The 140,522-nt window shown below is 37.9% G+C and overlaps 5 protein-coding genes and 3 long non-coding RNA genes across 11 annotated transcripts; 5 read left to right on the top strand and 3 right to left on the bottom strand.

The window, feature by feature from the left end:
- Window positions 1-24,629: 24,629 nt before the first annotated feature.
- LOC124172407 lies at window positions 24,630-34,171 on the bottom strand. 2 transcript variants are annotated; one of them, XR_006868145.1, is made up of 4 exons: window positions 33,819-34,171; window positions 30,726-31,017; window positions 26,454-26,674; window positions 24,630-25,524 (listed from the first exon to the last, which is right to left on the bottom strand). It is a non-coding gene; the product is annotated as an uncharacterized LOC124172407 (long non-coding RNA). The 2 variants fall into 2 exon arrangements; XR_006868146.1 differs by having other exon boundaries at window positions 26,454-26,664.
- A 7,746-nt stretch (window positions 34,172-41,917) lies between these two features.
- On the top strand, window positions 41,918-44,281 carry LOC124172415. Its single transcript, XR_006868155.1, has 2 exons — window positions 41,918-42,411; window positions 43,681-44,281. It is a non-coding gene; the product is annotated as an uncharacterized LOC124172415 (long non-coding RNA).
- A 4,344-nt stretch (window positions 44,282-48,625) lies between these two features.
- Window positions 48,626-52,477, bottom strand: LOC124172409. Of its 2 annotated transcripts, XR_006868149.1 has the most exons (7): window positions 51,092-52,477; window positions 50,541-51,014; window positions 50,197-50,450; window positions 49,855-50,109; window positions 49,602-49,767; window positions 49,235-49,488; window positions 48,626-49,147 (listed from the first exon to the last, which is right to left on the bottom strand). It is a non-coding gene; the product is annotated as an uncharacterized LOC124172409 (long non-coding RNA). The 2 variants fall into 2 exon arrangements; XR_006868148.1 differs by having other exon boundaries at window positions 49,235-49,767.
- Window positions 52,478-65,218: 12,741 nt separating this feature from the next.
- On the top strand, window positions 65,219-73,903 carry LOC124172547 (piggyBac transposable element-derived protein 4-like). The gene is made up of 3 exons (XM_046551991.1): window positions 65,219-65,252; window positions 65,366-66,538; window positions 73,889-73,903. Exons 2-3 carry the CDS (start codon window positions 65,366-65,368, stop codon window positions 73,901-73,903), a joined length of 1,188 nt encoding a protein of 395 aa, XP_046407947.1. The 5' UTR covers window positions 65,219-65,252.
- On the top strand, window positions 72,222-92,648 carry LOC124172390 (ankyrin repeat and SOCS box protein 14-like). Of its 2 annotated transcripts, XM_046551843.1 has the most exons (4): window positions 72,222-72,461; window positions 86,262-86,524; window positions 87,975-88,171; window positions 91,083-92,648. In XM_046551843.1, the coding sequence occupies exons 2-4, from the start codon at window positions 86,320-86,322 to the stop codon at window positions 91,974-91,976; spliced, it is 1,296 nt and encodes a 431-aa protein (XP_046407799.1). In that variant the 5' UTR covers window positions 72,222-72,461; window positions 86,262-86,319; the 3' UTR covers window positions 91,977-92,648. The 2 variants fall into 2 exon arrangements, with proteins under 2 accessions (XP_046407799.1, XP_046407800.1); XM_046551844.1 differs by lacking the exon at window positions 86,262-86,524 and having other exon boundaries at window positions 72,226-72,461.
- Window positions 92,649-104,173: 11,525 nt separating this feature from the next.
- LOC124172406 (ankyrin-1-like) lies at window positions 104,174-119,191 on the top strand. Its single transcript, XM_046551861.1, has 3 exons — window positions 104,174-104,704; window positions 111,593-111,801; window positions 118,973-119,191. Exons 1-3 carry the CDS (start codon window positions 104,668-104,670, stop codon window positions 119,183-119,185), a joined length of 459 nt encoding a protein of 152 aa, XP_046407817.1. The 5' UTR covers window positions 104,174-104,667; the 3' UTR covers window positions 119,186-119,191.
- On the top strand, window positions 112,729-115,785 carry LOC124172379. The gene is made up of 6 exons (XM_046551828.1): window positions 112,729-113,835; window positions 113,933-114,241; window positions 114,346-114,726; window positions 114,805-114,896; window positions 114,971-115,599; window positions 115,694-115,785. The coding sequence occupies exons 1-6, from the start codon at window positions 113,193-113,195 to the stop codon at window positions 115,737-115,739; spliced, it is 2,100 nt and encodes a 699-aa protein (XP_046407784.1). The 5' UTR covers window positions 112,729-113,192; the 3' UTR covers window positions 115,740-115,785.
- A 608-nt stretch (window positions 119,192-119,799) lies between the features above and the next one.
- Window positions 119,800-137,099, bottom strand: LOC124172376 (transient receptor potential cation channel protein painless-like). Its single transcript, XM_046551823.1, has 3 exons — window positions 136,876-137,099; window positions 129,847-130,061; window positions 119,800-122,571 (listed from the first exon to the last, which is right to left on the bottom strand). Exons 1-3 carry the CDS (start codon window positions 136,910-136,912, stop codon window positions 120,097-120,099), a joined length of 2,727 nt encoding a protein of 908 aa, XP_046407779.1. The 5' UTR covers window positions 136,913-137,099; the 3' UTR covers window positions 119,800-120,096.
- Between the last annotated feature and the right edge of the window lie 3,423 nt (window positions 137,100-140,522).

Here is a 140,522-nt window from a genome sequence, read left to right as displayed (position 1 = left end):
AAGCAGTCTGTATGATCGTGGAGCATTTCTTCCCACCTGTCCTTCAGCATGGCGTGCAGTGGCCTGCCAATGTCAATACTGTCTCGATTTATTAAAGTTGAGATATCATCTTCGTCTAACGATTCACGCAAAAACTTCTCTGCATCCTCCTCATTTCCATAGCACACACTCTTGAGTATTTCTATCAGCTGCATCTCTATGCCACCTAGTTTCAACGACTTTTTTCTCGGGTGTTCCTTGCATTCCTTGCTCAAATGAATCCACATGTAATCGTTAAGCTTACAATCGACATATTCAGGACACAATCGCCTCGGAACCATCAGGATCACTCGTTCGACTACGTTCTCTAAGATTTTTCCTGGACATTTGACACTCACACATGTCAGCTTACCCCTCCGGCAAAACGGAACCACCTGCAAATCATCCCACAGGATGACAAGAGTCGATATTTCTCGTGTGTCCAGGAGAGAGCGGAAGTAACTCACGGCACTTCCTCCAATCCACAAACATTATCTTCTTCTGTGTTGATGAATAATTGAAGTGACTCATTCCCAGGCTTAAGTTGGACACCGCCATCACCCGCAACTTCTTATGAGGACTGATTAAAGGCCCATTGACTTTATTGGGAGTCCAAAGAATGTTGACGTTCTCACGCCAGTGAGCACTTAGTAGATGAGGGTTATTCAACAACTCGCTCCTGACAGCTTTTCCAGCTTTCTTGTTTCTTTCGATATAACTTTTGAAAGCTGGAACCACATAACCCTCATAATACTCCAACAGTTGCGGCACTTCATTTTCCAGGCGGCACAAGCCGTTCTCACCAGTGTGAGTTCCATTCTCAGCTTCACCGGACTGTTTGTACTTAACAATTATTTCGGGCACTCTGACTATCAATTCATACATTATCAGTTTCTTTTCACTGTCAGACAAGTCGTCAATATTTGTAACGGGTGGTAGCTCTTCATTATTTAACGCCCTCTCTATGATGGCGTCATGAGGTACCTCAAACCGCCTGGAGAATATTTCTCTGACCACTTCCTCGTAACACCCCTGGCTTTCGTCGTCCCCAACATTTCTGTAAGGCAACCCTCGATTCCCAAACACAAGTGCAACAGCTTTGTGAGCGAGCTCATGAGTTAGGTTGCTAAGGACATCGGACCGCTCAAACTCCTCACAGCTACTCTCCAGGGCACCCGCATATATCCGGTTGGTCATGAAGTCGGTGAGCCCCCAGGCGTTCCTGTAGTTGGAAGGGTACATACAACCTATCCTGCAGGCCGAGAAGTCTAATACAATTTCTAGAGAGGGGTCGTCCTGAAGACACTGTAGGATATCTGATGCGTACTCATCCTCGTTGACTTCACGATATAATTTCTCTACTGTACGGGTCATGTCACACCCACTCACCTCCCCACGATAAGTGTAAGTCTTTTGTATCATTTTCTCCACCTGGAAGTCCTGAATTGGCACGAACCACTCCGCTACGCAGCGTCGTAGTTCCGGATCGTTCTCATACATCAGCGCTTCTTCTCTTTCCTCCTTAGTGGCATACACAAAGTGCCAACTGTTGAGCAATGCCCATTTCTGATACCTACTGCTATCCCTGATCGCGGTGTAAAGGGCTGATTTTCCCTCGGTGTTGACCCAGCGCCGACGTTTATCCTTCGCCAGCATCGAATCCCGATGAGAGTTATAGAAAGTCTCTATCTCTTTGATGTCATTTTTCTCCCTGAGCAAGCGGTGGAATGCATCTCTCTTCTCGAGGAACGGTTTAATAAGTGGATCAATCATCCACACTTTTTCCCGATCCCCTTTGTGATCGCCCACTGTTATTAGGCTATCCCATTGCAGCAGTAGAAGGGTGATTTCTGGGTGCTCGACCGCATAGTCAAGTGCAATCTTCTGCCTCATATCTAGGTCATCTACGTTTGCTCCGCACCTGAAAAGACGGAAAGTGATCAACTTATTTTTAAAATATATTGAATATACTACATATTGATGCTTACTGTAAATATATTAGAGAAATATTAAATTTTTTACCTTCAATGAAATGTTTCTGGTGTAATTTTTAATATAATGGCTATCGTATAAATCCTTTTTACGTGCCCATACATTTTATTGTTAAAATGTACGCTTAAATAACAGAGATGAAGCGCTTTTAATCCTTACTCATAGTGCATCCGAAGGAGAAAGAGGAGTTAGAATTTCCGCATATCTGAAGTTTTCTCTAGTACCTCAATGAAGCAATGCTCTGACACAATGAGATATTTTAATTTCAACATTTGAAATATAATCATAGCCCAGGTGAGTTTCAAATGATACCTCCAACTCAGCTGGTCATGGAAAATGTATTGAGTCGCGACTTCCATTCAATTGCGATTACTAATCGAAAATAACTACTCGTCCCCATTGTTTGCTGGTAGACACCGTGAGAAATACGAAATCTAAAATTACTAAGACGTCATCATCAGTATTTCCCACGCAACTTTTCTTGCGACCTACGAGTAAATCACTTACGTTCTGAAGTGTACCATGTGATGGTAAAAGTAATGAATCAATGGTACTGGGGAACCTATAGCCACATACTTTCATTAAAAATCGAATACAATAAAAACTATGAAAATGCTGAAGTTTATTCTGCCGCTTAAGTGTTTGTCTTTATCGCCCGTGCGGTACATGAAGAGATTAAATGCTCTAACAAATCGTCCAGTTGGGGTTGTTAATGTGATAGATTACTGTTTAAAGCTTCTCCGACTCTATTTGTAGACAGTTTTTGGTACCAAATTTGAGAAGTAACGCACATGGTCACCAATTTATTGGGAAAGAGTGAAGTGTAATCAAGACCACGTTTATGCAGGAAGAATTTAAAATCTCATCATGGAAATCAACAAAGTCGCAAATGAACTCGAAAGTAAGGCAAAATTTTATCGCATGTAAGATTCATCACACGTTAAGTGAGCTTCAATTAATTAGGAGGTGATCTTTGGTACTTGCCTGCATAGATTCATCTTTTAGATACTACGAGCCGAGGCATTTGTTGACAAAAATTGGTTTTCGGGTCATCTTATGCCCAATCGCTTCTAACTAAGCAGTATTTATGCCCACAGCGTAATTTTGATGTGTTTTTCTCTGGCGTAAACAGCGATGACTTCTCCTAACATTGCTGGACTTAGCCTAATTACTCATTTTTTGCCTATTTACTCTGCTTAATGCCTCACTTCTCTCTATATTATAAATATTTATTTATTTTTTATCCCCCACCCATAGGGCCTTTGGCATTTGTTGAAGTCTGCTGGTGCGTGAAGCACTGAAGAGAATGCTTTTGCAATAGATATCGGTTCTTATACTACGGATTGCATTTATTTATGGCGACTTTTTATTGCTTCGTATAATCTTTTAAGAAAGACTGTTTCCCTCTCCCGATAATTTTCTATCACCAATCAAATAATCTGAACAAATGAAAGGGAATCGTGTGAAAGTATGTATGAATACGTTGCCCCTTCACTTAGTGGGCTGAAATAGAAAAAAATATGCTGAAACAATTAAAAGTTTCTAATTGTGTAATTTGAACATTATTAAAGTTATTTCAATAAATAAGCCCGTATTTTTATGCAAATCGATCCCCAATTTTTTTAAATACGCGACATCATGCTTTAAATTTGAATTGAAAGAAAATGAATTTCCCACGGCCATACGCTTTCATTGGCGATGAATTGAGGGTGTGTGGGTAGTAAGAAGGATGACGGTGGGGAGATACACAAAACTTAAACTGAAATGCAATGGAACAAAGAATAGTGCTAGATCACTTGCTCACTTAGAAGATGTGCTATATGGAATAAATTTTCGCATGCAATACATTCACACACACACACACACACACACTTATGTTTACGAAGTTTCCCTTACGCCAGTGACCCAATCGCACCAAATATATGGACAAAAAAATTAAAACTAGGAAATGGACGCTTTGATTGAAATCTGAGACCCGGATTTCGGACACTCCCCTTGTTGAAGAGAACCTACCTGAGGAGTAAATGAACGCGGTCCCTGTCTCCTCTCTTGGCTGCCAGCATGAGGCGCGTGGCTCCATCTGGAGGGAATCTCTCGCTCAGCAGGTGCCACTTCTCTCTAGGGACCACCAATCCTCCTTCCCCCTCCTCAAACGCCTCTTCCCCCAAACCAAGCTCCACACTCAGCTGACGCAATTCTTCTTTGACTTGATTTCCTGTCATGGAATTGCCAAATAAATAATCCAACGGTATGATTGCTGGGTTTTTCTCTTTAACACGTTGACCGCCATATTGGTTTTAGTAGATATGTCCTCTGACTCAACTAGTGTTTTTCATTCTGTTTACTAATCCCGTATCATAAAACATTTAATGTGATTTTGTACTTTACTTTAAAATGGCTGGTGATTGATCACCCCCTGCCAAACACCCTAGAGGTGGCTCGCAGGGTAATTTGTAGATGTAGATGTAGATGAAAATAAATAATTATATTCTTACGCCACAACGATCGTGGCCCATATGGTAGCAAGAGATTTTGGTCACTTCGGCGTCAAAAATCCACTTAGAAACAGCCGCTCGGAGGCAGGTCAGTATGACCGGCGCGTGGCGTGAAAGGAGCCACTCGACTCCGGTCATTATGACCGGCATGGCGGTCAACGTGTTAATTGGAAAATCCTCCAAAATCGTTGGCACATTAATGGCTGATGCCGGGTTTCGCTACTTAGTGGGCCCTTTTCGCTTCTATAGTGGCAAGGTGTTTTTCCCCGTCCCATCCCTTCCAACCCTATCCCTATCCCAGAGGCGTCGACGGGCTCCTATCGCGGCGGTGCCTCTTTCCTTGTTCCTTCCCACCCAAACTCTTCCCCAGGAGCGCGGGCATATAAGTCTTTGACTTGGTCCCCGGCCTCGGTGAGTTGTATTCTTCAGAGGACCCACCTAGGAGTCCTGACCTCTTTGCCAAATAATCAGGGACTCTGATTGGTGGCGATTATAATCCATTCTTTTTATGTTTGCGGGTGAGCTCCCGTGAATGTCCAAGCACTATCGGAAGGCGTCGCTAATGGGGTAGGGCTAGTACCGAGAGAGAGGAGGAGCGGAATTAATATTACCAAATGAATTAATATTAACCAAATTAATGTAAAGGCGTACTTGGAGACGTACAAGGAGAACGTGTGAGGTTTGGAAACCCTGCTTCACGATCAGATTCATGATATTAATTCGACGGAGGTCTGAGAGCGACTGACTGAGGCCACGCCTACTGTCTTCTGATTGGCCAAGGGAGAGTCGCGTGTCAATAAACTTTCCCTCCCCTCACCCCCACTTCATATACCCTCACTAGCTCAACCGAAAAGATAAAATGGACAGAGAATAACCCTTCAGCAGCGGTTACTGTGTCAAAAGTCTTTCACTCTGTGGGGAAAAGTTTCCAAATATGCCAGAGCCATTTTTTTCTGAAGGCATGGGCAGATAAGGCATAAGGTCTGTATGATCCCTCCGGCACACTATTCCAAAGTGTCCCCGGGGAGTAACTCTCTCATTAGGAGATGGAAAATTGAAATGCCGGATATTATACCTATTGATAGAATTAAATGAGAAAAAGTCTACGAAAGATTAATGCGAGAGTGGCCCAGGAAATAATCCAACAACATTTTTTGTAAGGAATAACTATACTGCGAATGCGGAACTTCACATATGCGTAACCTGAAGAATCAAGGGTAGCGCAAACAAAATTTCAGGCTCTTCCTATAAAAAGCGCAGCTGTGAGACCATTTCAAAATGGCGCCTGTGTGTGATGTACGATTTTTTCAGCGTGCAGTCATTGAATTTCTCACTGCAGAGAGGAGAGACTGCAGGGAATATTAAAAACAGTTTGTGCAAATTATAATGAGTATGTGCTGTGAATAGGAGTATCTAAAACAAATTGTAGGTTTTAGCGTGGCCTTAAAAGTCTCTGACATGGTTCTTCGCCCAAGTACGTTGTAACACTCAGAGGAGCCCTCTTAGTCCCTGATTCTCTGTCAAAATGAGTACAGTCATTCACTGGACTTCGAGCACGAAGACATCAGAAGGCTCGGTTGTGTGTGTTCGGTGGTGCTCCAAGATATTCAGCGGTCAGGGGCCAGGAGAAGGATTGGTACCTACAGGGCACCATTTTTTCGCGCTGTCGGGAAACCATAGAAGAAGACAATGATGACGTGGTAAAATATAGTCTGCAGTATAACCCTCGAACGGGCGCGTTGTCGTATAAAGTACGCCAATCTTTGAAAACCATATATTTCAAAATTGTACGTACATACTGGTCTAAAATAGCCTTGAGTAATCTTATGTACTTTGAGTGTCCATAGTGTAACTTTTCAGATCTCGATACATTGCAGCTAATTTATTTTTAGATCGGCAAGTAGAACTGACACCCGTGGCGTACTATGAACGCCGCGCGAAACTTTTGTTGAAGTACTTTGGGTAACCCTCGTAATACGAAGTTTTTCACCAGTTTTTCTTTAATTTCGCACCAAACATCAAGAAAAATGGTTGTCATATTCACGCACATTGTATTAAAATCTTCTATACATCCATAATCTTGAGATCAGGGAGATTATAGAAAATGACATGCTAGTACCCCGAGGTGAATTGGAATGCGATCGTTAGCACGCGATGAATAGACTAGTTTGGGTTAAAAATTAGTGTTGTAAATAGACCCATTCCTGAAAGAAAGGGATTCAGCCATGTAAATGAGAAGGACCTGAGTGTGCAGGCCAGATGAGATTTTGTTTTAAGTCTTCTCGTAGACACCGATACACTACTACATTCACGTTTCCTATAGCTGAAAAGTCAAAATCGCAGGAGTAAACTATGCTATTTCAAGAAAATCTATGATCATGTGAAAATAGGTTTACGGGAGCTTGCATAGTCAGACTATTCTTGTATTGATGCATAGATAGATTGATAGAAATCAGGAAAAATCGAAAATATACTTCTATGATATTTTGAAGGTACGTCTATGAAGGGTTAGGTCTACTGTTAGCTATGAGAACAAAGTTTCGGATTGGCAGACTGAATGAATGTTAAGACGTTATGGTAAAAGATGTTACTTGGGTAATTTCTTCATTCTCAAATGATCAATGATACTTTCAGTACTTAAAATGATTTAAAAAAAATAAAGACTCAGCATGGTTGATATTATTTCGTTTAATATTTCAATTTTCATGGATAAGCAAATTATGACGCGCACTATCCGCATTAGGGTGGTCCATATTTTTTGATTTTCTGAATTTCTTCCCAAACACCCCCTCATTGTATGCCAATTGCTTAAAAAATATAACTGTTTTTCAGACATGAAAGGTGGTAAGAAGGCGCTGGAATTTTTTAACTGATTTTCTATGGTAACCAACGCCACATTTGACTTTTGGCATGCTGCAACTAAAATATTTTCCAATTTTGACCATTGGTTCCCGAGGTAAGGCCACAAGAGTGAGCTTGTACCACCCCAGGAAGACATTTTGGGAGGCACGCAGGTTGCATAAGCGCAATATTTGTTGATCTTTCTCACTCACCGTAAAACCATGAAATTCTTTAGATAAACTTTAAACTTCGTCAACATAACCTTGAATGCCATATTCATCACTGATTATTGCCAAAACGGGCTCGTCTTTGGGCCTAGTGATTTATTCTCCATAGATTTTGAAATATTTGAAACAGAGGAACATTAATTTCCGAAGACTTCCCGAACTTTAAGTCGAAGGCCCATTTTAAACCAGCTTTTATATATATTGCCTGCATGGTAGAATTTGGAAATGGAATCTTGAAACGCCGAAAAATTATTCTTAATTGGAGTTAATTATGAGAATCAAATTGCTGGCTATGAGTAGCCCTGTCATGGACAGGTGCTAAGGTTTCTTTTCTATGACTTTCTAAAGGTAGTTTTAACTTTGCAGTATTGTTCTAGACTTCCGTTGAAAGAAAAGAGAGTTTTGTTTCGAGAAAACGCGGTAATTTTAGCCCAGGATCGGGAAATTGAAAATTGTTATTAATAGTTATTGCAAAAGTCAGGACGGAGAAATTAGTCGCAATTTAAAGAACAGTTAAAATTCGTGCCAGCCCTCGATCATCTGCTCAACATCGCCCATGTTGATTGTTGTAAGACTAAGAATAAAACAGACTGTTCCTTCTCGGTAAACGAAAAGAAGGCAGACATGGATGCACACCATGATTTTGGTTCTCCGCATCATCCTCAGGCAGTACATTGATTGATCATATTAAATACCTGAACGTATAAAGCAGAAGGAGTAGGGGGAGGAAGCTGTAGAGGTAGGGTGAGGTTAAGAGTTTGGAGGTAAATGCAAATCAAGGGGCAGAGAAGATGTTTAAATTTTTTCCAGCGATTCCAAATGACATGACAAATGTCCAATGTATCATTGGTTATCATAATAAAACTGTTAAAAAATATCAGAGCCTTCTTATCGCCATCCATATCCGAAAAACAGCCTAAATACCAGTACTTCTCAACTTCCAGTGCGATGCGGCACGTCTTCGCGTTATACAGTTGCAAGAGAATTTTACAGTATATGCTTTTACAGCAATTGGCATGAAAGGAGCGGGTGTACCGAAAAAAAGTCAGAAAGTCGAAAGGACCACGCTAATTCGCATGCAATAAAGCGAGCAGAGTGGTGTCTTTGAATGCCATTATAATAGATAGAAAATTAATTACGGCACTGTTTTTTTCTTTTAATTAAAAAAGCACATATGCCCTATATTTCAACATACCTGTGATTGAATCTTTTCTTATGGCTTCCTTGTTTTTATCTTCACTAACTCCATGAGGCATTGTGATTTCCTCACCGGCCATTTCCACACCTTAAATTTAGGTACCTGAAACCATGAGATTAAAAAGGATTATAGTTAACAATTTCATAAAAATATCTAAAAGAAGAGACTTTTACTTCGACATCTAGCGAAGCTTTTGATTGATGATAAATCGATAATTTTAACTACATTTCCACTAGCGTAATGAACAGATACAAAATGTTACATGAATCAGGTGTTTGTGTGTATCGTAATATTTGATGTACAAAAAGCCGATACGGTGATTAGTATTAGTGATTGAAATGATAATTTCTTTCGGGTCAGTATCACGTTAACTCATTTTCGTGGAGGACAGCTTCAAGCACATTCCAGGTCCCATTACGAGTCAAATTAATCTGAATCTGCTTCTATTCCTTTATATTTAAAGCCCGATTCCTTACATGAGGGGCTAGTCAGGCGCGCGATGATTTGCTCGGTTTGAATTCCATTGTTAGAAAACCCTTTGAAAGATGAAGCTATAGTATAGCCGTCCTTAATGAAGTTCTTCTCTCGATTCGCTATTTCTATTGCCTCTCTTGTCAGCTGAGGGAAATATATATTTTCTCTGACGATGAATTTGCCTCTTGGAATAGTATAACGTGCTCAAGTTATGGCCATGCATGCTCCGCAACCGCGGAATGGAGAAAGTGTTTCTTTTACGCTTTAGCAATGCTCCCGACTCACACAATATGCTGTATAGACAGCCAAAACACCCAATTTTAACGGGGAGGACTACAAGTCGCTCACCAACGCCTGGAAAAAGAACTTCCACAAACCGGCCAATCAGGACGCACATGGCCAAACTAAAGCCAATATAAGAAGTGCAAGAACCTGCATTGTTCAAACTGTGGCTCTACCGCACATGTGCCTCGCCGGTGATGACCTACGCGTCACCGATAGGGTCGTTCACGGCACCAACTCACCTACAACGCCGGCAGGTCGCACAGAGTGCCAGCGTCCGCTGCATTCTCAACGGGACCCGATACGAGAGCGTCGCCAGCTTGCACGAAGCCACCAAAATGAAAACGTTAAAGGAATTTCAGTCCGAAAAGGCGAAACGTTTCTCTGGCAATGCAAAGGAGTCACCGTTCACAGAAATCCAGCGACTCGCGGACATGGTATAACGGAAATGAGACTCCAGGGCGGGCTCGCCGGTTACACTCCTGTGGCAGGGATTCTAAGCGCGAGCTTTTTTCCTTTGCCCGCAGAAGGGGAAGGACTGGAAGGAACAAGGAAGGAGGCGCCGCCGCGATAGGAGCCCGACACCGCCTCCTGGGAGGGGATAGGGAAGGAAGGGAAGGGACGAGGAATCCCGAACCTTCACATAGGCGGTCGGGTCCTACTGTTAGCGAAACCAAGCTTACGCAATTAATGTTCTATCAATCTTGGAAGACCATTCTATGAGGAAGAAGGATCCAACGTACGAATAGTTAGATCGCGGACATGGTAGTTCGCCCGCGCGGTAAATACAAGCGGCCGATCGCTAGGAGAGGCGAAGGAGAAGGAGCTAAACGGTGGGCGATGGCACGCCCATGAGAAACACCGCAGGAGCCACGAAGACGTCTTATTGGTAAAACCGGGAAGACGTTAAGAATAGGGAGTCATTTCACCTCTACACTGTAACTGAATTGGTCCCTCCACATATGATATACCCATCCCACGCATTAAATCCTTCTTTCTGTTATCCGTATGGATGGGCTCAGCTGTTTCACTACATTTGAAATGGTTTTCTTACCATTTGTTCTTAAAGTTGGTGTCAAAATGGGTAGAAAATTCCATACTACGCAATTTGTTTTTTTACCATTGCCTCCAAATTACAATGTGAAACCTACAGTCGGACTCCTCATGGGAGAATCGCCAAAACAATTTTAAACCATCAGCCTCTCTTTTCAACAGAGGTAAAATAGTTATGCAAATTCCTCCATACCGTGCTAATCAAGGGTCTTGAATATTGGTCTTTAGGCAACCTGCAAAAACTCTAGTAAAATTAGTTCTTTTGCTGAGCGATAAATTCTGACAATGTTCTAACGATCAATTGAAAGAATTATTTCAAAATATAACTGATAACTTCAGGCTTTACTTTGTGAAACCTCTCCGTATTGAAAATAAAGAAATAGAACTTTGCAAGGTGCACCGGTATTTTAATATGAGCTGTACCCGGAGTTCGTAACGTGGTTAGTTTCGTAGCTAGTAATTACGTTAAGAATCGAATTATAAGTACGCACCAGGCGTTTCCTTCAAATGTTATTATTAATTTAAGTACATACTTTGATGAAATCCCAACGTATTATAATCGCTTATGACTGTTTAATCTAAAAGCGCCGGATAATTATCCTCATTCGTCATCATTACCAAGTGATTTGAATACACTATTTGAGGGACTTAATTCCCACAAAAAAGGTCTCATTTTAAACGTCACTTTTCACTTAATCATTCAGCTTGCGCTGAATAAACACAACTTTCCTAAGTACTTTCGTGCTACCCAAAAAGGAGCAAAATAAAATGTTGTTAATACCCCGATCTTCACTGATAAATCTTAGATTTTCCATTGAATTTTGGCAATTTTCTACGTGTTAACTATTAATAGTTTACTTTAAATTACTATTTATTTACGAAAACAACAAAATATGCGTTTTACCACATCCTAAATTGGTTAATTTACAGAATCATGCTGAATAAAATACTAATTTCTTGCAAAGTAATTCAAATTCATTTTTAGATAGCACTATATACATCTGTAGCTTATTTTTTCTCCGAATTATCGGCCTTTGGCAAATTTTCGGTCAGACTTTCAAAGATTATTCACCCATATACTTGAATAAAAAAACTACATACTTCGTAATCGTTTTGATACACTCATTTCGTATTTTTTAAATAAGGTCTCACTGTACCAGCAAGTAAAATTTTATTTAAACGTCATAAAATATTTCAACAAAAAATGCCAGGATTGCAGAGATCATTGTCATCGATAATTTATAAATCTACTAAATATTACTTACTGTTTTGGAAAAATATCCTTACTCCGATTTCTAGCAGTGAGAGCTTCTTCTGCTTGAATAACGAAATCCATGGATTGAATTAAATACAATTCATTTCAAAATGTCACTAATACCTTAACTCCAATGTAACATCTTTATTCTACTACTCGGCCATTATGGTTGGTGTCACACAACCAACTAGACGAGGCAACTCTGATTGCTTTCCCGTTTCGGCGGACAGCGTTACTGAAACACTCCTGGCATTGAAACGCCTCGATATGCCTTATCATTGCGATTTCTCATCCATTTTTTTCGTCAGGTGACTCACGTCCCCCGCCAGTCATGTGTTTGCGTGGTCGCATGCGGAGGGGCAAGAAGTTTCTCCTCCAATGAGTCTCGCTACCAAAGTGCATAGAGGCGATTGTTTGAATAGATTCATAGTTGATTTAGCATCAGAAATATTTTTGTACATTATTGAACGCTTAAAAGGCTGCTATTTTTTAATTAAATGTAAATCTGGGTTAATGTGTGCCTAATGAAGTTATTTCTTAGAAAATTTCCACTTAAGCACGAACATTTGTGATTACAATTAAGTCGCTTGGCTTGAATGTTTGTCTTCATTCATCGTTCCTCTAGAAAACTTTCATGACTCATACTCTTCTATACTTGGGATGTTGGGAAGTTAGACGCAATTATCCAACCGGACGGAAAAGCCTTGCTACTCGCCTCTAGGCAAATAATTTTCTCATGAGTACCTTAGGTACTCACAGAGCATTATCCTAAAGACAACCCACTTTACATGCGGTAGCTGCGTAAAAAGCCCTTGTTGGCCTAATGGCCGCCAGGTAGGCTGAAAATTGAGGGAAAACGTTTCCTAAATCCTGTAGAACCGCATTTATAAGTAACTTTTAGCAATTTTTCACGATAGATGGGTATTAGTCAAACCAGCGGGCAAATTGTATTTGAGTCTCCCGGGCAACCTCCCGGGTCATAAATCCATCTCCTTCAAAAGATTTTCCATTAACTGCATTATCGTCCTCAAGTTTTTTGTTTCGTGGCTAGATTTTAAGGTATCCTTTATAATTGAAGTCACCTGTCCTCACAAAGATTACCTGCGATCGATCTGCCAATTGGTAATACGAGAAGGACTATAGATTCCCGATGGAAAGAATGAGAAATTGTGTACAAATAGGCAACTCAATATTCGCGAAGCACAGCTTCTTTCATGGCCACAACCTTTCAAATTTAAAGAGACATAAGATTTTTCTTGATCTAACAGATATTAGGAGTCGTGAAAGGGGCTATCGAGATGACCCATTAAATGAAGTTGGATCCTTGAAATATCTGGGAGTTAGGCTCAATAATATTCTATCGTGGAACAAACATATTCGGGAAATAACAGGTAGAGCCAATCATAAAATAAGTTTTGATAAAAGAATATTAGGAAAGTGCGACGATAGAGTTCGAGAAATTAGCTACTTTTCCCTCGTTAGACCCCATTTAGAATACGCTGCCATTGGTTGGTACCCTCATGAAAAAGGCTTAATATCAGAGTTAGAACGCTGCCAACGAGAGGGAAAGAACGATCTGCCATATATGTAAAAGGTCGATATGATAGTCTTGTTAGTATGACGTCTTAGAAAAACTAGGATGGGAATCTTAGTCAGACGTTAGACTGGAAAATAGAGTAAACCTTTTAGATGAATTTAAGAGTAGTGTCTTTTCTAACGAAGTTAGCTATATCTTACGGACGCCGATATACTACAGAAGATCAGATCTTATAAATAAATTTAAAGAGACATACTTTAGAACAGACATATTCAGAATGTCTTTTTTCCACGACCAATAAAAGATTATAACGGCAGTGTTAGGAATAATAAATAGAATAGATGATTTTTAGTGTAGCCTACTAACTTATATATAACTGAATGCATGTTTCTGACCTTTATTATTATTTATAACGGCTTGTGGTAGCATAATTTGTTAGTATGCGTGACGTTTTTTTGACCGTGATGTGTGAATGTGGAAATCCAAATGCATGCTGCATTCTGGTGATTAAATACTCCCTATCCAACTCATAGAGGTGGCTCGCAGAATATTTTGTAGATATAGCGCTTAGACTGCGGGAAATATATTTTAGCATTTTGAGCCCTGACTGCGGGTAATACGTTTTTAAATAATTGAGAATTGCTCGACTACCCAGAGCAGTTTCCCAAAATTTTTATTGTTACTCGGGTAAAGATATAGTGCACTTTCTCTCACTATAGGGATCGCTAATGTGGCTTAATCCTCCCCGGCCATCCCTACGGCAGGGGGTGCCTCCCAGAATTCCCTAACATACTGCCCATTTCATATTGTTTCCTTTCCACTCCACGATGGTGATATGCCTACGACAACTGTCGAAATGTAGATACATCCGTTGTTAAGGAAGAAGGAAGGGTTGGGAAGATCCAATTATTTACCTTCATAAAAGAAAACAGAATATTGAAAATCATAAATTTACAAAATATATTCTTAAAACTGTGCTTTTTCGATTATGAGCAGGGTTAAAATTAGTTCAAAACCCATTACTTAGTACCCCGTTTTTTCAAAACTTTTCCCGGCTACGCAACTGCCATTTTGTAGTGTTTCATTCCCGCTCCACGATACCGATATGCCTATGAAAAGTTCCCAAATATAGCCATATCCTTTGGTAAGAACGAAAGAATCTCGGATTATAATGATTCACTCCTTGCAGCACGCTCAGAGAGGCTAGAGGGAAATTATTTCTTGATTCTCTCCCGCACAGGCAGGTAGCTGAAATCAATTTCTCCGGTAGCCAAAGAGTTATATTGGATAGAAGGAAGACAAACGGAGAAATCGGATTCCGCTTCAGCCAAACGTGGGGACCAATCTTCAACCAGATTGGTCAGTAAAGAAATATTCAGAGGCATGCTCCGCCTCAAGAGTTGTCTTACCTCATGCAAAATCTGTACGTCTATTATCTATCTCATCGTTCTCTTTCTTGTAGCTTCGTTCTACTTCGATTCTTCTCGATCTTCTCAACTGTATTTTTAACTGGGGGTGGCATTCGAAGACCGAGAATTCCTATCACCTCTCTCAGACCTGACATAGATTTTGAGCAATGTTTCGTAAAAAGGAACTTCATTTTTACTTCGAGACCATCAGAACTACTTACTTTATTGCATTGCCTGCGGGATAAATGGTGATGTAATCTATCTGGTCTTACATCTGCAACACGTTGAAATTCATATGCTTTTGGAATTATAAAATGTTGAGTTGCTTAATTCTTTGGAAATACTTGTTAGGCTGCGATGCATAAATATTTTCTACTCCGGATCCTACAGCTTTAAAAATCTTATGCTCAATACTGATTCCTTTACTTTCTTTCCTCGCGCGTAAAATCAAGTCGCCGAACTTTGAGCCCTTAGTAATCCTGCAGTGTTTGTTCCAGTAAATTCAAATTATAACGTAAGAAAGCCAGATTTAGCATTAAAATTTTGCAGAAAACGATTTGTTTAAACGACTAAGTTTGACTTATTTATTTTAATGCGGACATTTCTGATAAATTCGAGACCAATGGGTCAATTGAACATTAATAGATACATTGATGCATTAGGCTGCAGATGTGAAAATATCAATTAATGATTTCCGGCAACCTTTATTTCGGATTAGATTACCTCCGGCCTCTGTTTGTCCCCAAACTTATTCAGTAATTCAACTAAAAGTCTAGATTGAGGGTAAGAGGATACAGCTCTCTCTGGACTAAGCTACGAGTGAGTATATGTCATTAATATATTTTCTAAAACCGATCACTATGATGTCATTACCACCGGACTTCTCTTTTGGCCTTGAGTCAATAGGGTGGTTTCCTATTATTTTTTTATTGCCTAAATCGAAAGATTATTACTCCTGGAGTACGTATTTCACGCTTTTAGATTTTTAAATGACGATATCTATTTTTCGCGGTTAAATGAGAAGTGAAAATTTTCAAGCGCGTAAAAACGCGACGCGTAAGTAGGAATGATGGGAAAAAAGTCCGTGTGACGCATTTCTTGTTCCCCCTCCCGCCTTGTGAGGTGACCTTGGGGAGGCTCTGAGCGCTGATACGACGCAGGATGCTAGCGGGTAGCTGAGTACCATGCTATCTGGTAGCGCTTGGCTTAAAAAAAGGTTTATTAATACCTTATCAAACGAAGAAAACCGACCTTAGCCAGTTTTAAAAGGTTATTATTAAGACATCTTCCCCTGAGCTCTGTGCCTCTTGCGTGCATTGGTAACCTCAGACGATGTATAACTCCCATCCTCTCGTGTAGAAACTAGGTCCCTGTGACGTCACGTGGAGTGGCATCGCATGGGCGCTAATCTGGCCTTTTTCAAATGAGGATAAAATTTGGCCCTTGCCATTCGTCTAAACCGGTATTTCTAAAACCAAATAATTTGTGTATTATGAATACACTAATGGTGGGTAACAAATCGCAATCAATGCCTTTCGTTTTCTTCGATGAAGGAAACTACCCTATTGAAAGGTAGTTCTGTTATTTTTTTATTTCAGTGAATTCTCGGTATTGATGAGAAATTTTCTGCGGAAATCGTAATAGTCTTTTCGCTGAATGCTGTACACCTTCTAGTTTTTTCTGTTAATTCAAAATTTATCTATGACAAAAGCCACCAATGCCTGCCATAAAATGACAGACACTTGAATACAGTACGCGATACATGAATGGCAGTGGAATTTCTCTCTGACTGAGGTCACTATACTAGTGTCTTCACAAACATTGCTATTAAAAATAACAAAAGTAGCTGCAAAATGAGAAGTTAGTCAAGGAAAAATCATAAAGCATCATCATGACATAATATCTCTGTATAGCTACTTGCAATTTTTGCTTCTTCAAAGGTGCACATTCAGTTGCGATGCATATATTGTTTAGATGCTGCAGATACAATATCATATTTGCTTCTATTTAGCAAGTGAAATGGAAACATTATTCAAGGCATTGCATATTTATTTTAAAAAATAGTTCCTGTGATATTAGGAAATATTATGATTGAACCATTTAATTTTGAATATTAATGGTAAGGGTAAAAAAATCTTCTGCAATTTTAAAACATACTTATTTAGTTATTTAATTATTTTCTCATGTTCTACCCTAAATTTTGTTATGGGTATATGTGCATACTAAGGTTTTCTTGCTATGATTAATGAGTAAACTTCAAGATTTCATTTCTATGCCCTGATGTGTTAGTTGTGCTGAATTCAATTCGGAAGTATTTGATATATCTTGAACAAGTTAATTTTGTGATCTCTTTTGTATGTAATATTCATCTCATGCTCTTAATGGACATTTTTCCAAGAAAAATAAATATTATTATTATGATTATTATATTGGAACCGGAGTCTGAAAGCAATTGGATGGCAATTAGCCACATTAAAAGTAAACTGGAAACAATTGAAATCGTCAGGGTGGTTTTCTATTATTATGAATTGCCTAAATCGAAAGATTTGTTACTCATAGTGTACATATTTTACGCTTTTAGATGTTTAAATGATGATATCTATTTTTCCCGATTTAATAAAAAGTGCAAATTTTCAAGCGCGCGAAAACGCGACGGCTACGTATGAATGCTGGGAAAAGCCCGCGTGACGTCTGGCTGCTGCTGTGTGAGGCCACCTGGGTGCGAGACTATGAACGCCACAACGATGCAAGCTGCTTGCTACCGAGCATGGCGGTAGCGTAGAGTACCCTGCAAGCAGGTAGCGCTTGGCATAAATAAGGATTATCAATACCTTATTGAACGAAGGAAACTTTCCGACCAAAGACAATTTTAGTAGGTGGTTATTAAGAGACGTTTCCCTGAGCTCTGTGCCTCATGCATGAGTTTGTAATAGCAGACGATGTAAAACTCCTATCTACTCGTGAATCTAGATCCCTGTCGCGTCAAGCGGAGTGGCATCGCATTGCCGCCAAACTCAAGTGCGGTTGCAATCGACCATTAACATTTGTCTAAACTGGTATACCTCAAACCAAATAATTAGTGTATTACGAATACACTACTGGTGGGTTACGAATCACAATCATTGCCTTTCGTTTTCTTTGATGAAGGAAACAACCCTTTTGGATAGCAAAGTTTCTTTCAGTTTCCTTTTCTTTTGCTTGTGGAATGGAAACAATGCAAACATTTTTATCTGGGTGCCAACTCGAAAGCGTTATCTTTGTATATGCTTGCAATTGTGAAGACCACTTTTAAGAAGACCCTATCTCTCAAGAATGCTTCTCAATTCTACTTATCTCCCTCACGCTTATCTCTTATCTTCCTTGCATCCTCCTCCTCCCAACCTCTTTATCTCCCATTCATCCAATTTCGATATTTCTTGGGGATTCGTAGCTGCCTTTTCTACGTTGAGTTCTTTGAGCGTAGCCTATTTCCAGATGTTATCCCCTTCAGTCGCAGTGTATCATATATGATGCGTGGATTTTTATCATTTTCCATCTATGAGAGTCTCCAAATGCTGATCGCCGCTTGTATCGTGCTGTATATCTGCACATGAGAGATGTATGTGTGCCCCACTCACTGACTCATGGATACAAATTCTCGGCCACTTGTGGAGGAGCTGGAGAGTAGAAATTTGGCACTCGTGTAGGGAACCGAAAATTATTCGGAGGAAATATCCAAAGTCTCGAAAAAATCAATTGATTTTCGAGATATATCGACTTGAATTAAAATGGGAGCCTTAAGGTACAAAAACGTTTTTCCTTTTATTGCGTATTTTTAAATGTTTCAGGATGATAGAATTCCTATGACGGCAACTAGATTTTTTGTTGATTTTTTAATGTGGTTGTCATTACGATGTATTGATATTTCGTATTTTTTTAAATAATTTTTTGAAAATTACCGATGCTTTTCTTATGGGCCTAACTTTGGATTTTTTTTGACCAACTTGCAATACTCGAGATATATCGACTTGAATTAACATGAGAGCCTTAAGGGACTAAAACGTTTTTCCTTATATTGCGTATTTTTAAAATTTTCAGGATGATGGAATTCCTCTGACGACAACAAGATTTTTTGGTTGATTTTTTAATGGGTTTTTCATTACCATGCATTGATATTTAGCATTTTTTTATCATTTTTTCAAAATTTTCGACGCTTTTCTTATTGGCCTAACTTTGGAATTTTTTTGACCAACTTGCAATAATCGTAGGATAAATTCCTTGAAGCGCGATATGTTACATTTTTTGCTTGAGTTTTGGCTATCTTGGGATATTCATAAGTTGAAAGAATTCCAAGGAATAAACAGTTAGTGTCAATAACCTATTTTCTATCTCTCTCTTGAATCTCGGGCGTGATTTATCACTAAATATTCCAGTGTTATTGTTATTCTACAATTCGGAGGAATTAAGAAAAGGGAGTACCCTTTATTGATGCCATTTTACTACAATTTCTTGATATTATTTCAGTTACAGGACCTTATAGGGCATCAATACTCTGAATGTATGCATTGTTTATATTTCCTTAAAATCCATTTCTAGTAACTGTAGCATTATGTTTGCGTATCATGAGTGATAAAAGGGGTAACTATCACTACAATTTCAATTTATTGGGGGATTGATATTTTTTTCAGATCTATACTTGTGGAAAAATAGACAAACGCTAATTATCTGCGGAAAGTACTCCTTCAGGTTATGCGAGGGAGTGACCAGGAACCGCGGCCTCCGAATATATTCGGCAACGAAAATGGAATATCCATCAGCGTGGAATACGCTTTCGATGCAAAATCTCAGAGTCGACGGAAATGACTCCGTCTCTGAACGAGCGGTGACTATGCTTACCTCAGGCATTGTTGCTGCAATCGCGGCTGTAGCTCGGCATCGTCTGCTAACGCTGTAGTTTTTGCTGCAGCAAATGCTGTTCGATAGTTTTTTCACCGATCTCATACTTACCCGTGAGAACGGCGAGTAATGCACCACCATTGTTTTGCAGCCACTATATTTATTTGTAATTGGAAATTTAGTAGAATCTGATTGGTGCTCAAGCCGCTGTTACTACGTGTACGTGTTTTAATTTAGTATAGTATAATTCAAATACAGGGTTAAAACTTATTTGTTATTGGTTGAGCTGAATGTTACGAAGTTATTTGTAGAATCAAAGGCGGGAAATGAAATCACCATTTGAGAATTTGCGCGCATTTAATTATTTTATCCACCAATTGACTCATCCAAATTAAGTGCTGCAAGAGTAAAAAATAGGAGTCATTGATACATCAAAATGTTGCGTCAGCTGCATGACAAAGTATTTTTTTCTGAGACAAAATATTTTTCTGTTTACTTAGCGACATGCATATTTGCGCGAAAGAAAGTGGTATATTTAATTGAAATACTCCTGTAAAACGAGCGTTATAGATTGTTTTTTAACACCATTTTCTACACAAGAAAACGGAGTTGACAGCAAAAACAAGAGAATCTGTCACATTATATGTGTTTCATTGAAAAACCAAAGACCTTTCTACAAAAAACAGCTGTTTATCTAAGCTTATTGGTAATATTATCACATATCTCTACGTATGTTCGAAATAAGTTAATGTAAAATGGAAATTTCACTATCTGGTCCAGCCAATATAAGTTGGCATATGTTGTTTTAGCAGGTTTGTTGGGGAATAATTGACATTAGCTTTTAATGGATATTTTGCCAAATAAAGTTTCATTTAGTAATGAAAGGTGTGTTCAACTTGTATAGGCAGCGGATGTGCAATCAATGATAATTTGATTACCATATGTTTACCATGAAATTGGGCGATAAATCAGGTAAAAATAAGCTAATGCTATTTTATCGGCACATCACCAAGTTTTGCTTGATAGGTATTTTCCCCCACGGATGAAATATTTGATTTAATATTTCACAAATATTCAAAATTACCAAAGCATCACTTCATTGCTTTAATTCGTTGTTATGCGAGAGAAAAATGGCAATAAAAAGTATAGAAATTACCACTTGTGTTCTCTATCATGGACATATCGAACTTCCACAAAATCAAGTTTGAAACGATTTTATACGAAAAAAGGCAACAATTGATATCGTTTTAGCCTGGATAAAGTGTCAGTTTAATAATCCAGAATTGTAGTAACATCCTCACAATAATCTCAAATGGAGAATGTTTCTTTGTTGCTTGCCTCCATTGCCTGTTATGTGAAAGTTTTCGAGACTCGCGGCCTGTGTCTCCTCTTCTCTGGATGCCACAACCTCTCCCTTCACATTTTAATCATTTTTTAGCACCATTTGTGTCATGGGTTCATCACCAAAGGCAGTGTTTGCGTCTCCGCATCCTCCGGTCATGGATTCCGGCTGGAGACTGACCACTGGCTAGTAGTATTCGGCACCATTGCATTTTTAACTACTAATTCAGATCTTCTCAAGGGAGATAAGATCCATGACGTCAAACTGGTAGGAGATTAACCCATTATAACCCAATGTTGCTTCTAAGCAACATAAAAAATGTATAAATATTCTGCTATATTTAGGAAATATGTAACCTGTGCTTTATCTTGTGGTGTAAATTGTGAGGACGAAATATTTGGCTGCCGCATACATTATGATTGAGAGAAAAATTTTCAAGTTTTCAAAATGAAAAATCTTGAAATTAGATTTCTCCCAGAAACAGCTCTGGGTTTGAAAGGGTTAATTTGAAGGAGGAAGATAGAGCTCTCGGAGCAGCCATCATGCGTAGTATTGTATTAATTTCCTCCGCAGTTGACAGGAGTGGATTACCCAGACGGCACAGAATCCTCCGTATCTAATTCGTATGCAGATAGTATCCATTGACTACCGCTCCGTCGCTTATTGTCCATGGATACTATCTGCATATGAGTTAGATACGGAGGATTCTCTGCCGTCTGGGTAGTGTCTCTCGATATCCAAATATTCTCTCCCGCTTCTTATCAACATCACTTTCCCCGTTTGACTGCCGCAGTTACACGTGGTGACCCCAGAATCCCGCCCCATCTACATGTCCCAGCTTATATCCTGGACCTTTCTTGCTAAGGGTGCAGTGTTTCCTGAATGCAGGCGTCACAAAAATCTGAAATCTGTTTTTCAGGACTCCGGCCATGAAATTGAATCCGTAAATGATGAGTGTTCAGAAAGTTGCTGTAATTCTTGTTTTTCTGAAATGTTTACCTATTCGTCCACCTTAACTCTGTGAAACACTATTTAGCTAAGAGTCAACTATTTTAATTTTATTTCACAAGATATGTATTGCATAATAATGGTCAAGAATAATGTATTTACCATGTGTAGAGAGTGTACACAAGCGGAAACTATTCAAAGTTTTCCTTTGTTCTCAATCCAGTACATAATACCACTGATCGTATAATATTTAAGTAGGAGCTCAGTTTTGTAGAAAGTAGCGAATATTGAGTGGGAAAGAACTTACGGTGAAATTATTTGCTTTTATATCCGGTACATTTGAAAAAAATTAGCAGTTGAGCAAATAATATAAGGTATTGGTTGTTTTCATTTAAGGCGAAACTATTATTTTATTTGGCAGGAACTTATGCCAATGAGTTACATTAAGCGTACAAAAATTTAATAATTTACTCAAAAGGTTATATTAAGGATCCTTTTTGTCGCACGCAACATATTGCAGTACATTTATGCGTATTAAATATGTATGAATCGCGGAACTTTTTTCTATTTCTAGTAATCCTTTTCAATAATGGTTATTGTTTACGCAATGCCAATGAATTTTGAAGTTTGTGGTCTACATTTTAAACTGTAATGTTAATTTCTACACAACCCTACATACCTAGTTAAATATTCAGCACGTCCGCTACGATTATTAAATTATAATTAAAATAATTTAATATTTAGCTATTATTTCATTTTTCAAGTACCTTTGAACAACAATTCGGCGTCGCCATGCACACGTTATCAAAGTTTCCAAATGCATAAAAAGTCGTTAGGACAATTTTGTTGGTTTAAATGACCTCTTAGATAAATTTCTGTCAGACCGTAGATTAAAAATTAGACTAAACCTTTTAAATAAGTTCAAGAACAGTGCCTTTTCTGATGAAGTTAACCATATCTTACTAACGCCAACGCATTACCTCATACCAGATTTTATAAATAAAATAAGAGATATAGACTTCAATATAGACGTCTATATCTATAGAAATAGATATAGACTACATTTCTAACAGCATGAAGTAGCATAATTTGTTAGTATGCGTAACTTTATTCGGACAGTGTTGTGTGCGTGTGGTAATCCAAATGCTGCATGCTGGTAATTGATCCCCCCCTGCCAAACACCCTAGAGGTGGTCCGCAGGGTATCATGCATATGTCAATGTTATTACGGGCGTAATATATATTTTCCGGGTTTGGAGACGGTGGAATATTATTTCGACGCTGCTGGACAGCCTTTTTCCGTCCAGAATACTTGGATACTTTGGATACTTTATCTAATGCCTTTCAATGTTGGATACTTTATCAAATGCCTTTTTGATTTCAAAAAGGCATTTGATAAAGTATCCAACATAATACGCTGCCAGTGTTTGGGACCCTCATGAAAAAGGCTTAATAACAGAGTTAGAACGCGTGCAAAGAAGAGCTGCCAGGTATGTGAAAGGTCGTTACGATAGTCTTGTTAGTGTAACTGACCTCTTAGATAAACTCGGATGGGAATCTCTGTCGGACCGTAGATTGAAAAATAGACTAAACCTTTCAGATAAATTCAAGAGCAGTGTCTTTTCTGACGAAGTTAACCATATCTTGCGGACGCCAACGTACTACGGAAGATCAGATAATATAAATAAAATAAGAGAGATAGATTGCAGAACAGACAGATTCCGAATGTCATTTTTTCCACGATCGATAAGAGATTATAACGGCAGCAATAGAACGCGTAAATAGATTGCATGACTTGTAGTGTAGCCTACTAACCTATGTAAAACTTAATGCATGTTTCTGAATTTCTATTCTATATTCTATTTCTAACAGCATATAGTAGTATAGTTTGTTATTATACGGGACGTTTTTTGGGCGGTGTGGTGTGCATGAGGGAGTCCAAATGCATGCTGCATGCTGGTGATTGATCACCCCCTGCCAAACACCCTAGAGGTGGCTCGCAGGGTAATTTGTAGATGTAGATGAATACTGAATTGCGCCTGCGCTAACGAAAAGTTTGAGAAGTATCTTCCAGTGGAGTTGTAGCCATGATCACTCCGTTCAGAATAACGTAATGCAACTGGGTCGGGGTCAATTCAATGTAATGGTACGGTTGCAAAACGGATCTAGCAAATAATGATTGTGTAGCAATCGAAACACGTGTTGTAAGCTGTCAAAATAAAAAAGTGGGCAGAACGATATCTTTTTCTATCATTCTATATGATTTACCAAGATATCACCCCGTAAAAAGTTGATTTTATTAGTAAGCAGCATTAAAATGTTGAATACAATCATAATAATTACCATAAAAATATTTACATAGTTGATTGTGGATGTTGGAAAAGCTTAAGGAAAATTAGCACAATGAATAATCATTTTTAATGAAACTCTAACAATTAAAATCTTCATCATGAGGTGCTTCACCAATTGCTCCTTAGAAGCCATTGATAAATTATTCATTATCTTAACAGGAAATCTAAATATTTTAATTCTGAAATGAGACCCTGCACGAAGCAAAGCTGCCATAATTTCATCCACTTTTACGCCACCGATATCAAGGTTTTACACAGCATAATTCAAAATTTCCATTACCATCTATGGAAAGGACATCTAATTGATTCTTCTTTGCTTTTTCACCATTCACCTTTTCGATGGCTTCGGTAAGGATGTCGCAGCATTCCTGATAATTTCTTCCTTCATATTCAATCTTTTCCAATTTTGCGGTCTTGTGCAAAGCAGTTTCAGCAGTTTCATCCCTGACTGATAAGACAGTGCAATAGTGATCAACAAGTAGACTTAGAACATTAGTGTTACCTTGGTAAGCCGCAAAAATTAAAGGTTGATCCTTATTCCCACACGATGTGGCATTAGGGGAAACGCCTGAATCCAGAAGGGCACTTAAGAAGTCTTCTGTGCCCTCATTTTCACATGCGTACTGTAATAAGGTGTACTTGCCATCATTTGTTTGGCTAATATCCAGTCCATTCCTGACGCCAGTGGGTAATTATGTCTTAAATATATCCAAGTCTCATTCATACTCACAATCGAAGAGGAATACTTCAACATCATAGTCTTCCCGTGAATTGTCACTCCCTGGTGGTGGCAGTTCCTCATATATACCTGGAATATTCTCTTTAATCAGTGATCGAGATGTAGAGTCAGCGTCTAAATCTGCTCCGGATGAAATCAGAAGCTCTGCTGCATTCTGATGACCTGTAGTTACAGCGAGTTGGAGGACAGTTTTTCTTTGTCTGTCTTTGGCATCTATTGAGTGTTTAGCCCTTATCAACATCTCTGAGGATTTTAAATTACCCTTTCCATTCGTCTTTCCCATTGGAGGTCCGTTGGCAGCTAATTGTAAAGGTATTCTCCCATGCGCGTCCTTGGTGTTCCATTTTCCTCCTTCATTTATCAACCGCTTCACCATATTCCAGTGTCCCAGCTCACAACCGCGTGGAGAGGTGTATTTTTGCGTGTGACATTGTATCCAGTAACGTTGGCCTTATGTTCGATCAATACTTTTGCCACATCAATTAAACCCTGCGGAAAACACGTAAATACTGAATTAAAAATTATGCGAATTATTATTACTCGCAACATTTCATTCAATAAGGGTAATACTGACGGAAGGAAATTTCAGAAATTTGAAATTGAGCATTAATGTTTACATGTGAGTCAAAATATGTAGGCTTAACATCATGACCTTTTAGGTTGTCCCCTGACTGCGAAATTTAACTAAAATATTTTTTGCTACCAGGATATCTTGCACTTATGCACTTTTCCTCACAATTAAGGTAGCAATAAACATTTATCGCTAAGAGGCTTAACTCTATCAAACGAGCGCTCGTGGCAGTGGGTGCTTCCTACACAGAAGGTCTCTTCTGGATTTGCTGGCAGTGAAAATCGTGAGCTCTCGCAGCCCAAAGTTTCAGGTAAGTATGATTTTCTGGCCTTCTTTTGTAAACCTATTTATCACGGTGAAAGCAGTAGGGTATTGTTGATAGATTCCCCTGAAGATCTTTGTCGCATGAATGTACAATGTTACTCCCTTGAGCGATAAACATTTAGGTAATTAATCATAGAGGGCGTAACTTGGTGGAAATCCATAATAGCACGAATACAAGAATCAAGAACATTGCTTTTTCCACATAATATTTTATTAGTACTACTGTACAGTATTGTAATTATTTTGCAGTGGTGAATGAAAAAGAGGAGTATGCTTTACTATCCTTAAGAATATGCTTTCAGAGTTTTGTCATGAGCTAAGTTATGAATTATGCTAAAATAAAATATTTCTTTTCACTACGGTTAAAATGACATGTAATGAACGGAGTCATTTTTCACTTAATAGACGACCAACCTTTTATTTTTCAAGAGAAAACTACTCTTTAATATGAATTATCCCTCCTTAACATTAGTTCCAGTTTTTTTGGGTCTTTTATTTATGTAAATTCCTTTTTAAAGCTCACCTTCTTTGCAGCAATGTAGAGGCATGCTCCATAATCTGGGTGGCCACACTGGGTCCGCTTCTGGAAGGAGACGCTTGACGTCGTCGAATGAATTGTTTTTTTATGGATGTAAGTAGTTCATCTTGTGCTGACGGAGGTACTGCTCTTTCGGGTCGCTCCGATGTTACAGATGTGAAAGATTGAAGCTCCGTTTTATTTCCATCTGCAATGGCTATGACAACCTAGAGGAACATATTTATTGGTATTGGTTTACAATACAGCTTTTCAGATATCAATCTTTCAATACAGTGCAATATCTGCAATCCGAATGTATGCAGCCGCGGCTTAGCCCGTTTATCGCAAGCGCTGCATTTTTGGGAACATGCAGAAAAGAAACATAATGCACAGAAATATTTTTAGGTGAAACTTTTCCACTAGATGAATATAGACGCTTGACGCTAAAATATGCCAGTTATTCACGATCTACCAAAAAAATAAAATGATAATCCGTAATATATTTAACTTAAGGCGATATTTTTGGTATCAATTATGTGTCTGAGTGATATGTCTTTCTGATAATTCAGGCAGTACTCCTACTTTAGGTTTCAAAGTGTTTTCCTTTGCGTAAAATATGTCAGTAATTCACGACCCACCAAAATAATTAAATGATAATTCTTAAAAAATATTTAACTCAGGGCGATATTAATTTGTCATCAACCATGCGTCTGAGTAATATGTCTTGCTGGTAATTCATTGTATGATCGAAAAATAATTTTATCAACGAATCGTTTCGCAAACATTCCTATGGACCTTTATGCATTCTAGGATCGAGATCAGTTTATCAGAAACTTCAAAAACATCTACCTAATGAACAAAGATATCTACCGATTGATCAAAGCCTTTTGTGTTTCTTCTTGGTAATCTTATCATTGCATGCTCTTCATTTTAATATCTTAATTTCTCGAAAACAATAAAAAATTTCGTGTTTGGCCATCACCTTTTATCGATAAATTACTTTACCGGCTGATATTGCCTGGCATCTTTTCCATATCATCCATCTCCGAGATATCGTTAATGATTTACTCTTTGCAGTGATCAAATGTCACATGTCTCGCTATACCTACAAGTGATAATAGTTGATGGGGATGATAATATTGGGGACACGTAGCAGAGATTAATTAGCAGCGTAGAGTGGGAAGGATGTAATTCAAAATGGGCGGTACGATGGGGGCACCCCCTGCCATGATGGATGGCCTGGAAAGTTAAGCCAGATTAGCAATCTCTGTAATTAGTTAAAAAGCATAAGAGGTGGTTGAGAAGCAATTAAGTGCCTGAAAACTTTTTGCCGCATTGAGCATAAAAGACGTTTAATAACGTTCCCGCAGTCTAAGGGTTAAATATTTCTCTCCCGTTTTCTCAAATTCTTTTACCTATATTACAAAGTGATTAAAGAGCTCATGGAACAAAATGGATAACCAATCTCTCAGATTGTGTGGAATAAAGCTTCAAGAAAGAGTAGAGTTACATAATTACGAGCCATCAGCACAAGCAGCGATGCTTATGGCCTCAACATTAAATTCAGTTAAAAGTATCAAGCAAAAGCTTCAAAGAGCTGACCCTAAATGGATAATTGGTAAGCTAGATCATGGATCATTCCTCAACGTTTCGGCAAAGATAGCGAGATCAAAAATTATCAACATGCTTGAAGGATTCATAACAAAAATCATGGAAGAATTTGAAGGATTGACATGGTAACACGTGCGAAAAATTCGCACTTTCTCGCTGTCATTGGAATAAGGATGTTAGGAAAACGGAGTAAGTGGATTGTAAATGGAATAGAAGGTGTTTCATAGGGCTCTGTCCTTATGCGTACTACTTTCCTTGCACAAATATACAAAACACGAATTCAATATTGGTATGTGAGTTATGTATCAGTAGGAACAATCAAGACTTCTGTTACTGAGTAAAGGCACGCAATTTACAAAACTTCTTTAACCCTTAACTTGCTCCCATCGTCTATAAGCGATCGCCTTAGCAGACTGCTCTCATTGTCTACTGACGATTTAAACTGTGCTTGTACTTTTTGAGTCCATAGGTGCTCAGAAGTTCATCCTTTGACAAGTAGATGTCATGCGGACATCTTTTACTCCTCTTCCTATTTTTATTGCCCTTAAGTGGCCTCCAGGAACCCTAAGTAGCCTATTTCAGATTATTTGCGCAGTGAAAGGGTTAAAGACAATATTTGAAGCAACATTGTTTTCGTCTGTAACTTTTTGTCCACAAATGTAAATATTACGGAAAGTAGAAACTCTGGAAAATGCAGCATGCTACCGTCCTTACGAAAAAACGGGTCTCAATATATTTCTGGAAAATTCTTACACATGATATCTGTCTTAGAGAACGTTTAACGTTCTTTTTACTTCATAGATTTCATTTTTAGTATTTTTTCCATCTAATATTACGTTATTGTGATCATGCTATAGACTAAATGGATTTTTAAACATTTTTTAAAGTTAAGAATTTAAAAAAGTATGGAGTGAATACAGCTGGAGTGAGTGTCTGACTTGGTGAAATCGTAACTTTGTAATCAAGTCAATAAATAAACAGTGAACAAAGAGATTGAGAATGTATTTTTCGTCAAAAGCCGATGTTTAAATCCTCTAAATCCCCTAAATCAATGTTGATTTTTACGTTTGAAATGATACATCATTTATCACTTCAAGTTCAGTTTAATGTAGAAAATGCGGAATAATATTGAAAGATCTTTATATAATGATGCTAGGGATCGAAACTAATCAATTAATTATATAGTAGTTTTTACTAAAAAATTTTGAAGGGTGGTTGTTGTGACATGAAATGTGTAATACAAGGTTGTATAGCCGCATTGACCAATTATGTCTTACTGAATTTATAGTGATATGCAGGAGTAGAATAAACCAGAAAAACACTATAAATTAATTGAGATAAAATAAAAGGCATATTTTTAAGCTTGCATCCTCCGGCACCTATTTATCCATTGACTTCTGGAATACACATCTTCCATTATAGAATGGACTTTTTCATTTCAGTTTGTAAAATTAATGTTAGAATCTTCTTCCAGAGTATAATTCACTGATGTGGCAAAAGTTATGGTCGAGCATTGGACACAACATTAGCCAATCGACACAAAAATAAACGAAAAAATACAACTCTCCACGCTGCAAGTAAATTGGTACATTCTAATACGGCGAAGCTGTTGACAGATGGAGGAGGAAAATGAAACACCAAGGACGGTTGTGGAAGGATTCATTTACACGTAGTTTCTTTTAAGGCCGTTTTGCACGGGGCACGTACTTGAAGAATCTGACATGTGTACGAAGGCGCGATCAAAATGGCGTCGTGTAAAGCGGTGAATTGCTTGAACACATAAGAAAATGCGTGGACGTGAGATGGCCAAATTGCCCCTGTTCTAATTTCGTTCATGCATTCGCGCAATCCCACGCCAATTTAGAAATTAATTCAATTGTAACCCTTGCAATAGGGTAGTTTCCTTCATCAAATAAAACGAAAGGCATTGATTGCGATTCGTTACCCACCATAAGTGTATACATAATATACAAATTATTTGGTTTTAGACATACCGGTTTAGACGAATGGCAATGGTCCATTTTTATCCTCATTTGAAAAGGGTCAGATTGGCGCCCATGCGATGCCACTCCACGTGACGTCACAGGGACCTAGTTTCTATAGTAGAAGATAGGAGTTATACATCGTCTGAGGTTACCAATGCATGCACGAGGCGCAGAGCACAGGGAAACATCTCATGATAATCACTTATTAAAATTTTGTAAGGTCGCAATGCTTCCTTCGTTTGATAAGGTATTAATAATCCTTATTTAAGCCAAGCGCTACCAGCCAGCAGGGTCCTCAGCTACCCGCTGGCAGCCTGCGACGTATCAGCGCTAAGCCTCGCCTCAAGGTCACCTCACAGGGCGGCACCGGGGACCAGAAATACGTGGTACGGATAAATTTTCCGGCATTCATACTCACGCGTCGCGTTTTCGAGCGCTTGAAAATTTTCACTTTTCGTTTAATCGCGAAAAGTAGATATCGTCATTTAAAAATCTAAAAGGGTGAAATAAACACTCCAGGAGTAATAATCTTTAAATTTGGGCAATAAAAAAATTATAGGAAAGCACCCTATTCCGTGCCCCGTGTAAAACGGCCTTTTGAGTTCCAAGGGGAAAGACGTATGTAAGGGGGGATGGTCATTTGAAATTCATGCAGTATCACCATGAAATACCGAATACATACGTAGAGACACTGCTCTCCACCTAGCTGTAACTGCAGGTCATAAGAATGTAGTGGAGCTTCTCATTTCATCAGGAGCAAATCCAGATGCTGACTCTACATCTCAATCATTGATTAAAGAGAGGTTTCCATATGCTCACAGGAAACTACGACCGCCAATAGGTTACAGTTCACCATATGAAGACGATGCTGTAGACCTCATTTTTCAATTTATGGACGAGAATGTCTGGAACATGGACATATTTAAGGAATTATTACCCACTGCCATTAGGAGAGTACTGGGTTTGGGCCAAATCTGTAAAGTAAAATAAACCTTATTAAATTATGCATGTGAAAATCAGTTCCTAGAAGAATTCGTATTCTCGTAATCACCTTCTCCATGAACTTTCAGTCAATAACATGCAAGCAGGGAAGGAAAATGCTGAATTAATCGGGAGCATGTCACAAGTAGCTCCTTTATCGCAAGTTTAATTTATGAAGCTAGGAAAGCCAGTTGAACTACCAAGTAAACTAGTTAGGTGTTGAGAAAAAAAGAGTCTATATCATTAAAATTATCGGGGAATTCATAAGATAGCAGGCATATTTAGGTGAGAAAATAATAGTCTTCCCTGAGCACAAAATCATTGAAGCTTCAGTAAGAGAAAGAAAAACACAATATAAAGTCCTTCAAGAGTAAGACAGATAGAAATACGCACGGTCTATGGATTTAACAGTTATTCTGGAATCTAGAGGCATTATTGCTACAAAAAAATTTCATATGGAAGATGATGTGGAAATTTCATATGAAGTTGAGAGTGGAAAGAAGTGACTACTAGTTAAGGTCACTCTCTGAAAAGCTATCTTACAAACAGTTCTATAATGATTGGTGTAGTTCAAACATGTCGTAAACTCTTTTATGTTTTCATGATTCACCAGTTTCAAAGACAACTGTTGCCTTTTAAGTTTTGTTCAGGAAGGTAAAAAAGACCTTCGAACAAGATAATGGTACTTAAAACGCTGTGAATAAATTTGTTACATTTCTGCTTCCAAACCAGGACTAATCTACATTATATATAAATTCTTAAATTTAATAAAAGTAGAAACCCATAAAATTTATTTTGGCTTGAATAACTGCATATTAAAGTCATAGATTGAAGCTGATAAGAGCTTAGTATAAAAAGCAATACTGTTACGAAGATAGCGTTCATTTGCTTTGAAGGCCTATTTTATGGAACATTTATTGTTATTTTAGAGGATTTCCATTGAAAAAGATGGTATAAATGTTTATAAATTATACCATACCTGTCATTTGCCGAGTACGTTTATTCCACTATAGATCATTATTGAGTCTAACTCCCATGCATTTTTTTATTTACTCCTAGAAACCCTTAATGATAGAGCAATGTTGTGGGTTGTTATACTTTTTCCAGAAATTCAATACTACCCGGGAAGCAATAAAGTTTTCGAAAAACTGCCATATATAGTCAATCAATGTTCAAAAACTTAAAATTTTTCCCGCAAGTCAGCGTAAAATACGTTTGAAAAAGTTTCCTCAATCCAAGGGGCAATGTAAATTTTTCCTTGCAAATGAGTTCTGGAGTTGGTTTGTAACTACAATTTTCTAAAGGGAAGAGGAGCAAGAAGTTAGAAACCCGATTTATAATTATGATTTAATGAAGAGTTGTTTTAAAAACTCGTCTTATTTTTAATTCTAGAACATGCTGGTGTTATAAAAACTCACTGTAATTAATAATGAACAGATAAAAATAGGTGATAAATAGGTAGTACGACTCCGGATCATAAGTGCAAAAGAAAGAAATATCATTGTTAATTATGCCTGATTCATTCACCTTTTTCGTGAATGTTATGGAAAGGGAAACAACTCTAACGAAATTCAGTAAATTTCAGAAAAACGCAAAGAAATTAAAACTTCCACAGGAAAATTTATTCCAATCTATCAATCAATCCCAATGTCGGTGCGTAGCAAAACCGGTTTCAGCCACTCTATGGCTTCATTAATACACGCATTCTACCATTAAACCATTCACATATGGTCGGACGCACAATCATCGTACTTACAGAGGATCCCTTTCTCTTCCAATAATTGTTTCTAATGAAACGAAGCAATGATATTGTACATGGAAGTGCAGCGTGTTGTAGGTGATGAATTTAAAATGCAAACCCATTCGTTTATTGTATCTCGTTTACGTATTCACGGAATGTAAGATCGAGTCTAGAGGACTAGTTTTTAAAACATTTGGTTATTCGATAACTCCCACGTATTTTTATCTTATTTCCCCCGTGTATTCGTTAGCAAGTCAATGTAATAGGCATTATCCCTTTCTGGTCCTGGCCCTTTAGAGTAGGAATTTTTCAACTTTCGTAGGTGTTTTTACAAGAAATTTACGCTTTGTTTTTACAAGTATTTTGCCAAATTAAGTTCTGTTTAAGTTAAAACGTGAGTCCGCCTTCTAAAAGAAACATGTCTAAAATCAATGACGCCACCAGGATATTATAGTTTTGAAAAATTCGAAAGATCGATCAAAAAAAATTAGCGACATGCTATTTTGGCGTCACCCACACCAATATGCTTAATGTTACTTCTCTCATATGAAAACAATGATTCAATATTTCGTTCAATTCAATTGAACAAAAATCACTTCTCTGATTTTTAAACGTAAGAAGTTGTTTCATCCTTGTCTTATTGGAGAAGAGATATAAAAGAGATATAGGTATGGAAAATGTTCAAAAATTGAAATTCCACAGTCTATCATAACATTTTACTTACGATCTTCGTTACAAAGCTGTATATCATTTTGAAAGTTAATGAATATGACATGAATGTTGAAACTATATTTGGTAGTGGAGTATTATTTAAAAGTGTTGAATTAATCATTTGCAGTTTATATTTTATCATGAGTAACACTGCAGCATAAAGGGAAAGCACCAATATTTGAGATCGTTTTCACCCAGATTAGGTGTTGGAAAATTAATCCAAATGAGCAAGAAAATCCTCACAACACACTCAGTTGGACGATAGTTTAAACAATTGTTCAAATCATTTTTATCCATTGTTACGTACCCAAAGTCGGCGGACACGTAGTTTGCGATACTCACCGTAAAGGGACGAAATTCGAGACCCGCCGCCCGTATTTCCCCTTTCTCGGATCTCACAATCTTTCCCTTCACATCATCTTTGGGCACACGGATCTTTGGTGGCAATCGGTATAGATTGAGTGACCGTATGGCAGTTTTCCTGTCTCCTTGTCCTTAAGTCCTGAATTCCGGCTGGACACTGGGCACAATGATGTTTATATACTCCTATAGAAGGTAGGACTCCACTCGATAAGTGTTGGATATGGTGGCATGTGGGATAGATCCTCCAGCGGCGACGTCAAACTGGGAGTGAGATAGTTAGAGTGAACGAAAGAGAGCTGTCTCGGCGCAGCCATTATGCGCATTCTAGTGTTAAGTTCCCCCGACGGTGGCGGCAGTGGACCCATGCCTCCGGTCGCCAGATATTCTCCCTCTCGTCTTATCAACACATCCCCTCTCCCGTTTAACTGCCATGGTTATCCACGGTGTCGCCAAAACCTCCCCCCAGTATACATGTCCCAGATTATATTATCTACATCTACATAATAACCTGCGAGCCACCTCTAGGGTGTTTGGCAGGGAATCATCAATCACCAGCATGCAGCGTGCAATTGGATTCCAACATGCACACATCTACATCTACATAATACCCTGCGAGCCACCTCTAGGGTGTTTGGCAGTAGGTGATCAATCACCAGCATACAGCATGCATTTGGATCCCACATGCACGCCACACCGTCCAAAAAACGTCACGTATAATAACAAACTATAATACTATATGCTGTTAGAAATAATAATTGAATTAATAAACATGCAATAAGTTTTACATAGGTTAGTAGGCTACACTACAAGTCATGCAATCTATTTACGAGTTCTATTGCTGCCGTTACAATCTCTTATTGATCGTGGAAAAAATGACATTCGGAATCTGTCTGTTCTGCAATCCATCTCTCTTATTTTATTTATATGATCTGATCTTCCGTAGTACGTTGGCGTCCGCAAGATATGGTTAACTTCGTCAGAAAAGACACTGCTCTTGAATTTATCTAAAAGGTTTAGTCTATTTTTCAATCTACGGTCCGACAGAGATTCCCATCCGAGTTTATGTAAGAGGTCAGTTACACTAACAAGACTATCGTAACGACCTTTCACATACCTGGCAGCTCTTCTTTGCACGCGCTCTAACTCTGTTATTAAGCCTTTTTCATGAGGGTCCCAAACACTGGCAGCGTATTCCAAATGCGGTCTAACGAGGGAAAAGTAGCTAATTTCTCTCACTTTGTCGTCTCTCGTCCATGCACTGGGAAAAGGAGGTATACAACATCATGTTTTTCTGGTGAATTATGACTAACTTGTGACTGTAGTTTCTCATGTACCTACGGAATCCGTTCTTTAACAAAAGGTCGAGATGTAGAATCACCATCTGGATTTGCTCCGCATGCAATGAGAAGCCCTGCCGCATTCTCATGACCTGCAGTTACAGCACGGTGGACGGCAGTGTCTCCGCCTACTCCCTGTTATAGTGGATGATCCTGCATCTATCATTTCCCGTATGGATTTTAAACGACCTTTCCACATGGAACTCCATAGGCAGATACGCGCAAGATAATTTAGACAATCAGCTGCGTGCAAGGAAATCCTCCAATAGGTGTCGAATTTTGTCTTATTGTTCCCTTTCCTCTGCAACAGTTTTACCATATTCAAGTGTTTCAATGCTGTTGCTGCGTGGAGAGGTGTACTTTTTGTTTATCGTTGTATAGATTGATTATACTAGCAAACGATTATGCTCAAGCAATGCTTTTGCCACACCAATGAATCATAGGTGAAAAAGATTTAAATAATATTTTTATGGAAAGAATTGAAAAATTCTAATTTATGATGAGAGACGGATAGCGAAGAAGTTTGTGGATTTATGGATACACGTGAGCCATAAAATACAGGCTTAGATGAATTCATTTTAAGTTTATCTCAATTAACTAATTATGAATTTCTAGTCTTTTTCTATTCCTGGTTATCACAAAAATATCAGAAAGATATTATTGATCCATGCTTCTATACATCCTTGTAACACACGTGACATAACCACAACCCTGGAATTTTTTAAGTAAAGGGTATTATGTTACTATTCCATCGGTATAGATCCTTAACATAATTACTGAAATTTCTTTTGCTGTAATTACGCATCCGATATATCCGTTAATACTGCACCAACACTAATAAACAAAGTATAATTTCAAACGCTGATCGTTCATTGAGCCGACTTCTGACGAAATAACAGTCTTCATCTCGTCTTTACTAACACCATATTAATTTCACTCAAATGTAGCAATTTTTCCATGTGAAACACTTACTCGAGGTTTATAGACTCCATGCTTATTTAACTATAAACTTAAAGAAAAGTTTAAAGCCCCAGATGAATCAGTTTAATCAATAAAATTGATAGTTTTAATTGATAATTCCCAATTATGCGAGATATCCTCCTATGCATCGAAATAAAACGCCCTATTGGGTTATAGGTAGGCAGATATAGGTATAAAAATAAGTTCCTCAGAGGAAGAACTTCTCCAGGACGGTATGCAGTACATGTCGCCGATAAGGGTCCATAATATTATCTTCCTCATCCACTTTTATTATTGGTAGGTATGGCGAGACAAGTGATATTTGATTACTGCAAGTAGGAAATCATAAACGATATCTCGGAGATGAATGATACACAAAATATACCAGGCCATATCAGCCAGTGACGTTATTTACCAGGAAAAAGTGATTAACAAAGAAGCATTTTTTTATTTTCTTCCAAGAAGTGCGCAAAATAATGAAAATGTATAGCATACAATGATGAGATTGCAAAGAAAAATGGCAAATGGCTTTGATCAATCAATAAATATCTTTGTTCGTGTGACGGACGCTTTTCGAAGATCCTGATTAACCTATGTCGTAATCCCGAGCTTAAAAGGAATTCAGGTGAATAGGAATGTTTGCAAAACAACCATTTTAAAGAATTCACACAATTAACTTCCATTTAGACATATTACTGAAACACATTTATGATAATAAAAACATTGGTCCAATGTATAATAAATTACGGAATGTCATTTCATTCTTACAGTGAAACGTATATGATATGAAATATTTTACCCAGGAGAAAATACTTGGGAACACACTCTGCGAGTGCTGCCTGCATAGGCAACATTGAATACCGTATTTGACTAGCGTCACATTTACCTCTACATCGCACTTAATATACGGGACTTAATGCAAGAAATATGATGACCGGCGTCCGCTAAGTCTATCATGCCCAAGCAGCTCCAAGCCAATAATCAGTCACGTGCCCTTTGTTAGGAGTCGGAGAAAAAAATTGAGCGGAGAACTATCAACCTCTACGATCTAATAAGGCTACGCTGTCACCGGTCTTCCAACCCACAAAAAAAGGGTAGTTTCCTTCATCAAAGAAAACGAAAGGCATTGATTGCGATTCGTTACCCACCATTAGTGCATTCATAATACACAAATTATTTGGTTTTGGAAATACCGGTTTAGACGAATGGTAAGGGTCAAATTTTATCCTCATTTGAAAAAGGCCAGATTGGTGCCCATGCGATTCCACTCCACGTAACGTAACAGGGACCTAGTTTCTCCACGAGAGGATAGGAGTTATACATCGTCTGAGGTTACCAATGCATGCATGAGGCGCAGAGCTCAGGGAAATATGTTTTAATAATCACCTATTAATACTGGCTAAGATCGGAAAGTTTTCTTCGTTTGATAAGGTATTAATAAACCTTTTTTAAGCCAAGCACTACCAGCCAGCAAGGTACTCAGCTACCCGCTAGCATCCTGCGTCCTATCAGCGCTCAGAGCCTCGATCAAGGTCACCTCACAAGGCGGGAGGGGGAAGCAGAAATGCGTCACACGGACTTTTCCCATCATTCCTACTTACGCGTCGCGTTTTCGCGCGCTTGAAATTTTTCACTTTTCATTTAATCGCGAAAAAGAGATATCGTCATTTAAAAATCTAAAAGCGTGAAATAAGTATTCCAAGAGTAATAATCTTTCGATTTAGGCAATGGAAAAATAATAGGAAACCACCCTATTGCCGTGCGCCCGTCACCACTGGGACCTCTCGCGGCAACAGAGGCCGCATCGCCCCAGCTTGAAAGCGCGTCGTCCTCCTCATTCTTCTTGCCAGTGACGTGAACGTTAACCACGGCCCAGTATGTAGCTCATGCTATAAAATGTTAGAAGCCTACAAAATAAGCTTTCGGATGTGACGTGTCACGTCTCCGAACTTTCCTCGTTCAAGTTGATTGCTTTTAGTGGGACATGGCCAAACGCGAACGTTTTTGATAGTGAATTGGCTTTTTTTTTCACGCACCAAATTTTTCGGCGTGATCGGGGCTCCCGTGGGGGCGGTGTTTTATTGCCCATCGATTTAGAGTATCCTGCAACCCGAAGGTCCGATTTTGAGACCAACCGTGAAATTCTATGGACTCAAATCCATGTCCCTTCGAGCCACACCAGTGACTACAGCACAAAAGTGTTCGTTGGTCGTTTCCATCGCCCACCTAAAGCAGAAATGTCATCGCTCGAGGCTTTTTTTCAATCAGTGCTACGTGCCCGTGTATTAGGTGATGTGCTACTGTTTGGGGATTTTAATTTATCAATCGACTGGACCTCTTCGTCATTTGGTTCCCCACTCAATCCAATGGACGAGTTTTTCCTCGAACATTTCGTGAATGGACTTGGACTCAACCAGTGTAATCCTTTCCCCACAAGAAATTCGGCAACGCTGGATTATACGCTTCTTTGCTCCACAAAAGTGAACTCCGTTGCTCTTGCGAGAAATATTTTCACCACAGACCTTTGTATGTTCATTGAAAATGGTTGTCATTTATGATATTATTTTTTTACATGTTTACTAATTATATTTCATAAGTTTTTTTGTTTATAAAGCCTTAGTGCTGTTTTTGGTGTGATATAAATAAATAAATAATCCACGATGAAAGTAAACCATCGCAAAAAAACATTCTCTTGAGTTAACTCCACTGTTTGACTAAGATGAATTATTCAACTTACTGCCATCAAAACAAATATTGCCCGCTTTGCAAGATATTTTTAGTACGAATAATGAACAAAAGGTCAAACTTTATGATGAATATGCCAGAAGGAACGAAGGGTATAAATAGAATACATTAATAGCAACACTTGTGAGTCATGCACTACCTTTTATTCAATTAAAAAGTCATAAACAACGAGCACATCAATAGTGAGGCCATGAAAGAAGGTGAAACGACAATGAAGAGGGAACCTATTTAACTGAAGTAATGATTCACGAAGACAGCGGCAGCGTCTAGGATCGAAAAGCCCTGTTGCCTAGTTGCAAGGGCGGATCCAGGATTTCTTTCTGGGAGGGGCACAAGCAAGGCTGTATCCAGGATTTTGTTCAGGGGGGCACACGGATACCTCGTCATACAAAACGAACGAAATGATAATGGGACCGTAAAAATCTAGCACATTTTTAAGGGTCTGGAGGGGGGGGGCACGTGCCCCCGTGCCCCCCCTGGATCCGCCTATGCCTAGTTGTAATCTACCGATAGTGAAAAAGCAACTGCATCATTGTTCCTTTCTTTATGTTTGGTGGCAGGAGTCTGCGACTAGAAAAGCCCTCAGAAACTTGGAGACTGTGTTTAACAGGTTATAGGGAGATTGGAAGGAAGGATTCATAATTTTTCCCCAGAAGTCATGATACCGTGTCTGTAATATTTTATTGAGGGTGAATGCCTTTATGAGTGGAGAAACCCATCTCTTTTTTCTTCTCTCTATTGATAAATGTATTGCGTCACCTATCATCCTCTCTGGTAAACAATACTAAGATTGATGGCTGCCAAATTCCGAGCGTTCAGGAATGCATTCACGAATTTTAAAAGAAAAACGCTAGTAGAGCAGTTACGGGATAACCCAAAAGCATTTTGGTCATATGTTAGGGAAGTTCAAGGTAAACGATCTACCGAATATTCGCTGAGAAACGACAATGGAGATGTGTTCACAAACAGTTGCGATAAAGCCAATTTATTAAATTCCTACTTCAAGAAAGTGTTCTCCGAGCCTTCCGAGAACTCAACCGAGACCGTTGACAACCTCTACATACGAAAGATTCCGCCTATTGACATAAGTACGCACGGAATAGAAAATATATTGAAATCGCTCGGTCCAAATAAATCACCTGGTCCAGACGAAATCCCTTCCCTATTCTACTACAATATATTCTAATCCAATTTTCTATGATGAATGTTTAGCCTAGTGTAAGAAGAAAAATATAATGAGGATTTATGGGCGTACCCAGCGAGGGGCAGGAGGGGGCAGCTGCCTCCCCCCGGAAGCAAAAATCGCCAATGTCTTTGAGGAAAATAATATTTATCAAGAAAATAAATTTAATAACTAATAAAGAGCCGTTGAAGTTTCCTTAAAATGTTGATTTCATTCACCTTTTCCATGCTTAAATATTACCAACAACTTCACCAACCATGCCTTGCCCCCCCATAGTGTTGATCCTGGGTACGCTCTTGTTAGGATAGTTGACGTTTATGTCAGATGTATGTAGTAGGAGATGAATGGTAATGAATGTGTCTTGAATAGTTCCATAGGCACACTCAAAATTAATTAACCCCAAGTAATATGTCGACTATCTACGTCATATATGTATCCCAACTACAAGGGAGAGCCGTGATTATAGTCACCCCCACAGCTATAATAAAGATTACATACTACGTATATGAGTCATGCAATATTTGGTCCTTTCAAATTCTCAACCAGAAAAACCAATTTTTCTACATGCTCAGCCAGCAGGTTCTGACGTCGCCATGTTACAGTATTACTGTCTGCAGAAAAAATTTTATTTTGCTACACACTCGTGTGACTGATAAAGTACTTTCCTACCAAAATTGAAAGATATCGGAATCTTTGTAATTTTTATTAAAAATTATATCAACGATGTTAAAGGATCTTGAATCTTCATGGAATTCAAGTGGATTTTTTTCACTATTACCATTCTGGATTACTTATTAGGCATGGTTACCTGCTTCTAAAAATTAAAATGCCTTTTAAATAGAACTTAAAAAAATAATAGCTCATGGAAGGCCCACATGTATGATGTCCCAAACCTTCCGTAAGGGCCAGTTAGTAATTCGCATGTATTATTAGGTCTTCAGAACAATTAAATGTGATTAAAATCATCAGTTATAAACCAAAATAACATGCATTTTCATCAGTCCTTACAGCGAGTGAAAGTCATAATTAAAGTAATAGAAATTTTATGATAAAATATCTAACATAAGTTTCCCAATTTGGTGTGAAGTCTAATATCCTCTTTTTAACTCACAAGCAGCTATGTGATCCAGGTGCCATTTTAGGAGGAAATACAGCTATTGCCTCTCATACATGTGAGAAAATCAAGTGCTAAAAACTTAAATAAGAGGGAGAAATTTAAACTGCCACAAACCTCTCACTATTCAATTTCTCCCTTTTTTCCCTGCATAATTTTTTAGTGCCAATATTATCGATTGCCTTAGTTAGCATCTTATGAGGTAAAATAAAATGAAAAATAAATATATTTTTAGGTATTTCATTACTCGGCCTCTTGAAGAGCTAAACCAAATATTCCTTTTTATTTTCAAGAATTAACTCTTATATAATAATTAACAGTTAGAAATAATAGAATTTTCTAGCTTTATGGAAATTTGAACGAGTATCTAACATGTATAATAGTAATGTTAGAGAACACGAAGGACAAAACCTTTAAGTGCAAACGTCCATTGATATTATTGATGATAAGTTTAGTCAAAACTCCCAGGACAAAGCGAATAATTCATTTGAAAGTGTTAGCACCCCTACACTACCCCCACAGCGTCTTCCATAGGGGTAATTGCGTGACACGCTACTGTTTAGCTTCATTCTCTTCATCAAAATGCATTAACTTCAACTCAATTTCGTGATCACATACCTCAATATTATAAAAAAAAAAACATCGCTAATAATCCAAATAAAAAGATAAAAAGGGATATCTATCCTTCTTATCCTTGAATGTGAGTTGAAAGAATCCTACTCATTTTCGCCCAGGTGATAGCTGGCGGTATCTTCAAATGGCAATATCTTAACCTCCGATTTTTTTAAATTGCACAAAAGATAAGATAAGCCCGCTCTCTCTGGGTATAAAAGCCTCTCCCTAACCCACATAATGAGAATATCTCTGCTAGCTGCTACGGACAAATTGTTTCCCCATATATACCATCAAGTTTGATTGACATTTCTGCGATTTTAGAAAGGAAATAAATAAATAGGTTTGCTTAATAGGATTATAAAAATTTACCCATGTCAGTAACAGAAGTTATTTATTTTAAGTTTCAGTATTGCCTTCTCCATATAAGGAATAGCAAAGTCTAGGAAGGGTTGAGTACTTCTTTCAACCAAATTGTCTATGTATATCAATACCATCAGTGAAGGTAGGATCATTTACTGCGGACTTGGCGGCGCGTGGGCGGTGGGTGGCGTGAGGTGGAAAAAGGGGGAAGACAGAACAGAGTCCCTCATCCTACGATGCTTGCACCTAACTCATTTGGTAAGTAGGCGAGAATGGATTTAATTTATGCTTTTCGTTGAATTATCCATTATTGCGTGACTACATTGCTTTAACCCTTTCACTGCTGTCCAATCTCCGGAAACTTCTCCTCACATGCGGCGAAAAGGTTAAATGCGTTGCGTGTGGCCAGTATGCTAATTGAAAAGTAATTTTGCTAGGTAATTTTGATATGAAGAAGCCACATCTATTACTAGTTAGGTTAGTAATGCAAGCACATATAAAATGTATATTAAATATCAATAATAACGTCAGTATCACTTATTATTTATCTAGATGTTTCTATGGGCGTACGTGCGTATGACTTCGAGAGACTTTCTCTTTTCTGTTGCTTTGTTTTGGCCATCCTCGTCCGGCAGGGAGAAGGCGACAACAAGAGCTAAAAACAGAAATAAATATAAAAAGATATTGAATATACTGCTGACATTTAACGTGTATGATCTACGTATAAACATTACTAACATTCTACGGAAGACAACAGTACCAATCAATTTTCGATTGACTCACTGGTTTCGAAGTTAACAGAGGTTTGCGTTGTTTACAACAACACCGTTAATCTTTGTGGTATAAACAATTTGTTTTCGTCAGACTGCTAGCAATAGATGTGGCTTCGTTATATTAAAAATGCAAGTTATAGGAACGAAAACTACGGGAATGCCAAGCGCTCAAATTTGGGAAACTTGATTTAACGCGCAAAAAACGGGTACTTTTTTGAGAAAAAATTAAGTACAGGAAATACTACTTAGCCGAAGAATTTTTAAAGTACATGATATAACGTAGAACTAAATTCTCTTTTGTATGCATTCTATAGCATTGAAATCGATTGCTTTGTTTAGACGCTAGAGCTCCTCAAACTCGAGTATTTTGCTTTTTTTACAGGCAGTAATCAGAATTATCGTGAGACTGAATAGTGAATAAAAACCAAGTAAAACTTTCCCTATTGTTCTTTGTTGCGTATCAAAATAGGTACTCGCTTCCTTCGCGCGTTTTAAACCGTCCCAGAGGTCTTTTTGCGTAGCCATATAGTTTCAGTAGACTGAAGGTTTGTTATTTCATTGCAATAACGACTATTGCGTTTGATGCCATATGATAAATTCCACTATAGAGAATTTTTCTCTAACTTCTACTTTGCGTAGCAATCGAGATGTTTTTACTTAAGTTTCAAGTCACGCTTTTTTTGTTTTGTAGTTCAAGCACAAATATTGACAATTTTTTATGCTATAACTCGGTTTTCATTCTGTTTCTTTGCAGGCAGTATTCCGTGCTTCAGTGCTTGCTCTTAGATTGTGTATTACTGCTCACTGACCATCGCCGCCACGCCTTGTTTCCATTGGCAACTTCCCGTCTGCTAAGTCCAACAAACTTTCAAATAATTAATTCATTGTTTCGCAAAACAGGCGAGTGACCCTTTTTTTTAGCATAACTGAGTAACTCGTGAAGGAGAAATTCTTTGCTGCTGTGTTCACTTGTTCAATGCTCCAGCATTAAGAGCTACTGGGCACGATGGAAGACGTGAATTTCTTTAAAAGACCACCAAATCTAGCAAGCATCTTTACTAGAACGAAATCATTATCCAAACATAATATATATATCAAACTATAGCCCTCAACCTGCAACCGTGCAAGATGCAAAACATGTCGCATCCGCATTACCAAACCGCTTCCCGATAAATTCGTCACCTCGACTCTACCCTCTGTATCAGACCTTTCTTGCGAGACGAAAAACATTGTGTACATACTAATGTGCCAGATATGCCCCGCTTTTTACATCGGCTCATCCACCAAATCCCTAAGCACCCGAATGAATGGCCATCGCTCCTCTTGCAATAGCGTTTCCTCTCGTCCTTACTTGCGTACAGTCGCCAAACATGCTTCCTCTCACAACGCTCAATTTGAGCAATGTTACAAAGTAGGAATATTGGCCTCCCTGCCCCCGTATGCCTCCCCCAAAGATCTGAAGGACCTGGAGAAGAAGTGCATTTTGGATTTCCAAGCGTGTTCTGCACCGGGGATCAACCGTACCCACTAAAGCACCACCAATGTCCGTCAACCGTTTTTCCTCCGTCCACCTTTACCCTCTTCTTTGCAAGCTTTGGAGATGGAAGGGAGGGATAACCTTTTCGGAATACCTGAATCCAGCGCCAATGTGATGAATACGGTAGACCTTTAACTACTGTAATCTATCCGTAGTCTATGAGGTTCCTTCCAAAAATCCCTGCCAATGGATCGGCGACACCCCTTAGAGCATTGGGGGTCTTACACTACTATATTATCCCTAATATGGATTAACGAACTTAGTTTACGTCGTTGGATTTACAGCGCCGCAGCGGCACTGCTTTATTTTTTGTTATTATCTTCCTAAGTTAGCCTTTATTTACAAGCTTTTTTATAGATGATGGTATATACTTCTATCATCTTGTTTAGATCCTACCGACTTCATGGCTAGTTTGGATGTGGTGTCTCTCTTCACGCGGGTCCCTCTTGTTGACACCTTGAGTCTGCTAGAGAGTTGATCAAAATGCAACTATTCCAAAGGAGCATATGAATATTGATCAATAATAGCGAGGATTTCGCAGGGAATTTTTGTGGTAACTATCGTGATGTCTGCATGCACAAAGTAACGAAGACAAATCTTGTTTAGAGAAGTAAAAATTCATATTTGAATTGCCGAATGGAGAGCAAACTTCTCTGTTACTGGGATACAGAGACCGCCAGAACAAAAGGATTTATTGCAGGGTAAACCTCTCAGCAAAGAGAGTAGGGAAGACCTTCACCCAGATCCTTTCCGGCCTAAGCCCAAAACATTTCCGAAATCCGAATGACCCTGACTCAGCTGCGTACAGAGGAAAGAGAATCTTTCCCCCTTCGTCTACCGCCGCTTCATTTGTGAAACCTTTTTATTGCTTCCAGTCTTGGGTGCGTAGGGGGGTTTTCACACTTTTTGCTGCGGTATTTGCCATACCCTGTCCTTCCCCAAGCCTGGCGTGAGTCATGACGAAAATTCGAGATAGTCGGTCATAACATGACATACTAGGGCACAATGAATGGCGTGAGTAAGAACCCGTGTAGGGGGTTCTTGTGCGTGAGAAATAAACAACGGAAGGAGTAGTCCAGATTTTCCGATATAGTCTATCCAAACAGGGAAGGCGGGTAAGAGATTAGGCACCGCTCGAGGTCCAACCATAGCTTCCTACCTGCCATCCGCCAAACAATAGCCGGGGTCTGGTAGACCGCTTTTGCTATAATTAGTCATGAATTGCACTCCACTCTGAAATATTACTGCATATAAATAAGCGTAATTTGTATTTTTTTACAGTTTTGATTTCTACATTTAATTTCATGAAAAAAGAGTGTAAACAGGACGGAGCTATGTCAAGTAGTTATGCAACACTTAGCGGTTGCAAAAAAAACCACTATGTAAGTGTTACATAACTAATGGACGTAGCTCCGTCGTATAGAGACTCTTTCTTCATGAAATTACACGTAGAAATCAAAGATATAATAAAAAATTACATATCACGCTTACTTTATGAGATAATTTTTCCGAGTGGAGTGCGATTCGTGACTCATTATATCGAGCGTGATCGACTGGACCCCGGGTAATTTTTGGCTGACGGCAGGTACGCGGTTATCGTTGGGCCCTCGATCCATGCCAAATCTCTTACCCATCCTTCCTTATTTGAACAAACTACAGGTCCACCCTCGATTTCCGAAAAGATACAGCATTTCCCAGGCAAATTTGGAATTTATAGACTTGAAGATTATTCAGAATTTTCCCACTTGAAAGAGCCAGTGATTGAGATAAAATTCTTCAAAAATACTTTTCAGAATCATTATTAACAACTTAGAATACTATTTGATCGTTATAACAAATGTAAAAAACCCTAATCATCAAATCATTTCCATTAGCTCAAAAGCAGGCAAATCGCAAGACTCGCGGCCGGTTTTTCCATCAAATAATCAAAATTCAATTCATATAAAATATTGAAACGAAGTAACGTATAAAATTATTTAGCCAGGTAATGCAATTTGTTAATTTATGTGAACAAAATTATTATTGCTTTAATTAGAATACAGCCAATATGTAAGAATGTTTACAAATTGTATCAACGTCCGCATCTTTTGTACTTACTTCAAATTCTTTTGAAAATTAACAAAATTACAACAAAATATTCCTATGCGACAATTATTCATATCAAACAAACAAATATTATCAGGAGTTATGAAAGGATAGGTAAATAGCAAAAATTAAGGCAAAATACAATTAAACAATTGAAAAAAGCGAAAAAAACGAGTGGGGTGTCAGAAACACCCCACGCGAGCTCTCACGTTCGTATTTAGGGCGCGAGTCACGGAGGGTTAACAGCCCAATTTCAAAACATAAATTCACGTTACAAAATTAGTTTGAAATTGAAAAGTACAAGATTCAACTTTGCCATATCAACAGCAAATAAAATCACACACAATGCATTATTAAGGAAAAAACCCAAAACTGATCTGCAAACTGAGCAAGGCGATTGCAATTCACAATTCTTCCAGTGAGCAACTGCAAAACTTCATGATTCATCACATGAGAGTAAATGGGAAAGGTTTTCAGAAATGGCATTAACAAATGGACCAACAAACTTTCAAGGACATCCTGAAAAAAAGGAAAGCTGCGTATCACTGGAAAATAAATTTATCATCGACATTAACATTTTTTTTCAAATACACCAATTCGGAACAATATTATTATTATAGAATATGACCCAAATCAAGGTACTACAAATAATTACCACAATTACAATTTCCTGTATCTAAAATTGTAAGATATGCTGAGAATAACAATGAAATAACAACCCATAGGTAACTCTCAACCAGCCCAGTGCAACTCCCGAACCCTGGTAATGCCAAGCGATGTCGTCCTTATTGTCGCCCGGCGATGGTTTCAAAGATAGATGGCAGCACCAAAGCTCGCCCGTGTGCTCCTATTCATTTACCTTGTTAGGACTTAGCGGAAAAGGCTCTCAATATGAATTTATATCTTTTAAATACTGATTTAAGCACTGAAACTTATTTTCACAATTAAAAATCTTTGTTCTGTGAAATAAATGCGTGGAGAACTATGAAATAAGCCCCCGAACATGACATTCTCTACCTCATTGAATTCCGTCCGCTAGGCTTCAAACAGATCAATCAACGTCGTCAATCAAGCACAAACTCTATAGAATGGGATTATAGCTAAAACTTATCGCAAAAGCTTATCAGTGGAATTCAACTTCCTGAGTTATAAGCACGTAATTCCGATTCAAGGAGATTATATCATGCAGGAACAGTCCCAGACTAGAGGTGATAGTATTTTATCAACGTATGTTATAAAAGAGTTTCTAAACAACAAATTTAAATCCTTTAAATATCGAATCAAGCCCTGAATAGCATTTTTAACTCACTTAATTTCTTTCCTGCGATAGAAATGTGGAAAAACCTAAGTGTAGGCCCCCAAACTTCGCATTTAGTGTATCATTAAATATCATCTGCTAGGATTTCATTAGGTCAATCAACAATGTAAAGTAGTAAACTGTGCACATTGCATGGATAAACAATTAATACATATCTCAACAGTTTATCAGTGAAATTCAGCTTCTAAATGGGGAACAGGTAACTCCGTTTCATAGCATATGTGATGCTACGAAAGTGAATGCTAGACTGGAAATAATTGCACGTCATAGTTGTTTTACTAATCGAGGCGGAAGGAACAGGATAAAATGATAAGACCCTATCTAATATACTAGCTTAAAGTGCCCTATTTCAACAGGAATAGCGGCTTCCAATAAACATTTCTACTGGGTTGTGGTCGAAAAGTTTGAGGCTGAAAATCTTAAGGGATAGATATGGAAATGTCAACGAAGTCAATTCTATTGCAAGGAATTCGCCTTTCCCTCGAAAGAGTCAAAAAACTTCATCGAGAAAAATTTCCTTATACTTCGCACTTGGTCTCTTAAGAAAATTGATCGTTCTTAAGTAGCTTCTATATTCGAAAGTTTGCTGAAAAAAGATCACTCTCATACAATCACCATAAAACTCCCTAGATGTTTCGGGCGAGCTACAGTGCTGCCATCTATGAGAATAATTTCTCGTCAGCGACAATAGCGACGACAGATGAAGCTTTAAGTGCCCAGTCCTGATTATTCTAAGTCCGTGCTCTCAACACACACTCCAAAATTGAATCCAATACCAAAGATTCACAAGCAATTGGAAACCTGAAAATAAGATTTAAATTAACCAGTAGAATATAACATAAATTCACAAAAATTTTTCACCAAATTGAAAAATTTAAACTATATTTTAAAGAATGAGTAAAATATGAGGTCATTCAAGGATAAAAGTAATACCTGATTTCCATTAATGGAATGATATAACATTTACCTAAAGCATCCCTATCATCGAAAGGGACATATGTATGTATATTACAGTAGAATATGAAAGATAATTGAAAGATTTAACCTACTGCTTGAACAAGATCATGGACCTAATGCTATGGAATGATTTGCTCCACCAAAGATGATGGAACAATGTAAATATATCACCAAGGGGATGATTTCAAAAACTCTTCCTTTAAAAATCAATTACTAAATCACAATGGATTCTAATGACAAAGACAACTTTCAATTGCACAGCATATAACTCCATCATAAACTACAAAAAACCAGCATTGAACGTTGATCTGCCTTTTTCATTCCCTGCAAAGTATGAAAAAGAGTAAATATCAATGAAGATTACAAGTAGGACATGAAGCATTTCAGGAAAAATTGACACCAATAACATACCTTTTACTTGGAATTGGAAGTTCATTGCATTCATCAATATTATAAAAAACACCATGAAGGCGACTTGGTAAAATTTAGCTCCACTAACATTATGGAACAACGGAAATATATTTCCATAGGGTCGATTTGAAATATTCATCCCTAAAATTTCGACACCAAAATGACATGAGATTCTATCGAAAAAGATGATTTTCAATTGTTCAGCATAACTGAAGCATAAATAGCATCGAATGTTGATCTGCCTTTTTCATTCCCTGCAAAGTATGAAAAAGAGTAAATATCAATGAAGATTTCAAGTAGGACATGAAGTACTTAAGAAAAAATATACCAAAAACATAGCTTTAAATTGGAATTGGAAGTTCATTACATTCATCAATATTATAAAATACACCACCAAGGCAGCTTTGTTAAAACTCTTCCTTTAAAACTCAACTACTAATTGACATTGGATTCTATCGACAAAGACTATTTTCAATTGCTCAGCATAACTCAAGCATAAACAGCATCGAATGTTGATGTGCCTTTTTCATGCCCTGCAAAGTTTGAAGAAGAGTAAATATAATTGAAGGTTACTAGTAGGAAATGAAGCATTTCAGGAAAAATTGATACCAAAAACATACCTTTTACTTGGAATTGGAAGTTCATTGCATTCATCAATATTATAAAAAAACACCATGAAGGCGACTTTGTAAAATTTAGCTCCACTAGCATGATGGAACAACGGAAATATATTTCCATAGGGTCGGTTTGAAATATTCATCCCTAAAATTTCAACTCCAAAATGACATGGGATTCTATCGAAAAAGATTATTTCCAATTGTTCAGCATTACTGAAGCATAAAAAGCATCGAATGTTGATCTGTCTTTTTCATGCCCTGCAAAGTTTGAAGAAGAGTAAATATAATTGAAGGTTACTAGTAGGACATGAAGCATTTCAGGAAAAATTGATACCAAATACATACCTTTTACTTGGAATTGGAAGTTCATTGCATTCATCAATATTATAAAAAACACCATGAAGGCGACTTTGTAAAATTTAGCTCCACTAACATGATGGAACAACGGAAATATATTTCCATAGGGTCGGTTTGAAATATTCATCCCTAAAATTTCAACTCCAAAATGACATGGGATTCTATCGAAAAAGATTATTTCCAATTGTTCAGCATTACTGAAGCATAAATAGCATCGAATGTTTATCTGCCTTTTTCATGCCCTGCAAAGTATGAAGAAGAGTAAATATAATTGAAGGTTACAAGTAGGACATGAAGCATCTCAGGAAAAAAGTTAGGTACCAATAACATACCTTTGGGAGTATATTAGAGCACACCGTAAAATGATCAATGTTGGCTCATTTAGCACTTTCAACCAAGGGGAAGGCAGCCTTGGGAGAAAATTAGAGTCACACAGTAAAATAAACAATGTTGGCTCATTAACGACTCTTGATAACAGCACTTTCATCCAAGGGGAAGGCAGCCTTGGTAGGAAATTAGAGTCACACAGTAAAATAAACAATGTTGGCTCATTAACGAGTCTTGATAACAGCACTTTCATTCAAGGGGAAGGCAGCCTTGGTAGAAAATTAGAGTCACACAGTAAAATGACCTGCGTCCTGGACCTTCGTCATGGGCTGAAGCTAAGAAACCACCTTTCAATGACAAAGGAGCTTAGTGTGACTTCAGATGTTCCACTCAGGAGTCTTTGGGCATAGCCTGGCAAAGCAAGGTGAATGGGAGAGTCCACGATGAGTAGCATATGTCCGGAATTCGATTGATGAGATCTAAAAAACAAAGACACATGGTAATGCAGGCATTGAAAAAAACACACTCATTGATCACCACTAATATGAGTACTTACAGGATGAAGGACCTGCGTCATTGGCTGAAGCTAAGAAACCACCTATTCAATATCGAAGGAGATCAGTGTGACCTCAGATGTTCCACTCAGAAGTCTTTGGACAAAGCATGGCGAAGAAAGATGAATGGGAGAGTCCATGACGAGTAGCAGAAGCAAGATGAATATAAACGAGTACATGTTTGGTATTATATCTATGGGATGTACTGCTTAAATCTGAAAAAGATAAACAATGGTTATCATGGCATTGTGAAATACACTATCATCAATAACTGCCTTAATACTCGAATGTTTATAAATACTTACTGGATAAAGAATTTCATGAATGATCATGAGCTCTAAGGAATGTCAGAGAGATTGCATAAGGAATCTCTAATGCCTAGTGGTAATTGGCTTGGAGGAAAGTCACAATTAACACTATCACCCAATGCGAGGCAACAAAGGGTAATGAAGGCACATATTAGTCACAAAATGAACATGATCACTACACGATAAAATAAACAGGAGCACTAAGGAATGTCAGAGAGGTTGCATGAGGAATCTCTAATGCCTAGCGGTAATTGGCTTGGAGGAAAGTCACAATTAACACTATCACCCAATGCGAGGGCAACAAAGGGTAATGAAGGCACATAATAGTCACAAAATGAACATGATCACTACACGATAAAATAAACAGGAGCACTAAGGAATGTCAGAGAGATTGCATAAGGAATCTCTAATGCCTAGCGGTAATTGGCTTGGAGGAAAGTCACAATTAACACTATCACCCAATGCGAGGCAACAAAGGGTAATGAAGGCACATAATAGTCACAAAATGAACATGATCACTACATGATAAAATAAACAGGAGCACTAAGGAATGTCAGAGAGGTTGCATAAGGAATCTCTAATGCCTAGCGGTAATTGGCTTGGAGGAAAGTCACAATTAACACTATCACCCAATGCGAGGGCAACAAAGGGTAATGAAGGCACATAATAGTCACAAAATGAACATGATCACTACATGATAAAATAAACAGGAGCACTAAGGAATGTCAGAGAGGTTGCATAAGGAATCTCTAATGCCTAGCGGTAATTGGCTTGGAGGAAAGTCACAATTAACACTATCACCCAATGCGAGGGCAACAAAGGGTAATGAAGGCACATAATAGTCACAAAATGAACATGATCACTACTGCCTAGTGAACATGGTCACACAATAAAATAAACAATGTTGGCTCATTAACGAGCCTTGATAACAGGATAAATGGATAAATGGTGGGCACGGTAGCCTAGGTGGTGAAAAATTTTGCAATTTTTTTCCTATCCCTGTTTTCCCTAGGCTTGTCTCTGCAGGAACGATAGGCAAACTGCTGCATCCTCAATTTTAGGAACAAGTGAATCATGTACGACATCACTTCATCACCATGTGATGAACAGGGGAATTTCATATGATGCTCTTCCAATAGTTGCGTAGTGACCTTCTCACATAAGTCCAATTCCCTCCAGTGCTCCTCAAAACTCTTTTCCAGAGCACAAACAATGGAGAACAAGTTTCTATTAGTGTGGACAAAACCAAATTCAGCCCGCTGGTTAGCTAATTCAGCAGCAAGACTGTTAGGAAGTAAATTCGGATTAGTAATGGCAGCTTTGCACACATCACATTTTGTCCACTTGATAATGTGTTTGCCCAGCAACCCTGTAATATAATATAGGAAACAGTCTGCCACTGGTGCACAATGGTAATCGTGGTCACTTCCTATGACATCATCATACTCCCTGTTATCAAGCTCAACCAAAGAGTCTAATTTTTCCTTGATTTTGTCAAGGGCTGAATTTTTTGTAGAAGAGTCTCCGTAAATCTCTTTAATGGTTGACAGCTTTATCAGCTGCTGAGGTGGTGTCCTCTCATCCACACTGCAATTCCCATATTTTGGTGGGCGAATTAGGGAGAAGCAGGAGAGGATCTTATACAGTTGGAGGAAGTTGGGCACAGCAGGGTGGTCATTTGATCCGGAAACATGGCGAATGATGCCAAAGAAGCGCTGAAAGTGAAAAAAATATACATGTAAGAAGAAAGTGGATAAATATCAAAGCAATAGTTAGTATCATCACACTAATGTAAGCATTCATAGTTGGACATACCTCAAGGGGGTCTTGATTAATGTTCCCAGTCAAAAAATAATCAAAGTCACAGGCATATATCATGTACGAAGATAAATCTATTGTGGACTGCAATGTTAACCTCAAGCCTTCATATGTTTGGTAGGTGAGAAACTCACTTTTTTGGATTCTACCCTCCAGCAGCAAGTCATTCCAGCCATCCAACCATTTCAATGAAGACTCGAGTACCTGCAAATGAATAAATTAAAAACCTCCACACCTCCCTAAACATCTACAATAACATAGCATTTCAGAAAAATACCGCATGGATAAACATTATATTCTATGAACATACCTTGAGGTCATTGGAATCCGAGCGTATAGCATCCCTTTCGGACTTCCCATTTAATGAATCAAAGAGATCATTGAAAAATGAACAGAAGGCTGCAGTTTCTTCTGCATCTTTCAGCCCTTGCATGTTATGCCTGCCATAGAATCTTAATGCACCGGCTATTGATGCACTAAGTACCTGGAAATAAAATTAAATGAAGCTGTTCAAGATAGACAATCAGTTATGCCAAAATTAATAATTATCATGGCAATTCAAATTAACAGGGAAAGTAGCATTTACTAATGCACAGTCATGCTGGGAAAAAAACTATTTAATTACCACACAAAATTAAGTAATGCATTGGAATTAATTTAAAACAAGACAAAACCAACCAATATATCCTTTTGTCAATAACTTATAATATTAATGTTGAATTTTACAGCTGGAAACTAGCCATTCATTGCCTGAAACATTACACATTGATGGACGCTGAGGTACATATATAAAAACAATTCAAAAAAGTATACCACAACCTTAATATGGGACACCAGCTAATAGTGATCAAAACAGACTAGTTGGTAAGTAAGTTACATAGACACTATAGGGCACAAAGGAAAAAGTAGTGACATATTGGGTAAAAAGTAACTTCAAAAAGTTCAAGGATATTACTTCAGTTAAAGGATGATAAGTTTTGAGTAGGGTCGCTTTCCTCTTAAATACACCGGAGAATATGATTCCATGGAAATTCTTCAACTCGTTTAAAAATTTCCAGCCTCTCCATTAAAATAAACATAAACGAATTGAATTCAGAAATATACACCTGCACTGCAAGCCGAACCCTCATCTTAGCTGAATTGGTTAGGAAAATGTGATCCTTGGTAACCCGTGGACAAACACGTTTCCCTGCTGTAAGCTGCTGGTCTACATCAAGCAGATTCTCTAAGTGAATCCACCTAGCAGGTATACTATACCCAGGTATCTTCAAAAAGCAGAAATTAAAATTATTAGCAGCAAATAAGCAACCTCAATACAGTAGCATGCATTCCAACACAGCATAGCACATGCAACTTTCTTTAACAAGTTCTTGCAATCATGCCAAATGAAGTTTACTCAATATTACATTACTTTATACATATGAAATACAAGGAAGTGAGAAAATTAATGTGACTTAAAGCAATAAAGACTGAAGTACAGAATGCAAGCATCAAGCCATAATGGATTATTTTGAAGAACACGAAGCATTAAAGCATGTATGTCTTGCTAGGTAAAATAAATTGCCAATCAAAAACATCAAAATCTAAGGTACTTTCACCACCAAACTAAAACAGGTGATTAAAGGTGCTCCGAAATATGGATGGTAGACCAGTATTTTAGAAAGGAATTGCAATAAATTCATACCTTCAACTCCTTTGAGTTGTAGAGCCTGTTCCTGACATTTTTGATGAGGTGCGGTGTGTCAGCAAATACATAAATATTTCTGCCCTCCCGAGCTGGATGTTCAAAATAATTTTTGAAGCCATTCCTTGCTCCACTGACACCAAGTTCAGACCACATCTTGCGGTTTGTGGCAGCACAATCTGAAACAATGCCATGCACCACAAGTCCAACCCTCTCCAGCAGGATAATAGCTAAAAAGAGATAAATTCACCATTATTGATCATGTGCAAATGATGCTTCTGCTTGTTAGTAATAGTAGTTGTTAGAGTTACAAAAAGTAATACTTTGTCATGCAGGGTATATTTTCTACTAACCTTTAATAACTATTTTTGCTAGAACTGCACCCTCGGTGGGTCCTCTTCCAGCAAACGTAGCTATTGCCTGCTGAAAACTACCAGACAGTGGTTGAAACATCAAAACTAGCGCATGGTTTGCTTTGCTATCAAAATCCATGGCCTTTGGTCCATCCTCCCCAAAATCTATGAGGCCTTTGTAAGTTAGGCTCTTTGAGCATACTGAAACACTCTCCCTCAAGTGTATCACATCAATAGAGAGTATCCCATGCCTCTCCATTGGTGCTATTTCTTTGACCCTAAGCTGCAAAAGCTCAAAAAAGTTCAGGTCAAAACCACAGCTTGAGTTTACCATTGAGAGATACTTCCTCACCGTTTTTGCACAAGGCAGAGGAAGTATTTGGTGCTCACGCAAGAAAGTGTAGCCACTTGGACACTTTATGTGCAGGAGAAAGCACATCAGCACCCAATCCTCAGAATATCGGCGTCCGTTTTTACTTCTGCACTTTGCTGCAGCCAATATCTCCATCACCACATCTCGCTGAGTCTGGGGGATTTCCCTGTGCTGAAGTTTTTCCTCCAGCTCTCTCATGCTCAAGGCCTGCATTTCGTCCTCCTTGGCCTGCAACTCATTTTTATACAGAGCACACTTACTTTCAAGAAGTGACCTACTCCTGCTTACTGCCTTCAACCCCCTGGCGAAAAAGAATGGTAACATTTGTGTAACCTAATGGTAACTTTTGAGTGTACCATTAGTGTAGGAAAATGGTAAACTCTGTGAAGGCTGTGTGTAACCATAGTGTACATAGTTATAACTCCAGTGTACAATCTGTGTAACTTTGTGGTAAAGTGGCCCAATCTGTGTAGGTTTTGTGTGTAACTTGTGTAACAATTGGCGCTGAATTGTGTACAGTGAGTACAGAGTCTGCAGTGGTACATGATGTGTACATGATGTACACTATAGTAGCATTTAGTACACAGGTGTACAATAATGGTAACAAGGGTACCATGCAATTAGGATTAAAATTAAAAACATAAATGCAGGAATGTTTAAAAATCAATCTTTATTGCTGTTTGAAGAAGAACTATAAATCATCAATTGTTGCCTCCTCTACTCCCTCTTGATGATCTTGATAGTTCCTGTTAAATGAAAAAGTAAAATTAAGGTCATTTGTCAAGCAAACTTTTATAACTTGATAAAATGGACAAAAATTTGGTTTAATGCATAACATTACACTTTCTGTCAAAACAATCTTTCTTTTTTTTTAATGAAATGAAACAGTGGTTGAGAGAACCTTATTTTTCACAACATTTTCATAAATGACAACCCCTTAAGTTACTGCTCTTATTTATTTTACCTCATACCATGTTGATTCCAGCCAACTTATATTAAGCCAATAGGTAAAATAAAATTTGAAGTAACTTACGAAGCCAGGCTCCTGAGATTTTCTTCTTCCCCAAGCCAGTGTTATGTCTTCCAATGAAATCGCTGGCCAGCTTTGACAACATGGTCATCACCTCTGCGGACTTTTGTGCAACCATTAATCAAACTCATTTGGTTATTAACAGAAAAATAAATTCTAGTAATTTTATGCATTTATGTTATCACAACTCTATTTATTTTCTAACAGAATTTTAAAAGAAGCCACACTAATAAACAGCTTCAGAATACTTCCACAAAGATATCAAATTTAGGAAATTTAATATTGTTATTCAATATAACTTAAAAGTTAAAACAACAATTGACATAAAATGGGAAAATTAATTACACACTAATGCTACAAAGAAGTGAGAACTGCACTACTGATTAGGATGATCAATATGACGGCCTTTCTTCTAGGCATCCCTAAATTTTTCATGTCTAAGCGAATGCTTTGTGTAATTTTCTAATTCCTTAGATGAAGCAGTGAGGTGATAAAGTCGAACTGCATCTGTAAAAGAAGGGGTATTCTCTATGACAATGATATCAACAACATGTAGTCCAATTAATCATCATAGTAATTTATAAAATTTTTGAAGGATCAATTTATATGGAAAATAAGGAAGAGATATGTTAGACAATAACTTATGTAGTGGGGATGAAGAGCTTAATAAGAAATAAGTCTTACTGAAGAAAGGGATAGATGTTTTTTGGGGTGTTTTCACAAAGAAATATCCTTTTGATTTAGAATTGCCTCAGATAGTATCTCTCCTCTAATGTTGAAAAAATGTAATATAAAACTTACCAAAAATTATTGTTTTCAGGCCAAGCTCAGAAAATACTCTTTCATTTTTGTAGCCTATCCAGCTATAGTTGGCTTCCAAGATGTCTTTCATGACATACCGGATAGTTCGTTAAAATCATTTATTTAGAAGTGTTGCCTCCAATTAGGGCCAACTCGGAAATCTGCAATGAAATTAACAAAGTATATACATTGTTCTCTTCATTTTCAAAGGTAGATGCGTCAAGTCTTTCACAGAATTGTAAATATTCATGATGATAATATTTTATAGGAATCTGTCGCATGAGACATTTTGTATAACAATAGTTTCACCAGCATTATTGCCAGCATCTTCAGGTCTTATTGACAATTCAGTTATGTCCTGTTATGTACACTGCATTCACAAACTGACATCCAATATATATTAAAACCAGTTGAAATATTATTTTCCGAAGATATTATTTCTGCCCCAATTCCAACTTCTACTGAAATTGCCAGCAAATTGTGAAAATTGATAACATTATAACTCTTTATGACTTTCATTGCAATTTAGGCATTCGTAAAAAATGTACTGAAGCACAAATCAATACCTAAATGATAATGATCGGAGAGAGTTAAATTGATGGCTATGTTTTGAACAGCTTATTAATTATTATAATTCTTCGACGTATTTCCAATGGTTATACATTTTCAAGAAAAAACTCTTCGTATACGATTTAATTGAGATTGAGACTGATACTTTAATGCCATAACTAACTGCTAACAAAGTGGATTCTTCTGCGGGAACCCTGATATTTCCACTTAATCGGTCTGAATGGATTGTATTTTTACTATGGCCGCGAAAGCAAAGATCATGCTAAATTGTAATTAAACTGTGAACATAGTAATTAATAATCTTAAATACTTATTGGACAGAAATTAGTGGTTCATTAATCGTATTAGTACATACGAAAGATTACATGCACAACCTCGGTGATTTACTAACGAATAGAAAAAATGTTCCATTTACTTACATTGACATGGTCAGCTCAGCAGATATGTGTTGATGCTGACAAGGATATATTCTTATATCTCTCTTCGTGCCGCTAGGATCCACTTTACCCGGTAATTCAGTACACAGAAACAGACAGGAACTTAATCCGGCGTCGATTTAAAAAGTCCCTGAAATAGTATTCTACCAATTCCTTTTTGCCAGTCTTCATTGCGAAACATGGATTATTTACTTCTTCCATTGCGTACTTCAACGTAAATTTGCTTGTAAAATAAGATTCTACAGCATAGCTTAATTCGCAAAGTCACAAAATACAGTAGCTGCGAATGTTTCAGTGCGACGGCTGTTGGGACATGGTATGCAAGATGGCCGCCGGTCGCTTTGGCCTTTGGCGCAAGTTTCAAAATACGATATTTAATCCTTTATATTAAAAAATAATAATTACATAATATAATGGTATCGCGACACAGTGGTAAAATTGTGATGACATTTGTGTCCCCAAAAATAGTGATTGATGTGTATAAATTGAGTACACTTCTGGTGCATGAATAGACTGGTAACTTAGTGGTACAATCTGTGTAACATCTGATGCATCACATTGAGTACGGCTGTGGTATCAATGATGTACAGGATGTACAGACTGTACGATTTGTGTAACTTTGTGAGTAGAAAAGTGTAGTAAATGTGTAATTTTACATAATGTACCATATTTTTACACATATTTGTTACACAGATTTTTCGCCAGGGCCTCTTCCTCAGCAGGTCAACTTTTTTAAAAGACCCACTAGGGTGCCTCACCTGCCTACGGCGTCTTTGCTGTACTAAGCGTACAACGCAAGAACAATGCTTGCACTGGGGCCGTATTCTGTATTTCGTCGGTGCCGCACCGGTCGGTTTCCCTTACAAGCCCACCGACTGGACATCAAACCGTACCGACAACGGATTCCGCACCGACGACGACACTTTCAGCGATTCTGTAAGGTCGTCGGTTTCAAACCAGTCGGTACGGTTCCCTCTCCTTCCCAAACAGGGAAAATCCGAATCTATCCGAAGTTTCACGTGTATCCACCAATGAAAGAAGGGTAAAAACAAGAGAAGACTCATTGGCACAGTTTGTTGTCGTCATTCTCAATCTTTTTATTTGCGGAAATTACGACTTATTGCTAGATTAAGATGAACAATATTGGATAACTTGTTAACAATGCTTGTATAATGTGTGGTGGTAATGCTGTACCTACAGAATCGAAGGAAATAATATTACAACATCACAATAAAGTTTATATGTGATGGTTGTTGTTGCTGGAATGAATTATTGAAACTATCCTTGAGATCGTAGTTTCTTTTTTTAAATATTGGTTCCGTATATTGCTATTTATTCATGATTTGGTAATATAGTTGTCATTAAGTAAGTTCCGTCTAAATGTTATCAACGGAAGGTTATGCCATTGGCACCGTAGCAGACGAAATAACATACCATGGAACGTGAACGTAGGATTCAAAAGCAAATGTAAATGTCATATTAGAGGAACAAGTTAGGAAATTGTTATAAAAATATGGAACTGGGTGTAATTAAAAGAAGTGTAATGACGAGGAAGTAAATAAATTGTGATTGGGTGAAATACATATGTATAAGTAGAGCGCATTCCAAGTGAGAGAAAATGATAATATTGCGGTAAACCTCATACTTATTAACAAATATCTTCTTTTATCGTCAAGGGAATCAATGGCTGACGATGAAATGAAATATAGTTGCCCGTTACAAATGAAAGAAACTGATACCGTTGTGGCAAACTTCATACTTAAATAAAAAGATCTTATTTCTATGCCGAGAGAAACGCCAAATTGATGATTGAGTGAAATAACAGTCGCCTATTCAGAGTGATATAAAGTGATAACATTGCGGCAAAACTCATATTTAATCAAAAATATCTTTTTTATGTCAAAGGAGCAAATAAATGATGATAGAGAGAAATAAAGCCTATTACAAGCGAGTGAAAGTGCGGTAACATAAATGAGAGAAAGTCATTATATGTTAGCAAACCTCATTTTTATTAACCATTATCTTATATTTCTGTCAAGGTAATTAATATAGATGATGACACAGTGAATTATAGAGGCGTATTCGAAGGGGCAGAAAAAGATAACATTGGAGAAAACCTCATTATTTACTCGGTGATGAGGTAAAAACAAAATAAAACGTTCAATGCGCACCGGGGAATTCATGAAACCCACTAGTCGGTGGCCGTACCGACACCTCTTTCCTATCGGTACGGCTACCGACGATCTCCCGTCCTCTCGTCGGTGCTGCACCGACCGGGTTCGTACAGAATCGCACGACTTCTTACCGGGAGTCGGTGTGACGTCGCACCCGACGAATCGGTGCCGCACCGATCGGTTTGGAGTTACAGAATACGGCCCCTGGTTCCCACTTGCAATAACGATGGGACACTTTTTGTGCCTCAATCGCCCAAGAACATCAATATAAATGGACACACTTTCGATTGGGCAGCTTCCAGATAACACACTGCCTCCACAAACCAGTGAGTTGTTAACCATAGTAATGGCATTGAGTAGGTCACTTTCACTATTTATAATCAAGTCATCATCATTCATCTTCACCTCTTTCCCTAAAATAGAGCACTTCACAATGCCATCCTCCTTAACAACAATTTGCCGGAACACATAAGGGTTTATAACACCACCATCTACTCGACACCTCAGGTCGTAGAACAAAACAAACGACTCTGAGTAAAATACTTTCCAACTATCGGGAATATTTGCCTCGTAAGCCCCACTCTTCACTTTTATAAAAAAATCACCTCCCGTCGCCGTGATTGTCTCATCCGGATGAGCTTGCCCACCAACGTGTTCCGTCTGTTCCACGTTTTCCTTTCCATCGTCAACATAAGCACCCTGAAAAAGTTTTTTTTTGCACAGGCGAGGGGTTGGAAGTCCCCTGTTCGGAGCTTTCCTCTTCGCCGACGGATTTCCGCTTAAATATTTAGGGCAGCCGGGAAACTGGGAAGGTACTGCGCCTTCACAAAGCCTCGGATTCTGTATTTTAACCTAAAATTAAAAAAGCGAAAATGTAATGAATTCTACATCTTTCACAGGTAGCCAGTCTATTAATTTCTTTCGCAAAACTAAAAGATCTCTTACAGATTTAACTCGACCTCAAAAACGAACTATTCACTCTTACTCCCACGTGATTACTTTCAATCTCCTCTCAATTATAAAAATTACATAAAATATTACATCCGATATGTAATAAATCAAAACCCATCTTTGCATTCTTGCGTAGGATAACAAAAATATAACTTACCTCGGCCAGTATCTTTCCATTTCCATCTTTGTGGACTATTTTCCGGACAACTTCTTCCTCCCGAAAATGCCTCTCACATACCCGGTGGCTGTCCTTCAGGGTAAAATCCTGTCGAGGAATGGCTTTTTGCCATAAATTCCGTATCTCTGGCTTCGTCGGGACTTTGAATAACGAGTATTCCGTCTTGGAACTGCCATAGCCGGTGGAACAATTCGGCACAACACACGACCACGGCATCTCTCCGAAAGAGATAAACAATCGGAATTTAAATAATAAAAAAACGATTTCTACGTTAACTACTACAAACGAACTATATTTCTGTTGTAAATAGCCTCCGTAGCTCGCTCAATCTTCAAATTGAAGTTTTCTAAACATGTGCTCTCGATCGCAATTCACGCTGAATCATATACTCAGGGCTCTTCAGGTTGGGCTCTTCTACTGGTGGCGCTACCCCCAAACCAAAGCGGAGAACGCATGAACTGGCTTCAAAAAAGGAACATGGATTCCAATGGGCTGGGATAGATAGTTCTAGGGGGCTGATGAAGACCATGCTATACTAGATGGGGAGACACAAAAATCCTTTGCCAAGCTCAACGTTACTGGGACCGCATAGTTAAGGGAATAGATATCCGCCTCAATCACAAAATTTCAATCGAGACACCGGCTTTCCTCTTAGCAATGCATGGAGAACTGTTATCAGCTGCATGGAAACACAAAGGTTGAACGTGAAGAATTTCGAAATACCTACAGCCACTCGTATGACACCTGAGCCGCATTGTTGTCCTCGGTAAACGGTCGATCCAGCTCAGTGTGAAATTGAACTTCCACAAAGTAACACAGCCTTGAGGATGGGAGACAAGTCATCTCCAGAAACGTCGGCTTGTATAAAAGCATTAACATGGCTGCAAACTCAAGAATATTTCGTCAGAAGTATTCACCATGAAAAATTAAAATCGTTTACTAATATTACCTTCATTTCTCACCGTGTTTTGCTTGATTTAACCCATCATTGTTGAAGTTATAACAAAAATCTTGAACCTTGGATTCATTTCTATTTGCCGCCGTAGTGCTCTTATTTCTGTTTCCTTAGTCTGTTATTTTCAAATGAAAGTTTTAATTTATTGTGTAATGGTGGTTGCAAACAGGTTTTTTTTATAGGTAGTGCTGGACAAACTCCGATTTTTAATTTTAATATTGTTTAATTTTAATATTGATTTTTAATTTTAACATTAATTATTATTATTTTTTTCCTTTTTCTTGGCCTTATTTTAATATATAAAATGATGTTTCCTGGAGTTTAGGTCAATAAATTAAAAGTAAGCAGCCAACGTTTCGTTTAATTTTAAAAACATCTTCAGGGCTATGTTAGAAAAAAAAATGCGAAACAATATAAAATGCAGAGAATAAGGCAATATACAATATAAATACATAAAAAAGGAGCAATCGGTTTTTTTTTTATAAACAATATAATTTATAGAAATATATATATAAACATATATATATGAACAGAATGGATTATACAAAAAATTTTGACATACCTCTAAACTTTGAATATATTTATTGATATTTGGTTTCTATGGTATTGCCACAACCTAGGTTACCATTAATTTTGATGTATTAAATAAAAATAAATTTTGCTGAGGTTATCGATGTCTGTTTTTTTATTACAACAATTTTTTGTTTTTGAAATATAAACCATTTCCTTAAAAAGTCTTTTTTTCAATATAATTTCATGATCCAAAATTTCGGCGTTCTCAAAATTAAAAATATGGCCATTGTTTATGCTATGGCTAGCAAGAGCACACAGAGTTATACCACCTTTTACTGTTGATTTGTGTTGTGAAATTCTATTTTTTAAATATTACGATGTTTGTCTTATATAACAAGTGTCACAATCGAGGCAAGAAATTTTATATATTATATTACTGTTAAGATTTTTAGGGGTTTCAGATTTTATTTTTGTTTATAGGAGCTTGTTTAGAGTGTTATGATTCTTGTGTGCAATTTTATAATTTATTTTTTTGAATACGTTCGTAATTTGTTCAGATAATTTACCAATATAGATGATTCCACGGTATGGGGATGTTGTATTTGCTGAATCATTTTTGTTTAGTGAATTTTGAGTACGTGAAATCTAGTGTTGTTTTTGTGAAGTATAGAATGAACAAGTTTTTTTGGAAAATGGTTTTTCTTAAGAATACCCTCAATTATTTTAATGTTTTTTTCGTGAAATATATTATCGCTCAAATTCAGAGCTCTAAATTTTAGTGCAAGCGCTACATTTACTTTATGTTTAACCCTCCGCTACTCGCGTGGCGTCTGCTGGACGCCAACCAATATGTTTTTGTTTTTCTTCGGCCAAAGTGTGCGTATAATAGTTTCTCCTTCTAGGTACCTTACTCTTTTCGAATTGTCTGCCATTCAGTTAAATCATATCAGATAAATTTATAGCAGGGTGCCAGGCAAGGGTTTTTGAAATGTATTTGAGTCTGTCAGACGCCACGCGACTAGATTCGTTACAATTTAATAAATATTTTATTTTCAATCAATGCTCATTTCTTATATTTTATAATTGTTATTTAATGCTATTATTAATTATGATTATCTTTAATTTGTTGTAAATAAAAATGCAATTTTTTTCTCTTATTTATTTATGTGGTTTAAGCTCGCGTTTTTGTTTACTGCGGGAATATATCAAGGAATTACTGCTCTCGATTTCACCGGAGACAATCATTCGAAGGTCGTATTTCAGCCACCCATCCATTGTGGGTTTTTTGTGTGCAACTTAATTGCACAGCAATTGATTGCAATCTGGGGAGCGGCACGCCACGGCCTGCTGTTTCGGCATATGCCCAGCTGCTTTTTTTTCTATCCGCGTAGGTCCAACGCTTGTCTTTTCGTCGAGTCTCAATTATAACGTATCTTACCCTAGTCTATTCAGCACTGTGGATAGGCGCCGCGTCGCGAAACCATATCGGTGACGACTTTGCTTTCTTTTGAATTCGGCATATGCCCTGCTAATTTGTTTTCTATCTGCGTAGGTCCAACGCTTGCCTTTTCGTCGAGTCTCAATTTTAACGTATCTTATCAATGTCTATTCAGCACAGTGTGATAGACGCCGCCTCTAAAACCATTTCGGTGACGACTTTGTTTTCTTTTCAATCTGCAACCTTAGAGAAACTCTCCAACATATCTATGACAAGTTATCTTTTTCTTATCTATTTCTCGCAGCCGCAGAGATGCCACGTCGGGTCCCCACATATTGCGCTAATTTACTAACTTGTTTTCTTTTGGATATACAAATGTGCAACTCTTGTAGTTCCTCCGTATAAATACCCAAGTATCCCGCTATCGACCACTCATTCTTTGTCCGTTGGTGTATTGGTGCGTCAGAAAGGAACTTGTGACTGCAAGGAGCCCCTGAATTTTATCAGTAAAACGTGCGAGTAATTCCAGAGTGGTGCAGTGGAACAAGCTACACTTCATAGTGTTTCATTGTTCGAAAGTGTAAGTTTTATATTCCTTTATATTTATGCATATACATTTATGAAATTAATCACGCTGTAGATGGTTGTTCCCTATTATGATGTATCTCTTCTGGATTTACTTACGTCCCTTAGATGGAGAGAAAAAAACAGCTAAACCTAATGCGTGAGGAAGATCGTAGCTATCTGCAGCGTCTTCTGATGGAATCATCAGATTCAGAATTGTCTGCAGTAGATGATGAGAGCGAAGGTGAAGAAGATTCCTTGAAGGAACAATTGCAAAACACGGATACGGAGCAAGAAATTACTAGTGAGGAAGAAAGTGACCGAGAGGATGAAGAATCAGGTAAAGAATTTGTTTTTGGGAAAGACAAAACTACGAAGTGGGCTTTGCAAATACCAGTGGTGACTGTAAGGACTCGTCGTCATAATATTGTAAACCTGAATTCACGTGTGAAAGAAAGTGCTACAACCGCTAAGACTGTACTCGAGTGTTGGAGATGTTTTTTTACCGACAGTCTGCTTGCTATTATTTTGGAAAACACTAATAAATTCATTGAATCCCAAAAAGATCGTTACGATAGGGAAAGAGATTGTAAATTTACCGATTTGAGTGAACTGAAAGCTTTCTTTGGATTACTGTATATGGCAGGTTTCCTTAGAAATAGTAAGCTAAATACAAGTGATTTGTGGTCTACAGATGGAACTGGTGTTGAATTTTTTCGATTGGTGATGTCTCGTAAGCGCTTCCACTTTATTTTACAAAGCCTTCGGTTTGATGACAAAGCAACTAGAAGCGATAGGAAGCTATTAGATAAGCTTGCACCTGTTAGAGAGGTTTTTGATATATTTGTTCAAAATTGCCGTGAAAGTTATTCTTTGGGAGAATACGTAACTATTGATGAAATGCTATCAAAATTCAGAGGAAGATGTGCATTTAGGCAATACATCCCGAGTAAACCAGGAAAATATGGAATTAAGATATTTTCTCTAGCAGATTCTAAAACATTTTACACAGGGAACTTAGAAGTATACGTTGGGAAGCAGCCGGAAGGCCCATTTTACGTTAGTAACAGTGCCAATGATGTTGTAAAAAGGTTGGTTAGACCGATTGCTCACAGTGGTCGCAATATAACCGCCGATAATTGGTTTACCAGTTATGAGCTAGTTTTAGACCTACTCAAAGCTAACCTTACGTATGTAGGAACAGTAAGGAAGAATAAACGGCAGCTTCCACCCAGTTTTACATCCCCTGTCGGTCGAGAACCATTTAAAACTCGTTTTGGATTTGATAGGCATTGCACATTGGTATCATACATACCAAAGCCACGAAAAAATGTAATTTTAATATCTTCAATGCATCATGATTCCACAATCGATGAAACAACAGGGAATTCGAATAAGCCAGAGATCGTGACATTTTACAATGCAACTAAATCTGGCGTTGATGTAGTTGATAAATTATGCGCGACTTACTCAGTAGCAAGAAACACCAAAAGGTGGCCGATGACTATATTTTATACCATGCTCAATGTGGCAGCAATAAATGCTCAGGTTATTTACCTTGTAAACAACAAAGAGAGTTCTCATGCAATTTTGAAAAGAAGGCATTTTATCAAAGTCCTTGCGCAAGAACTAACTAAAGAGCACCTGCAAAAACGTAGTCACGTGGTAAATTTACCGAGGGAATTGAGAAAAAGAACTCTAGCCATTAGTGAGAAAGACAAAGAAACTGAACATAATGAGTCAAGTACTTGCAGTTCCAAAAGTATTCGTAGGAAATCGGAGGAAAAAACGAAGGAGAAAAAAGAGAATTCTAGAAAGAGATGTTACATTTGCGACAGAAAAAAAAATCGAATGACAAAATATAGGTGCATTTCCTGTGATCATTATATATGTTTAGAGCATTCTGAATACGTTTGTATTGTTTGCAAGGATAAAAATATGTAATTGTTGCTGTGATGTGGTTTAATTGAGAGCAATGTATCAAAAATGTGCTTAGTTACTAAAAGATGGTTAAAATGTCTTAAATAAGTTAAAAACTATTGTATTTACAATGTTATAACTTGTAAAGGAGCAAATAAATAACATAAAAGTAGTGTGTTGCATTTAATTTTAATATTAACTATTATATTATAATGTACACTATTGGCGTCTAGCAGACGCCACGCGAGCATATTTGTCCCAAAATTTGACGCGAGTGCGGAAGGGTTAAGAGGGTGATGTGATTGGAAATTTAGAAATCTGTCCGATTTGTGTGGTTTCTTCCACCAATCTACATGAATCGAACCATCATGATTTCTAATAGTTAGCATATCAAGAAATGGTCGAGTATTATTTTTTCATATTCTATTGTAAATTGCAATTTAGGGTGGAAACTATTAAAATAATTTAAAGTGGTGTCTTCCTTGATGTCATTGGGAAGTGCTAAATATAAGTCATCAACAAACTTGTAAATGAAAGGAATTTTGAAAGGCAATCTAGTGATTATATTGTCTAAGAGATGGTTCATCGTCAGATCAGCTAAAATGGTCGCTACTGGGGAACCCATGGGGACTCTATTTTTTATTTGATATTGCCGGTCCTTATATTGTAAATAACCTTGATTGACAGTAATATCATATAATTCAAAGAATTCTTCCTTGTTTAATGCTGTATGATCAGATATTTAAAGCCAATTTTCTATAATAATATTGTTTAATAGGTCTAGTGGGATGTTTGTTAAATGAGATTTAACATCTAGAGAGCACAGTTTATGATTCAGGGGAATTGTTTGTTGTTTAATTTTATTATAAAAATGAAATGAATCTTTTAAGTTATATTTATCGGAGGATAGATTCTTAAGAATGCAAGCAAGGAATTTGGCACATTCATAAGTTGGACTATTTATGAAACTCACCACTCACTCACTCACAAATTTTGGAGGAGTACCATTGTTTTTTGTTAATTTACATTTTATCTTAAAATCTATTTTCTTTTCTCTAAAAAGTTTTATAACCAGTGTATTTACTTTAGTTTGAAGTGAAGTAGTAAAGTTTTTATTTTTTGGAATCTCCGTATATATGTTATTATCATCGAATTAATCATTAATTTTTTTATCATATTCTTCTCTATACAATATTGCTGTGTTATTAGTTTTGTCAGTTTTAAGTACAATTATATTTGGGTTATTTTTTAGAAAAGCCTTTGTTTTATGCAATAAATTGATCATATTAGACGATTTAAAGTTTACCTTTTCTTTTTGAATGAAGTTAGTTATTATATTAGTGCATTGTGCTCTGATTTTGTTTCTAATTGATGAATTGTTCAATTCAAATATAATACTGTCTATATCTGCTAAAAGTTGTGTAATTGGAAAATCTTTAATTTTATAGGGGAGAGCAAATTTTGGACCTAAGCCTAGAAAATTGGATATGTTATCCGGTATATTAATGTCTGTTATGTTTTAAAGCCATACAGTATTACCTCTCTTTAAATCATTATCAATTAATTTTTTTATTATTTATTAATATGTTTCAATTTTATTTGATTAAAAATTTTTTCAAAAAATTGTTTTTGGAAACTAATAAATGATTCATATAAAAACTTAGGAATTATCAAAGATAGTGCCTCCTTTTTATAATCGAGTTCCTTCAAATTTTTGCGTAATTCCCAATTACAAATTCGTATTTCTGTGAGTAGTATGGATCTCTTAAATTTATAAATCATCCTGTCAATATCATTGGTAAAGGGATGATTTGAGTTAACTAATGCATGCGTACATTTTACATTTTGTATTATATGTGATGGAAAAACATTTGATGATTTACATTTAGGTAAAAATATGCTCGCATTCTTTTTTCTCGCCAAATGCTTGATAAGATTTAAAATTTCCTTTGCAATTTTTAAAGAAGGATAACCAAATTGTGTACGAAGATGGAAGTAAAAACCTTCGATGCGTTCCAAGTTTCCTCTTGAATATCTTCTTACATTTTCCGTTTTCGGATTCCACTCCGATTATCTTTAATACATTATTAGGAATCCGATCCCTTGGGGTGTTGGTGTGTGACCACGACGTCTCACTAAGCGCGGCTACGAACTATTATCTACATCTAAATCTACATAATACTCGGCGAGCCACCTCTAGGGTGTTTGGCAGGGGGTGATCAATCACCAGCATGCAGCATGCATTTGGACTCCCACAGGCACAATGATACAATGATAACATTATCAGTCAAAAACCCGTATTTGTGCTGTGAAAGACTGAGTCTGAATTTGCGAGTTGAGTTTGACTCTGTGATCTTCACGATCACTGTATTGGTTGCAAACATTCAGATTCTGCTCCACACTGTGGGAGCAGGGAGTCAGAAAGTTTATTTCGTTAGCAAAATTTACTTAAAATGAGCAATTTAATGGATGTAATTTATTGATAATCTCTACCTATCTACATCTACTTAATACCCCGCGAGCCACCTCTAGGGTGTTTGGCAGGGGGTGATCAATCACCAGCATGCAGCATGCATTTGGACTCCCACATGCACGCCACACCGTCCAAAAAACGTCACGTATAATAACAAACTATACTACTATATGCTGTTAGAAATAGATTATAGAATAGAAATTAAGAAACATGCATTAAGTTTTACAAAGGTTAGTAGATAGTGCGAGATATCCTCGTATAAATTGATATTAAGCGACTGATCAGGTTATATATAGGTAGGAATAGATATAAAAATAAGTTTCACGGAGGAAAAAATCATAACTGCTCCTGAATGCTATGCAGCATGCATCGTTTAAATGGGACCCGAATGTTATCATCCTCGTCAACTATTATCATCGGTAGGTATGGAAAGACATTTGACATTTGAACACTGCAAAGAGGAAATCAACGATGCCTCGGAAATAAATAATATTTAAATTATGGTAGACAATAACAGCCAGTCACGTTATTTATCGCTAAAACGTCATGAAAAAACAAGCATATTTTAATTGTTTGCAAGAAAAGAACAAAAAAGAAAAATTTAGGGCATACAATGAATGATAACATTGCCAAGAAGATAGCAAAATGGCTTTCACCAAGCGAAAAATATCTTGGTTTTTGCGATGCATGCTTCTTGAAGTTCCTAATTAACTCATACCGTAATCCTTAGATTTAAAAAGAAAAAGAAGATTCATTAAATTGTTTTCTAAGGGAGCAATTAGATTGATGCATTTTATTGATAATTTCTATCAATGCGAGATATACTCCCAGAAATCGAAATGAAATGACCTTTTTGATGTAAAGTAGGTAAAAATAGGTACAAAAATAGGTTATCCTATAATCCCGCCCCAAGGTTATCTTCCTCGTTAATTATTATTATTGATAGGTATGGCAAGGCATGTGATAATTCATCACTGCAACGAGAAAAATACAAACCATATCTCGGAGAACAATGATATTGAAAAGTTAGCGAACAATATCGGCCAGTCACGTTATTTACCGCGATAAGCTGAGGTACGAAGAAGAAATTTTTTAATGTTTCCAAGAATTTTGCAAAATAATGACAATTTAGAGCATTTTATGATAAGATTGCCAAGAAGAAAGGTAAATGGCTTTGATCAATCGATAAAAATCTCTCTTTGTGCGATGGATGCTTTTTGAAGTTCCTGATTAACTCATGTCGTAATCCTGAGCTTCAAAGAAAAACAGATGCTTGACGTTGTTTGTAAAAAAATCACCTCAGAGCATTGTCTGTCAATCACACAACTCTCCATTATGAGTGCATATGACTTTAACCCATATTTGTTACTAAAAAATACCGACCAATTTCAGGAAAGTCATTCCACTCTAATAGGGTAGTTTCCCTTTATTTTTTATTGCTTAAATTGGAAGATTATTACTTCTGGAATACGCATTTCACCACTTTATATTTTTTAATTACGATATCTATTTTTTGCGATCAAATGAAAAGTGAAATTTTTCAAGCAAGCGAACACGCGACGGCTACGTGTGAATGCTGGGAAAACCCCTTGTGACGTCATTCTGGTTCCCACTAACGCCATGTGAGGTGACCTTGGGGCGAGGCTTTGAGAATGATACGATGCAGACTGGTAGCAGGTAGCGCTTGGCTTTAATAAGGATTATCAATACCCTACCAACCAAAGGAAACTCTTCGACCTTAGTCAGTTTTAATAGGTGATTATTACGAGATGTTTCCCTGAGCTCTTTGCCTCATGTATGCATTGGTAATCTCAGACGATGTAAAACTCCTACCTACTCATATAGAAGCTAGTTCCCTGTGACGTCACGTGGAGCGGCATAGCATGGGCGCCTATCTGGCCTTTTTCGAATACGGTTAAATTGACCATTGCCATTCGTCTAACCCGGTACTTCAAAAACCAAATAATTTGTGTATTATGAATACACGAATCACGAATGGTAGGTAACGAATCGCAATCAACGCCTTTCCTTTTCTTTGATAAAGGAAACTATCGGGTACCGGGTCTTCTCTAATGGGTATAGTGTCTCAGTTAATCGCGTTTTACGATACATTACAATATAATTAATTTTTAAATAATAATTAATAAATTAATTATTATTAAAAAAGAAATTTTTTAGCATGTATACTCAAAAATTGATGAAAAAAAGAAACTTTTGTTAATATTACACACAAACAATTTATTCATGTTACTGAGTACTCCCACTGTGTAGGAGTCTTTCTACTCGTAGAATAAGGGACCGTTATTAAATGTTTGGTACTCTGCGGAATAAAATATTCTAAACGTTTCACTTTTGCTCGTCTACCTAAGGCATTAATAGGTTTGGGGGCGTGTTGAATAGTTGCGGTGGTAATATATGGTAGGCGGAGTCAAGGGTCCGCTCGAACCATCCTCACAGAATACACGTGATTGTTGCACCGAAAGTTGCGCCATATTTTGATGATTTAAATTAATCTCCCTCCCCGTTTGACGTCGCGGCAGCTCTTATCCTCCCCACCAACGCATCGTACACTTAACGAGTGAAGCTCTCTCTTATATACCCGTAAACACACATAATGATTCCTTGCGCCCATCCGGAATATAGACCCGGAGAACGAGGAGACACGGAAACTGTCAGACGGTCACTTGATTGACACCGGGTTGGATAGTGCGAAGGGGAAGGTTGTGTCATCCACAGAGGAGGAAACTCAGGTCGCGGATCTCGAGGTCCTTCCTGTAACCGCGAGTGAAGACGCCAAACGTGGGGCAAACTAAGCGCCCACCGACTGCGCGGGTACGTAACAATTGGTCAAAGCGTTTATATACATTTCCACCATCGTCCAAATTGGATTTTTGAAGGAATATTCTTCCCCAAGTGGGCAAATTAAAAAACATGAATGCGGGTGAAACCGTTCTAAAATGTGGCCTCTTTTCCTATACTCTGCAGTGACAAAATAGTGAAGTCGTTATTGGGTAATTTGAATCGTGTGAAATATATAATCCGTGCTTTCATCCAAAGAAGGTAATAATCTGTATGATCGAGTGACGTAGCTCAAAAATGCATACACATTTTTTAACTGATGGATGCCGCAATTTCAAGGAAAAGAGTTTACCTTCAAGGTATCATTGGTTCAAACGGAATATCGAACAGCAGTTTCTATTTTATTATGAATACAATTAGTAATCATGGTAACAAGAATATTATCATCATACATCTTAATTTGTTACAAAATATTTGATTTAACCTGAGAAGTGCAGAGCAGTTTTGATATTTGAAATGCAATTTTTATGGAAGGTTTTGATAATGAAATCTGACACTTTTTTATGATTCTGATTTCACCTTCAGTAGAAAAACCCATATGACCTGTTGACTTAAGAATACAGATGGATGACTTGCTTTTTATGCCTTTCATGTTATACGAAACTTGATTCGGAAGAATACTAGTAAAAACCGAAGTGTTGTGCTTTGTATTCATGGCAAGGGTTCAATAGAGTTAGAATACTTAGGAATTTAACGTGATACAGACGCTGAAACTGGTTTCGCTACGCACCCATATTGGGAACAATAAATTTTGCGACGGAAATCATAATTATTAAGTAAATTTTGACTATATTTTTAATGGTTTCCTTTTACACAATATTCAAGAGAATGATGACTGAATCAAACTATATCATCATATATTTATCCCTTCTTCTTACACATGAATATAGAGTCGTGCTACCTAATTGCCACTCACTCATCCATGCATTATATTTCTATGAGTTTCTATGTCGTCAGCATGTTCAAGAATAAATACCACCATGAGTTAGTTAAAAAATCGCTCTTTAGAGCTTATTACGCGAAAAGGTCTTTTACGTCTTGCACTTCTTCCCTAAACAATGATGTTAAGAAACAAACTCTGGCACTCATATTTGAGGAAGAATTCAACTAAACCACTACCATACCATACATATACTATATAGAATACTATATAGTATATGTATGGTATGGTAGTGGTAATGGTAATATATACTGTTCAATATACTATATAGAATAACAAATGACGTTAAGTATCTCAAAAGTATTAACAAATCATTAAATTCAATTAAAAAATATTTCATTTAATAGAATAATCCTATTGTGAGCAGGTTAGGCAACATTGGGATTAGGATTGACTCAAAATGCTTCCTTATCACTCTTGCTGGGCAAATTTGATTTGCAGACCGTAAATCACATTTCAGGTTGAGACAATTTGATGGGTAATAGGTTTCATTAGGCGTGCATTTTCAGACGGTGAATACATTTCCCGCGGTTGATTCCACAAAGAGCCTAGGAACATTCAGCTCCTATCATACACAAATACATTAGGTTCGGAAACCTCAACTATGAGTTAAAAAATACAAACTGGCATTTATGGGCAATAAACGCAAAATTTGTCCACATTGCAGCTTTTCATGCTAAGTTCGGTATAGCTTCGCCTTAATTAAATTATCGATGTGTAATTGTTCCGTATTTATTTTTTCTATTTTTCTTCAGCAAAAATAGAGGTATGAGTAGACGTTATATTTGAATTCCTAAGCCAGATCCACTTAACAGACAGGAACTTAAATTTTGTTTAAAATTTAAAAGTTTTACGCGAAAAAATTGATATTTCAAGAGTGCCGGAAATTTTTTAGGAATATCTTCAGCCACGCATCAAAAGAGAAATATCGAGAAAAAACCACTCATGCATTAAGTAGCGTGCACTCATACAATGAAGCACGGGTGTAGCCATGCACATTCCCACCACCATTGATGAAATTCGTATTCACATAATTATCACTACACTTTAAAAATGGCTTGAAGGCATGAATCTATGATCCCGTATTGAAAACGTTTCAGAGATTTCAGAGCAAAAGATGGATGATTGGAAAAGTTCATGAAGCGTAATGGGGTCCGTTTTCTAACCATAATGGGAGAGACATGGTCTAGTGGGATATCAGCTGTTTATTCTTCAAAAAAAATTTCAAAATACAATTGATGAAATAGGTTGCTATTCTGGGCAAGGGGTTGAAATAATCTTTGGTTGCTATTACGCAGGTCATCATTACATCGACCCGTGCTGTGCATAGCCGTGACATTTCTAGCACGAACAATTTCGAATATCCACCTACTATAGCATGAAAATCTTTCTGAAAGGTGTTTGCAGCCAATAAGAAAGAGGATGTATTGCATATTTTTTGGTATTCCACGGAATATCGTATGGCAAAGATAAGTGATGGCATTATTAAACTCAAATTTTTAACTTAATATTTTATGTATCGATACTCCCACTGCACAGGTGCTTAACTATCACTCACAGAATCTACCGATTCAATCGATAGATTTTTCTTCCTCATAGGAAAATCTACTAAAATCGGTAGAACATTAATTGCGTAAGCTTGGTTTCGCTGTTAGTAGGGCCCGCCCGCCTTTGTGACGGTGCGGGACTCCTCGTCCCCTCCCTTCCTTTCCTATCCCCTCCCAGGAGGCGTCGTCGGGCTCCTATCGCGGCGGTGCGGCGCCTCCATTCCTTTTTCCTTCCTCTGTCCTCCCTCTCTGGAGAGGCACGGGCGTATAAGCCTCGGACTTGGTTCCCGGTCCTCGAGAGCGTAACCTTTGCGGGGCCCGCCCTGGGACCCCCGAATCCACTATCACTCGCAAAATCAAAGGCGCCCAACAACACGGGTGAGCTCAGCTGGAAGTAGTGGAAGCATAAACGCTAACCTCAACTTCTCCAAGCGTTTGCACTCTGGATACTGCCAGCTGAGCGCATTCGTATTGGTGTGCTCTTAAATGACCGGATTTGATTCGGTGGGTGATTGTTGAGCACTTGTGAAGTGGTGGTATCACTTTGAAAATCTCATCTGAGAATTCAGGTGTTTTTTTTACTTATTTTGCTTGTTTTTTTAGGGCCACAGATAGGTGGGTTAGTCCACTATTTCACGGTTAAAGAAATGTATTATTGAATAATATCTATCACTGAATGTTGAACATTACCAATGTTTGCTCCTTCGCCCAACGCAAGATAATTGTTATGCTAAAAAAGCAATGATCACAGAATATGCTTGAGATTCTTCGTAATTCAGTTACGCTTCGTTGTTTGCTTCCTTTTAGCATATAAAAAATCCTACTTAGCTTGTATTGCTTGTGACGATATGGCTTGACTGCATGAATTCAAGTTTTAATTTTCTAGTTCTAGCTTCACATGACCTGACTCCCGATATAACAGTGTTTCTTCTCTATTTAAAAAATGTAGTAGGTTTGGACGATAGCTTTGCCTTAATGTAAAATGATCGAATCATCTCGGTATATTAGCCGCAGATTACGAGAAATGCTGAAAAAGCTGAAGGAGGTGATGATTAATTTGATGATGGCTGAGAGCGGAGGGAACAAGTGCATAAAATACCGGTGAATCGTGTGGAAAGTGATGTGTGTGATAATGATTAATGTACTTGTGCCGGCTGTTTCAAATATCCTCAATGAAAATTATCATGAGCTGTTAACTAAGCTGATACATAAAAATCATACTAATGTGAAAAATAGTTCTGCTTGGGAGCTGCAATTTTTATTGTCGTCCTTAATACATTTACAGCGATACTTTTTCATGCCTTTTGCCTTCATTTTATGTGGAGAATGTAAGCGTGCGGAAAATTCGTTAATATTCCTTTGTTTTAAAGCAAGTATTAAATTAGTCTACTTCCTTTGTTATGTATTCATAAAATTTCAATGTTGATGAAAGTAAAATGTGTGGTAAGGAATTTCGAATCCAAGAATGCAGTCATATATACAGCATACTTGAGAAAAATTAACAGCCAATTAAGTATACAATATTATTAGTTAACATCCTGCATATTTACAACATTTGTTGAAAAAAAACTTGAAATCACAAAGGAATGGAATGTGGCTAAAGTTGTTTAATTGTTTAAATAGGGAAAGTGAAATAACTCTGAGAATTACAGAGGTATAAGTCTGCTAAATACTGCAAATAAATATGTTATATATAATCATATCATTTATTCATAATAATCAGTCATATCATTTATTAGATTAGCAAGCTGGCTTTAGGAAGGGAAGATCTTGCATTGACAATGTTTTTACATTAAAACAAATCATTAAAAAACGAAGAGAGTTTAATCTGGAAACGCATCCTGCAATCATAGATTTTGAAAAGACGTTCGATCGTGCTAATAGAGAATTTTTTTGGCAAATTATGAAGATAGAAGGGTTTCCTAAACATCTGATAAATGCTTCCCATGGTCTTTACAGAGACACCAGATTCGTAATTGACACTGGGAAGCATCATTCAAGATGTTATTTGTCAAGGAGTTAGACAGGGTTGCAGCCTATCCCAACATTGTTTAGTCTATATATGAATGGCGTTATATGAGAATATGGAAGGAGAATAATGTATCAACAGGCATAGAATTGGAACCATCTGAATTCATAAATACAATGTTGTTTGCTGAATATCAGGTAATACAAAACAAAGAGGACGAACTCCAGATGGCATAACATAGACTACACAAGTTGAGAAAACAATAAAACCTGAGAATTTCAAAAAAAAAACAAAGACATAGGAAGCAACCCGAGGAAGGAAGAAATTTTGAGGAAGCAACCCGGTACGAATGAAAATTGTTATTAAGGATCAAGTTCTGGAGCAAGTCTCGTACTTCCAGTTTTAGGACGCTATATAACATATGATGAGGAAAAAGGTATTATAAATAAGGTCAACACTTTCCAGAGAATATGTGTCAATATTAGAGCTTTAACAAAAAAAAGAAAAACAAGAAAAGAAACACAAGTAAAATTCTATGAAGTGATGACAGTCCATACTCTACGCATCAGAATGTTGGGTACCAAAAAGATTTAAAAAAGGGAGATAGAATCATCGGAAATGAAATTTTTAAAATCAGTGAAAGGCTGCACACGATTGGATAAAATAAAAAACACTCAAATAAAGCCGATGTCCCACGGACAAATTTGCATCAAAATATGATGCAACTGACGCGCATCCTGTCCCACAGTCAAAATTTCATCCAACTAGCGTTTGGTCCTATCGTTTGTGCAAAACACCGTTTTGTCCAAATGGATAGGACAGGTTTCTAAATTTTCATCCAATTAGATGAAACCAACCAATCACAGGGCATTTGACAATAAAGCATCGCCCAGCGCTGACACACAAGCCACATAGGTTAAACCATTAGAGTTGTATGGGTTTAACTTATTTATTGTCTGCATGAGCATTTTAATTAAAAAATATATATACTATGGACACAAAAATAAACTTTGTGGTGTTCCATACAGTATAAATTAAAAACCCAATCGGTTTCTACCTTCTCAGATCAAAACCATTATCGATAACCTCTAGATAAAGACCTGAAAAGATCAAAACCGGTTGAGTTTTTTCATTAGACTGCGTAGAATAGGAGACTGTTTTGTTTTTTATCTATAATGTCGCCATATCCCGAAGTGAATTCACAAAGCATTATTGCAAATACATACATACATTCGTGATCGTCTATTTCATCGCTTATTGTCGTCCTAAAACTAAAAATGAGCAAAAATTGGTCTCGTTAGACAACAGAAACTCTCAATGCGTAATAATGAGTTGATCTTTAATAAGATGGAAGCGATCTTCAGAATCGCAATACAAGGAGGGATGTTTTGAAAATAATAAAAGATTTACTTAAGGTATCGAGACCGAATTCTACAGGTTATCTTTGTGATGATATTTCCATTCTATTCGGGTTTCTTCACCGCGTTTTTTGTGTTTTAAAGACAACAGTTTCGCCGGCGTTACAGTCGGCGTCTTCAGGTCAAAGGTAAAATTTAAATTTAAAGGTAAGAAAACGTACCTCTGAGGCCGATTGTGAGTCAAATCGACGCCCCAACTTACTGGCTATCCAAATATCTAGCCCAATCACTCCAGGAATACGTTGGACGGACTTCATCGCATGTGAAGAACTCATCCCATTTTATTGATATCCTTAATACGGTCTCCGTCACAAACGAAGACATCATAGCCAGCTTTGATGTGGTGTCTCTGTTTACAAACGTCCCTATCCAAGAATCAGTGGATATCATCCGACGACTCATCTCTGAAGGAATCCCGAATGACTTTCCCAAATTAGTGGAATATTGTCTAAGAAATTCTTATTTCTTATGGAATGGGGAATTTTACGAACAAACAGAGGGGGCAGCTATGGGGTCTCCACTATCTCCAGTTGTAGCGAACCTTTTCATGGAGGATTTCGAAGAAAAGGCCATCGCGTCGTACGGAAAGAAACCATCGCTCTGGCTGAGATACGTTGACGACACGTTCATCATTTGGCCCCATGGCGCCGAAGAATTGCAGAAATTCCTACAGCATCTCAACTCGCAGAACCACGCTATCAAATTCACAATGGAAATGGAACATGATGGTCAACTTCCCTTCCTGGATGTTTTGGTAAAAAGGAAAAGAAATGGGCTCCTAGGACATGCCGTTCACAGAAAGAAAACGCATACTGACCGCTATCTCAACGCTTCTTCGCACCACCACCCAGTGCAAAAAATCTCCTTGGTGGCAACATTAATACATCGTGCCTATGCCATCTCAGACACCGAGTCACTATCTGCGGAGAAGAAGCATCTCATTGAAGTGCTGGTAAGGAATGGCTACAGCAGTAGCATGTTGAATAGAAGATTTGTGGAGCAGGAGAACAAAGACGCAGCCCCAAAAAGGACCTCTGAGGCAGAGAGCCGGCCCGAGCCGGAAGCATACGCCACAATTCCCTTTGTGGCGGGCACATCAGAAACGATTGCCAGAATGCTCAGAAAACACAACGTAATTACACGTTTCAATTGCGTGGCAAAGATATCAGACATGCTACCCGGAGCGAAGGACAAACTCCCAATGGACCAAAATGAGGGTATATATCGAGTGCCTTGCTCATGTGGTAAATATTACATTGGCGAGACCTGCAGATCAATGAAAGTCCGATTGCAGGAACATCGGAGGGCTATGAAAAACAAGCAGCACCAACTCTCAGCCATATCTGAGCATGCTTGGAGTGAACCTGGGCATAACATCCTCTTTGAAGACGCCAGGATAATAGCTAAAGAGAATAAATACTTCCCTCGCTTGATCAGAGAAGCTATTGAGATAGCGAAAACGCCCGCAAATTTCAACAGAGATCAAGGCTACAGCTTGCATACTGCATGGAAGAGGATTCTCCGACCACCAACAATGAGAGATGGACAACCGGCCAATGAGAGAGCAGCAGCGGATCAGCAGCCGCCGCCGCACAGTGGTTCAAAATCGGAAAAAGCTGGTCGAAAGTCATTTTTTCAACTTTTTTGGAGGAATTTTTGAAGGTACTATTCGTATTCTACACTATCTGATCTATGATACTGGCTAGTACTACGACTATTTTGTGGCTCATTGTAGTTTGTATAAATGGTCAAACATGAGTCATTCGGGATAAAAACGCCTGACGCGTAAAATCACTCATTTTTAGAGAAGTTCACCTTCATATAAAGAAGGTTTCAGACAATTTATGAACTTTAAAAAAAATACAGAGCATAAATTGGTACCTTCGTGTACAACTACTAGTGATTTCTTATATTTCCATAGTTTTATAGTTGGAAATAAAAACGTTTAAACTATATGCTATTTTTACTTGAATTTTTAAATATAAATAGCAAAATCGTTTTGGGCACCTCCGAGCCCCCCGGAAATTTTGACGCGAATTGAAAGTATATAGTCTATAGATTCTATATCAAAAGAAAAATCTTGCTACTATTTGCTACTTTGGCCTCAAGATGGTTTTATGTTGAACGGTGCAATGCGCTGCGGCGACAGCCGCCAGGCCGACCGGGCGGCGCGCCGCCCGGTGGCGGTATTGCTAGCACGAGAAGTTTTCCGAGGAAAGGTGCCAGGTTTATTTCATGTTATAGTGCTACTTGGTTTGCAATACGGGATCTATTTATAATAGATTTTTCATTCCTTTAGTGCGTTTAGGGCTTTCCAGTAGCCCCAGCGTATGATATTTAGTGAGGCTCGACATTCATCAGAAATAATCTTTAGAACAGCAATTGTGACGAATATAATCGAACTTATGGCCTGTGCAACATATGTTTCAAGAATTTATGGATTTTTAACTTTCACAATATCCAGAGTACCCTTTCGTCGTCACCCGTTGGGAAAGGGGACTCTTCAAATGTATTTCATAGCACACTAATTCACTGGAAGCCGCCGCACGGTCGATAATGATTATTATTGCCAAAAAAAAGGGTAGCGCCCGGCCGCAGTTTTCTTGCTCTTCAACGAGGTTTAACTGATCTCATCTTTGTCCTTTAAGTTTGCTAAAGTGGAAGCTAAAGTGTTTAAAGTGTGCTAGGAATATTTTTCTCTCTGACTACCCTCAATGTCGCCGCATACCATCTACCAATATGGAATGGTCAACTAAGGAGGAATTCAGATACGGAAGGGACACAAGGCCGAAAAAAATAAAACCACCAAAGGAACGTAGGCGTGAAAAAATCCTAACCCTAAGAGTCAAACCTCGTAATTAAGATATAAGATCCTGGCAGGTCTTCGAGGTTCCGAGAACCAATGAGTGGCAATGCCTGGACGGTCCATGCCTTCTCTATCATTGCCACGATGAGCCAGAAAAGCAGATGATAATGATGCACAGAGAAAAGCATTCAGCGCCCCCCACACAGAACGCACAATCGCTAAGAAAGTACATAAATCGGGGCGTGAGTGGATGAATATCTTCCATGAGCGTCCATCAGACGCTGCTCAGAGCAAGCATCCTGGCATCAGCTGGAAAAATATTCGAAAAATACGAGCATACAAACAAAGGCAATTAAGAAGCACAGAAAGAAAGCAGGCAGATATGTCTCGCCCGCGCACGCTCGAGGCATGGCATTCAGAGGACTCAGACGGTGCATCGCATTCGCTGAGAGAAGGACCACGGGCATTTAAAGTCACGCCTAACGCATGCAAAGGCGTTAACAACGCATTTGCTATAGTCACAAATTCATGAGTGAGGACAAAGTTTGAGTGTGTGCGAGTTATTTAGAGATATCCTTCGTGAATTTTTCGCTTTGAGTAATATTGAGTTCAGTCGGAAATTAGTCGAACTACGTGATCGATGGAAGGGATAAAAGGGACGAACATAAATATCCTTATTTATGTGATATCCCATAGCCTTAGTCACAATATTCAGTAATTTAATTAAACTGGAAAAAAATATTAAGAGAAAAAGTTAGAATTCCTAAATATTTGCTTTCAATCCTTGTACTTACCTCACCAAACAACTTGAAGGTCACTGATGCGACTTTCATCTACGCCTTGAGGGCATTGACCATATTGTATTTATTTTGAATTGTTAAGCAAATTCATTAAAAAAATTAAAGTATCGAAGATTATGCATAAAAAATTTAATTTAGGCTGAACTGATAAAAATTGTATACGAACACAAATTACCGTTGCTTTTTAAAACGGTCAACTTTAATTGTTTATATAATTTATAAATAATATTAAATTTAACAAATAACAGTCACAGATATGAAAAAATACCTCGATTTATTTGATGCGTATCAATCTTCACCTTGAATGAATAATTGAATACAATATCTATTTTTAATATTTAATAGTTTAAATAATAGGCTATTTAAAAACAATAATATCAAAGATGCAACAAAAATAACTTCAAATTCGTATTCAGCGGACAAAATTCTTCTAAATAGCTTCTTCATAATACAACAGTGACTACGAATAAGAGCGGTAATAATTTCGACCACCTTTTTTCGATTTTGAACCACTGTGCGCCGCCTATATAAGGCGGAAAATTGTATGCCTATAAAAGGCGAAAAAATTTTCCAAAAATTTTACCTTTGACCTGAAGACGCCGACTGTAACGCCGGCGAAACTGTTGTCTTTAAAATACAACAAACGCGGTGAAGAAACCCGAATAGAATGGAAATATCATCAAACCAACGCCGCGAAAATCTTCGAACCTAGGTTATCTTTGTGTCGGGCATGCAATCCGAGCGAGCGAGCAGCTGGAGAAATGACAAATATGAAATGATGATTATTCCTGTGAAACACTACAGTTGCCCGTTTCTATCACTATTATTATAGGATAAGGACCTTATTTTAGCAACTGCTACATTAGGAGAGAAAAAATGTGGTTTAAATGCACGTTTACAGCACTATTCAGAAAATCTTCTCAACCACAATATCCATCTAATTATTAATAATATTTTCACCGCGGGAATAAACTGCCTTACGTTTGTATCCTGCCGTTTCATTCTGCCCTCAACCTTGCTGTTAAGGAACATGCAAATATCCTCACTTATCGTCAATTATTATCGATAATATACGGGAGCATCGGCGACCAACTCCTTCTCCATCATGTTTAGCATGCTTATTCCAACGCTTTCATACCCACATCACAGCCAAGGCCAAGTTCATCATTCCTTCTGTTTTCTGTTTTTCGTCTTTTTAATGTTCTAGATGCCTGTTCAGACAATTTCGCCTGCTAAAAAAATACAGATCCTTCAATTCCACAAGCTTCTAATTTTTTTTTATATAAATACCGTCTTTCGTTTGTTTTTCGTCCAAATGAGATACATCGTGGGACACCCCCGTCCCGTTGCATACAAATTTTTGCATCAAAATTTTTCGTCCAAACATTTTGATGCATAAAATTTTGATGCAAATTTGTCCGTGAGACACTGGCTTAAGGCAGTCACTGACAATCTACAAGACATCAAACATAGATGGAAGGAACATATACTATAGCAGTACAGGAAGATCAAGAAAAAGATGGTAATGTGGAGCCGGAAAAGGCTTATTAGCCTTATCCTGGAAGGAAGAAGAAGAGGATTTGTTTACATTTTGTCACTATTAATTCGGATCTTAAGTGGGGTAAACACATACGCGAAGTATGCCTTTAAAGCTAACCTTAAACTAGGTGCTATTCAATGATTCTCGGTAAGTGCCTTATTAAGGTGAAAGAGATAGGTCAAAGTATAGGCTAAACTTGTTTAATTCAAGGAATTAAACACAGACGACGACGTGATACATATCCTTCGTTTGCCGTCGTACTATGGTAATCGTGATCATGAAATGAAAATAAAATAAAAAGACCGCAATACAGAGATATTTAAAATGTAATTCTTTCCTCGTACCATTAAAAAAAGCAACGGTGTCTCAGTTAATGGAATCAATGCCGTCACTAACTAGGATGGCTCATTGCATGCTTTTGTTTCTTTAGTTCTAGCCTTACATGTAATTGCTCCAGGAATTAATAACAGTTAGCAAGTTTTGATTTGAATGAATAAGCAAGTATAATTTGCTCATACGATTGACATTTCTCTTACCGTGCGGTGAGCATGTGGCGGTCCTATTGCATGCAGAATGTTGTCAATTGGTTCCCTTGCCAAAATTTCAAGGGGTTGCTCACAGGGTATTATGTAGATGTAAGGTAAATTTTTTTTATTTGGTGTGAAAATATGCGAGTGAGTTAACACATCCCTGATAAAAAAGTTCTTCCATGGTGGGTAGGCGTAGCCTCCATTGAGGGTACAGGAACGGTAAAACCCTTCCTCTATTTTTCAGCAAGGGTGGATGGAGCTTATTATAGATCATTGGAGTGTAAGTCCTATCCTTCCTGAAGGAGTTAGTCCTACCACCCTTACCATCAATGTAGTATAGGCGAAGGGTAGACGGATGGTAAGGGAAGGAGTTCTAAGGAATGGTTAACGAAGGATAGTCCTATCCTTCTCTTGCCCTCAATGGAGTGTAGACTTAGGGTTGACGGATAGTAACTACCAATCATGGAGGGTATTACCCTTCCTGTACCCTAGGAGTTCATTTTATCAGGGAGACTTGAAAAAATCCTAGACCCTAAGTGACTACATTGACGCTCTTTTCGTCGGACGTGAAATACCATAATAAAAACATGCGTATTAAATATAGATACATCACAGGAAATTTTTTCTATTCGCAGTAATTTTTGCCTTCACTGAAACTGTTTACGTGCACTCAATGAAGCTTCAACTTTGTGATCCGCGTATTAACTTCGAATGTTAATTTCTACACATTTTTCTTAGCTAGTTAAATACTAAGAAAGTATCCTAAGATATAATGATTAAACTAAGGTAGACGTCGTTTCATTGTTACCTTTCATTTCATTTAAGCTCCGTTTACACTACGCACGTAACAAATATGGTCGAAACTACTCGCGCGTTCACAAAGGTTGCAAAGAACCCTACAAGAAAGGTTCTTCAAAGTTACCGTCGTAACTCGGTGCTGCTCTCGTTGTGAATTTCTGTCAGCTAACCACCTACGACGTAGCTGCTTGAGGATATTGCAATCCTGGAAATGAAGAAGGAAAAGGATGTTAACATTTTCATTTGCTAAAACTTAACCCAGACCAAGGTTTTGTAAATTTTTAAAGAATGTGAGATTCGTTAAGAGATTCAGTCTAAAATATTCATTATTTAAGGGCAGTAGATATATATCGATCTAGCACATTCCAAATTATAATCTATACCCTGTTGTTAACTGGTCACGCTGTTATGATACAGACTCAATCCGGCTTGAACGTGCCCAAAATAAATGTATAAAATTTAATTATTATAAATTAGGAATTTCAATTTCTCATTATAACACTTCATATTTATTATCCTTACTAAATTTCAAACCCTTACACGACAAAAAATCTTCCAACCTTCTCCTATTCCTCTACAAAATTATTAATTCTATGATGTTTTTTCCAACCTCCTTTAATTACTAAATTTAATTGCTACTATAGTTCTAGAAATCCTCAACCACTTGCTGTTAATCGCAAAAGAACATATTATACCTTCAGTGCCCCGCTACCCCTAATGATGAGGTAAAACTAAAACATGATCATACTGTTGGCGAAGCTTTGAAGATTCTAAGATTCATCTAGAGTGATTGTAAAAAATTAAACAAAAGATATGGATCAAGTGCAGCACATATGATAGTTATTATAAAACTAAGGCAGGCATGGATTAAGTTAATTAATGAATTAACTAGGTTCAAGTATTAATTTCTCTGTGTCTTTCACTAAATGCAACAGTTATTTGTGACAATGTTTATTGTGCAATCCTTTATGTAGCGAATTTATTTGGTTTATACCATGTGAATGTTTAATACCTTCCATTATAGGTGAAGTTTAGTGTAAGAATATGGTTAATGACCTAACACAAGAACGTCCGAGGGGATCAATTTGATCCTTTTTCGGTTTGAAATGTTATTTTTGGAAACCAGAATTGTTAGAGTGATTTCCTTTGATAACTTTTCCACATTTTTAAGTTAATTTATTGGCCAAAAAGGAGAACCACCAGACATTGTTACTCCGTGAGATAGTGCCATATTTACTTTAAACGCCCACAGGGATCAATTTGATCCGTAAGCAAGAAACATTGTATTATGAAGAGAAATAGGCATTGGACTTGCCGCGATAGCATTAATTTTGTTGTAACTTATCATTTAAACCTTTTCACACCCTTTAAATGCATGAAAGTCGATATCCCTCACTTCCATTTCCTATTTCGCATCCATTCCAGCTGCCTTCTGTCGGACAATCTGTCATCGCCAGCGTGCGGATTGTACCGAGGTTCTAAAATGGATCAAGGACTTCATCTGCGTCCTCAAGGCATCTTTGGAGAGCTAACTAATATCCACTACGGGGAATCTGATGATAGTGAACTTTCCTCAGAGGATGAAGAGTATATAGCAGGCAGTGATTCAATTTGGAATGGATATGAGATAGAAATGGAAGAGCCCAATATCCAAGTGAGGAATTCCGAAAATAACAGTGATAGTAATGGTGAGCTATATTTCCATAATACTTTCTTACTACTATGTTTCAAGTATTATTTCTCATCATTGATGCTGCAATGACAAAATGCTCAAAGTACAGATACTGATGTCGATTCTCTCAACTTACTACGACGCAGAGATCGATTCCTAAACGAGAGATGATGTTTTGACAAAACTATCGGTAGTCGTTGCATTAAGGAAGCTCAATGAGTTTCATGGGAAAACTATGTTGTAAAAATATCTTTTATGCAGTGTAATTCTAAATAGCAGTGACATGAAGCAAAGGAACCATAGTAGGTGTGATTTTAAATTTTGCTTTAGCAAGGCAAAAATGAGACTAAAAATGTGGATTTTATCTTGGAAGAAATAGTGGTCGTTGCACCTTTTATATTTCAGCGACAATTGAAATATAATGATAAAATATAAAAAGTGATGGTGGTAATGCAATCTCAAATGTTTATCTTAAAAAGCGATGGCAGCACTCAGTGAAAAGAATCATTGCCTCCAGTAGCTGGTGATACAAATGATTGGCTAATCGGAAGTGAAGACGAAAAATTTACATCCTTCACGGATACTGAAATAATCAGCAATGTACAAGAAGATGATGATGTCCAGAAGGAGATGTAATCAAATTCGCAGCGGGTTTTTCGCACAAAATAACTAGATGACTCGTAAAACAAAAATATATAAGGAATATTGCGACATAGTCCTGGATAAATTAGGATTCGTCAATCGTATTGCGGGAAGGTTTTCGGTTGAGAAAGTGAAAGAGATGAGCTATGTCGCACTCGTCCGACCGCACCTTGAATACGCAGCGGGCGTATGGGATCCGGTGCAGAAATACTTAATCCGCGAACTGAATAAAATGCAAAGGAAGGCTGAGTACGTCAAAAACTGCTACGGCCGTAGAGAAAGCGTTACCAAGATGTTATGTGAATTAGGCTGGGAGCCGCTGAAGATTCGGAGGCTGCGCGCCAGCTTCAGATTATTTGAACATTTTGAGAATGGATATCTTTAAGAGCAACAAAGAGAACATGATATAAGAGCCCCACTATATTTCCAAGTCCAACAGATGCGCTAAATTTAGAGAATTATTTCGTCAAATCGATAGATTTGCGAATTCATTTTTCCCCGAAACAATAAAAGACTTTAATAAATGCCGGTCATAATTTCGTTGGAGCGTTTCCTTTTTATGTACAAATGGCTGGTGTCCTAACACCCCCTACCACACGCCTTATCGGCGGTTTTTGGGGTAGTATGTAAACGTAGATCAGGCGATGCAAGATGTGACCTGCAATGGCCGCGAAAGCTCGCGTGACAAAGCGCAACACGCAGCTTCTCCCGGAAGACGTAAACTTCAATGATATCTCAGAAGCTACGTATATCATAATCCGATGCCAATAAAAATGTCCCTTCTGGTTTCTCAAATGTATTCCTATTTGTCGATGTCATTGCAGATGGAAACAAAATGGGGCTGCAACCTCTCGCATCGGAAACATCGGCGCGAGTATCTCCGTCAGCACAAGCAGAACTACTTACAGCCATAAAAAACGATTCAGTCGACGACGTAAAGCGTCTTCTTCCAGAAGCAGAACCGGAATGGACGTATGGCCACCCAGATAATGGATCATGTCTCTACATTGCTGCAAAAATGGTGAGAATTAAAAATAATAATTCACATTGTTAAAAGGCTCAACAATTAGGAAAGAATGCTAAGAAATAATAATTGATAAGGACGAAGTAATTTTCACTTTTAAAATTAGAAGGGCGATCGTCGTCTCAGTAAAAATTAACTAGATACATTGGCCTTGACCGGGATTTGAACCCGTATACACCGATTTTGGGCCGAGTGCTTTTACCAAAAGGGAGAATGATACGTCGGTAGCTTACCTAGCTTAAGCACTCGACCGGAAATCGGGGGATCCGGGTTCGAATCCTGGTTAATATGAATGATTTTTTTCTCTGTGGATTTTTCGCACAACTCTTGCATTGTGGTGACTCCCGTAAAAGTGTTCGCCGTGGGATATCCCGGTAGTATTTGTAATCTAACTAGCTGACCCGGCGAACTTCATACCGTCTAACAATCAATGAACTTACAGTTTAGCTACACAATTTATAAATCAAGAACGGCTGTATTGTTTTTAATCATTTTTCATTCATTATTATAAACTAAGTATACAAATTCAATGAAACTACGTAAATGAGTATAAAAATTGTTTGTCAGAAAGACATCGAATTATAATAATAATAATAATATAATAGTTAAATTAACATTATAATTGAATTTACAAAGGGTGGATAGGAGCACATTTATGCGGATTATTTTCAATGAATTTGTTTACGTTTTAGCTTAAGAAATTTTGGGAATTGTGGTTTTATAAAGCAGTTGAATGAATGAAAATTATACGCATTAGTTAGTGTGTCAAAGTCTCTTTTTTTCGCTGTTTTTGAAAATTGATATTGCATTTCTGCAACACATGTCAGTTAAATGTCCTTATTGTTGAGTTGTTGGCTCCGTTGAGTCCGTAGTGTTGTTGGCTATTTGTGTTATAACCGCAAAAAAAATGTTTTTAGGTCCAAGTCCTTCGTGTAAACTTGCCTGTTCACGGGACAGGCTAACACAACGCTAGACCGACGCTTGACTTAAGCTCAAAATCGTGTAAGAAAAGACCTTATGAGGCAGCATTCGTATAAAAACACTTAGGGCGCGCCAGTTTTAGTATCTCTGTTTGGAAAAAATGCACTGCGTAAACATGCGGCATGCGTAAACGCATCACGTTGTGCCTTACACATTCGGGTTTAACGTCTCGCGTCAAGCACCTTCTGATAAACAACTGTTTTTGTTTTGTTATCAGGTGTAAGCTAAATAAAAATAGCAAAGCGAAGCAGAGACGCAGCGAGGGAGTTTTTTGGGGGAGAAAACTCCCCAAGAGCTCAGAGAATATTTTAATAAAAAATTTTGTAACAAATATTAGGGGGACGGATGAGTAAAAAATAAAACATATTAAACTATTAACACAGCCGCAAAACCCACTATTTTGAACCATTTGTCTTGAAAAAAGTTTTTGGGGAGAATTTTCACACCTCTCGCTTACCTTAGCGAGTTTTTTATACCCTAAAGACCCGTAGCCCGTATTAGCTGCGTCTAAAACCCCCTATCCTTGATTCCTAGTTGCGTCCTTGAAGCGAAGGAAGAAATACAGCGGATGATTTACCGACTCGTAAACATACCACGTATTATTGACCTAGAGAAAATCATAGGTTTTCTTTAGCATATGAGCTCAAACATCACAAAAACTGAAAGACTGACCATGCCATTTTATGCTCGTCATTTCTAATGAAATACGAATTGGAAATTGAATCCGTTTAAGCTCAAAAGGGCATATAAGTTGGGATCATGGAAACTTCGGAATTAGAACTTTCTCATCTTTGAACTTTTTGTTCAGTAAAGTCGCGTGAATCGCATTGCAGAAAGTGAAAAACCAAATTTATCATAACTAACATTAACAACCATTGTAACAACGATTACATTAAAAGAAACAGAAATACAAAACATTTCCAGCAAAATGCTTTCACCAATACCACTTATAATTACATTGATAGGTATCAACAACCAATTTCCATTAATAAAAAATGTAACAACATTTAGCAAACAATAAGGCCATTTAACTGACATGTGTTGCAGAGATGCAATATCAATTTTCAAAAAGAGACTTTGACACACTAACTAAAGGAAAAAATTCCAGTTTTCTTCAAATCTATAAATGACAACGACAATTTAATTGTTATCAACAACAACATCTTCAGCGATTGTTTCAACGTTTAATGGAGCAATGATATGAATTTCATCAAGTTTCATATTAAACAGTAGGTAATGGTGTTGATAGTAACAATAGTTTTAATCAACATGTCAAAAACTAATAATATTAGCAACATAAGATTATAATGGTCCTGCTAAGCCAATCAAGGCTTGTCAGTTATAGCTTTTCATGCAGCCACTTTTTTATTGCATCTTTAGCGTTGAAAAGTTTTCTGCTGATGCTATGGATGGGTTAAGGCTATTTAAAAATTTTGGGTACGTATATTCCATAGTTCTCTCCCAATGAACATCGCAGCACTTGGGCATGTATGGCTCACAATTTCTAAATAATGATGATAATAATATTAATATGATAACTTTATTCCACTAATGTGCAATTACAACAGGTAACCCTTTAAAAATGCTGGAATATAAAGGTACCCCATTGAAATCGTTTTGGGTCTACTATCGTACACTGTTTGTATTGGAATGATGCTATCAATATACGTCAAATAAATTTCTTCCGTTGAATGCAGTGATATTTTTTTCTTATCTTTTCAATTGCGATGTTCTAATAATGTACATGCACACAATAATAATAATAATACATGTTGTAAATAACCTGCTTTTAAAAATGCATAACAATTGCATGCATACAATATACCTTGACATGAGAACATTTTAAGCTACATTTCATAGCAAAAACTATACTTCCTCAAAGCGCATAAGCCATTCATTTAAATATTATTTATAACTCGTTCCTCAGGGATTCGTCGATGTGGCAAGTGTATTCATCGAGCACAAGGCAGACGTCAACGGATACAACGCCACACGTAAAAATACACCTCTCCACACTGCAAGTGAACTGGGACACTCGGATATGGTGAAGCTGCTGATAGCTAAAGGAGGGAAATTAGATACCAAGGACGCGTTTGGGAGGATACCCTTGCACTTAGCTGCCAAGGGACCTCCACCGGGAAAACCGTATGGGGAAGGTCATCTGAAAACCATAAAGGAATTGATTGCTGCAGGATCCCCCAAAAATGCCAAAGACAGACAGAGAAACACTCCCCTCCTCCTCGCTGTGAATGCAGGTCATAAGGATGCAGTTGAACTTCTGATTTCATCCGGAGCAAATCCAGATACTGACCCTTCCTGTAGATCACTTATTAAAAAGAAAATGCCAGATTTATATGTGAAATTACCACCACCAGCCACTCATAGTTCACCAGAAGAGGATAATTTTGAGGATCTCCTTTTCGATTGTGTATATGAAAGAAAGGTGGATAAATTTAAAGCATTACTACCCATTGCAGTCAGGAAAGGATTGGATTTGAGTAAAATAAATGATGGGATGTACACCTTGTTACAATACGCATGTGAAAATATGGGACTAGAAGAATTCGTAAGTGCCCTTCTGGATTCAGGCGTTTGCCCAAATGCCACATGGTGTGGGAATAAGGATAAGCCTTTACTTTTGGCTGCTTACCAAGGAAACAGCCATGCTCTAAGTCTCCTTGTTGATCATAATGGTACTGATTTAACAGTCAGGGATAAAACGGCAGAGACGGCTTTACATAAGGCAGTAAAAATGGAAAAGATTGAGTATGAAGGAAGAAAATATAAGGAATGCATCGACATCCTTAGCAAAGGTGGATGATGTAAAACCAAGGAAAACACAATTAGATATCAATGCCGTAGATGCTAAGGGGAATACAGATTTACATTGTGCTCCGTACAACATTGATGTAGGTGGTAGACAAGTAGAAGAAATCGTGGAGGATTTGCTTCGTGCAGGGTCTTCTTTTGGAATTCGAAATGAAATGGGGGAGCTAGCAATATATAGATTTCCTGTTCATACATTCATTTTTCAATGGTTGCTTAAGAACAAATGGTGAAGCACCTCGTGGTGAAGATTATTAAATAAAATATGATTACAAAATGATTGTATCTCCTTCCAACTCATTTTATGCCTGCAAAGCTAAAAAGGAGATCAAGTAGATTCCAACGCACCACTGAAGGAAACTGAACCTCGGTCTTGTTTTTATACCTAAAGGAGCACCAAAGATTACTGAAACAACTAATCCTTATCCTCAGCTTCCTGAATCCAATATGGCATCATTTTTGTTGCGTCCTTTGTGTCTATCTTACGTTCTACTCAACCATTTTTGTGTTCCTTTCGGGTTACATTATTGGGATTCGAAGAAATTGAAACTAAAAAATGAAGAGGAATGACATTATTTTCATACTTGCACCTCTCTTACTCAATGTGCTAACTTTCTTTGAGCTATTCAAACTTTTGTCATAAGCAATAAAATATGTAAAAAAATCATGGTAATTGTTATGGTAGTGTTTAACATTCTAATGCTTCTTACTATTAAAGTCAACATTTTACGGATTGATATCTTCGTACAACATATAGAATGATAGACAAAGATATCGCTCTCCCCGCTCGTCTATTTTGATAGCTTACGGCACGTGTTTCGATTGCTACACCATCATCATTTACAAGATTCATTTCGCAACCGTACTATTATAACGTACTGCAACCGACCCAGTTGAAATACGTTAGCATGAACGGAGCAATCAGGCTGCAACACTACAGGAAGATGAACTTCTCAAACATTTCGTTAGCGCGGGCGCAATTCTGTATTCTGGAAAGAAAATCACTGTCCCTTAGAGTTGGAATAATATTCCACCGTCTCCAAAACAGCAGAATATGTACTTCATCCGGTAATAACGTACATTAGGTGACGGTTAACTGTTTTCCAAAAGAAATTGTAACCAATTAAAATGCATTGAAAATGAAAATGAATTAATTATAATTACATAATCGTGCTGAATAATTAACTAGGCATGCGATTTGAGTTGAAATCAACATTAGATCTTTAACCTTTTCCCTACTGTACACGTATATACGTGTGGACGTTTCCTGACCCGGGAGACCACGGGCGTATATATACGTGTGAGATTTTCCCGGCCAGGAGATCGAAAACCGTATATTTACGTTTTCTATGTCCCCCCTTTAAGGACTCTACGTTTACGTGGGTTTACGACGTCTTTGTCTCGGGACCCAACGCTTCGGGGTATAGGATTAACCCTCGGAATCCGGGAGCAGGTACCCGGACCCTTCGTCTTTTCGAACCCCTCTCAGCGGTACGGGACAGCGGTCATTCAATTGTTTATACATTCAATTTTCGAAATAAATATTTGTTCATTTCTCAAGAAATATACACTAAGAATTGAATTATTTGTCTTTTGAGCAGCGTTTACAATTTGTAAACGAAATTCTACGACAAATATTAACTTTTATCTCGAGTTAGGTATAAACATCAACATGGAAATTGATGCTGCGTTAAATGCGTAAAAATGGCCTTAGGACTTCGTTCAAAATTTGACGATGCTCAGATAAAAATGAGGAATTCAATTCAGAGTCTGTAATTTACGTGCAAGAAACAATTATCCATTTGCTATATACATATAAGCAATGCATAAGTTGACCGCGAACCAATGCCGCAGGTATGGTCGTAAACCCGGAAGGGAGGGAGCATAACTACTCTCGGAGTCCAAGATAATGCGAAGTCCCTGCGTGGAGGGGTCGAAAAAGGTTCAGCGAGACCCTTCTTAACTAATGCCTCCCTAAAATGCTCCGTACGACTAGAAAGAAGAGTCTCTTGGGGACCTCAGTAAAGCAGTCACGCTAAGACGAAAACTCCACCGTCTCCAAAGGGTTAAATACGGATCAAAAACTTGAAAATTCATTGACAGTATGTAAACTATGAATAAATTCAAAGGATTACTTTGAATAGAAAAAAAATTCAGCAATACATTCCTATTTACTAAGCATAATTTTAATGCAATATTTTGTGTGCGAGAAAAAAAGGCTCAATGTAAGCTCTTGTGTAAGCTATTACGTTTTTATTAGCTTAAATTAACTCATTAGCTAGCTAATAAGTTAACTTAAACTAAATCACTAGAATAAGCTCTTACCAAAAATAATATTATTAGCCTTAAACCATTTATGGCCAAAGCGGCAAAAAGGCAACATTTTTGACTAATGAAAAGAATTGTTTTAACTGAATATCATTTATATAAAATCAATATTGTTGATAAAATTAGTTAAAACTGATTTTAGTGTGATTATAATGGCATTCCATAAGTATTTCGATATTTAAAAAATAATCATAATCTGAAAATTATCAAGTCACCTGTTACGCTAGATAAATTATTTTCCTAGGCGTAACTTTTCACTTTATTGAAATTTTAATTCGTCCACATAAGAGCCTAAATTTCAATTAATAGATGTTGCAACATACATTTCGTCAGGAAGATAACATTAATGAAAATTGGATCGGGAACGTAATATTGAGTTTCCGCAACTTTGGTCAAATTCGATACACAGGGTGGTATCCAGAAGTAGTAGGACTGATTTTTTTCCGCGCGGGAGGAAAGATTGAGGGGGGTCTGCAAGATTGGATATTGTAGTGAGGAGTCTTGGGAACAATTTTCGACATGCGGCAGTCACCTGCGTGCATTAGTTGAGCGTGGACAACTGTTTTAGTGACCTCCTGTTTAGACGCCTCGTCGTCATTTGCAATGGAGCAAAATTTAGAGCAGCGGTACGCCATCACGTTTTGCTGCAAAATTCGAAAATCCGCAACCGAAACCAAGAAAATGCTTACGCAGGCTTACAAGGATGATACCATGAGCCAATCCTCGATATTTGAGTGGCACAAGTTGTTTCGGGATGGCAGGGAGCTCGTCGAGGACGACCAACGCGCCGGGCGTCCGTCAACCTCGAAATCGAAAGTGAAATCGATGTTGATTGCATTTTTCGACCGTCATGGAATCGTGCATAAGGGGTTTGTACCTCCTGGACATTCTGTAAACGCAAGATTTTACGTGGAAGTGCTGCGAAATCGTATCACACGCGTGCGACCAGAGCTGTGGGGCATTGGAAGCTCCACCACGACAATGCACCGTGCCACGGCGCGTGGATTGTGAGGGATCTCCTGGCCAAATTCGGCGTTTCCACGTTCCCTCACCCCACTTTACAGCCCTGATATGGCTCCACAGGACTTCTTTCTGTACCCCAGGATCAAGAGGCAGCTCAAGGGGTATCGTTTCGAGACGGTGGAAGCGGTTCAAGCGGCGACGACGAGGGCGCTGAACAGCATTCCGGAGGACGACTTCCAGAAGGCCTTCACGACGTGGAAGACTCGCTACCAGAAGTGTGTGGATGCCCAAAAGGCCGGTTTTGAAGAGTATTGAGTCGATATATCAAAATGTCCATTTAATAATTTAAAAAAAATCAGTCCTACTACTTCTGGATACCACCCTGTATATAAGCAGTCATGCAACCCGCATTACCAATTATTACTTTCTCGTAGGACTGGGGCGTTTTTACTGACGAAATCTTATGTCTTTTTGCTTGAAGTCCTGGAATGTGTGTATATTTTTTTCAATATTTAGAATTTTAAATTAAAAAAACTTCTAGGATCAATTAACAATACTTTAATAAAGAGAAATCCTGAAGGACATTGATGATTGTCCTGGTATGTGTGTTTCTTTTGTAGCAAATTTGTATGTATCGTTGGCTTCGAACGTAAAGTATACAAAATATATACTGGTTGTGAGGAATGTAATGCTCTGAATTGTGGATTTCGATTTTTTCGAAAATAAATTTGATTGGTATTTCAAACAAAGCTCCTTTATTTTTTTGATAGAATTTTCATTTAAATAGTATTTTGTTGGGTTTTTACTGACTACGAGGTCATGCAAATTAAATGTCAAAAAATGAATTCAACGCTCCAAAGTTTAGCATATTTATGAAGAACTTAAGGCAATTTCAGAAGACATACAGTCCTCAATAATTACATCTCATAACAAACAAATCTACATCTACGTAATACCCCGAAATCTGCCTAAAAGGCGTGTGGCAGGGGGTGTTAGGACACCAGCCGTTAAAAAATAAAAAGAAAGAGCTCTAGGGAAATAACGACTACAATTTATTGAAATCATTTATGGTTCGAGGGAACAACGAATTCCCATATCTATCCGTTCGGCAAAACATCTCTCTTAATTTATGGCTTTATTTATGTCAGTCCTGAATATGTAGTGCGGCTCTAATATTATGTTCTCTGTGTCGCTCTTTAATATATCCATTATCAATTTTACGAGCACTCTATGCGTAGTGGAAAGCCTACGAGTCTCCAGCGGATCCCAGTGTAATTCGCTTCGCATCTGGGTAACGCTGTCCTTACGCCCGTAGCGGTTTTTGATGAGCGGCAGCACCTTCCTTTGTATTTTGTTCAGTTCGCGGATTAAGTCCTTCTGAACCGGATCCCATACGCTCGCTGCATATTCAAGGTGCGGTCGGACGAGTGTGAAATAGCACCTTTCTTTTACTTCCTCATCCGAAAATCTTTCCACAATAGAGTCAATCCGAAATTCTTCCCATTATATCGTTGGACAAACGAGCAGATATAGGATTTAAATTCCGCAGCATTACTAATGAGTTATCAATGTTATTAAATAATAACTTAAATCACCTCCCCTTACCTATCATGAACTTGGTAAAACTATTCAAACAATATAACAACTGATTTCATGAATTTTCCCAAGCAACGATGCCGCCTTCACTAGTCAAGGAATAGCTCCGGTAAAGGATAAGAAAGGCTGACAATTTTTTTAACCAATGACACAGGATGGACAAAGTAACTAGCTGGAAATTTTTAATTTTGTTTTTTGATTAATTCTTAATTAATCCATTTTTTCCCAGTGTTCTAAATCGGAACAAAAGTATTGATCTCAAGAATTTACTGTATCTTTTTTCCATTAGAATATTTTAAAATAATATGAATGTTATTAGCTGAGGGTAACATAAATACATCATTACAATTTTGATTCACCCATGCTTCTATTTTTTAAACTATAAGATGCAGAATTTATATTTTAAAATTTGTTATGGAATGAATATTGATTTTTGAATTATACCACTTTTTGATACAAGGATATTGACTTTCTTTCCGATCATTATATTGTGTAGAATATCTTTTTACGATTTACGACAATATGATAACATGATTTTCATGCTGACATTGTTATATCAAGAAAAACAACAGTGTCCCATTTATGGAACACTGGGAATGGGTGGGTACACACTTTTCATCCAGCTTATAAATTGAATTGAAATCAAAATCCAGGTACTTGTGGAACTATGTTTGTTATGTTTTTCACATCAAGTGTAAAATTACAATTGTGTGAGAGTAGTAGTGCTGAAAAAAGTGCACAATGTCGCAATACTCGTCTAGATCATGTACTTCAGTCTCCAATTAGCAGCCAAATGGAGCTGACACTTTGAGCTCTTGCACTAGAGAGCAGCATATTAGAGTAATGACGTGCCACGGAAGATATTTTCCAATTATTTTCATTGTGTACAATCGTTTACTCTATTTCAATCATTGACACATTGCTTATACACTTTCTATGAATAAAGCAAGAATCAGAGAAGAAAAGCAATAAAAAATTTCCATATTTTAATATTTTCCATTTTTTCCATAATACAATACATTTTATTCAAAAAAATAAATACTTTTGTGCACTGAATAAAAACTTATAAATTTGGAATGTGATGAATACATAACAAGAGCAGACATTTTTCTTACGTCTTATTTCACCATCTAATTATGGTGAAAAAATTGGCGAGGACTGTATAGATGAAGATAAAGGAGTCCATATCAGAAATGTAAATGAGCATCAGATAGAAGCTGAGGCTGAATCTGAATTTGTGCGTCGAGAACAAAATTGCAGAACATGTAGTGACAATTAAGATCAATTCCATAAATGTAGTGATAATAAAGATTAATTGATCACCACAAGAAAAAAATAAAATTATTTTCTGGAATGGACGAAAAAAGATTTGGTGCTGGGGTTTCCTGACCTTGTATCACCTCGAAATAACGAACTGTTCGCAGACGGAGGATACGGTGCGAAACGGATTCTGAATGTTTCAGTAAAAGTGTGGCTCCTTATTTCGATAAACATGGGGCTAAACAATTTTTTAAAGGGATACATATAAGATATTGACATAAAATGTGATGTCTCTATAAAACAATAGGTTATTCGATGCAATGTGTTACCTATCAAGGAAAGCAGGTAGATCGCCCTAATTCTGAATTTGGCCTTGGAGCATTAGTAATTCTAAATTAAGTGAATATTTTGCAAAAAAAATATTTCATTTAACATACAAGTGGACAGATTTTTCTCCTTCGTTAAGCTGCCAGAAAGAATGAAAAAAATTGGTTTCGGGTACGCAGAAACAAGGATGAAATATCGATTGGAAAGTACCTAAAGTACCTAAATAATACCCAAATGCCTAAAGTAGAAAAAAGTTTTTCTCAGTGGAAAAAGCTGTAACTATCGCCCAGATACTTAAACAAAATTTGCTATATAAAAGTGAAAATCTTGAAAATAGAACGTTCCTTTTGATAACCTCATGCAAATCATCATTTCTCATCGATATGGCTGTCAGATGGGTTTTTCTTGAAAGGAAAATGTGGTAATACCTCAGCCACGCATTGTGTAACAATACAAGCGTTTCACGGTAGGAGTGGATAGATTGGATGAAAATATTGAAAACTAAAATATATCCATTAGATAAAAGAGGTGGTGGGGGCCCTTTTTCTGCTTCAGTTTGGATACTTATGTTTACAATATTTTACAAGTTGTTCAGGAAAAAGCAGCAAAGATCTTGATTCCCTACCATTCAAAACGCATGTTGTTAACACATATTTGGGGGGAATATGGCAGGACAGCAGCTACTAGAAGGTTACCTAAGTCATTAAAAGACTTACTTTTACGAATTCCTATGAAAATATGGTATGATCGCACCAACAATTGGATTGCTAACGCCGCAAAACATAACCGATGTGCTGTGTACCAATAAAAATCAATAAAATGTTGCAAAAATGTAATGTAAATTAACATGATGACTATTTTAAAGAGTTTCTAGTGACACACTAATGTGAAGTACCTAAGCGTATTCTCATTTTAAAACGCGATGTTACGACAAATTTTCAGTAAAAAAACGGATTTTTCTTTATGCTCCCATTCGTTCCCAGTGTTCCAAAATTGGAACATAGTAAAAATCTACTTCCAAAGGTGGAAATGTTTTGTAAATACGAAATATGTACTTTTTTATAAATAAAACTAGCAAAAAATACCTAAAAATCAAAAGTTGTGGCAAAGGAAATAATTCGAGCAATAATGGGTTAACCTAATACTGCATGATTTCAATAAATTGGAAAAATATATCATAGCCATTAAGCTTATGTTCACGGCTGAAATAATTTAAAGTGTTTTTCTAAATTTTATGTATCAAAGCCCCCATCTTGTTCCATTTAGTGAGAAAATAAATCGCGCAAATTATTTTTGCCTTCGGATACCGGAAAAATGAGCCGCATCGCACTTAAAGTTTTGAAATTGGTCATTTTTGGGTGTGTTTTAAGACAAAAGTGAAAATGATGTCACTCTCGGACTAGTCTGTCACTTGTTTGTCTTTCACAACGACTCGTTAGACATTTACGGAGTATCAACTGAAATTAATTTCATTTCTGCCCATTGGTTCCCGAGATGTGAGAGTGAGCACGCGCCACCCCCAGACAGACAATTTTTGTGGCACGCGGGTTGCACGCTTTCAATATTTTTTTAATCATTCTTACTCATCGTAAATTCATAAAATTCTTTATATTAACTTTCTTCTTCGTCAATATGACCTTGAATGCAATATTTATCACTCTCCATTACCAAAACATGCTTAATTGCAGTGGTTAATTCTCCAAATATAAATCTTATATGTATGTGCTTCTGCCTAAATTTAGTTGGAATGTTCGCAAAATATTGAATTCTGTAGCCCAAGCGGTGGTGTTTAACCATATCCAATTTTGGGAAATTTTAATTTTGGATATGATCCCCCGATGCAAGTTGGCGACTATCCCACATAGGGCATATTTGATGCCTGTACTTTCTGCCCTTTGGTTCGCGGGATATCTGTAAATATTTTGTACAACCTTGAAAACTAAATTTTTATAATGACGTGTTAATATTAAGCTTCCGTATTCTTCAAAGGTTCTCAAAATTCTTTTGGTAAAGTTGCTCTATGGCAGTTTGTAAATCTTTGCTTGTAGTCAGTCACAACCTTCAGCAAAAATTGTTTCTGTTCCATTTTTTGTTTGAATTTTATTTATTTATTTATCACATCCCCCGTAAACAGCACCTAACGGCCTTTTACAACGAGTGTTTCCAATTAAACATTTCCGTCAATTTAACTTCTCTTTGAGCGGCATCATTGAGTACTCGCAGATGTTTCAGTAGCTTACAGTACCTTTCAGATGCTTCAGCAGAAATATCACAAGAAATTAATTCTTTTGAAAATATTTTTCGAGTGCCTAGAAATAAAATACTCAAGTCCCATGAAAATTAAGTGGACACTATTATTAGGAGAATTATAAATTCGCTTCGGTAACTCGTCTGCATTATTCGTGATATCGGACTTTAAGCCTTCCACAATTCGCTTTTTCGCCTCCACTAGTACATTTTAATTGCAAAATCCAAGGGCGCTAACTTCTGGAGAAAGGTAACATAAATGGTTTTGAAATTTGCTTAGTTTCGTATCACTAACCCCACAATCGGACTTCCTGAATTCATAAAAAAATTTCAACAATAATAAATCTCAATTATTACGGAGGCTTCCGCGGTTATTTATTTGGTGATGGTTTTCCGGGTTTACACCGCGTTGATACATTCTTAATTGCCGCAGAATAAAACACAATTATATTAATTTTTTATTATAATTTCTTATTTTGCGCAGTGAGTCCGCAAAACATGTATCAACGCGGTGTAAACCCGGAAAACCATCACCAATAATAAATCTCGCATAGGAGCTCCATCTACATTTGGTGAAGTAGTCCAAGCCTCAATATAAATACGCACAGCAAATAGGCACACTTTGCGAGTTATTTTCTCCTTTAATGCCGATAAAGGGACCTCCATGCGAATCCTAATAACATATAGAAAATGGATCAAGAGGCGGAAACATAAATACAGGACGATCATTGAAGATCATCGCGATAATTCAAATTGAACGCATTGAATAAGAAGGGCAGATGTCATTATTTGCGATCATTTGCAAAATTAATGAGATATGGGATCAAAAGAGGAAAATATAGGAAAAAGATGTCAAGATGACAACACATTTGCACGACGTGCTATCGTCACGTCCCAATAACCCGCCCGGAAGAAGGGATGGGTAGATTAGTAATGGGCAATGAGCGAATGAGTCAGTTCAAATGTGCGACTCAGCAGATTGAGCTGTGATGCGTCATGCGTCTTATTTGGTGAGTGGTGACTCCTTCTGCACGTGACTTGCTCCGCGCACACTGTACGCTGGAGTTGCGCGAGGCGAAGTCATTCAACCGACGCTCACGACTCCCTCCGCGCACAATGTGCGTGTTGGAGTCGTGAGAGGTGGAAGTAGGACTCTATGCGCACACGACTCTCTCCGCGACTATTCACTACGTGATTGATTTGAACTGATTTTTCAAATTTTGATCTAGGAATTTTTTTCATTTCAAATGCTCGTCCAGAAATGCCCCCTCACCACCTTCCCCTTTTCCTCTGTCTTCCACTCCCCTATTCCCCCCTTCCTCTAGAAACCTAGGAGATGGAACCTAGAAACGCTCTGCACAGTCAAAACGGAAGCGTTCGGGGAAGTGTGCTGGAAGTGATGCGGAAGAGTTTAGGAAGCGTTTAACGGTAAGTGGACGTTCCCCGGCAGCTCCCCGAAAACGTGGTCAACACTACCTGACTATCAAGCCTTCGCTTGCCTGACGTCTCCTCGCCACTTGGTTGAAACGCTTCCCGAAACACTCTCAGGCCGTTTTCAAATCCACGCAGTATGCACTTCGTTCCCTTTCTCCCTTGCACCCTGCTCCCTTACAAATGCTCTACTGGCGCCATTAAGTGTGAACAAAAATAATGCGAACTATTGGCAGTAACGAAACGTGAAGCGCAGGGTCGGGTTAGGACATCTTGTGGTTGATTTAAGAATTAATTTCACCCCACTACTCGGTTTGTTTACGTTTGTAATTTAGACTGCTTAGTATTTTGACTTTTCTGGCACCGATTGGACGCTCTCTCTTCACATAATAAACAAAAAATTACTTATAACTCCAGTTCAAGATTTCCGAGTTTTCCATTGCCGCCATTTTTACGTCCACTTCCTACGAGGGGAAGGTAGTGAGGGAGCATCCGCGCTCCCTTGCTCACTTACCCTTCGTTCCCTTGCGCCCTCGCCGATTGGATCCACCCTTGCTGTCGTCACATCCGTAAGTTGACGATCGAAAAGTGCACGGAGGGTGAATAATTGCGAATTGGAAAACGGCCTTAGGCTTCGCTGACGCTTCCTAGTCACTCCTGAGTTGAAACGCTCCCAGCACGCTCGCGCGACGCTTCCCTATCACTACCGTTGGAGTGATCCAAAAGCTCTCCGAAATCTCATCGATTACTTTACTCGTTTCTGAACACATTCATCGCGCTTTCGTGAAGGGTATGGGCCTATTTTGGTCACAGGACTTCCTCAAAGAATGGCGAATTCGTAAGTAATAAAGTATGACGGAAAGGGCAAACAACAGTTGAAGTTTCATTTGAGGGAATTCACAAACAACCCACGAGAAACTGGAGCGTCGATGAAGTATTGCGGAAGTGGAAGTAGCGGTTGAGTGTTGTTGCAGCGATTTAAATGTTATTAAGGTAGTACACTAAAACAGCTTCGGCTTTACACAGTGCATTTAGGGTAGTGAAGAGGATGGACGTGCCGCCGTAGATTTCCTGAGCCCCTTAGCCACCAGAGAGGGTCGCTGCCTGTAGAGTCCCTTAGAATTACCATAACACTATATAAGAGCGGCAGACAGGTAGTTACCGAATCCGACTCGTAGCTGGAGGTCTAAGTTCCGATTCTTGGATGTGACATTTTTTTCATTTTTTTTTCTACCTTTCATTTAAAAAAAAACCTGCTGCTCATTATTGTTTCCATGATTTACATTGAAAAATTAATTTTTCTATGCGGAATTTTTTTTCTGCAATGCGGCAGCGTCAGGTTTCGGTCGGTACTATCTACAGCATACTCTAACTAATGAAGATTTGTACTCACATCATTTCCTTATGCATAAACGTTATGGAAAAAATGTCACTTCACTAGGAGTAATAAAATCCAACGATTTTTCACTAACTCTAGTAATTTTTATATTGTAGTTACCAGATAATAGGGAAATTGTTTTCTGAGAAGAAAATTATTTTTACCGTGAAAACTATATTCAGATATAATTTATACTGCTCGATATCGAAATAACTGGGAGTCGTTTAAACACTCAGGTTTACTAGAATCGGTAAGTAATTAATCAAATAATTTATAACAATGGAAAAATGACAGGTGAATGAAGTGTGACTAATTATGTGCAATGTAAACATAGTCATATTGATTGACTGCTTTGATGAAAATAAGAATATAGTCAGTGGTTTAAGCGCTGGGTGTGCGAAAAAAGGTTGTGTACAGATTGAAGATTCATACCCCGGACACCCTGGCACACCAATAACCAATGAAAATGTTGACGAGGTTAAAGGAATAATCTAATCTACTGAACACCTGATGCGATTATCACTCATTTCGGCAGCGGCAGCGTCTAGGTGGACGAATAAGTAAACATTTCAGAAAAAAAAATTACAGTAATATTGTGAATAGTTATCAATTGCGGGTTTAATATCATAATCGGAGTCCTGAAAAACTGAATTCTGATTTTTGCAGGGCCTGCATTCAGAAAACACTGCACCCTGTGCACAAAAAGGTCCAGGAAAGGTCATAATGTGTAACCGTGGCCGTCAAACAGGGAAAGGGACGTGTTGATAAGTAGAGGGGTGGGGAATATTTGGACATCGAGACACACTGCTCCACTCCCGCCACCTGCGGACGATATTCATACAAGAAGGCGCATAATGTCTGCGCCGAGAGCTATATCTTCCTCCTTCAAATTATTCCCCTCCCAGTTTGACGTCGTGGATCTTATCTTCCTTGAGAAGAGCTGAAGGAGCGCAAAAAAACCACTGGTGTCGATGCTACTATTGGTCAGTCTCCAGCCGGAATCCATGAATTAAGGATGATGAGAAACGTACACTGCCTTTTGGTGATGGACCCGCGATCCAAATAGTGCCAAGGGATAATGTGAAGGGGAAGGTTGTGGCATCCGCAGAAGAGGAAACCCAAACAGCGAGTTTCGAAAACTTTCCGGTGACAGGCAATGGAGGCAAACAACAAAGAACTCACCGATGAAGAGGGTACGTGAAAAATATGACGACGTTTATACATGTGTCTCAACCATCGTCCGTTTAAGATTATTGTGAGGATGTTATTGCAAATCTGTATAACCTAACTAACACTTTATCCAGGCTAAATAGATATCAATTGTTGCCATTTTTGGTATAAAATCGTTTCAGGCTTGATTTAGTGGAAGTCCGACATTAACATGATGTAGAACACAAATGGCAATTTCCACACTTTTTAATTCAACACTCAACAACCGACCACTACTTTAACAACATTGTGTCATTTTCAATGTCCTTGAAAAGGCCATAGGTGCTTCAAAATGACACAATGTGTCAAAAAAATAGTGGTCGACCTTTGAGCGTTGAATTAAAAAGTGTGGAAAATACCATTTGTGTTCTTCATTATGGATATTTCCATTTTCCCCTTACATTACCTCAATGAAACGTAGTGAAGTGATTTTCTCGTAATTTTGAATCGTGTTCAATATTAAATACATTTTTTCATCCGAGTGAAGGAATATTATGCAAAACTAGGTTATGTGCAGATAAATTAGAAGCTAGCTTATTGGTCGCCCGATTTCATGGTAAACATATGTTCATCAAATTATAATTAATTGAACAAGTGCTACCAATAGAAGTTGAACACACCTTTCATCCTAAACGTAACTTTATTTGGAAAAATATCCATTTAATGCAAGTGTCAAATAGTCCACAACAAACCAGCTGAAACACCAAATTCCAACTTTACATGGTTGGACCAGATAGTGAAATTTCCAATTTACATTAACTTGTTTAATAACATACGTAGAAATATGTGATAATAATACTCAGTAGCTTAGATAAATGGCAGTTCTTGGTTTTTTTTTAACAAAACACTTATATATATGACCAATTCTCTTATTTTTTGCTGTCTACCCCGTTTTCTTCAACATGTTGAGAAACTATCTTTAACGCTCGTTTTAAAGGATGGATTTCAATTAAATATACAACTATCTTTTGCGCAAATATGCATGCCACTATGTAAACAGAAATTTTTTTTTAATCTCAGAAAAAATACTTTGTCATGCAGCTGACGCAACAACTGGATGTATCAGACTCCAAAATCTTTTTTCATCTCTTGCAGCACTTAATCTGGATGAGTCAATTGTTGGATAAAACAATTGAATGCGCGCAAATTCTCACACGGTGATTTCATTTTCCGCCTTTCATTCTACAAAGAACTTCGAAACATTCACCTTTACAAAAAACAAAGAGGTTTTAACCCGATATCTGAATTGTACTTTCACAAATTAAAACACGTACACTTAGTAGCAGCAGCAGGAGATAACCATTCAGATTCTACAAAATTTCCAATTTCAAATAAATTTAGTGGCTGCAGGACAACGGAGGTACTTTGCTACGGGAGGTACGGGAAGGTATGAGATCGGTGAAAATACTAATGAATAACATTTGCAGCAGCAAAAACTACAGCGTTACCAGACAATGCCGAGCTACAGCCGCGATTGCAGCAACAATGCCTCAGCTAAGCGTAGTCACCGCTGGTTCATAGACGGATCATTTTCGTCAACTCTGAGATTTTCTATCGAAAGCGTATTCCACGCTGATGTAGGTAGCTCTGAATTTTACAAGAAATAATATCATAGATAGAAGATAGCGAAATCAGGTAAGACCATCTGATATTCGACAACTGCGGGAAATGTTGGATTGTTTTCACAATTTAAGCATTTCCTCGTCAGAATTCCGATTCCACTGAAGTAATCTCAAATATATTCTTGCGAAATGATTCTTTTTAGGTGCTGTGGTGCCACCATAATTTCCGATATAACGAGGTGGCGAGGTTCTTATAAAGAAAGAAACAACATTTGAGCTGCGAGATGTGTATGATTTCGTGAAAAGAGCTGGATTCAGCGACAATCGAAAAAATGTATAGGTAAAAAATGCATATATTCACTTCCCGAATGTGTGGGAAGCTAGCCATAATTTCTTAATCGTCAAGGGTAGTTTTTCATCAGCAATGGATTACACATTTTATTAATTATTGCAATCCACGCGAGAAACATTACAATCGATCGAAATAAAATGGCCTAGTGGCAAAATGCTTCGGGAGGAAACTACCATTATTGCCCCTGGGGGTATGCAGCACCCATAGCCGATCTGACGTTCGTGGATCACCTTCACCATCACCTTTATCAACTAATACAGTGGACAGGTGTGGAAGGTATCGGTTACAGGAAGAAAGGAGACCGGTGGCTCTAAAAAGTTTTGGAAACACTGATCTGCACCATATTTTCTATAACGATACAGTTTGCACAACGGAGATGTTTCATTGATAATAAAAAGAAGTTTCACACCATATTTCTACTTAACTCCATCGCATCGAGCGTCGGCTGTAGCAAGCGAGTATTTGAACACGCAAAAGACCTAACGTCGGCTCTAGCTGTCTGGAATTATTCATCGCACATGAATGGACGCCGGCTATAGCAAGCGCGGGGGTAGGTAAGTGACCGTAGACCCTGCCTGAGACCCCGCTAATCGATACTTTAGGGTCATTCCTCCGCAATTGGCCCACACCCTTCTGCTCTCAAATGAACCTTCTCACTTTATTAATCCGTTTTGGAGTGGTGAATAGGTTGCCTCGATTTTCCATTTTTAGGAGCGAGTCGTAATATCGAAGGTGGTTTCGTCTTCTTATTAAGGCTAACATGATAATTATCTTCTCTCTTAGGAATTCCTCATCACTAACTCGATCGATCCATTTGATCTTCATCATTCTTCTGTAGCACCACATTTCGAAGAACTCTATCCTTGCTTTCTCCGCTGCTGTCATTGTCCATGCCTAACTTCCGTATAGGGGCTAACTCCAAATGTAGGTTTTTACGTCAAAAGCTCTTTATGTTGGTAGGTTGTTTATGCTAAAAACTCTTATTATAAATTGTCTCCTTACTTCCATATTTAAGTTTCCAGCAGTAAGCAGGTATAGTGGAATGGTCTCTTCTTATGGTGGAAAGCTCTCTTTACTTGGGCTATTTTACTGATAATTTCTTTCTTCATTCTCCGCTCGCTAGTTACTAAACATACATACGTTAATATTATCAACGCTGCGAATCTGCTGATATATTTCACTTGGGTCCATATTTAATTCCAATTCTTATCTCTCCATTGGTCACGTGGCGTCTACCAGACGGCAAGCCATTTTCTCTTTTGTTGCTCATATCGTATTTTCATATCGAGAAAACTCATATTCCTTGTAGATGATTATTTTATGATTCTGAAATAGTGACCAGTGTGACTTAATTTTCTGTGTTCCAACTATCTATACAGACTTTGATGCCATCAACGCTACGAATTCGTTGAAAATCCCACTCATCTGCTTCCTAGTTCCTTTTCAATTCTTATGAGAGTCAGTTATTCTTACAGAAGTGTAAATTACTGAAAATGAAAATGATTACAAGGTTTGAGGAATACTGTTAACAATAACTGGCCAAGTACACCTTGGAATCATGCTTAGACAGAATAGAAGGGTCTACAGTGGTAGCCGAGGAAATGGCCGGGCATTGGGTTGCATTCCAAATCATAAGGGCGACAATATCTGAAAAATTCCCACTCAGAAAAGAGCTCCGTACAGAGGGGTTTAATATTATTATGCTACTGGTGGCACGGACTTTTTCCTCTCGTAGGCGCCGGCAGGAAATCATTTAAGAATAATTTTACTCTTGTTTGTTCGCGAGGAGATAGTTATTTTTTCAATTCTGTTGATCGCATGCGGGATGATTAGCGAGAGAAGTGATATTTAACAGCATCAAATAAGAAATCACCAGATATCTATAGTGGATGAATGATATTAAAAGATGGCTAACAATAGTCATTCAGTCATGTCCTTTAAAGTCTAAAGGCAAAGGATAAAAAAACGATTGATTATAGATGACAAGATACGAACAAGGAAAATCGAGAGCATAACACGATAAGATTGCCAAAAAGACAAAAAAAATAATTTCCATCAATCAATTCATATCTTTTTTCAGGTGATGGATACTATTGAAAGGTCCTCATTAAATTTTTCTTAATCTCGATATTTAAAAACAAGAAGATTTGCCAAAAAACCACTTCGAAGCATCTTCTGCCAATCAAAAATAAAACATATTACTTAGACACCTAATTTGTAATAAAAAATATAGTCCAGTGTCTAATATATTAAGGAGCGTAGTATCATACTAGTTTTGGAACGTAAATTATTAATGTATTTTAGCCAGAATAGAAGACAAGGAACCTACTGCAGGACTCCAGCTTGCGTGGAAAATTTCAAATATCGTATTGGACCACCGCAACCTTTCCATTGCATTTCACTCTGGATACGCGATCAATTGTAAGAATGAGACAGCAGGCATCCAGTAAGCCTATACTGAAACATGTCTAAAGCGCTCTAAGCCATGGAAGAGTTCACCTTGCTACGTAGAGTACAGAGAAAAGGACGGTGTACGCGCAAAACCAGTAAAATTTGATTTTTCGAGAAAAATAAACGCTCCTCCCAAGAGCAAAAAAGCGAAATAGATTTATCTTGATCTATACTCGTTTTCTTAACTTATGAAATGTCTGAACGCATCCGCTTTTCAACATTCTATTGATGCGCGACATGTTAATTATCGTTCACGGTAATCATAGCGAATCAATGGTACATGTTATATTAAACTGTAGGAAATTATAGAACTTTTTCACCATGCAATGAACTTTCATGATAACTCAAAACTGTTGAATTTACCAAAACTAATGTAAGAAGAGGAGTATGGCATCATTACAGCTCTTCAATATTCCATATAAGGTCATTCGGGATCGTTTTTTTCATTTGCACTCAGAAGTCAACAAGAGAGGAGGGAAAGTAAGTTAAATAGATAACCCACGAGCCTGATGCGTAACGCCAGAGTAATTATTTACATGAATAAATAAAACTCCGCTCATTCCAACAAACTTATTTTCAGCTAGAATGAGTTTGTAGAATTGAGGCCGAATTAGCAATCCCTGCAATGAAAGAAAATGCGCTTGGGCTCTACCCGAGAAGCAATAAATATTTTGAAAAGCTGCCGTAGGTAGTCGGTCAATGGTCAAACGTTTGAAAACGTTTTTCCCCGCAGTCAGCGGAAAACACGTTTAAATACGTCCCCGCAGTCCAAGGGTTTAAAGGACGGAATGAGTCGACAGGAGTCTGCTGCGATTGTACGAAAGGATTTAAAAAAATCCTCCAGTACTCAAGATACCATGCAAGCCATAAGTAAAAAAAGGTTATTTATTCAATCTTAAGAGCAAATTTCCAAAATTAGCCTTTTTCAGATAATAGAAAAACAAATTCTTTGACTCCATGAAGAGACAGTCGTTCGCTGGCCGAAGGCTATGTTCTTCGGCATATTTTGTATTCGGTCAATAAATTCTGAGCAATTTATTAGCCAAATGCCTATTACTTGATCTTTAATCATAGGGTACTAGTTAACCCTAGCGTGAACTTTGATATAGTGCTTTACGGTCTGTTTCACCGACTCTGTTGTGTACAACGAACAGGCGGAAAAGGACAACTTTTCGGATAAAAAGAGTAATTTTGATGAAATAATGTCAAAAAGTCATAAAAAAAATATAACTACCTTCAAATGTTTCAACCAAACGATATCAATTACTCATGATTACTCATCCCGTTCAAAAAGTATGTTAATAATCGTATAGATTAATGTTCCGAAAATTCTAAATTTAGCTTAAAGTCAATTTTTTTATTGAAATTTGAATATCATTTCCTCTCGTGATACAGGTACACAGAAAAGACCTATGATTAACGTATGTAAAAGAAACGGATATTCAATCAATTACAAACCTAAGAACAATCATTATATAAAGAGTGAAAAAGTGTGTGAAATTATAAGTAAGGACTATGAAGATTTTAAATAAAAAAATAATTTACTCAGTGGTGCAAGCGTTTCCAAGATAGCCGCAAAGATGATAAAAAAGCCAACACTCTGGACGCCCCAGCACAGCAATAACCAATGAATACATGAAAAAATACCTGGAATGGTTGTGAACATCTTTTCAAACATCTGGTACGGCTAGGAATATTTGGTAGACTAGAACGATATTAAATTTCACCACTCATTCCTTATACAAAAGTGGTGAAAAGGACTGAAGTGACTTTAGGGTAATTAGAATAGAGTGAAATATTTAATCAGTGTTTTCATTCAAGGAAAGAAATAATACGCATGGTCGGTTGGTGTGGCCCAAAAACAGCACCTATATGATTTTGACCAGATTGATCGCCCGATTTCGTGGGAAACATTAAGTATTCAAGGTGGCATTCATTGTTCAGTTGTTACTTTCAGAAGGCGGACACCCCTTTAAAGTTAAACGAAACTTGATTATGAAAAATGATCGCTAAAAGACAGCGTCGATTTATCCATTAAAAACCCGGCTCAAATGCTGAATACTAACTTTTAATGGCTGGGATATATAGTGGAAATGACAATTAAATTTCCTGGATATAGACAGTTACTTATACCACTTATTTTATAAGAGCGCGACCCGGGTTTCAATGACTATTCATCATCATCATGATGATGATGATTACTCATTGAAACCCGGGTCGCGCTCTTATAAAATAAGTGGTATAAGTAACTGTCTATATCCAGAAAATAATGGAATACCACATAGTTAACCAAGAGTTAGTGAATTTTGCCAATTGAATTGACTTTTTTTACATTCAAACGCTGAGATACATGATAATAACACACAGCAGCTTACCTAATTAGGGATTCTTTTTAAATTGGGAACCTCACTTGACCCTTTTAGAACTCCCTTTGTTATCACCCAATGCCGATAAATTTTTACCTCCTGGTTATTCAAATACATTCCTATTTTTCATTGTCATTACAGATGGAAATAAAGTGGAGCTTCAACGTCTTACGTCAGTAACATCAGAGCGACCCATAAGAGCAGTTTCTCCGTCAGCACAAGAAGAACTACTTACAGCCATAAAAAACAATTCAGTCGGCGATGTCAAGCGTCTCCTTCCGGAGGTAGATCTGGAATATACGTATGGCTATCCAGATTTTGGATCATGTCTCTATATTGCCGCAAAGGAGGTGAGCGCTCGGAAAGAATTTACATGGCCAAAGAACTTAGAAACAATGATGGAAGAATGTTAAGAAATCATTAAATAATAACACAGTAGATCTTATTTAATTACTAAAATCAATAGCGTGGTCGTTGTATTAGCAAATATTACCTAGATATCTCGAATTTACATTTAAACGATAAATTTTTAACGATAGAAATATTATAGAATCATTTAATTTCATTGTTCTTCATGACTCAGCTCCATATTTTCACTCAGAATGCATTTGCTTAAGTATTGGGAAACATTTTCGTTTTAAACCGTGACATTATCGCTGTTTACGGTTCATTTCATGGTGAGTACTGATTAAAAATAAGTCACATACGGGTGTATGCCGCGTGTCGTGATGGATATAGCCCCGACGTTTGGCGACCGACTGCTGGTCACTTTTTCAAGGGAATAAATCCTTATTCCCTTGAAAAAGTGACCAGCAGTCGGTCGTAAACGTCGGGGCTATCTCCATCACGATAAGGATTTATTCCCTTGAAAAAGTGACCAGCAGTCCGTCGCGAAACGTCGGGGCTATCTCCATCACGACACGTGGCATTAGGGTGGCCCAAAAAAAACTTTTTTTTGAAAGTTTGTGGGGCGACTTCATTTTATGGTGCAATTTCATGTATAAACGACCCACAAAAAAATTCGGCTCGATTGCACAATATTTGACCCTGCCGAAACGCGTTTAAACATTTTCGGCTAGGATGTAAGGCATTTTGCCTACTTTGCAGGGGCTATTTTCCGTTTTCTCCGGTATTTGCTGCAGAAATTGTTGTTAAATAGAATAAATACAATACTTGTTGATAAAAATTATTATTACAAATCAGTTATTTTATTATTAATTCGTTAAAAATGGTTTACATAAAATTTACAACCTTTTTTTCAATACTTATAACAGATATTTTTTGATGAGGGACACACCCCTTTCGGCGGTGTCATTGACGACTTTAATATGTTTTATAACATTAAATCCTTTCAGGTACCTTTCATCGAAAAGCCAATCTTCGGGGTCTCTTGACAAAAAGCCTTCTACGGCATGATAGATTTCGCTTATTCTCGTTATAATTGGATAAAAAGGTAATCAAGAAAGCGTTCAAAGCAGCACGGTTATCGTTTGGCGGCAAAAGTAAACTCAGTCAATGCTTCATTAGAACAATGTTGCAAGGCGGCATCATTGTCCTACGACGATGCAAGAAGACAACGGCACTTCATGATCACAGCTATATTGTTGCGCGACTCTCACGCCCCTGAAGACTCCAGTGACAAAACAAGCGGTAGCATTCGTGAAAGCAGTTCATGTTTTCAGAGGTGAAACCGTGTGTCTCTGAGTTATTTTTCTAGGAGTTTGTGTGATTTTACTTCGAAATGGCTGAGAAGAGTTATAGGCGTATCACTAGGAGGAATACCAATATTTGGCTCGTTGGTGACTGTTTCGATGAAAACTTGCCGAGAAATGGGAAGCTTCCTACATTGCGAGAAGTTTTGAAGAGTTTCTTTGCTAGACTGCACTCCACGCCGGGCACTGCTAAATCCAAAGACGTCGCCAGACACACGGGGAGCGCATTGCTGGAATTTTGGGCAGAAGCAAACATCCCAACTCAAAACGCCCGTGATGTTATTAAGAAACTATTAAACGTGTATAGGGAATATAGGAGGTTAGGAAAAGATAAGGGCCTCAAATGCAGGAAGAGTGATATGAAGAGACAATTATTTACATCCAAGCTGGACAGGCTGCTCGACATTGGTCATAAGAAAGCTATGGAGCTCATTAAAATAGATGATGACCGCCAATTTTACGTGAGCATGCAAAGTGACCGCATTGGGTATATGGGCGGCATCGATAAGGAATGGTGCGCCATGCAGGAAAACAATCGTAAAAGGAATCATCAGAAGGAACTTGCAGCGGAGAAGGCGAAAGAACGAAGTACAAAGGAGACGAATGAGCTCTTTAAAAACCATGTTTCTTCCGAGGCTTCCGATACGAGCACGGCTGAAGACACCGATGATGGTATGTAGTTTTGTATGTATGAATTATCAAACTAAAATTTATGAATAATTTTATTTATGTAGGTCATATAATTTTTGTTGCACTACACATTTTACAGACTTTACACCGAGCAAGCCTAAGAAGCGCAAGATTCACATTGTAAATGACTCAATGGTATCTGCTGCGTTAGATCGAACTCTGACGTCTTCCGGTGGGGGATCCATGCTAATAAAAGCGGTTGCTCAGGCCACAGCGAAATCTTTGGGTTTTTCTGAGAAGGAGGTGCAGATAGTTTCTTCCCGCTCACAATTACATCGAAAAAGGTCGGAATGTAGAGAGGAAATGGCAATTATGATTAAACAAGAGTTCACTCCGGATGTTCCTTTGGTCGTCCATTGGGATGGAAAGCTAATTCCCAGCAGTGAAGGTATTTATCGTAATTTATTTGTCCTTTCCATTATTTATTTTCAATATCTTGCATAGTCTGTAGGCACATCAGACCATTTATTGCGGTTTCGTTCCTTCCTTTAGATGCAGAAGGCAATGCTGATCGGTTGCCAATTTTGGTATCTGGAGAAGGAGTTGAGCAGCTTCTTGGCGTTCCGGAATTGAAAAGGGGCACTGGGATTCAGGAAGCTACTGCAGTGGTTGAATATTTGACAAGTTGGGAACTTCAGGAGCGAGTTATAGGCCTCGTCTTCGATACCACAACCGTGAATAGTGGACGAGTAAATGGAGCCTGTGTTCATATTCAGCGAAAACTGGGAAAAGAGCTGCTGGAGCTTGCTTGCAGACACCATATACTTGCACTAGTCCTCGCTGCTGAATTTGATTCATTGATAAGTGTTTCTAAGAAGGCAACTTTACCATTTGTTGATTGTCTAAAGGATAATTGGAAAAATATCGACAAAGGTATTTTGAAACGCTTGCTAATATATTTCCACGTATGCAGGGACATTAACTAAACTTTTATTTTTACTATGCTTACAGCGCGGTACCGCACTGCAGCGACAACACGGGGTAGTTTGCGGAAGATCAACGACAAAAAAGAAATCATTATATTTTGCTGCAACCAACTTAAGGTAAGAAACTACCTCACATTTTATACACCCACATCTATTTCCACCTTAATTGATCATTATTTCTTTATTTCCAGGTATTTCAGCCGCGTGACGACTACAGGGAACTTCTGGAGTTGGTTATTATTTTCTTGGGTGGTTCAGTTCCAGGAACCACAGCCTATCAGTTTAAGAAGCCTAGCTCCATCAGCAAGTCGCGGTGGATGGCAAAGGCAATCTATTCATTCAAAGTATGGATGTTTGGAAAGCAATTGAACCTTTCAACCAAAGAGAGTGACAACGTGTTTCAAATATGTTGCTTTGTAGCTTCCGTGTACATTAAGTCCTGGTACACATGTCCAGTGGCATTTAGTGCGCCAGCCCGTGATCTTGAACTTCTGAAAACGTTGGCTAGTAGAGAAGAGAAACACTACCAAGCAGCATTAAAAAAATTTTGCAACCATTTATGGTATTTATCAGAAACATTAGTTTGCTTATCTTTGTTTGATCCCAATGTTTCATTGCCTTGTAAGAGGGCGATGGTCAACTCTTTTTTAAAGGAAGTGCATGTTTGCAGCCCTAGAGCGCAACTTCCTCCCAATTGTGGCATTAAGGATTTGGAATTGAGCGATTTCGTTTCCTCTAATTCTCGACGTTTCTTCGACATTACGGGCATTGATCAAGGCTTTTTGTCAAGAGACCCCGAAGATTGGATTTTCGATGAAAGGTACCTGAAAGGATTTAATGTTATAAAACATATTAAAGTCGTCAATGACACCGCCGAAAGGGGTGTGTCCCTCATCAAAAAATATCTGTTACAGAAAAACCTTACCTGTAATGAACGTGAGAGACAGCATTTGCTATTAGTGGTGCAGAAGCACAGAAGAATGTTCGATAAGTACGGAAAAAAAAGGTTGTAAACTTTATGTAAACCATTTTTAACGAATTAATAATAAAATAACTGATTTGCAATAATAATTTTTATCAACTAGTATTGTATTTATTCTATTTAACAACAATTTCTGCAGCAAATACCGGAGAAAACGGAAAATAGCCCCTGTAAAGTAGGCAAAATGCCTTACATCCTAGCCGAAAATGTTTAAACGCGTTTCGGCAGGGTCAAATATTGTGCAATCGAGCCGAATTTTTTTGCGGGTCGTTTATACATGAAATTGCACCATAAAATGAAGTCGCCCCACAAACTTTCAAAAAAAGTTTTTTTTTGGGCCACCCTAACGGGGCATACACCCGTATGTGACTTATTTTTAATCATCATGAGCCGCGAAAGCTTCAATCAAGAAATGGTGAGTACTCTTTTGCAGTCCATTGCCATGGTAGTATTTTTCAAATTGAATTGAAACATTTGTGTACGAAATGATCGTTAATTATACACTTTCAAAATTGGTCATTTTCATCAACTTTGTGGTGAGTTTGCGGTTTATCCCATATGTTTTCCCTAAACCTGCTATTCAGCAACAAATGCTCATTTATACAAAATATATATTTTTATTACATTTTTAAACTTATTTTTTGGCAATGTGTGTATTTATATCTCAATCAATTGCAGAATTTTGTGGCGTGTTCCCATGTAGGAATTTGCTACTAAACGACTTTCAATTTTTTTTCGTGTTTTCTATCGTAATATCCCTAAATACATTAAATGGTTGAAAAATAAATAGGATATTCAAAGAAAAAAAATCTTTAGGTAGGTCATTTCTGTCTCTAAAGGGCTAAATACGAGACGTTAAACTCGAAATAAATTCAACCGCTCGTAAAAAAATAAAATCTGAACTTTCAAAAATAACTCAAAAAGCCCATGATCTACAATATATCTATTACCACGCTGCATTTTAAGGGAAAGAAAATGAGCTGCAAAAATTAGCTCACGCAGATTACAAAATTAATCAACATGCAAAAAACAATGCAATACCGTAGCGGTTGAATATGATGCCTTAAGTCACTCACTATTTGAAACTAGTTATATGAGAAAATCTATAATTCTACGTGGAATGAATGTAACTACCCATTTGATAACTTTTACTGTACTGTTTTTTCATATAGGATATTGCTATAAATATTTCCAAAGCCATCAGAGGAAAGGTCGCTTTCCCTTCCTAAAAAAACCTTCGCTCAAACATGGAGTTAAAACATGTATCAGCAAAAAATATAGCTAACCACGATAAAGAATGTTCCATGTTTAGAGAAAATATTTTACCATATCCAAAACGGTGTTTGAACAGACTTCGATAGGTAAAAGAATTAACAGGCTTTAAGTAACCATGAATAAACACTTTATTATCCCAATTAAAAAAAAAAATTTCTTTAATAATTTTAATATATCTCATGACCGTGCAAGTGCAATGTTTGCAATGTGCAGTCTTTAGTGGTGCTTCCACGAGGTAAAAAAAATGAAAGGGGTTCTGTTTCTTTAATTGGCGAGTTGTTATTAAATAAAGTGCCCGTTATTGCCTTTCACGCAGTTCTTCAGTTAGAACTAAGTAGAATAACTTTGAAATCAAATGTCAATTTATTATACTCGTCATGAGGTGCTTAACCATTCGCTCATATTCAGTCACTCAAAAATTATTCAAAAGCTGAAAATGGAACTCTGGATATTGCTAGCTCTCCCATTTTATTTATAACTCCAAAATAAGGCCCTGCACTAACCATTAGCTGCCACAATTTCTTTTACTTGTCCACTTTACTTGCATAATGTAAAGCTGTATTTCTCTTAGCATCAATGACTTTGACATCTTATCGTTTCTCGTTTGGTTTTTGATCATCCGCCATTTTGCTTGCTCAATGTCGAGCTATTCCCTATAATTTCTCCCATTTTATTTTCTCATTTCTACTTTTGCTGACAGCGGTTTCTGAAGTGCGATCACCGACAGTAAATTAGTAAAAATATGTGCTATAAGGAGCCGAGGAGCAATTCCTTTTTCATGGTAGGAAGATAACAGTATTATCTTCTAATTTGATGGATTAAATGTGATATTCGGGCTAACTGCTCAATGTAAAAGGACCTTTTGGAACTCCTTTAGGCGCAGATTTCCACATGCATACAGTAAAAATGTGTATTTTCCTCTACACATTCAGCACATATCCGTTACTTTCCTGATGTCACTGTGTAAGACTTCCTGTAATCCATCTGAGTTCCTTCTCATATTCACATTCGAAAAGGAGTTTCACTACATCATCTTCTTCTGGTGATGAATCACTCACTGGTGGTGTTAGGTTTTCATATACATATTGGATCCTTTCTTTAATCAATTATAGAGAGTCAGCATCTGGATTTACTCCACATGAAATGAGAAGCTATACTACATTCTTATGACCTGCAGGTAAAGCAAGATGGAAGGCAGTGTCTCCACGTCTGTCTTTGGAACTTATGGAGAATCCTTATTAGATCAATTACTTTAAGGATTTCAAATGATCTTACCCATATGGCAATCTCTCTCGATCCCCATAGGCATATAATTGACATTCATCAGGTAGCAACAATAATATTTCCCATTTCTCACTATCGCATTGTACCTATTACCCATTACCATTAATTCCTACATTCTTTTAAAATAGCGAAAAAATTGTCACTCTTCTTCAGTGATTACAAAGGCTAAGTTTCTAAAACTAATTTTACTATGTAACTTTCTACATTTATAATTGAAATCAAAGTTCGATACAAAAAGCTTTATCATTCATAGAAGTAAAATTATGTTTTTTTGGACATTATCTGTAGAGGGCGTGTTCGACTATGTATTAATGATTTTAGTGAAGTAGGACTAGAAAATATGAACAAAAAACTAAACATGATTAAATCGAGATAAAATAAACGGGCATTTTCTAATGTAAGGCCCATATACATCCATAGATGCACAAATTGTTAGCATCTAGATTATCCTTCTGAGAATAAATAACGAATGGTACACTTACACAATAATATATTTTTAAAAGCACAGTGTTCATGTGTTCAAGTGCTCATATTAAATAAAACAGAATAGAATTTTACCGTTCGTTTTTTATTCTAGACTCTCCATCAAGCAGTATGGAATGGAGATATTAATTTCTATTTCAATAAAAAAACATGTTCATCTTTTTTCCAGGGATCCGTGGATGTGGCAAAAATGTTGATCGAGCATAAGGCCTACGTGAATCGGTACAACGATAAACGAAAAAATACACCTCTACACATCGCAAGTGAATTGGGACACTCGGATATGGTGAAGCTGTTGATAGATGGAGGAGGGAAATTAAAAAACGGGCGTTTTTATGGAAATTTGCTCACATTTGAGCCTCTGTATCTCAGTAACGAGTAGGATCTATGTCAAATGAAGTACATATCCATAAATTTCAATCATTTCTGAGTATGCCTGCGAAGTTTCAAGTTTATAACTCAAAAAAAGCCATTTTGTAATTTTGTCCGGCTTTTTCCGATTTCCGCCCACTGTGCCGCGGGGCGATTCGGAACTTGGAATGTGTAAAAATTCATGCCTGGGCATGCAATTTCCTCAATTTTCTAGTGGGGGGGGGGCGAAACCTCCGGTGATTGGGGCATCATAAGCCCCCGCCGTGGGCCTCCAATCACCCCAGACCGCCCCTGGTTGGCGTATTAAGTCTTTCCTCAACGAACCCTATTTGCTCCCTGCATATTGTATGTGTGTTACCCCAGAAAAGTTTGATAATTTCAACTTCCAGTGTCATTGCAGTTAAAATTACTTTGTTCGGGATATAGCATTGCCGATGTGTAGTAATATTCATTAATATTACCCCTTTCACCGCAAGATTTGCCAATAGTGTGGTGTAATTCAATCCAAAATTGCAAACTTAGAGCTAATCTATTGATTCCAGTTCAGTATATATCATTTTTCCTTTGTATTCTTCATTAAAATTTTCGTAAATTTTCGATTGTTTCAAAAAGGAATAATTACCATTGAGTTTTATACAAATAATTTATTTAAAAACTTAGCCGCAATATTAACAGCAGTGGTGGTTTTAAAGCACAGGGTAACTAATTGATTTGGAAACAGGTTCAAAATCATTGCGATGTTAGAATGTATTTTATTATGCCTCCCTGAACAAATACAAGTAGCCTTTCAGCTGATAATTTTGAAGGAATAAAACAGTTTATTACATGTTTCAACTGCAAATTTAATTTTAGTACCGTTTGTATGATGGTCTTTTTGACTGCGACCATAACTGGTTCTCACTAATTTCAAATATCCATCGATCATCTTCCACTTACTGCCAATACTGGCAATAATTTGCTTCTAGCTGCCTTGATAACCTCTGGATCCATGGAGCACTTATATTTGTATGTTTCTTCCGCTGGAATGCATTGAATGTTTCCACCATTCACTGAAACTTCAGCGCCTTTGAGCCCAGAGAAGACTCTATTTTGGAGGAAGGTGAAGAGGAATTTTGAACACTCATTTCGTCCATTAGTATCAATCTGAGGATTCCTTGATGTCTCAGAGCGGTTTAAAGGCTTTTTGGTTATCCGCCTAAATAGATTACTTAGACGAGCAAGTGGGCGTCCAAGCATTACAGATTCCACTTTCGATATGAAAGCTACCTGCGACATATACCCTATTAATTCAGCCTTGTCCCTCACTGCCTGTATATCACTGACTGAATATGCAAGTAGAAGGTTAAGTAGCACTAGAGGAATCAGGAAAATGAAAAGTAGGAAAACAAGGTGACTAGTGAGAGGAAATGTGTTGAGGGGCTGATTCTCCAAATCCAACTCTCCTGTGAGCATCACTGCTGTTTTGAGAAAAGCATATCCAAGATCAGAAATTATACTGTTTTCTGTTCCTTCTACTTCCTGCTTCTGCTCTGTATTTGCTGGTTTCCTTTTGTTAAGTAATGTTACGAAGCTCAGTGCAAATGCTATTAATAGTACTAGAAACCAGGTAAGGATGGAAATGAAGTTACCGGAAACAGTTTTGAACATTGTTATGTATGTTGATAGTCGTGGGTGCTGTCCAACTAGGAGGAAAAGTACAATCCAAAGCAATAGGATTGAAACACCTGCAAGGTGTTGTTTCACATGGTGCTCTAAATTAGTAAATAGCATTACCATTGTGAGAAAAATCATAGCAAGTACCAGGAAATTTTCTATTTTTGTTACATAGCAGATTGGTGATATTACTAGTTGGATAAGCTCCAGAAAAGCTAACACCGTAAGCAAGATAGATGAAAATATAAACAAGTAATCTTTCCATTCCATTTTCTCACTTACGTCTTGCTTTGAATTTGCCCAATAAGTCACAAGAATATAAGGCGTAAGGAAGAAAACAAGTGTTAAATAGAGTAACAGATAGCCATAAAAGATCCAACGAATACGATGCCATTTCAGATACAGGAAGCTTGTAATAATGGGATGTTTCAGCAATCTTTGGTGCTCCTTCGAGATACAAAAATATGAAAATAATTCAGTTTCTTTGATAAGTGTGTTGTAGTCATCATCACCTGTATTCTCCTTATTGGCGGTTGATGAGTTAGAAGGAGGCACAATCAATTTGTAATCAAATGTTAATTTATAGTCCTCGTCATAAGGTTTACCTTTTGTTCCTATGCAGTCATTCATACATTTTTCAATAGCTGGAATAGGAATTCTAGTTATTGCGAGCTCCCCTATTTTATTTCGAATCCCAAAATAAGACCCTGCACGAAGCAAAGCTGCCACAATTTCTCCTACTTGACGACCACCTCCTTCAAGGTTATACGCAGCATAATGTAAGGCTGTATTTCCCTTAGAATCAATGGCATTGACATCTAATCGTTTCTCCTTTGGTGTTTTATCATTGGCCTTTTCGTTGACATTGGTAAGGATTTCGATGCATTTCTGATAATTCCCCTCTCCAAATTCCTTCTTTTCCATCCTGGCTGCCTTGTGCAAAGCAGTTTCTGCTTTTTCATCACTGACTGATAAGTCAGTGAGATTGCAATCAACAAGGAGACTTAGAGCATTACTGTTACCTTGGTAAGCAGCCAAAAGTAAAGGCTGATCCTTATTCGCATTAAATGTTGCATTAGGGTTAACGCGTAATTCCAAAAGGACCCTAACGTATTCTTCTCGGCCCCCATGTTCACATGCATACTGTAATAAGGTGTCCCTGCCATCATTTAATTGGCCCAAATCCAGTTTTTTCCTGACGGCAGTGGGTAGCAATGCTTTAAATTCATCCACCTTTCTTTCATACACAAAATTGAAAAGGAGTTTTACAATATCATCACCTTCTGGTGAACTATGACTTTCTCGTGGTTCTAATTTCACATCTGGCATGTGGTTTTCAATAAATGATCGAGAGGTTTGGTCAGCATCTGGACTCACCCCTAATTTAATCAGAAGCTTTACTGCATCCCTATGACCTGCATTTACAGCGAGGAGGAGGGGAGTGTTTCCCTGTCTGTCTTCGGCATTTTTGGGGGATCCTGCAGCAATCAATTTCTTTATGGATTTCAGGTGACCCTCCCCATACGGCTTTCCCGATGGAGGTCCCTTGGCTGCTAAGTGTAAGGGTATCCTCCCAAACGCGTCCTCGGTATCTAATTTCCCTCCTTTAGCTATCAGCAGCTTCACCATATCCGAGTGTCCCAATTCACATGCAGCGTGGAGAGGTGTATTTTTTCGTGTGGCGTTGTATTCATTCACGTCGGCCCCACGGTCGATCAATACATTTGCCACATCAGTGAGTCCCTGGGGAAAAAGGTGTAATTATTTATTTAAACAGAAATAAAAAACTTCATTGTTTAACGCTAGAAAAATAATGTAGTTGTTTAAAAGTTGTACATTAATGGATAGATATTGGCCGCACATTAGAAAGTGGCCTTTTAGCCTATCTCAAAGTATTTGGATATTGTTTTATAGTTCTATTTTGTAGACCTACTTCAACAAAAGCATTAATAACCGTACATAGTTGAACATGGCCTCTAGACTTCCTAGTCCTATTACTATGTAATGTAACACCTTTGAATGATAAGCCTTGTATGGATTTTGCATTAAATTATAAATATAGAAAGTTTTAAAGGAAAAATATTTTTGGGCACTTGGCCATTGCAATCAATTAAGAGGAGTGTGATGATGTTATTCAGTGATTTAAGAATACCGGACTAGCCACGGTGATATCTTCACGGAGTCACCCTCAATGCACAAATTGCGCGAAAAATTCACAGAGAAAAACCTATACGCCTTGACCAGCATTGGAACGCGTATCTCCCGACTTCCAGTGTAGCGCTTTAGCCAGTTAAGCTGGGGATCCGAGATCGTATCCTTGTTAAGGCGAATGATTTTTCTGTGTGGATTTTTCTCACAATGCTATTCACCATTTGAAAGGAAGGTAAGCATGAATAATAGTTGATAATACTCCTACAATACGAGAGTGACAAATTGGCAAAAATACTGTGGGCCAGCACCTGGGAATAAATATTAAGCCTACGGATATTGGTGGAGGAAACCATGTGGGGGAGATCATTTCAAACCCTTAAAGGAGTTCATCGAATTAAGATCCTTCATAAGTTCCAAAGACAGAGGTGGAGACGCTGCCGTCCACCTTGCTGTAACTTCTGGTCATAGGAATGCAGTAGAGCTTCTCATTTCATCTGGACCGAATCCCACAAATGCTCGCTGTACTTCTCTGTCACTGGTTAAAGAGAGAATGCCTTATGCATAAAAGAAAGTAACACCATCCCTGAGGGATAGGTCACCAGAAGAAGATAATGTAATGAAACTCCTTTTAATAATTTGTGTATAAGAGGAACTTGATTGAATTTCAGTAATTATTACAAACTGGGAATGGATAGGGAAAGAAGGGCGGGACAGGAATATCTTCGTCACTATAGTAGCGACCAGGGCCCACTGTTAGCGAAACTATAAATTAATATTTATAAAAAATAAAAGGTTTTTGTATGAGAAAAAAATATCCTACGATTTTTGTGTATTGTAACCGTCGCCAGTTTTCCGGTTACATAAGGGCCTTTCAAATGGGAATTTTGCGAAAAGGAGAGCGTTCGCTTATGATTTCACCTGTGATCTTCTCCATTGCTATGTGAGAAATGTGCTGTATGTGCTTGTGGTGTTCGAGTGACAGTGAGTTGAAAGATTTGAGGTTTTAACCCATAGGAGATCACCCACCTATAACCTCGCGAAATTTCTCACGAACATCTTATCACCGCATGTAGGCAACTCTGATCGCATCATAATGAATCCATCACAGTTCGTGAAGACTCTTGCAGATATCCAACTTGGAGAAGACGACACAATGATAAGCCTTGACGTAATGACTCTGTTTGCCCGAGTGTCTCTAAGGGATACGCTGCGTCTGCTGGAATCCAAGTTTAAAAGTGACACGGATAAACTTTTTCATCACGCATTACCGACTACATATTTCAAGTATGACGGAGAATTCTACGAGCAAACCGACGGAGTGGCCATGGGATCACGACTCTCCCCGCTAATTGCAAACTTTAAGGACAGAACAGAATTTGCTGGCCTACATTACGTCTCGAATGATTCAAGCAAAATAGTTAAAATACTCAATAGACATAACATTAAAACATATTTTCGCACACCTGCAAAACTTAGAAACCAAGTCGTGATGGCCAAGGATCCCTACGGTCTTATGACATCAGGGGTCTACCAGATTCCATGTGAATGCGGTCAGGTATAAGTTGGTGAGACAGGAAGGACTATCGCAACCAGGGGCAGAATTCTGTACACGGATGCTGACGATCGTCCGTGTCGGTAGCGACCGACGATCGTCGGTTGCACCGATAGAAATGTGATTCACAATACGCCGCAACCGAGAGATTGTCGGTGCAACCGACAATTTCGTGACGTAATGCTTTTGTAGGTACGAAAGTGGCACCTGCATGCGAGGCTAGGCGCCTCGACTAATCATATATCTAGTTTCTTTGCATAAAACAAATGAGGCTCCGAAAACGCCATGTGATACTCGGCAGCCCTCGAAGATGTTAAAAAGAGTTGATCACTGCTTTGCGAGATATTTACGCTGTTTAATTACTCTGCGAACACAATTTCTTGCTCCCGTTGGTGCAATGAGGCTTGTATTCGGAGATTTTACTGTATTTGACATCGAAATATTTCTAGCCTAAGTAAAAAAGCCTTTATAATCAAGGATTCAACGGTCGTTGATAGAAGAGTATCGGCAACATTTGGTACTTTAAGTATCGGCATTTTCAAGTACAATTGTCTTGAAGAGGACTTCATCTGCTACATAACTCTTCACCTACGCTTATTATAGTTTTATTCCTGTGATTAGCAGTGACAAAATTATTTTTATTAGTATTGTAACAATGTAACCTTCATCTTCAGCCACGGCTTGTTTACATCGTTTGCCTCATTGTTCGCCCTAAGTCCGATACTTCCACAAGGGTAATTATTTAATTAGAAAACATTTTTGTCGCTTGAAATCACATTGTGTGCTATTTACAATACATTCGTTGAGAAAAACACCGAGATTGCGCGGAAGTCACGGAAGGTATCATCGCGTCAAGTGTTGTGATTGTGAACTTGAGTGACATACTTACGCTATCTATTTGGAAATGTTAACGTTTGCATTTTGATAACATTTGTGTGTTACTTCAAACAACTTTGCGTTGATATGACTTGGACTAAATATACTGGATCGGTGTTAATTTTTGCTATAACGTTGAAGGTATGAAGGTTATCTCGTGTTTAAATGAAATATTTGCAGTTGTATGATGAATGATTCATTAAATGTTTCCTTTTTTCGTGCTATAATTCGTTTTATTTGCCCCTTTCTTCCGATGGAATACACGGTACGTACTTACTCAGTGATCTTATGACAATAATAAAAACCTATATTAAAGTCCCGTACGGTGTTTGGTTAGTATGGTGAAGTAAATTCAGTAATTTGAACGGAAGTTTTGTGCACCGGTAACGACGTCAAGGATTGAGAGGAGTTAAGTGATGCCATTTGTATTCTTCTCATATATGGTAGCAATATGATTTTTCTATTTCGTCGTTGCTGTCTGATGCTCTCAAGGGTATTTACGAAGGTAGGATTATTTTCATTCATACTCCCATTCTCAGATGCTGAAATAGGATATTGAAGTTAATATGAAAGTTAACGAAATGTCCACGGATATGTTTCATTGAAAGTGCATCAATACCGTATGGCAGCCATTCGCTTTTATTGAAAATATACATTAATTTCGGATCAAACCTTTACGAATCAACAATAGATACCTATCGTGTCTTGTTGTGAGTAATTTAAAAGCAAAGGAAAACGTTACATGCTTAAAATGACGGAATATGTATGATGTAAATACCTTACGCTATTGGAACGCATAATGTAATATGCGTGTAACATTGGCAAAGTTTGCCAATTGTACTGCTTCAACTAGGTAAACTTGGCGTTTCAAGTGTTTAATCAATCATTTTTATTATAAATAACATACAGTTAGAGCACTTCCACGGATATAGCGTCGTAGATTGTGATTTAAAATCGTCAGCTTAGGCCGGAAAGTGAAAAATAAAAGTCTGCCATGTTGCTTAAAAAGTGTCGGTAGGTCCTACCGAGCGTTTTGAAATCGTCGGTATGTACCGACGGTTTTACCGACAACTGCCGGTGGGATAACGACAATCATCGGTAAAACGTGTCACCTGAATCGCCCATACCGAGACTTATCGGTAGGACCGGCTTACCGACACCGAAAATCGTCGGTACGGTGTACAGAATTCTGCCCCAGGGTAAAAGAACACCAGCGGCATTTCAAGCTCGGCCAACCGGAAAAATCCGCCGAGGCTGAGCAAAGCATATCACACGACCATGCAATTCGCTGGGAGAACTCCAAGGTCCTGTGCCGTGTGGACAGATTCTGGGAAAGGCTGACCAAGGAAGCAATTGAAATTCGAACGACGACTAACACCATGAATCGTGATGCTGGTTACGCCCTTAGCAAATCGTGGAAACTGGTGCTTAAATACATTGGTGATGCCCAGGAAAAAAGGCGGGAAAAGAAGGACCAATCGCAAGTCACCTGACCAGGAGCCCATGCTATATAAGTCGGATCACTCAACCCGAAGACAAGCCCTGATGACGATGTACGACACGTCCATCGAAACGTCGGCAGAGATGGAGAACCTTCTCCGGTGGGAAACCCGAAACAACATGTGAGTAAGTTGTTGTTCCCCCTTCCTTACCACAACTTAGAGTATGCTAATCGTGTGCCTGAGTGAGAAGCAGAAGAAAAAAGTGCATTCCCCACCCCTCTATCACCTTGCCTGATGACTCTGCTCCGCGGATTTCAACCCCTAAAAGTTTCCACCACCCCCTTTTGAAGAACGGAGTAATTCAAATTCGGACGAAGTAATTCCCCTCCCAAATTGACGGCGGAAGAGTGAATAGTGTTTTTTTTCCCGTTTTTTTTTTCTTCTTTCCCCCCTCCGGGATTGTATCCCTCCATGGTGGTATAAATTGTTTGTGTACGCAAGCTTCAGGGAGATTTTTTTATGGAAGATCTAGATGGCTCACATTCATGAGTCACCATCAGTTGTCATTGCTACGAGCAACCAGTTTTTTTTCACAGATCATTATCATTCGTCCCTTGACTATTTTTCGTCGACATATTTCTGATCACCACTGTTCTATCTCGAAATAACGAGACTACGGTGTGGGTGGAGAAGAGAAAATTTTGAACGCACTTCACTAGCAGCTCGGTCCACCACGTTGGCAGCAGAAAACGAATCAACCACGTAGTACGAGCCAACCAAATGAATCCGTTTGCCAAAACTACGGACCAAAGGCCTGATAAGTAGTTTCCATGCCCCAAATCTCACTTCTTACGCATAAAAAGAAGAGCCACGTTATTGAGAGGTCCCTATCAATGCTACTTTCTTATAAAAAAATATAACCCCTGTGTTCAAGAGGCTCCCCCCTCAAAAGGGAGCAAAAAGCCGTCTTTCCCCTTGCGTCAAGCTTGTTTAATTCGTTGTTTCCTCTCCCTTTTTTCCTGTCCCTTGTGTGTGATTGCGAGTGTGTGTGCGAGTTTTTTTGCATAGTGTTATAAGGATAGGGAGTGTATTTAATTTTTCTTGTATTTCATTATTATTCAATTTGTCAAAATCTATGCAGCGTTTAGTTAACTATAATCAATTCAATGAAGATGAAAAATGCATTCAACACGTGGCATAAAATTCGATTGCGGACCGAAGGAAAGGAAAATATTCTCTATTTTGTGTCTCTGTTTTTTTAAATTCATAACGTCATTTCAGGGTTAGCTTTGTTTAGTTATTTTCGCTGACGTCAGAAATGTCAGTCCTATGTATTTTCCAGCGTATTTTACGTCATTCAAAATCAAAATAAATCTATGTCGAATGAAAATCTAATGCCGGAAGTTCTCTTTCTTTCAAGCGCACCATTCATGGAAAGGTTCCAGAATTGCCTTACCTATTTTCTTTCTGTTTCTCACTTTTTACATTTCATCCCGATGCTTCGGGATCTCCGGTGCGTCCCACGCCTCACCCAAATTGCCAAAGTACCTCCCACTTCTCCTCTTAAACGTGCGACCTCGCATCACCCACCCCACCTCTCGGCTCGATTAACGGACTAGGGAGACAATAAGGAAGGTTAAAATATAAAGGCAATCAAACTTCTTCGTCGAGACTTCAGTGGACCAAAGGAAGCCACTGGAACGTTAGCGAAATATTGCTCAGTAAAATGAATAAACGCCTAAGGAAACCCAGAAGACCTTCCTAAGTTGAAGAAATTGTGGCAACTTTGCCTCGCGCTGGATCTTATTTTGGAGTTCGAAATAATACGGGGAGGTAGAAATATTTAGAGCTTCTTGATCAGATATTGAACAATTTACGAGGGGCTACTCAGGAGCAAAAGGTACAGCACCTCATGACGAGGATTATAAATTAATATTTGATTTCAAAGTTATTGCACCTAGTGCTAACTCAACAAGTGCCTCAAAGGCAAAAACAGGCGCTTAAGTTTTCTAAAAACACGTTAATAAAAGAAACAGAACCCCTTTTATATTTTCTTAGCATATAGCCAACATTGCACTTGCACGGTTATGAATTTAAATTTCAATTATTAAAGATATAAAATTACCCTTTCCTAATGGGGATAAAAAAAGTGTATGCACACGGTTACTTCAAGTCTGTTAATTCTCATGCCAACAATATTATGTTCAAATCGCTTTCAGAGGAGTACTCACTATCAACGTACCGTAAATAGCGATAATGTTACAGTATTTAAGAAAAATGTTTCCCAATCCTTAAGTTAATGCACTATTACAAGGGGAGACCATGTATCTTGCACCGCCTTTTTCAATGCCGCGCTCGAAATAACACTGCTTAAATACTTATAAGCCGTTATGATGATAAAGATTTTTCTCATTCCGATGGTTCCTGCAACTAACTTTATTGAAAAAATTGTTGCCGTGCGATCAAATTGAAAACTGCGAGATATACTGTCCAAACGGAGTATCGAACCTGAGCCCCTCATGTAAGAGATGGACGTGGTCACCACTAGACCAACGGCCTAGTTTATAGATCGTTTTGCTGGAATGGCGTATTTTGGGATTGTAAAGCGCGTGTTAGAAATACCGCTCAGAAATTTATTAATTATAGCCAAACTAAGGCCCATTCAATGGAACCACTATCAATTCAGAGATGTGTTCGCCATTCTGAACGCCATAAAAATACGGCATTAAAAAGGCAGAGCAAGATACGTAGTTTCCCCCTCTCTGTTAAATTATGGAGCTGAATCACGAAAAATGGTGAGATGAAATGATTCTATTATTTTTCCCTCGCTAAAATTTACATTCGAGGTACCTAGTTGACATTTACTCGCGCAATGACCACCCCTATTAATTTTAATGTTAAATGGGGACTACGGTGTTATTATTTATTATCGTACCATAGCATTCTTCTATCATTGTTTCTAAGCTTTCTGAACATGTAAATTATTTTTCATCTAACCTCCTTTGCGGCAATATATAGGCCCGATCCATAATATGGATAGCCATATGTGATATTTAGGTTTTCTTCCGAAAGGAGACGCTCGACGTCATGGACTGAATTGAGTTTTATAGCTGTAAGTAGTTCATCTTGTGCTGACTGAGATGCTCCTCTTTCGGGTCGCTTCGGTATTACCGCTACTGATGTGAGGGGTTGCAGCTCCATTTTGTTTCCATCTGTAATGACAATGACAAATAGGAATGCATTTGAATAACCAGGAGGTACATTTTTATTGGCATTATCACATAGCTACTAAGAAATCAAGGGCGGATCCAAGATTTAATTTTGGGAGGGGCACAAGCAAGGCCGTATTCAGGTGTTTTTTTCTGGAAGGGGGGTCAAGGATACCTCGTAATACAAAACGAACGCAATGAAAACGAGACCGTATTAAAAATCTTGCATATTTTTAAAATTCAGGGGGGGGGAACACGTGCCCCCGTGTCCCTGCTAGATCCGCCGATGTGAGAAATCATCTTGCGATATAATGCCACCTCGATCATCCGAAAAAAATGTAGCCGCGGTATAGCCGGTTTATGGAATTCGCCGGAAAATTGAAAACGTGTATGAAACCAGCAAAATTTACCAAAAAAGAAACATTTTAATGTGTAACTATGTGTATGTGTACTAACTTCATATAGTGACGCCAAATCTCCCCACTGATAAAGGTGTGAATAAAAGTAGATTTTATTTCAATGTCAAATTTACAGTAACGATTAGGGCAGATAAAGGCAGAACAAACTCTGAATGTGTGTGACTCTAATAAGAACAGTTAAACTTCACTAGAATCCGTAACGGGAATTCGATAAGGGAAATAGTAATACGATTATTTGCATTCGCAGTTTGAAGCTATCAGAAAATATCGGCCAATGTATGCCATGGAATCATACTGAGAACAAAGCAGTAAAGTGATTTTAATGGAACAGAAAGGAACATGGCAAAAGATTTTTTAACATTTTTATATGAATGGCGTTTTACAAGAAAAACTTCATGTTTCTTATGCAAATGACACGAGTGAAAATCTTTCTTGAAGTCTTCAATTTGTCAGAATAACCTTTGCTTTTACTGTGTCAACCTCGGCCCATTTAAGCCACGCATTGAAAACGTTCCAGGTGTCATCTCGTTGTTCTGTGCGAAAAATTGGCAGTGTATTTGAATTTAGCTTATCCTGGACGCCATTTTTGTCTTGAAAATAACTGATCATTTCACTATCCGTCATGATTGTATTGTTTCCTTCATCCTTTTCGTAAGGACAATAACGTATATCATCAGTTTTTGGACGCGGCGATTTCTCTCCTCAGAGTTCTTCTATAACTTCTCAACCAAGAAGAAAGACGACGTTGGGAAATTCAATGCCATCAAATTACTCCAATTCCAATCAAAGTACTCCAATTCTGTTATCATCCTGATTTCATTGTCTCTGGAAGCTAAAGATTGCAGTCTCTACCAAAAAAAAATCAAAATTTCTGAAGTTACATTTTGTCCACGATATAAAAATTCGTACGGCGCGTTTCGGCTTACAAATCCATCGTCTGGTACAAGACACCTGAGTACACATATAGTCAACCAGTGGTGACGTGAAACTGGGAGAGGGATAATTGAAATGAACAAAAGATAAACTCTCTCGGCGCAAGGCCATTATTGTATGAGTATGGTCTTTGGGTGGCGGCAGTGGTCCAGTGTCTCCCGATTACCAGATATTGCCCCCGCGATTTATCAACACGTCCCCTCTCCTGTTTGACTGCAATGTTTTCCAATGGTGTCCCCGGAACCCGGCTACCTATCTACATATCCCAGCTTCTATCCTGGATCACTAAAGCATAGGATGGAGTCTTTACCGATTGCTTGCTCCGCGAAAATCTAAATTTCGTTTGTCTAGACTCCGGTTACAATGTTAAAGATATAAACGATGGGTGTTTGTAAAATAATAATAATTTCGTCCATAATTACTTATTCTTCTACATAATTGTATTCTCCTTCCAAATGATCCTAGCCGTACCAAATTTTACATAAGATGTTCATAATAATTCCATAAATTTTTTTCACAAATTCATCGATTATTGATGTGCTTGGGCGCCCACAGTGTTTGCCATCTTCAACATCTTTACGGCCGTCACGGAAAAGCTAAACCTCTATGTAAATTTTTCTATTTTCATAGCAAAGTCTCCCTAGTACTTGCTTAACATTTCACAAGCTTTGTCGCACTTCATTTACCAATCACTCTATGATCTGTAATAGATTCTTCGATCCATTTCTTTTGCATAGGCAAATCAAATATCTCTATAGTGCACGTCTAGCATGCAAGGGAATAAATATTTACATAGAGTATTTAACGGGAAGAAAAGCTTTGTTCATACTATTTCATAGCCTTTGATCTAACATCTTTCTAATATCTTACATCTTTAGCACCTAAAGGCAAGAAATCACCCACAGAGATGAGGCGATACACATTTTCGAGACTGACGTAAAAATTAGAGGGGATTATTTTTGGCTTGTAACTTGCAATGTATCTTGAGTACTGGGGTAATTTTTTTTAGTCCTTGCGTACAATCGCAGCAGATTCCAATTCATTTATTCCGACCAGCCCACGGACTGCGGGGATGATTTTAGTCGTGTTGTGCGCTTCCTACGGGAATTTTTTTTTTAATTTTGACCAATGCTCGACTTCCTAAAGCCCGTATAACACTTACCAATTTATTGGCCAATCCATTGAATGTTGGATTGTGGACCGACTGACATGCCAATTTCTAGCCCAATATCCGTTTCACATTTTGGACACAATTTCTCGCCCAATCTGGAATTTAGAACAGGTTCTATTTTTTCGCAGCCAATCTCCAATCAGAGCTCAGCCTTGTCGACTCCTAGTGGCCAAAACTAGAAGCTCTTTGCAAAACATTTGGTTTGGCTACTAAGCATTAGTTTCTTTTCCGAGAATTGGCGTGAAATTTTGAAAATGTGGACTAAAGAAGTTGTGTCACTTTTAATAGAAGCGTTCAAATCGCACGAGTGCTTATACAATGTTAAATCGACGATGTATAAGAATAGAAATGTACGTGCTGATGGACTGAAAGACATAGTTACGTGGCTAAAACCGCTGGTGTCCGTAACAGAGGAACAGGTGAAGACAAAAATTGCCAATTTAAGGACATTTATTCTATCCGAGCATGGCAAATACAAGAGGTCAATGAGTAATGGAGCCGTTGAGTGATAACAACTCGTTGAATTCTATGATGTTCAATCTCAAAAAATTGTTATATGTTGACAAGTCCTCCACTCGCAGCTCATGCTCCACCATTCCTAAAATTTCTCGGTCGCCGTCTTCTCGCCTCCAAAGTCAATCCCTGCACCATATTTTGTGGCACTATTACGCCGGTATCTACCTTCTTCTTCAGCTACCGCAGCTAGAATATTAGCTACGGCATATATTAGTGCCACTTCCTCTACATTCATTTTTAGGCGGTTTGCAACGCAGAATATCTTTGCAGCTCCTCGAAATACTTATTAAATTTACAATTATTATACCATCTCCCTTTCTGTAGCTCATTGGCAATCAATCTGCGTCTTGAGATGCTCTTTTGCATTTTGTGTTATGTGGTGGTCTACAGCGGGATATAAGAACACTTTGATGGCCAATATTGGTGTAAATATTGGCACGTGTCGTACGATACGTAAAGCCCAATATTTTAACCAATATTGCGCGCCGATATATTGGCCAATAAAATGGGAAGTGTCATAGGGGCTTAAGGCAGTTTACCAAATTTATTTTGCAACCCGGTTGGAGACCAAGTGCTCTTTCTCCCACTGTAAGGATCGCTAATGCGGTTTCTATTCTATGAACGCGTTCTAGCTGAAAATTAGTTCGTTAGAATAAGCGGATTTTTATATAACTATGAATTATTATCTTCCATAGGTACATTCATGTAAATATTTTCTCTGGTGTTACCCACCAGGTTTGTGGTTTATCTATTTACCTTAATCTACTACCTCTCTTAATTACTCTTGAGTGCAAGTGAGGACAAAGTTCCCGAATGACCTTATATGGAATTTTGGAGAGCTGCAATGAATACCGTGAACGATAATTTGCATGTCGCAAATCAATAGAATATTGAAAAGCGGATGGGTTCAGACATTTCATAACTTAAGACAACGAGTATATATGAAGAGAAATCTGTTTCGCTTTCTCTGCTCTTGGGAGGAGCGTTTATATTTCACGAAATTCAAAATTTTACTGGTTTTGCATGTACACTGTCCTTTTCTCTGTACTCTACGTAGCAAGGTGAACTCTTGCACGGCTTGGAGCGCTGCAGACATGTTTGAATATTGGCTTACTGGATGCCTGCTGTCTCATCCTTACACCTGATCCCGTATCGGGAGTGAAATGAAATGGAAAGGTTGCGGTAAATCCATTACAATATTTGAATTTGTCCACGCATGTAGGGGTCATGCAGTAGGTTCCTTGTCTTCCACTCTGGCTAAAATTCATTACATAATTCACGCTCTAAAACTAGTATGATACTACGTTCCTTAAAATATTAGACACTGAACTATATTTTATATTACAAATTAGGTGTCTCAGTAAAATATTTATTCTTTTTTTAACAGAAGATGCTTCGCAGTGGTATTTTGGCAAATCTTCATGCTTTTAAAGATCGAGACTAGGGAAAAATTTAATAAGGAATTTTGAATAGTATCTAATCACCCGAAAGAGCATATGTTAAGATTGATGGAAATTCTTCTTGTTGTCTTGTTGGCAATCTTATCATTTTATGGTCTCAATTTTCCTTGTTTGTATCTTGCCAACAAGATTGAATCGTTTTTTATCATTCACCTTTAGACGATAAATGACATGACTGAATGACTATTGGAAGAAAGGAAATAAAACTTTGTAAGGTTCACTGTTATTTAATTGAGGACATGACCCGGGTTTCGTAACTTAGTTACATCGTCAGGTGACTGGTCTTGCATGCTGTATGTTGTAACTGATGATTGATATGCTGACGATGTAACTAAGTTTCGAAACCCTGGTCGTGCCCTTAATTAAATAACAGTGAAACTTACAAAGTTTTATTTCCTATCTTCCAATATGGAGAGGTTTCACACAGTAAAGCCTGAAGTTATTAGTTACATGAATGACTATTGTTAGCTATTTTCTAATTTCATTCATCCACTATAGATCTCTGGTGATTTCTTATTTAATGTTGTTAATCATCACTTTTGTCGCTAACTCTTCCGTACGCGATCAAAAAAATCGAAAAAAGAACTGTTTTTTCTCGTTAACAAACAAGTAATTATTCTTAAATGGTTTCCTACCGGCGTCATCGAGAGGAAAAAGGGTTCCGTGCCAACAGCAGCATAATAATATTAAAACGAGTTGATGATAAAAAAGGAAGAGGAAGACCTCGAATTAAATGTATGGAACAGGTAAAGGAGGATGTGTAAGAGAAGAAATACGCAGGTGCGAAAAGATTAGCTGATCGGAGAATTGAGTGGAAAGCTGCGTCCAACGAAATCCTAGGATTGTTGACCGGGTTAAAACTTATTTGTTTTTGGCTGAATGTTTTGAATTTATTTGTATAATCAAAGGCGGAAAATGAAATCATCGTGTGAGAATTGGCGCGAATTCAATTATTTTATCCACCAATTGACTCATCCAAATTAAGTGCTGCAAGAGTGGAAAAATATTTTGGAGTCATTGATGCATTCATATGTTACGTCTGATGCATAACAAGGTATTTTTCCTGAGATATAAAATATTTATCTATTTAATAAGTGACATACATATTTGCACGGATGATAGTTCTGTATTAATTTAAATGCTTTTTTGTAAACGAGCGTTATAGTTGCGTTCTTAATACCTTTTGTACAGAAGAAAACGGGATGGACAGCAAAAAATAGGAGACTTGTTCTTATGATAAGTGTTTCATTAAAAAACCCAAAAAGTGCTTTTTATCCAAGGTACTGAGTATTACTATCACATATTCCCACGTATGTTCGTACACTAGTTAATGTACATTGGAAATTTCACTATCTGATCCAGCAATGAAAATTTTGAATTTGGTGTTTCAACTGGTTTGTTGTGGATTACTTGGCAGTTGCTTTTAATGGATATTTTGCCAAATCAAGTTACATTTAGGATGAAAGGTGTGTACAACTTGTATCGGCAGCAGATGTGCAAATAATGATAATTTGATGACCTTATTTTTTCCATGAAATTGGGCGATCAATCAGGTAAAAATAAGCTAATGCTATTTTATCGGCACATCACCAAGCACATCGGCACATCACATTTGCTTGATAGGTATTATTCCCCACGGATGAAAAAATTGATTTAATATTTCACACGATTCAATATTACCAAAAATCATTTTATAACTTTTAAGTGTTGTAATGCAAGGGTAAAAAGGCACTTTACTTGATTAAGAACACAAATAGTAATTTCCACACTTTTTAGTTCAACACTTAACGGTCAACCATGGTTTCGACACATTTTGTCATTTTCATGGTACCTTAGTCCTTTTCAAGGACCTTGAAAATGGCACAATGTGTTAAAATAATGGTCGGTTGTTGAGTGTTGAATTATTATTGTTATGCATCTGACGTAACATTTGGATGTATCGATGACTCCAAAATCTTTTCGGATGAATCAATTGGTGGATAAAATATTCGAATGCGCGAAAATTCTGACACGGTGAATTCATTTTCTGTCTTCGGTTTTACAAATAAACTCATCACATTCTGCTCAATTATATGCAAATAAATTATCTAAAATAAATTTTGGAAACAACCACTTGTGTTCTTCCTCATGGACATATCGAACTTCCACAAAATCAAGCCTGGAAAGGTTTTATACGAAAAATGGCAACAAAATGATATCGTTTTAGCCTAGATAAAGTGTCAGGTAAATCATCCAGATTTATAATAGCATCCTCACAATTATCTCAAATGGGCAATGGATGAGATACACGCAGAAACATTCCAATATATGTCACGTACCCTCTTCGTCAGTGAGTTCTTTGTTGCTTGCCTCCATTGCCTGCCACCGGAAAGTTTTCAAGACTCACGGCCTGTGTCTCCTCTTCTCCGGATGCCACAACCACCCCCTTCACATTATTCCTTAGCACCATTTAGTTCAAGAGTCCATCACCAAAGGCAGTGTTTGCGTCTCCTCATCCTCCGGTCTTGGATTCCGGCTACAGAGTGATCACTAGTAGCATCGGAGTGAATTTTTTTGCACTCCTTCAGTTCTTTTTAAGAAACATAAGATCCATAACGTCAAACTGGGAGGGGAATAATTTGAAGGAGGCAGATAAAGCTCTCGGCGCAGCCATCGTGCGCATTCTCGTATAAAAATCCTCCGCGGGTGGCGGGAGTGGAGCAGTGTGTATCGATATCCAAATATTCCCCCCCTCTACTTATCAACACGTCCCTTTCCCTGTTTGACTGCCACGGTTACACATTATGACCTTTCCTGGACCTTTTTGGGCACAGGGTGCAGTGTTTTCTGAATGCAGGCGCCACAAAAATCAGAATTCAGTTTTTCAGGACTCCGGCCATGAAATTAAATCCGCAAATGATGACTTCAGAAAGTTACTGTAATTTTTGTTTTTCTGAAATGTTTACTTATTTGTCCACCTAGATGCTGCCGCTGCCGAAATGAGTGTTAATCGCATCAGGTGTTCAGTAGATTAGATTATTCCTTTAACCTCGTCAACATTTTCATTGGTTATTGGTGTGCCAGGGCGTCCGGGGTATGAATCTTCAATCTGTACACAACCTTTTTACGCACACCCAGCGCTTAAACCACTGACTATATTCTTATTTTCATCAAAGCAGTCAATCCATATGACTATGTTTACATTTCACATAATTAGTCACACTTCATTCACCTGTCATTTTTCCATTGTTATAAATTAATGATTAATTCCTTTCCGATTCTAGTAAACCTGAGTGTTTAAACGACTCCCAGTTATTTCGATATTGAGCAGTATAAATTATATCTGAATAAAGTTTTCACGGTAAAAATAATTTTCTTCTCAGAAAACAATTTCCCTATTATCTGGTAACTACAATATAAAAATTACTAGAGTTAGTGAAAATTCGTTGGATTTTATTACTCTACGTGAAGTGACATTTTTTCCATAACGATTATGCATAAGGAAATGATGTGAGTAAAAATCTTAATTAGTTAGAGTATGCTGTAGATAGTACCGACCGACACCTGACGCTGCCGCATTGCAGAAAAAAATGTCCGCATAGAAAAATAATTTTTTTATGTAAATCATGGAAATAGTAATAAGGAGCAGGTTTTTATAAAATGAAAGGTAGAAAAACTTGATGAAAAAAAATGCCGTGTCCAATAATCGGAACTTGGACCTCCGGCTACGAGTTGAATTCGGTAACTACCGGTCTGCCGCTCTGAGATAGTGTTATGGTAATTCTAAGGGGCTATAGAGGCAGTGGCCCTCGCTGGTGGCTTAGGGGCTCAGGAAATCTACGGCGGCACGTCCATCTTCTTCACTACTAAGTTGCACTGTGTAAAGCCGTAGCTGTTTTAAATATACTGCCGTGATAACATTTAAAATGCTACCACATCACTCAACCGCTACTTCCACTCCCGCAATACTTCATCGACGCTCCCGTTTCTCGTGGGTTGTTTGTGAATTCCCTCAAATGAAACTTCAGCTGTTATTTGCCCTTTCCATCATACTTTATTACTTACAAATTCGCAATTCTTTGAGGAAGCCCTGTGACCAGAATGGGCCCATCCTTTTTACGAAAACGCAAGAAAAGTGTTCAGAAACGAGTAAAGAAACTGAAGAGATTTCGGAGAGCTTTTGGATCACTCCAACGGAAGTGTTAGGGATAGCATCGCGCGAGCGTCCTGGGAGCGTTTTAACCCTGGAGTAACGAGGAAGCGTCAACGAAACCGAAGGGTCGAGATCCGTGTTCGGGAAGCGTCTGGGAAGCGTTTCAACCCGGTAGTGGCGAGAAAGCATCACCGAAGCCGAAGAGTAGAAAGACTTTGGGAAGCGTCCGGAAAGCGTTCCAACCAAGTGGCGAGGATACGTCAGGCAAGCGAAGGGTTGACAGTCAGGTAATGCTGAACAAGTGTTCTGGGAGCTGCCGGGGAACGTCCACATACCGTTAAACGCTTCCTAAACTCTCCAGCACACTTCCCCGAACGCTTCCGTTTCGACTGGGAAGATCGTTTCCAGGTACCAATTTCCAGGTTTCTAGAGGAAGGGGGAAGATGGGAGTGGAACAAATGGAAAGAGGGGAAGGTTGTAAGGGGGTAATTCTGAACGAACATTTGAAATTAAACATTTCCTAGATCAAAATTTTTATATATATATATATTGGGCGATAAAATATTGCACCATTCACTTCACAACAACAACAACATTGCACTGTTTTCTTACCCTCCATATTTGTTACTCAATTTTTTTCAGTTTCGAAATCTGCCACTTGACAGTGGTGGCACTATTTGTAGTCAGAGCAGGAAAGAGCGAAAGAGCCGTTTGGAGCGTAAGGGCGCAAGAGCATAGAGTGCACCCAATGAGTTGGAATACGGCCAGACTACCACTGCTCACGACTCCAACACGCACATTGTGCGCGGGGAGAGTCGTGAGCGCCGGTTGAATGACTTCGCCTCGCACAACTCCAGCGCACAATATGCCCGGAGAAAGTCACGTGCAGAGGGAGTCATGACTCACCAAATGAGATTCTCGCATCACAGCTCAATCTGCTGATTCGCACATTTGAACTGACTCATTCGCTCATTGCCCATTACTAATCTACCCATCCCTTCTTCCGGGCGGGTTATTGGGACGTGACGATAGCACGTCGTGCAAATGTGTTGTCATCTTGACATCTTTTTCCTATATTTTCCTCTTTTGATCCCATATCTCATTAATTTTTCAAATGATCGCAAATAATGACATCTGCCCTTCTTATTCAATGCGTTCAATTTGAATTATCGCGATGATCTTCAATGATCGTCCTGTCTTTATGTTTCCGCCTCTTGATCCATTTTCTATATGCTATTAGGAGCCCCATATATTTTCCATAGCCCCTCTCTAATCTGCCCCACCTCTTTTTCGGTGCGGGTTATTGGGACGTGCCGACAGAGCGTCGTGCCAGTGTGTTGTCGTATTGATATCTATTTCCTTCATCCCCTTCTTTTGATCCCGTAACTCAATAATTTTGCAACCAATTACAAATAATGGTAGCTGCCCTTCTTATCCAATGCGTTCAGTTTGAAGTATCCTGATGATTTTTGCCCAAGTGTTCACTGACAGAATTCTTAATTGGACAACCATTCTGACTTCGAAATAATTATTATAAGGCTTATAAGGCAAGGTGAGCACCCTTTTTTGTGTATAATTATCTCTACCTAAGTCGCAGGACAAACAGAACTCGTGCAAGTTTCTTCACAAAAATTGGTCCACTATTTTTTCTTGTCACTCTCTCAGTTAAGAAGTATTATCTAGCATCATACTAGCTGTACGCCAAACGATGCAGTGATTTGCTTGATTGCAAGCTAGTGATTTGCTTGATATTAGTATATTTACTATTGTATATAGCTCAGTATTCTACAGGAATGACATTATTTATATTTTAACATTTCCTTTTCTGTCTTG

This window comes from Ischnura elegans (genome assembly GCF_921293095.1).
Source record: "Ischnura elegans chromosome 13 unlocalized genomic scaffold, ioIscEleg1.1 SUPER_13_unloc_1, whole genome shotgun sequence".
Classification (NCBI taxonomy): domain Eukaryota; kingdom Metazoa; phylum Arthropoda; class Insecta; order Odonata; family Coenagrionidae; genus Ischnura; species Ischnura elegans.
The sequence above is the reverse complement of the archived record's forward strand: the minus strand, read 5'-3'. Positions and strand labels throughout refer to the sequence as shown.

What these genes read in the sequence shown, in the direction of transcription:
- LOC124172547 (XM_046551991.1), top strand. Translation starts at nt 65,366, where the DNA reads ATGGAGAGAAAAAAACAGCTAAACCTAATGCGTGAGGAAGATCGTAGC.
- LOC124172390 (XM_046551843.1), top strand. Translation starts at nt 86,320, where the DNA reads ATGGATCAAGGACTTCATCTGCGTCCTCAAGGCATCTTTGGAGAGCTA. An exon ending in AAATAACAGTGATAGTAATG is followed by an intron (nt 86,525 to 87,974) that starts GTGAGCTATATT and finishes ATGTCATTGCAG; the next exon opens with ATGGAAACAAAATGGGGCTG. An exon ending in TCTACATTGCTGCAAAAATG is followed by an intron (nt 88,172 to 91,082) that starts GTGAGAATTAAA and finishes CTCGTTCCTCAG; the next exon opens with GGATTCGTCGATGTGGCAAG.
- LOC124172406 (XM_046551861.1), top strand. Translation starts at nt 104,668, where the DNA reads ATGGAGGCAAACAACAAAGAACTCACCGATGAAGAGG. An exon ending in AGAACTCACCGATGAAGAGG is followed by an intron (nt 104,705 to 111,592) that starts GTACGTGAAAAA and finishes TTGTCATTACAG; the next exon opens with ATGGAAATAAAGTGGAGCTT. An exon ending in TCTATATTGCCGCAAAGGAG is followed by an intron (nt 111,802 to 118,972) that starts GTGAGCGCTCGG and finishes TCTTTTTTCCAG; the next exon opens with GGATCCGTGGATGTGGCAAA.
- LOC124172379 (XM_046551828.1), top strand. Translation starts at nt 113,193, where the DNA reads ATGGCTGAGAAGAGTTATAGGCGTATCACTAGGAGGAATACCAATATT. An exon ending in GGCTGAAGACACCGATGATG is followed by an intron (nt 113,836 to 113,932) that starts GTATGTAGTTTT and finishes CACATTTTACAG; the next exon opens with ACTTTACACCGAGCAAGCCT. An exon ending in GCTAATTCCCAGCAGTGAAG is followed by an intron (nt 114,242 to 114,345) that starts GTATTTATCGTA and finishes TCCTTCCTTTAG; the next exon opens with ATGCAGAAGGCAATGCTGAT.
- LOC124172376 (XM_046551823.1), bottom strand. Translation starts at nt 136,912, where the DNA reads ATGGAGGCAAGCAACAAAGAACTCACTGACGAAGAGG. An exon ending in AGAACTCACTGACGAAGAGG is followed by an intron (nt 130,062 to 136,875) that starts GTACGTGACATA and finishes TTGTCATTACAG; the next exon opens with ATGGAAACAAAATGGAGCTG. An exon ending in TATATATTGCCGCAAAGGAG is followed by an intron (nt 122,572 to 129,846) that starts GTTAGATGAAAA and finishes CTTTTTCCCCAG; the next exon opens with GGACTCACTGATGTGGCAAA.